The 144179-nt window shown below is 36.4% G+C and overlaps 4 protein-coding genes across 6 annotated transcripts; 3 read left to right on the top strand and 1 right to left on the bottom strand.

Annotated features, from left to right (window-relative positions):
- The first annotated feature begins 62888 nt into the window (after positions 1–62888).
- POK2 (phragmoplast orienting kinesin 2) lies at positions 62889–79762 on the top strand. Its single transcript, XM_082920396.1, has 38 exons — positions 62889–63201; positions 63312–64020; positions 64112–64267; positions 64357–64440; positions 65675–65794; positions 65901–66014; positions 66103–66195; positions 66327–66487; positions 66613–66687; positions 66819–66906; positions 67004–67062; positions 67165–67228; positions 67331–67396; positions 67478–67657; positions 67887–67991; positions 68126–68361; positions 68443–68512; positions 68597–68662; positions 68764–68808; positions 68903–68982; positions 69100–69181; positions 70351–72012; positions 72105–72566; positions 72806–75544; positions 75633–75740; positions 75841–75962; positions 76051–76138; positions 76269–76343; positions 76468–76710; positions 76797–76895; positions 77095–77169; positions 77252–77310; positions 77407–77518; positions 77638–77748; positions 77970–78140; positions 78424–78489; positions 79108–79227; positions 79408–79762. Exons 2-38 carry the CDS (start codon positions 63313–63315, stop codon positions 79543–79545), a joined length of 9102 nt encoding a protein of 3033 aa, XP_082776522.1. The 5' UTR covers positions 62889–63201; position 63312; the 3' UTR covers positions 79546–79762.
- A 17765-nt stretch (positions 79763–97527) lies between these two features.
- LOC114303948 (Putative N-acetyl-gamma-glutamyl-phosphate reductase) lies at positions 97528–118477 on the top strand. Of its 2 annotated transcripts, none has more exons than XM_028249124.2 (15): positions 97528–97716; positions 100341–100537; positions 100763–100918; positions 102349–102456; positions 108772–108858; positions 109042–109092; positions 109211–109282; positions 109419–109538; positions 114193–114253; positions 114351–114431; positions 114865–114944; positions 115021–115110; positions 115457–115585; positions 115688–115825; positions 118129–118477. In XM_028249124.2, exons 2-14 carry the CDS (start codon positions 100481–100483, stop codon positions 115793–115795), a joined length of 1200 nt encoding a protein of 399 aa, XP_028104925.2. In that variant the 5' UTR covers positions 97528–97716; positions 100341–100480; the 3' UTR covers positions 115796–115825; positions 118129–118477. The 2 variants fall into 2 exon arrangements, with proteins under 2 accessions (XP_028104925.2, XP_028104926.2); XM_028249125.2 differs by having other exon boundaries at positions 97549–97716; positions 100353–100537.
- A 5878-nt stretch (positions 118478–124355) lies between these two features.
- On the top strand, positions 124356–128929 carry LOC114303954 (uncharacterized). 2 transcript variants are annotated; one of them, XM_082920405.1, is made up of 4 exons: positions 124356–124540; positions 126279–126707; positions 127542–127778; positions 128508–128929. In XM_082920405.1, the coding sequence occupies exons 1-3, from the start codon at positions 124499–124501 to the stop codon at positions 127749–127751; spliced, it is 681 nt and encodes a 226-aa protein (XP_082776531.1). In that variant the 5' UTR covers positions 124356–124498; the 3' UTR covers positions 127752–127778; positions 128508–128929. The 2 variants fall into 2 exon arrangements, with proteins under 2 accessions (XP_082776531.1, XP_082776530.1); XM_082920404.1 differs by having other exon boundaries at positions 126276–126707.
- A 1613-nt stretch (positions 128930–130542) lies between these two features.
- Positions 130543–132656, bottom strand: LOC145822672 (serine/threonine-protein kinase SRK2E-like). Its single transcript, XM_082920406.1, has 3 exons — positions 132438–132656; positions 132253–132351; positions 130543–131013 (listed from the first exon to the last, which is right to left on the bottom strand). Exons 1-3 carry the CDS (start codon positions 132501–132503, stop codon positions 130726–130728), a joined length of 453 nt encoding a protein of 150 aa, XP_082776532.1. The 5' UTR covers positions 132504–132656; the 3' UTR covers positions 130543–130725.
- Between the last annotated feature and the right edge of the window lie 11523 nt (positions 132657–144179).

Here is a 144179-nt window from a genome sequence, read left to right as displayed (position 1 = left end):
AAGGCATTACCCTGTAACAGTACAGGCCTTTTGGGGTGATGAATGCGGTTTTTTCTTTGTCTGAGGCGTACATGGCGATCTGGTGGTACCCCCTGTAGGCGTCTAGGAAACTCATTCTTCCATGCCCTGAAGTGGCATCTACTAGCTGGTCAATTTTGGGCAAGGAAAAGCTGTCTTTGGGACAGGCTTTGTTAAGGCTGGTAAAGTCTACACAGACTCTCCATTTACCGTTCTTCTTCTTTACCACTACTGTATTGGACAGCCATGTTGGGTAGTGTACTTCTCTAATGGCCCTGGCCTCCAGGAGTTTGTCTACTTCTTCTTCTACTGTTTCAACGTGTATCAACGTCGGTCTTCTGACTCGCTGAATTATAGGTTTGGCCGACCTGTCAACATTCAATTTGTGGCAAGTGACCTCGGGGTCAATGCCAGGCATTTCGTAAGGTGTCCAAGCGAACACCTCAATATTTGCTCTTAAAAAAGCCTCTAACTCTTTTTTCTATTCTTCGGCTAAGCCCGAGCCGAGAAGAAAAAAGCGTTCTTCATCTCCATCCTGGACGAGGATTTTCTTTAGCACCTCTTCGCTTTTCTCAGCTGGTTCTTTGCCGACGTCTTCTAGGACTTCCAAGTCCTCATCTTCAATTTTTGCCTTTTCTGGCTCTTGCACGCTGTAGGTAGATTTCATTGCTGCCATGGAACAACTCTTCGCCTGTAGCTGATCGCCTCTAACTTCCTCTATCTCATGCTCTGTTGGGAATCGCAGTAGTTGATGCAATGTTGAGGGAACTGCCCCCATTGCATGCAACCATGGCCTTCCCATGATGATGTTGGATGGCGAAGGCGTGTCAATCACCATGAATTCTGCCTGACCTTCTTAGTTCCGGCTTGTACTTCCAAGCTTGTTGCGCCCAGTGGCCATGCCGGCGTTCCATTGAAGCCGACCATCGGGCCATTGGATTGCTCCAAGTCATCAGGATGAAGGCCCAGCTCCTTGTAACATCTAACATACATGATGTCGCAAGAGCTGCCTTGATCAATCAGGATGCGTTTCACTTGGCACTCCCCAACCTGGAGGGATACTACCAAGGCATCATTATGTGGATGCTGGACCATCTCTAGGTCGGCTTCAGTAAAGGCTATCATTGGTCCCTGGCATTCTTCGGGTCAAGGTCTTTTATGTCCGACCTGGTTTACGTGCTGTAGGTGTTTTACCTTCTGGGTCTCCCCTCGTATGTCATTTTCGTTCACCTTTGAGTGAATTACATTGACCACCCGTGGTCCTCCTGCTTGTGGTTGCTGTGCTAGGGGAGGCGGAGCTGCTGGTGCTTGAGGCAATCTTGCCTGTTTTTCCCTTGTCCTGGCCTCATCGACAAGGTCCCTCAGATGGCCTTGCCTCACCAAGTCTTCTAGGTGTACTTTTAGGGCTCTGCAACCCTGAGTTGGGTGCCCTTCTTCATTGTGGTAAGCACAACGCCTACCGACGTTTCTTCCCATAAATTCCCCTGGTGTTCTTTTCGGTCCTCTGAAATAAGGTTGGTTTCGTATTTGATCCAGGACTTTGTGGATCGGGACTCGGAATACAGTCGTTACTGCCTGTTTAGCCCTTAATTTCGTTTCTTGTTTGATCGGTCCGTTGTTACCTCGGCTTCGCTTCGGTGAGCCGTTTTCTTTCTCCTATTTTGTCTCTTTGTTTCCCGACGTATCCTCTTCGGCTCTGGCATACTTCTCGATTCTCGCCATAAGTTCCTCCATGCTTTTTGGCAATGTCTTTGCCAAAGATTTCCGTAGTGGGCAGTCATCTTTCAGGCCGTTCTTGAAAGACACGACCACCACCTCTTGGTTGCATTCAGGTATTCGATTGAACACCTCGTAGTACCTTTTTGCGTAGGCCCTAAGGCTTTCATCCTTGGTGATTTTTAAAGCCATCAGTGCGTCAACCCTCAAGGGCTGTAGTTTATTTGTCACAAACCTGGCCACAAACATCTCGGCCAGGCCCTCCCAAGTCTTTACGCTTCCCTTCGGTAGTTTATGGATCCAATCTGATGCAATTTCCCCGAAGGACGAGGGGAATACTTTGCAGAGCAACGGCTCGTTCCCACTATATAATGCCATTGAATTCAGGTATAGTCCAACGTGAAAGTTGGGATCTGACTTACCATCATAAATTTGGAACCTCGGTATACTGAATCTCTTTGGTGCTTCAAATTTGTCTAGCTCCACCGAGAATGGTGTTTTTGGTTTATCCGGGGAAGTTACCTCGGCTTCTGCATTCTGTTGCTTCTTCTTGAGGTAATCTCTCAAGTCCTCTTTACTTCTTTCTAGAGCTCGGCTATCTTTGGACTTTAATCTTTTCGGCACACTACTTTCGGCCTCGTAGTGAGCCCGTTTTGATCTTTCTCCATGGGTTGTGTCAAAGCAGAACGCCTGCCCTTGAACATGCCGATGTTCTTTGGGCTCTGGGTCCTTCGTGTGGTACGTCCTTTGGGACTCCTCTCGTCTCGGCTCCTCTCGCCCGACTTCCTTGGAAGGTCGGTGAGAGTGTCTTCCACTTCTGTTGTGCCGAGGGGCTTTGGGGATTGTTTTCCTTCCTCCCTTCTGGGTATTAATTGCTGGAATTGGCGTGTCGTGTAGCGGGTATGGTGGCTGCATGACATTATTTTGCATCATGAAGTTGACGACCGACTGTAGGTCTGCCAACTTGTTTGCCAATTCTCTTACTTCCTCATCCCTCCGAAGGCACCTATCCCTCCATACCTGGAGGTTATCTTCGTTATAATACTTGCTTTGGTCTGTTCGCTTCGAAGTATCGCCCTCCTGGCCGACGTCTTTCTTTCCGTGACCCTGGTCATGATTTTCTGCACTGTAGTTGTCTCCTTCAACGTCAAGATCAATTGGTCTGCCATTCCTAGCAGGAGTGTCGCCCCCAATGTTTTCCCTTTGTCCATCACTGGCCATCTATTCTTCTAAGATTCTCACAGACGGCGCCAAATTGTGTGGGTAATTTTCTGACCACACTGCCCGCCTAGTAATCAGCTGGAGAGCATCGGCAGAATAGATGGCTTTAACAAACCTGTAACAAAAAGAAAAGGCTCCGGCGGTGGCTCTTTCACCTGGGGGCACTCCGACGATCAAGTTAATATATCTCTCCAAGATAATCAAGTGCTAAACTCACTACTTAAAGCATAAATTGCATACCTTAGACCCATGGGGGTGCCTCTCTTTTATAGTTTACTTAATCCTAGTCCCACAGGAAGCCTGACTTCTATGGATTCCATCTCAATACTTACTTTGGACTCTTCAAGAGATAAAAAAGCCTTATCCTTATCTTAACTAAGTCTCCTCTTCATTCTAAGACTCTGGTCCCTTATCTGTTTATCCCGGATTCTGATATCTTCGGAGATAACCTCGGCCTTGCCAAGATAACCTCGGCGTCACGACTAGGACACGTGGCACCTCGGCTGACACGTCAGCGTCACCTTGCCACGTGTTGGTACTCAGAAAATATATCCCCACACCTCTATATAGCATCAGCCTGCTTTACCAGATGTTAACTGAAAGGAACACATTACCTCTATATAGCACATCCGCCCGCTTTACTGATTGCTAGCCGGAAGGATCGCGTTACCTCAAATAGCACAATCACATCCATCACATCAAATTTCTACTTCATTCTGAATTACACAATTAATTCGCAACACATAGTACGTGTATTTTATTCAGCAACAATTAATATTATCCTCTACCGATGGCCAAAAACAAAACCTCTAAACAATAAGTAGACAACCCTCATAATTAAACAATATAATTTTCATAACGAAAGACAGCATAGCTCTCTTAGTTAATTTCCCCAACTCTCATTATTAAACTCCACAACCGACTCCATGATTTTAAAATATCAACTCTACTCACTTCTCATTTTATAAAGAGTTTTATAAACTTCTTTTTTATTTCAAAACCAATTTCCGTTATTCCAAATATTCAATACTCACAATAATTTGACAATACCCATTTTACATATCAAATTTCCAAATTTGTTGATATACAATCATTACCCAACACATAAATGACACTAATAAATCCCATTTCCCAAAACAAGTAATAAAAATTAGGGTTTTTAAGTTCTAACATCCTAAGCATACTCAATAACACTTATTTGTCATAATCAAGCACAAAACACAAGTTTAAACTCATAAAACTCAAACCCTAAACCCCCATCTTCATGTTTTCAGAAAAATCTCATAAAGATCATGTTTTTTTGTAATAAAATCTACCACATGTCTATCTATAGCGAGGTATTGTAAATAATCAAAGAAATCTCTACCTCAAGCTTAGAGAAGAAGAAAACAAGTAAAAACCTCAAAAGTCGAAAGTGGCGAAACGATAATCTGCTCAAATTAGAATGAAACCCTCGACACACTCGACAATCTATCTCAAAGAAGCAAGGTAAGGGGATGACTCAAAGTGAGTAGATCTAAAAAACCAATGTTTTGGGAGAGAGAATGGTAGATTATGGTGTAAAAAGGAAGAGAGGAGAGAGAGAGAGAGAGAGGGGTCTTTTTATAGCCCAAGGACAAAAGTGGTTATTAACCCCCAAAAGTCAATTAAAATAAAAGTCAAAAGGTCCCAAAAATATAGGCAAAACGTAGCAGAAAATTTCTAAATTTTTTGTCAAGTGTCAACACCAGACAGGGTATCAACACTAGAAAGCCCAAGTGTCAACACCAGAAAGCAGTGTTGTACCAAGAACACCCTGGTCATGCAATGTCGACACCAAGAAGTTGAGGTGGTGTCGACACCTAGAAACAAAACCAATAAGTAAGAAAAGAAAGAATAGCAAGTGTCAACAATCAGAACAGAATCTCTAGGTTCCAAAGCATTTTTCTAATAAAATTAAATGCAAAAGAACATCCTTATCAAGTCTAGATCAGATTTCACTTCACCGATACGATGATACACCAACCCAAAGAATCCCAATGACAATAGAAATCAAATTAAATGCATCTCATGGACTTATAAAGCACGGGTGTTACAAAGACTTATAGGTAATTATTCCTTTAATTTTTACATCATATAAGTTTTAAAGTAATGAGTAAGGAGTTTTTTTTTTCCTAAAATTTCTTAAAGTGGTGCATTGTATGGTTGAGATTTAATGACAAGTCATATCAATTTTTCAACATTAAATCTCAACCACATAATACACCACTTTAGGAAACTTTAGGGAAAAAACACTCTAGAGGATCCTTGGTAATTACTTTAAAACTTATATGATGTAAAAATTAAAGGAATAATTACCTATAAGTCTTTGTAAATTGCATTTAAAAATGTTAAAATTTCAATATGAATATCCTGAAATTGTTCTATTATACTCAAAATTTTGCTAATGGACTTTAACTCTGTTTAATTCAAATATTTTCATATTTTAAGCAAATAAATTTTTTTGGTACATATATTTTACATGAATAATCTATGAGAGATAATCGACATGCATAAAAAAAGGGATTTAAAATTCATAGAATCTATGAGAGATAATCGACATGCATATAAAAAAGCATTTAAAATTCATGGATTAAAATTTTAAGTTAGAAAGAACCTTTTAGCTTTTACTTTTTTATTAGAAATTACTTATTAATCAATGTTTAATATATTCGGTTTAATTTCACTATTTTATTTTTTATTCTTTAATTTTTTTAAGCTTATAAATCTAATTCATTTATGTTATAAATGTATTGAAAAGTATTTTATTGTATAATTCAAAAAAAAATGAAGAAAAACAAAAAGATAAAAGAAAATAAAAATAAAAATAAAAAACTTAATTTTGTGAAACATATAGTTAATCGAAAGAATAAATATTTTCATTGACCATTTTCAACATTGTTTTCATCAAACTTTTTGCTCCCATTTTCAACACCGTCATGAACAAATTTAAATTTCATCTCATAAACTTAATTTATGTGTGTTTTCGTCAATAAATAATTTATTTTAATATAGAGTATTTAAAAATAAAGAAAAAGGTGTTGAAAATGGAAGAGAAAAAATTATGAGACAATAGTTTAATTTAAATTTGTTTTTGTCTATAAATATTGGTTTTTCAATTTAATAAACTTAGATTAAAATTTGACGGAGACATCTTAAAAGGGAAAGTTGTAGGAAAGATTTAATTAATGAAAAGTCCAAGTTTGTTTCTTTATATGTAACTAAATTCAATTTAATTTAAAATGTCAAATTATTTTTAGATTCATAGCATTGTGACACGTCAATTTTTATGATTCAAAATTTTTTAAATTTCTAAGAAAAAGGAATGAGTTTAAAGCTCAAAAATATTTTGCAATTTATAATAATAGTATAGATGACAAGGCAAGTTAACTTTTAATTTATCATGAGTTGGGCTCAACTCTCCTTATGAATAAATTTGAGAATTTAAATTAACGTGTCAACAAGAGTGATTATAAAAGCTTTTAAGCTTAGAGGAAAGGCCTAGAAAGCGTTACAACTTCTCTTAATAAGGTTCGACGGGCAACATTTGGTGCAATTTTTGTAAGTTGAAAATAAATAACCAAAAAATAAAAGTTAAAAATACTCCTTTCCTAATTTTTAGATGGGTTTGGTTTGCTGTTGAGCCTTGTAGCACCCACCACAACCTCACTTCGATGATTTGAACAATTTATTTTGTTCAATTATATGTAAATCTCCTATGAAAAAAAACAAGATTGATCTGATATATCCACATGTTTTGATACTATTTGCCTGCAAAAAATGAATGACAAAAATAATTTTAAAAATAATTCATCCCTTTGTTCGCAAACAAATCTAATAAAATCTCACATAGCCAAACAAAATAGACAATTCAAATTATCAAACTATGGCATGAGGTGGGCCTAAAGGCCTAACAACACCTCCAATCTAGATAAATCCATTCCTTTTCAAATATTCAATTTAATTAAGTTTTTTATATTTAAAAACCTACAAGCTTAAAAAGTTAAAACAAATAATTTGATACGGACTTTCAAAATATAAAATAAATAAATAAATAACTATAAATAGCACATTTATTGCTGTAAACAACCTCCATTTCTTTCTGTTTATAAACCTTGTCGAGAGATATATAGGGTGGGCCCTCACATTATTGGCAAGCACATCAAGACAACTTGCCTTGGCTCTTCAGGTTCTGTTTAAAAACTAGGATCTCTAAAATAATTTGGTTCTTATATTATTCCATTGAAATGAATTGTCATGAAATAACTATTATATCATATTATTTATTTTCATATTTGATTTACCAAAAAAAGGATTAAAAAAATAGATTAGAGAGGACTATTTGGGTCTATAAGGTTTATTACGGGTTCCGTTTTGATTATTCGAACAGTTCATTTTATCAGGCCCTATGTGTATATCATCCATAAAAAAAATAGGTCGATCTAATATTCATAAGCTCTTCATTTTATAGAATTTGTCTCCAAAAAAATTAATGATCAATGTGTTTTAAAAACAGACAATTCATTTTTTTTTTTAACAAATTTGATAAAATGAAGGGGTTATGAATATCGGAGTGACCTATTTTTTTTAATGGATGATGCATATGCAAGACCTGATAAAATAAATGGCTCAAATCATCGATATGAGACCTGTAATGAGCCCCATGGGCCCAAACAATCCTCTCTAATCTAGATGAGAATTGGAGATAAACTTCTCCCTTAAAAAAAAAACAAATGAAATTGTTATTCACTATTGTAACAGAATTGTTATTCTATGGAGAGGCGAAAGAATGGTCATTCCATCCCATTCAATTTTATTATAGTAAACTAAACATTACATTATTATATTAGTAATTAAAAAATGAAAAGTTTCACTGATTTAAAAAAATAATTGAAGTGATGAAATATTTAAAAATAATTGAATTGGTCAATTATTTAATAGTAATGGATAGATATTTGCTAAATGCGTGAATGGTTTATAGAATATTGTCACTATATATATAAGTTACAAATTCTCTTCAAAAATTATTTTTTTAAAGTTGAAGTTCATCAAATTTTCAATTCAATAAATTAAGATGGGGAAATGTTTGAATAAATTAATGGGAAACACTATGATACACACTCCTCAAAGAGTGTGTACCATATGCACCTTATAATTAAAGAAAAAAAATACATAATTTCATACTTTCTGAGACATAACTTTAAAAAAAAAAAAAATCATAACTAAACACAACATGAGTCATAACTAAAGAAGAAAATTAGGCATAATTAAAGAATAAAATGACATAATTAGGGATGCATATGATACATCTCTTTCAAAAATGTGTATATTAGAATTTTCCTAAATTAATAACATTACCCATTGAAAATGTCCCCAAAACTATGTCAATAACTATAATTTATGTCAATTATAAAATTATACGAAATTGTTTAGAAAATACAATATCATAATTATTGTGGAAAAACAAATTATAATCAAGCTACTCACTAATACAAAATTTTCACATTTGGATTTATCACCTAATATTTTAAATAATTTGTAAGCATAGCACAAGTAAAAACTGTAATTTTAATATTTATATATATATGCAAATAAATTTTGCATAAATACGCACAAGTTAAAAAAATAATTTTAAACAAATAATTTTTTTTTCCCTTAAATATGTATAAAAGTTTCATTTTTAAATTGGCCATGAGCTCCTGCAAAGTCGGGCCGACCCTTCGGTAGGTAAAATATCAAGATGGTCATGGATGATGATGAATACTGTTAAGTACACATTTAGCAACATTTAGGGCTGTTTGGTAATCATTCCGTTTTCAGTTTATATTTAGAAAAATTTTAAAAATTGTCATAAAAACTTGTTTGATAATTTTTTGATTTATAAATGGTTGTCTCAGTTTATAAATTTGAGGAAAAAACGTAAACTCAAAAAATGAGTTTACATTTTCAGTTTTCAATTTTTTTTTTCAATTAATTTATTTTCAATTTTTTTTTTCAAATGATTTTTTTTTTCAATTAATTTTTTTTAATTAATTTTTTTTCAAATAATTTTTTTTTCAATTAATCTTTTTTCAAATAATTTTTTTTTCAAATAAATTTTTTCCCAATTAAATTTTTTTTCAATTATTATTTTAATTAATTTTTTTTTCAATTAAATTTTTTTTCAATAATTTTTTAATTAATTTTTTTCAATTATAATGTGTGTGATCCCATTGTCATAAAATAATAAAAATAAATATAAATATAAATATTTTAGGCCTAAACAAATATATTTTTTAGTTTATGTTTTTAAATTTTTTTAAACATTTTGTTCAAACCAAACGCATTTATAATTTATGTTTTTCTAAAAATAAATAAAAACTAGTTTATAAAATTTTTGTAAACATAAACCAAAAGCGTAAACGTTACCAAACGTTACCTTAAATTTTTTAATTTTGGGTTTAAAAAGTATGTTTAAAGATAAAAATAAATTATTTAGGCAAATCATACCATCATCATCATATATATTAGAGTAGGGTTTTTCCTTTCTTATGTGACACATTCAAAAAGTTAGTTTTTAATAAAAAAAGAAGTTATATCAGCATATATTTTTTATTTACATATAAAATTTTACACAAATTCAATTTAAACTTTGATAACCAATTTTATATGGACTCTATTTGATAAATATTTATTTTCTATATATTTTTCATCATATATTTAGTTTTGTTGTTGTCAGATTTTTTTTATACAATAAAATTATCTCGATATACACATAAATAAATAAGACATAATATGCTTAATTATGTGTTTCGCACAGATTAAATTAAATTTTTTTATTTTTTTGTCTATCTTATTGATGTTTAATATTAATTTATATTTAATTTTTTATTTGACATGAAATTATTTGTTTCAAAATATTTATATTTAATTTAAATTTTATATACCTATATACAATATGTATGAATAAATTAAAAAGAATATTAAAGAAAAAATCAATATTCTACATAATTAATTTATATATTTTCTTCTAAATCCAATCAAAACACACACACACACGTATATATATAATCTTTTAAATAAATTTTGTGTAGTTTTAGTTTTGCATATTTTTATTTTCCAAATAAATATTAAATTAAATAATTAGAATCACTTTTAGTTTTATATTACTCATTCTCTTTTTAATTTAACTATTATTTTTAATATCAAAATGAGTGTTTATTTTACTATCTTATAAATTAATATATAGCACACAAAATTATTATATGATAATTACACTCTTATAGCACAATAAAATTAAAATGATCAAAATTAATAAATAATTTAACTAAATTTATTATATATAAATATTTAAGTGACACTTTTATAAAACGCTAAGGCTAAAATTAAAATATGAATTATTTAAACTAAAATTAATATTATTCTTTTGTAACACATATCATAATATAAAATATCATTACATTAATTAAATTAACTCCATTGTGATTTTATGTCAGACATCTTATTTCTACATATGATTTACATATATGTGTAGCGTCCAATTTGATATTTATTGATTAAAATAATGGAAGTCAATTCTTTTTTTGTTAATATGTTAGTTGATGAATTGACAGATGTCAAATGATAAATAATGTGGAGTATTATTTTAAAGAATAATGATTCATCAAAAATGATTGTGGATATTCAAGGCACTAAGGGTGTAATTTTGGCCTAGCCTGGCCCAGCCCATTCGAGCCTTGTGGGCTCCTGCCAAAAAATCAGGCCGAGCCGGTCCACGGGCTAGAAAACTAAGCCCAGGCCCTAGCCCAGGCCCAAGGGTATTCGGGCTTTGGATGGGCCAGTGGGCCAAGCCTCAGGCCGGGCCCATGGGCTTGGGCTTGGGCCTGGGCTCGGGCTTTGGGTGGGCCTAAACAATTTTTTTTGAATTTTTTCCACCAAGATTTTATTATTTTCCATTAAAAAAAAAAGGGCATCGGGTGGGCCGGTAGGGCCGAGCCTCAGGCCGGGCTTTTGGGCAGGCCTTGAGCGAGCCGGGCTTCAAAACGATGGCCCATGCCCTAGCCCAAGGCATCGGGCTGGGCTTGGGCTCGGGCCTTAATGGGTCGGGCCCACCTCGGGCCGCCCGCGGGCCACGGGCCAAAATTACACCCCTACAAGGCACCTATTGATATTTCTTGAATAATTTTTAAATAAAAATTTTGAATTTATAATATTACTAATAATGCACCAGCTCTGCCAAAAAATGTATGCAAAAATAATTTGGCTGAAATAAAAATTTTGTCGTTATTATGATGTGTAACATAATTTACCAAAACCCTTTGAGAAGTGAAAGTATTAAGGTTAGAGATCTTGTGCCTGATTCTCTTTAAGGACACTGTTTATGATTTAAATTTATAATTTTTTATGTACCAATGTGAATAACTCTTGCGATCTTACTAATATAAGCATAAATCCTACTTTTGAGTCAACCCACCTTAAACATTTTTTCGTGTAATAAAATACTTAAATTTTGTCATATAAAAATATTATAATAGATCAAAATTAAACACCACTTGAAATAAAATTAACGACACAACACACCACTTTAGACATAACAAAAAACATAAGAAATTAGCAAAGATCTTTTCGATTAATAAACAAAATAATACACTGTAAGTCATAATTTGTATATTATAGAATTTTTCGTTATTTTTATTTTTTTCAAAAAATATATATTTTGATACAAGTGAAATTCATAATTTTTAGTAAATTTAATTATCACAAACAAGAATTCGATAATACACATTTAAAAAAAAAAAAAATTGAATGAAATTATTTTTAGGGAAAATTGCCTATAGGTGAGAATTGGACAAAAAAAATTACCAACGCATAGAGGGGTGCAAGTGATATTGGCACCCCCCACAGCCTTTTATTTGCAACATACTACAGACACACTTTCATCCCCCATGTGTTTATAATTTTTTTCCCAACTCCTACTTGCATGTAATTTCCCTTTATTTTTATGAGCATATTTTACATGAGATCATACACTATGACCAAAATTTTCATCAACCATTAACAAATCTATTTGTATTTAACTTTCAATTGTTAAAATTTTTTACACATAAAGTATTAAAACTCAAAATTAATTTTTCATTTTAAAAATAAAATTTGATGCATCGCACAGGTCAGCTACTAGTTTCTTTATTAAATTAAAAGTAACTAAATATGAAAAGTTTTTTTTTTTTGGGGTACAAGAAAATCCTCATATTATTCTGCAGGTCCAAGGCAGCGCCCAAGACGAGATCACCAAGGTATCCTGTTGTTCATTTCGAACTAAAGACTATAACTTAAGAGTTTGTACCAGCTCCTCATCACAAGCTCCGCTTAAGTCAAAACTTGCATAGTGAGAGAGAATTAAACCTACACCAAATGTTTTGTTGGTAATAACTTGAGGCCTCCTTCTATCCAACTACACTGCACCTGAGGAGTGAATATGAAAAGTTACTTCATGCCAGTGGCGGAGTGTAGACACCCCATTTTTGACCGACCTTAAAACTTAGACGTCACCAGTTGAGCGTTCGGTGATGTTGCATGTTGTGCTCGTTCTGAGGTTTCAGAGTCTCGGTTGCGAGCCTTGCCTCCAGACTTCGGGGCTCTTTTTGTGCCTTGCCTCGGTTTGCGAACCGAGCCTTGTTTTTGCCGTTTTCTCTTCCCGAAGGGAGGGAGAGGTCTCGTAGACCATCTCTCAGTGGCCGTAGACTACGTTTCGTGGTCGTAGGCCATTTTTTCCCGTTTGGAGCCTGGTTTTCGGTTTTCAGAGCCGTCGGCCGTGTGCCTCGGTTCGGGACCGCTTAACTACCTCTGTTTGCTCTGATTTTTGGCACACATCTTATTTCCTCCCTTTAGAGGAACACTGTGGCCCGGGAGACCACCTTCGTGGTCATACGCCACTTCCGGTGCCTAACAGCCTGTTTTCGGGGCCCCGAACCGCGCATTTTGGCCCCCGAACCTTCGTTTTGCATCCGTTTTGGTCCATTTTTGGTGGAGACCCTATTTTCACTGTTAGGGAGGTGGTAGGATGGTGGCCGGCCACCTATTCCCCTAAAAAGCCAGTTTTCTTATTTTCTCTCTCCAAAAGCTGATTTTTCTGACAGAAAGCTGGTTTTTCCCACTTTTGAGCCACATTTTCTGGCTTTTCACACCACCATTGTGATCTACTCATCTGGGAGGCCACCAATATGGGTAGGCCGACCAGTAATTCATCTTGATCCTTTTGACCCCTCTCTAAAAGCCAGCTTTTCTCTCTCTAGGGTCACATTTTCTGGTTTTTCTCTACAAGGCTGTGTTCTACTCATTTTGGAGGCCACCTTTCTGGGTAGGCCGACCAGCAATTGTTCTTGACCCTTTTGACCCCTGGTCGGCCGACCAGGGGGAGTGGCTGGTCGGCCGACCAGGGGGAGTGGCTGGTCGGCCACTTCAACTGGCCGGCCTGCTTATTGCTTTTGTCCCTTTTGAGTGTGATCCAGCTGTACCAGCTGGAGACCATTTGGTGCATCCTCCATACACGTGTATGGAGGATCTTTGAAGCTTCCAAGAGAAGCTTTGGCCTCTTTTCTCTATAAGAGAGGCCCTCCTCTTTGTATCAAGGGTTAGACACTTTGCTTAAGGCTCATCACCCTCCATCCTCCATTGTTACCATTCAAAGCTCCAAAACCCTAACTTCTTTGGTCCATTTACACTACAACCCATAGCACCACACCACCATCATCCATTCCAGCCTCTTGGAAGTCATTTGCAGAGGTAGAAAGCTCATTTCCTTGGACCAAAGGCTGCTGGAAAGTTAGGCTACAAGGGTAAGCTCCTATTCTCCCCATTTTTGCACTATTTTGTTCTATATCTTAGCCCCTTTTGCTTACATTTTTGGGCTGCGGCCCAAACTAAAAAAGGTCTTATTTTGAGCTCATCTTCATGTTTGATTAAGGACTTTTCTCTGTTTGAAGTCTTCTACTCCCCCTTTGTGCTTTATCCCTCTTTTATGGCTTATTTTGCATGATATATTAGCCCTATTTTTGAGAATTTCTGGGCTTCGAGCTAAACTATAAAGTATCTTTTTTTGAGTCCCTTTTCAACCTTGTTGAAGGGATCTTCACTGTTTGAGGCCATCTACTGCCCCTTCCCCTTTATCTCTCTTTTAGGGCTATTTTTGCATCATATTTTAGCTTTACTTGTGAGCATATTCGAGATTTTCCATAAACTATAAAGTGCTTCATTTTGAGCCCCTCTTCAACTTTGTTGAAGGACTCTTCACTGTTTGGAGCCAGCTTCTGTCCCTTGTCTCTATTCTCTCTTTTAGGACCATTTTTGCATGATAGATTAGTCCTATTTGTATTCATTTTTGAGATTTATTATAAACTGAAAAAAGGCTTGTTTTGACATCTTCTTCATGTTTTATTAAGGGAATTTTCTTGTTTTAGGTCATATGCCTCCTTGTACGCTTGATTGTCCCTTATTTTGAGCCTTACACCTAAGCTCTTGTTGCATGCTTGGTTTGGCCTTCTAGCCACTGGAATCCAGTGGATTTTCAATGGCTAGCACACTATTTTGAGCCTCCAAATCAGAGGGGGGTGGCCCCCTCTTACCTTGACTTGTTTGGTGGTCATTTTTGGCCTTCCAAAGAGACCCTATCTTGCATGCTTTGAAGTCACTTTCCAGGGTCAATTTGGTGAGTTCTAAGACTACCATATTTGATTTTCATAGTTTCTTATGCCATGCTAAGTGTCCACCTTGTATGTTCTTAATAATCCATTGCATGGCCCTCTAAAGGAGCTCATCATTTTTTGCATGTATTAGTTGCATCTCCATGGTTATTTGGGCATATTTTCACATGTTTTATTCACTGATTTTTGCTGGTTTGGTAAGATTCCATGTGCATCGTATACTTGCCATATAAATCATGTTTGCTAGTCAAAGTTGCATGCTACTTTAGTCCATCTTGCTAGCATCTTTTGGCCATGCTTTGAACTGGAAATGTTTATGTTTTGGGACTGCCTTGGCTCTGTCTTTAGACTTCATGATCAAATAATGCATGCTTTGTATAGCTATAAGTCATTCCATGTGCCTAGTTTCTAATTTCGGGTTTCATCTCATGCATCGAGTGCCATTTTTCCATGTTTCGGGGCTGTTTAGCATCATATTTCAGTGCTGGAATTTGTGAGTTTGCATGCCATCTTGCATCTCTTGCCATGCCTTGTCAGAGTTACATGTTATGCCTTAGGTTCGGTCCTCGGTTTGTGTACATGTGTGCACGCATTTCGAGAGTCTCATTTTCACCTAATGGCTACTGATGTGAGTGTGACTGAGGTCCACTCATGTTTGTGTAAGTCCATCGTGCATTGTGTATGCCATTTCATTTCGCAGCATTGTGTATGCTAGGTTGTATGTTAGAGCATTGTGTATGCCTCGTTACATCGTGCATTGTGTATGCCATTTCATAGCATTGCGTATGCTAGGTTGCATGTTAAGATTGCATTCATGCATGTCATGCATATCGCATTGTGTTTGGGATAGGAGTTAGCCCAAGCACGGGAAACGAGGGACGTTTCGTACTCCGAGTGACGGAACGTATCTCAATTCCCGGTCGCCGACACTCCGGATTATCCATGATGGAGTCTAGGCTTTGTTGTGTCCATATGTGCATTCATTTCATATTGAGTCATGCAATTCGACTTCTCGGCCATCATGCATCGAGATGCGTGATTGGTGGCACGAGGATTGAGGACTACACTCCCTGAATAGTAGTCATGCATACATATGTGAAAATACTTTGCCATGCCCCTTTGTTGCTCTCTGTAGCAAATCAGAAATCAGCAACCTTCTGGAGCCTGGCACGCATCCCAAGAATAATTACAAACAGAGGCAAACCGGGGCATTGCAATGGATTTCTGCGCAAAGCAACTCGAGCATGCATCATCCATCATTCAGAACAAAGCTGAGGCGGTCCACGGATTTGCGTGCAATTTACTACTTTCCTAGATTAATTTGCTAATTAATTAGGATTCTGTATTTATTCAGGACTGTATTATTTATTCATTTGGGACTGTATTATTTATTCGGACCCTCTGCGCGAGGGCAATGTTGTAATAAGTGTGCGTGTGTGTGGTGTATGTCTTCCAACCCCACGTCTTTCTCCCTTTTATTTATCAGCTTATGATGGTTAGATTAGGGCATGTTTCAATTAGCATACAGTATGATAGTATGTTTGCATTCATTCATCTGGCTTGTATGTACCGGGCTCGGCGCATCATACTAACTGCATTTGTATCTCAATTCCAAGTTGAATACATGTTTGTTGTAGCATTTTGCATGCCATCTTTAGAATAGCCGAGTCTATCTTAGTTGCATCTTGCATGTATTGCATTAGGCATTTCTGTATAGTTAGGATCATGCATGGATTTCTAACATAGCTTTTGTTTTGGCTTGGAGTACTCGGTAAGTTTTGTGCTTTAGCATCCTTGCATGTGTGTGAGTGACTGCCATGATAGCATGCTTACCACGAGGCTATATGCTTATGTGATATAACTGCCTGAATGCCTGTGGGTGAAGGTTGGGTTATTTAGATTGGAACAAATCATCAATTGCGAGTTTTAAGCCCACTTGAGAGTGGCAAATCATCATGTTTTCTAAGCCCACCTGAGGGTGGCAAATCCACATCTTAGCCTACTTGCGGGTAGCACCATCAAACCATTTTCAAAACAAACATGAGATGTTTTGTTCCAATTCAGGCGACCCAGTTTATACTTGTATGCTGTGCGCATCACATAGTAAATCTAGGCTAATAACCGAAATAAGAACGCATAATATTTTCAAAAATAGATACCATGGTTAGTAGAGGCCGATCTTTGATTGGGCGAGCGGGGGTGCTCACGAAGTGACCTTCCCCAATCGTACCCAAGTTCTCGAGCCGAGGCAACTTTGGTGATGACGGACACGTGGCCTTAGGCAAACGAGTCAGGGTTTCCTAAATTTCCCAAAAATAAAACATTTAGGTGGCGACTCTGTATCTGACAAAGCAGTCCATGTTTGGCACTTCTTTCAAAATCTGTTTTCTCAAAACGATTTGCTAGATTTGGACTCTTTGGTTCAGATTTAGAACCGTGACAATTTGAGAGTCCGAACTGTAGTGAACCCAATATGAACAGAACGGGACTCATCCTCCCGGGGCGTTCGAGGACGTCTACACGGAGCTATGAAGGGATTAGGGGGCACGTGATCCCTATTAGGTTTTGCAAATTTTTATTTTTATTTTTATTTTTATTTTTATTTTTTTTTTGCATATAAGGAAAATAATTAACCAATAAAAAATTTATATAGAAATAATATTTAGAATGACTTCTTAATGACATTGTTGGCTTTTTTGGCTTTCGAAGGTTAATAATGTAATTTGGAGCGTGCCAACAAGGATCAATCAGTCCTTACAGAATTTTAATTGCCAACCAATTATCAGACGATTGTGTTGAAGTTTTTTCAGCCTCAATGAAGAGGACTTTTATTGGTGGCTTATTTTAGAAGCAATTTATAATAAATAACAAGTATAGAACAATTCAGAAACTGAATTTCATTGAGTAAATAAAAACTTACAATGAAATGACCCATCCTTAAAAATGTTTATAGTAATGACTACTTGAGATTACTTCTAAAAAATGAAGTGCAGTACAGGAATTGAAATGCTAAAATGTAAAGAACTAGAAATATAAAACTTGAAAGAAACATAAAGTAAATAAATTAGTTTCTAGATCTGAGTCCTCTTCATTCTGGGGCCTTCTCTCCTATTTATACTTTTCCATAGCAACTGTAGAAGTAGGCCCTCAACCGTTGAAATATGTTCCTACGATTGCTGATCATGTTCTCTCAATATTAACCCCACTACGCCATTCTTGCAGTTAGGCTTCCCTCATGGATTTGAATTTAAACCGTTCAGACACGTCACCTCACGCCTTTCAACTGTTCCAATGCTATGCAGATCCATTACTACCAATATAAGTTGCCGCGTGTCTATCTTTGATTGGAGACTTACCCTAAATCCCCACATTGCCCTTTTCGTGTCACGTGTCGAGCTGGGATTGGCTTTTACAAAATTTACAGCCAACATTACCCCCCGCACTAATATACCCAATACTTGGTGATATTAGTGGACTTAGCGAACTTTACCTACGTCCCAAGACGTGCATGGACTTTGCTTACTCTGGAAGCGTAACTGTTCTTTGAACAATGAAGCAACGAATTTCATTAAATACTCATGCTTTGAACTTCTACTATCTGTGTAAACGGAAAGCCCTTTCAGTATCTGTGTGACACGAATGGACTGGTACATCTTCAATGGCCAATCATACTCTCTTTTACATTGATCGAATATACGAGGAGGCTTTGGGAAAAGATTACAGACCTCGAAAGAACTTCAATGCACTCATTGGCCACACTTATCCGCCTCCATTTATACAAGTCATAGATGTTTTTGCCCCATACGAACCTCTGGATCAAACATTTGCACAAATAGATCTTGGAAGTTCTTCATCTGCTCCAAAACTCTCTTCGTGGGACGAAGCTGCTTCCTCCGGAAGTACTAGCTGGGGTACTTGGTCACGACAAGCTCAACCTTAAATAAAGGAATAAATTCATCACAGATTTGTTGAATTCGATGATCCCCGTTCGGTTCCTCCCTCCTTTCGAAGTTCAGTGGTTTACCCCTACATACCCATTGACCACAATTGCCGTTTGGAGGATAACTTGCTTCTGGCGTGGTATACTTCCTCCATGCCAACGAGGATAGTACAGAAAACTCCTCATTCCACTGAAGCATTGGGATTCAGTCCTTCATTTTTGGCCAAAAAGGCCAAGTTTTGCTCTTCTGACTGGCTCAAATGTGTTAAACCCTCAGTTCTCTCATTCTTTTGGGATGGATGCCTCTACACCTCCTTTTCCTCAGAACCCTCACTGGATGGAGGAATTGATACTCACCATTTTCAAGGGTTGACATTTCTCCCCCTACCAAACCCCAGTTCCTCCAACTGCATTTGAACGAGCCACCTTTTCTCATCTGCCCTTCAACATTTTTGGGGATGAGATTCCTCTCAAGAACTTTCAATGGGCTTGTGACATTATGACTCGAAGTCATGTCCTCAACCCCATAGCCCAAATAGAACTCCAAGCCTTTTTGGACGAACTCCCTCTCATTCTCCATTGGTATAAAAATTCTCTGGCTATCAGTGACTCTTTGGATGAAGCCACAGCCAATCGAATTCAGACTTAGTATGAAGCAGAGAACCTTATTGAAGAATATGATGCCTTCAAGAACAAGGACTCAGCATACTGGGAGGATTTGGAGATGGAGAAGACAGAGCAAAACCTAAAAGAGACAAAGTTCGAGGTGAAGGCCGAATAACTTTTTTACAAAATAAGAGCCTATTAACTACAGCAAATTGAGTTAGATAAAGTGGAGGATAGAATAAAGAAAGAACACAAGTTCATAGAACACTGTTGAGTTAAATTTAATGAACTTGTTACTTTTTCTATTCCCTATTATTATGAAATTGAATTTGTAGCCAAGTAGGCCTTTCTAATGTAATTATTTATATATCAATAAAACTACGGGTTTTCTTTTCCTCTTTTGCATGATCTGGTTTTATATTCCAATTACATACTTGTGACCTTATTCCTCACTTTGTTCATACAAAAATAGCAGCTTCGAATTAACCAATTTTGCTTCAAAGCCCAGTTTGAATATCTCCAAAGTATGGAGTACAAATGATAATTTTTGTCCTATTTCAATCGCATGGTCAACATAATCTGTGTCACTAATAGCTTTGAATTAACCAATTTTGCGTCAAAGTTACTTTTAAGTGCTTTGAAGTATGGAACTACATTTAAAAGTAACAAGGTTTCTTCCCCCAAAAGGGTTTATTTTTTATAGAAATTCCAAGAAGGAATTTTTCTTGTTCAGGTAAGTCTCTTTGGGTTTTGATCCTTTACTTGACTTAGTACTAGCTTTGTAGTATTTACTTACTTTGAAGTCTAAAACATCAAATAAGAATCAAATTCCATTTGCAAAATACTTCAAAGTTCCCTTCGAAGGATTTTATCTTTTACAGAAAACCTAAGAGTATGTCCCCAACCCATTCGAAGCAAATCAAACCCCAACATTCTTGAATTTTAAGGCATAAAGTGTGCTTCGAAGTCAATTACCTACTCTCAAGGCCCAGCTAGGTTTTGACAACTAGCTTCGAAGCCAAAATTGTTTTAGAGACTTTGAAAAGAAACTGGCTTCGAAGCCAAAGACGTATTTTCGAAGCCAAACTAGGTATTTGAAACATGTTTCCCTCCCAAGCAATCACTCTCGAGAGAAACTTTTCATGTTGCGCTTTCAGGACCCCTTTGAATTTTAAGTCAAAGGCTTAAACCTACATGGATCCAAAAATAGTCAAGCAATTCTCTGAGGTCTTTTTTACCCCTTTAGGCTGACTGGGCATCTTTTTAGACAGAAAGGTTTAAAAACCCTTTCTCTTCGCTCTTTTAACTTACTTGCTCGCCCAAAAATACAAACCCTTTTATTTCTATTGCTCTCTCCTCTTCCTCACTCATTTTCACAGCTTCTTCCTTTAAAAACTTCTGCGAATGGCTTCTTCCTCTTTGAAAGTACCAGTTGTTGAGCGTGTGAGCCCATCTGTAGCTTTGAAGAGGGTTATTGCTGAAGAATGTGAAAAGTACAAAGCTGGGGAACGGAGTGCTATCGATGGGCGCATTTTCGTTCCCCGCCATCACGAGCAAAGGAAATACATGCTCGGGCTTATTTTTAAGGAGACCCCTGCCCAATTTCCTACTTTATACCCACATTTGGACAATCACTGCCTCATCTATAATGGTGGCCTTGATTGAGAGAGTTGGAGGATGAACCGACCCTATTTTTGCTGGCCCACAGTAAGACCAGAATGGGAGGAATGGTACGATCGAGTTGTTCCCGCCAAGACATTGGATCTCCAAGAACCTTGCCTCTTCAACACCCTTCAACTATCCAGGTTCACTATTTCGGAGGATCCATTTTTAATACATGCTGCTCTTTGTTTTTGAAGCTATGCTTTTAATTTCTTTCAATTTCAATGTGGTATGATGGCCCCTACTGTCCTTGACATCTGCCATCTTTTAGGGTTATCACCTATTGGCACTCCATTTGGTCCAGACTATCCTGACCTTACCGTCCATTTTCTTATTCCCCATCTGAACTCTTCCTATAGTGACTTTGTCAAATCTGAGAATAAAAGAGAAGGTCCTGTAACTGGAAGGGAATTCTTTTTTTTTTTTATTGTATTGGCTTTGCAAATTCCTCTTTTGTACCTTTTCTCAGAGAAGTATGCATGAGTTTGCTCCTCTCACCAAAGCTCTTGTTTTAAATAAAAGGGTGGCCTTGGCTCCATATGTTTTGGGCCATCTTTACAGAGCCTGCTCAAAATTCTGTGAAAAACCCATAGATGCAAATCAATTAGGCCCATTTTGGGTACTCAAACTCCGGTTTTTTGGATACTTCATAGGCTTGCAGTCCAAATGTTTAAAATTCCTGTCGTCAAATCCTACCACTTATGGCATGAAGTTTGCCAGAGCCTCTCTTTACCCTTCCAATTTTGCCTTTTACTTTTCTTTTTTTCATTAACTTCTGACTTTCTCTCCTTCTTGCCTCTTTTTCTGCCCCTTCGAAGCCAACATCGAGCTAGCCTGGCTGAGAGCATTCCCGGGTGATAAGTCCTACTCCAAGCCTCAATACAGAGATATATGGGCTTTTATTCTGATTCTGAGGGAGCTTTTCATTGGCATTATGAATCCTCGAGCTTATAAATGTATTTCTGAACCCTACTGTCTTGCTTAGTTTGCTAGACAATTTGGGCTCACTCAAGGGATTCCTATCCCTCTTTGCAGCCAATCTAACTCAAATCTTACAAGCAGAGAACTAAGAGTTCCAAGTTCCAAGTTGGATGAGGCAACCTCCAAATTGATCTAAGACTTAATCAGGTTTGAATTCTTCCCCTTCATACCCCAAGGCACTACATTGAGGAGGTACCAGAATTGGTGGACAACCAATATAGAGGTGCACTTGGCCATTCTTCCTTAGGACCTGTAGGTGGGGCTGGATGTGCCTCAGGTCAAGTCCAAGGGGACTGGGATCAACACTTCTTCCACTGCTTCTACTATCCTAACTCCTACCCCTACTGCCACAGAGGCTGTTCTTGCTGCCTCATCTCCTCCTCCTAAAGTCACTAGAGCTGCTTCGAAGAAAGGTATGCATTGTTGTTTTCTTGTTTTTCATTTTCTCTTTATGATGCCTTGCTTATTTACTTATAACTTTTCTTTGGCGCAGGAGCCTCATAGGAAGACTATCCTCAGAGAGTTCAAGCTTTGAATATCCTCAAAGGCAAGAAACAACAACAGAGGAAAATAAGAATTTTTCTTGATCCTGAGAAGGAGATACTTGAGGCTCACTTGGAAGAAGAAAAAGCAAAGAATGAGAAAGAAACACCATTGTGAAGGAAGAAAAAGACAATTTCTCCTTCTGACCTTATTGGGGACTCTACTCATGAGGCAAATACCAAAGCAGTGGAAGAAGAGCACTCCAAGGAAATCATTGTATTTCAGAGGTCTGAGAAGAGGAGACAGCAGCAAATACTAAAGGATGAAGCTGTTGCTACTAATGCACTTCAAAATGAGGCTGCAAGGAGGAAACAAACTGCTGAGCACTACTCTCTTTGCAGTTCTCCAAACAGCAGCACAACCACAACCTCTGAAGCTAGTAACCTCCTTCAATCTCTTGTGATAATTTCCCTTTCCAGGTTTCAACATGGAATTAACACCCCTCCTTTTTTTTATGCAACAGTAATCAGTTCATTCCTTCTTTCTTCGACACAGGCCCCTCCCACTTTATCTGTGGATAAAAGGCATTCTTAGACTTCTGCAGAACTGGAAGCAACCTCAAAAGAAGAAATGAAGACTTATAATGAATTACTAATAAAGATAGAGCTTATTCAGGCAATATTTCCACTTCCCAGCTCTACACCTTTCATGCCATTTTCCTTTCCTCTTGTGAGGCAGAGTCTTCCACATTCCTTGTGTCTGGGCTTAACTCTATATTTACCTTATCTATCCCTATACTTCTATCTCTTCCTTCAACCAGCAATTCTTCTGTACTGATAATGTCAGAGAAAGAGATGAACATCTTCGAGGCTCAGCTGGCCAATTTATTTGGCATCTCTTCACCAGCTCGGGTACTAAGCAATGAGGCTGAGTCATTGATCCTTGCTAATTCTTTGCTAGAGATTATTAAGAGCTCCTCCACTGCTGCTGAAGCCTCCTTACCTCTAGTTGATTTGGGCACTTGCTTGGATTTACTACAAATATTTTCGAGGATTCCATTTGAAACTTTACAAAGACCTATCATCAAGAATGGTTTCCTTAAATGTTGCCAGGCCTTCAAGCAATCCAATCTGGCATTTTCAAGCCACTTATCTCAAGCAGCAGCCACCATAGACTTTTACATCAATATCTTCCAAATAGCTAAGGCTGCAAAAGAAAAACTGCTGAAGGATAAGGAGTTTGTATCCCATATCCATGCTGAAGTGTTTGAATTGTAGGGACAACACTCCTATGCGTCCCAGTTTTGATCCCAACTATTGGAGAAGAAAGCTTAACTGGAAGAAGAGCTAGCAGTAGTCAACCTAGCCTTGGATCGAAATGCCAAAAAGTTGCAAATTACTAACTAGGGGCTTGCTAACAAAAGACAAGACATGGCTATAGCCATTCTGTTGTTCCCATCCTTTAGAAGTCTAGAATCAATTGTAAGGGAACAACTAAAACATTGTACTGATTTTTGGGCCAATTTGTGGCTGTGTGTACTCAATTCTTTATGAAATGAAATCTTTATTTGTTATTTCAGTGCTTTATGCCCTTTTATTTATTTTTACTTTAGCATTTCTCACACTTCTTGTGTTTCCTACACAGTTGGATAGTAAGACTTCAAATACCTGCCATTGATTTTCTCGGAATATTCATATTCATTTAGATTTCTCATATGGTATTCTCCCTCCGGCAAGACTCTATGAATTTGGTATGGTCCTTCCTAATTAGGTGACCATTTGCCAAACTTATGGCTTTAAATTCCTATCGAAAATATTGTTTTCCATACCAAATCACCTTCATCAAAGCTAATGTGCCTGACTTTCTTATTATAGTTTTTAGCTGCTTCTTCTTTTGGAAAAGAATACTATTTGATGCCAAAATTCTAGCTTCATCCACATTTTTTAATTCTAAGAACATGCTTTGATGGTACTGCTCAAAAGTTAACTGGTCTTGGCATTTTACCCTCAAGGATTTAATATTAATTTTCACAAACAACACTACATCATGTCCATATACTAAGGCATAAGGAGTGATTCCTGTACTTGACCTTGGAGAAGTTCTATAGCCCACAACACATCTAACAAGAAGTTATGCCAATCCCTAGGATTATCTTCCACAGCTTTTTGTGTTCCTTTTTTCAAGGATTTGTTAGATGACTCAGCCTGACCATTTGCTTGTGCATAATAAGGGGTGAAATTAACAAGGCTAATTCCAAACTCTACTGCAAAAGATTTTACTATCTTTCCATCAAATACAGTCCCATTATCTACAGTTATGGTCTGTGGGATGCCAAACCTATAGATTAATTCCTTAATAAATCCAATTACTTTAATCTTATCTACTGCCTTATAAGGCTTAGCTTCTACCCATTTAGTGAAGTAGTCTGTGGCCACTAGAATGAAACAATGCTGCTTCGAAGAGCAATGATGTATTTTCCCTATCATATCTATTTTCCATCCTCTGAATGACTAAGGCTTCACAACTGCATGCAAATTAGTTACTGGCACATGTTTTATCATGCCATGCTTTTGGCATGCCTGACATCCTTTTGCATACTCTATGCAATCCTTTAGGATAGTTAGCCAATAATAGGAGTGCCTTCAAAGCAACTATCTCATCTTCACACCAGCTTGATAGGTACCACAAATACCTTCATGCACCTCAGCCATAGCAGTCAATGCTTCCTTTGGCCCTAAGCATTGCAATAGTAACCCATCTGCTCCCCTTTTGTAAAGAGCATTGTTATACACTATATATTGCATAGACTATAATTTAATTTCCCTGCTGGCCTTCGAAGATGGGCCAGTTAAATATTGAGTGATTAGATGTCTCCAATCATGCTCTTCTAAGTTATTCTAGTTAACTTCTAATATAATACCCCTTCTAGCCAAATGTGGTATTAACTTCTGATATGCTGCTTGACTTGTGTCCACTTAGGTATTCCCCTTTCTTTTGAAATTTGAGGCATTTTGAGCTATATCATTGGCCTTATAGTTCATGAATCTTAGGATATAAGTCACATTGGCTATCTAAAACTGAGAAAGCAATTGCAGTACAATAACATAATATGGTAACATGCTTGCACTTTGACATTTGAAGATTCATTTTACTTGGTTGATTTCCGATTAGGAATCCCTAAATATATCAACTGCATGAGCTTGTAATCTAATAAGTATCTCAAGTCCCATTATTAAAGCTTCATATTCAGCTTGATCATTGGAACATGTAGTTTCATCCACTCTGAAACTATGTGTGGTTTCTACCCCCTGTGGTGATTTAATTATAACACCAATTCTAACCAAACCATTGGCTTTTGATCCATTGAACCACATATGCCATGGCTCAACATTGACCATACCAAGGTCCATTATCTCTTGGCTTTCTGTTTGACATGGATGGTCTACCAAGAAGTTAGCTAAAACTTGTCATTTTACTTCCTTTTGGAGGACATATTCTAGATGAAATTCTGATAGAACTAATATTCATTTACCAATTCTTCCTCTTAACATAGGTCTAGATAACATGAACTTAACCAAGTATGTGGTTGCAATTACCAAGACAACAGTAGGCAAAAGATAATATCTTAATTTCATTGCTGCAAAGTACAATACAAGGCATAGCTTTTCTACAATTGAGTATTTACATTCACAAGAATTTAAAAACCTACTAAGGTAATAAACAGCTTGCTCATTGTCTTCTTCATTGTCCTGAGCTAGGAAAACTCCCAATGAATCTTCTGCTGTAGCAATGTATAACTTCAAGGGCTTGTCTCTCCTTGGTGGTATCAACATTGGAGGCTTGGCCAAATAGGCTTTAATTCCTTCAAAAGTAGCTTGATGCTCTACTATCCACACAAACTCTTCTTCATTTTTTAACTTTAACAAAGAAGAAAATACTTTAGTTTTCCCTGTAGTGTTAGAAATGAATTTCCGAAGGAAATTAACCTGACCAAGGAACTTTTGTAATTCTTTTTTACTTGATAGAGGTTTGGCTTCAATGATGGCTTTAGCTTTATTCTGATCAATTTGTATCCCTTTCTTGTGCACTACATGCCCCAAGAAGTTTCCAACTGATACACCAAAAGCACATTTGAGAGGATTAAGCTTCAACTTGAACTTTCTCATTCCTTCGAAAGCTGCTACCAAGTGTTCCTCCATAGATTGAGATTTTACAACAATATCATCAATATAACACTCTAGGTATCCTCCAATAAGATCATGAAAGATAGTATTCATTGCCCTCTGATATGTTGCCCTAGTATTCTTTAGACCAAATAGCATTTTTATCCATTCAAAGGTGCCAATATTCCCAGGACACCTAAATGTTGTCTTGTGGACATCCTCCTAGCAATGCAGATCTGGTTGTAACCAGAATGCCCATCCATCATAGACAAAATCTTGTGCCTTGTTGAACTATCCACCAATAGATCAACTATAGGCATGGGGTATTCATCTTTTGGAGTTGCCAAATTCAGATTTCTAAAATCGATGCATTTGCCATTCTTTTTAACCACAAGCACAATGTTATACAACCATTCAACATACCTGGCTGTTCTAATGAAGCCTACTTTAAGGAAACTAAAAATCTCCTCCTTTACTTTCTGAACCACTTCAGGGCTCATCCGTCTTGGTTTCTGCTTGTGTGGCTTGAAGTTAGGCTTTATAGAGAGCCTATGTTCCACTAATGACCTATCCAATCCAAGCAGTTCATTATAAGACCACACAAAACAATCCTTATATTGCTTTAGGACTACCAACAACTGGTTCCTGTTAATAGAACTTAACCAAGCACTGATATAAGTGGGTTGCTGTGTAGAACCTTCCCCTAAATTAACTTCTTCCAAAGGGTCTTGTACTTGAGTACTTACTAATGCTTCTCCTTTGACTTCTTTTGCCTTCAAAGCGACTTCTTCATTTTGTTCTGCTCCCACCTTCTCTGGTTCAACATATTTATTTTCTTCCTCATAGACAAAATCTGTCCATAAGGTTTCTTCTTCCTGTATTTTCTGGACTTTTGTATCGATGTCCAATGCACAGTACTTATCAAGGGCCCAAGGCCTAGCCTTTTATTGCTCCTGATTACAGCCAACCACCATGGCTTCTTTCTCTTGTTCCTGAACCTTCTAGACTATTGACTTTACGTCCAATGTTGAAAACTTGACTAAGGCCAATGGTCTGGCTTCTTGGTTCTTATCTTTTTGCCTATAACCAGACATCATTGTCATCTTTGGTGACGAACTCTTCATCAGCACTCTCCTGCACTAAGTGCTTCAGGTGTGCTACTTCCTCATCAGCCGTCACTTTGGCTATTCCATCAGGCTTTCTCAGTACATTAAGTGGTGTCATTCTTTCAGTGTATAACTTGGCCTCTGCAAAATCAGCACAAGCGATACAAGGTTAGAGGTCTGCGTTGATCTCCTCTATCTCTCCATTGCATAGTGCTATCATTATTTTCTGATGTAGAGAGGAAAGCACACATTTGTTGGTGTTGATCCAATCCCTGCCAAGTAAAGCATTATACTTGGCATTACTGTCTATAATAAAGAATGCTGTCATGCAATCTCTGGTCCCCACACTTAGGTTGATGGACAGAATGCCCTGAGCCATCTGTTTATCCCCAGCGAAACCAGCAATGGTTGTGCTGGTTGGAATCAATCTGGGATTTCTTTTTCCCAATTTCTTCAAGAAGGACTTCGGAAGCAGGTTCACTGCTGCCCCATTGTCCACTAACACCCTGTTCATTTGTATCCCATCAAAGTAAGCCTTGATATACAAGGGCTTAACGTGCTGAGTCATAGATGTTGTAGGGTACTCGAAGGGATACGAGAGGTCAATACTAACCTCCTCACTTTCTTCTTCAGTTTTCATTGGTGTAGCCACTTCAGACTCATCTTGAATCATACTGGCCTGTGAATCTTCACTAGAAATTGGAATGTGGTCACCTTCCTGACCTTCTTGGTTTACCTCTTCAGCCTGGAACTCCTGTGGCAGTATATAAACCATGTTTATTGGCACTAAAGGAAATGAGCCAAACTAAACTGCTGGCTGTACTTGTTTCTTTTCCAAACTAGCTTGTTCTGTTATTTCGAAAGCATCTTCCATGTTGCACTCCGGTACCTCTATGCTAGTAGGTTCGTTTGAAGTAGCCTGTTGGTGATCTACCTCTATTGGCTTGTCAACCAAAAAGGTTTGCTCAGCCATCAAGGTCTCAAACATTTCGTCTTTAGCCAATGTTCTCTCTTGGCCTAGCTCAGTCCCTTCATCCGCTTCATCATCACTTTCCATTAAAGCCTTCTCGAGGCTTGCTAAACTGGATTTTTCTTTGACTCTTAGTTCAGCATGAACTTTAGCCAATTGCTCTATATTGCCACTCCTCTTGATCTTGGGAGCAAGCTTCGAACCTATCCCTCTATCTGTCTGGTCTTTTACTTGTGCCATGGAAGTGCTCTCTCCACTTTCTTTCAGATCCCTCTGATACTAGGTGTATCTTCATTGGATCTTCCTTCTTTGAGACCTAGAAATTATAGAAACCACATCTGGCTCCCTTGTTTTTGGATTCTTTAATAACACCCAGTTATTTGGAGCTACCAAAAGAGGTTTAATCATTCTTCCCTGGTCTCCAAAAACCTTTCTTTGAGTAAGAATTTCCTTAGGTTTATTCTGCATGAGAAACCAATCTGGAACTCCTAGGACCCATGAGCCCACTAGTCTGGCTGCTAGATCTGCCAGCCCACTTTTTGAAGCAGTCTTCGAAATAGTTCTCGAGGGCCAATTGTCTATCCTGGTCCTATGCCTTGCGCTGAATCCATGCTTCCTTTCAAGTTGGTTGTCTACTATGTAACAATAGGATGGCCTAGTTTTATATAGAGGCCTCTTTCTATTTTATTGCATCCTGGTATCTGGTGGGGCTACCAAGGATGAATGTTATCTAGGGTCAGTTAGGTATGGCCTCTTGTAATGGGTGCTGGTTATTCGGTTCCTCTGCACCTCTTTGTAATGCTGCTTCCCATCAACTAGGAGCCCTTTCAATCACTTGTAACATATCCTATACCTGGGACACATCCTCTGCACTATAGCAGCTTCGAGAGAGTCATCATCCAACATCCCTTCACTAGAGCCTTCTTTTAGGCCTACAGAGCTTTATCCATCAGCTGGTGAACTTCTTGGGTTCTTCTTGAAAGCAGCCTGGCTAGCCATATGCATTTGCATAGTAACTTCCTCTAATTCTTTCAAGGATAGGTTTTGGAAATTTGGCATGCCAACATTGGCTGCAGCCTCCCCAATCTTTAGAAACAGGTTGGTGTCAATTCCCATAGCTTTCTCAAACTTGGCTGGAAACTTTAGTCTCTTATTCCGAATCTGTTCTTAGATCTTGTCTTGGAAAACAATATAGTTTTTAGTTGAATGAGACCAAGAATATTGCCATTTACAATACAGTTTTCCTTTAAGTTCTTCAAGGGTAGGGATCTTGACTCCCTTTGGTAACTTTAGGAAATTTGCTGCGAGAAAATGATCAAAAATGTCATCTGCTTTTGTTAAGTCAAAAGAATACTTTCTATGCAGGTCTTTCTTTTTAAACTGCTGGTCTATTGTATTGTCTTTCTGAATTAATGCCTCACAAGTCATAGGTTCTTTTCCTACTATCTCTGCTGCATCAATTTCATAATTAGGGTCCCTATAGTGCGTCTTATATGATGCATTATTTCGATCTTATTCTTCCTCGAGTAAAGTTTCATATCTAAACACCTTATATGTTAACTCTACTAAGTCTCATAACTCAGTTGAGTTAAACTTTTTTCGAAACCTAAACTCCAAACCATTTTGAGTTAATCTTACAAATTCAAGCTCTAGTAGTATGACCCTACATTTGTTTTGTGCCCTTTTAAATCTGGAAATAAACTAAGTAGCCTTCTCATCAGGCCTTTGGCTCAATATTGCCAAGTCTGCCATGGAAACTTCAGGTTCTGTTTGGAAAAATTGGGCATGAAAAACTTCCTCCATTTGCTAGCAAGTTTAGATAGAGCCAAGTGTAAAGCTTATGTACCATACGAAGGCCGCTTCAGTTAAAGAATTTGGAAAAAGTCTCAGTTTGATATAATCATTATTAGCAAAATCACCACATTGGCTTATAAACCTAGCAATGTGTTCCATTGTTGATTGATTTCATTACCATAAAAGAGGGCAAAGTTTGGTATTCTAAACCCCCTAGGATATTCATGTACCTTATCCACCTATTCTGGGTATGGTTTTCTATACACTGGTGTCTGGACCCCCCGAACCATAGGTCCACACATTTCTCTAACTATATCAGGAATTTGGTCCCTTAGAACCATATTTTGTGCTGGTTTAACCACAACTAGAGAGACAAACACAGGGTTTGGGGGAACACCATATGCCTGAGGGCCTCTTGGTCCGTATATAGATATATTCAAGACTGGTTTTCCTTGTTGTACTGGTTGCTGTTGGAGGTATGGCTAACCTCTTGGAATCTGTCCTAGGATAGGCCCTACGATAGGTGCTACAAGAGGAGGAACATGTGTTGTTTCTCTCCTAACCATAGCAAATCCTTCCAACCCCCTAGGTGTAAATTCAAACACAGGATTAGTGTAACCCCGTGTACCAAGTATGGCTTCAAACATAGGATTTGGAAACATCCTCATACCATTCCCTTGTGCTAGCCTAGATCTACTAATTTGTATGGTTTTGCTGGGGGGCAATGGTACAGTTTGGTTTACTAGTGGTCTCGAAGGAGCTTCATACCATGACTGAGGCATAGGTGATGACCTCTTATGACTTTGATTGCCAGTTTGACCATTAGTTTGTCCATTATTTTGCACAGGTTGTTTATCTTGAGCCAATCTATGCTGAAGGGAATTCATGTTTTCTTCAGCCTGTCGTGCGATCATTAGTTAATGGAAGTATACTCGATCCAAAAATAATGTTGCCTATCTTTCCATTGTATACATTAATTGTTGTCCCACAGTATCTACTAAACCTCTCCATGGATTCATTAGGTGGGTAGAAGGGACATTCGGAGGTCTAGTCTCATGGCCCTGTTCAGTGTGTTGGACATGTGTTTTATATTCTGAAATGCTGGTCTGTTCGACCATTTGTGGAGGACTTGATGGGATAGGTGCATCCATCACATTGTCCTCTAGGTTAGGTATTTCTACCTCTCCTTCTACATCCTTTTCCAGGTGTTCATTTTCTTCTCTTGCTCTACGTCTAGCCATTTTTAATAGTCTCACCGGGCATGCCAAAAAATATATGTTGGTTTTTTTGGCTTTCAAAGGTTAATAATGTAATTTGGAGCGTGCCAGCGATGATTAATCAGTCATTACAGAATTTTAATTGCCAACTAATTATCAAACGATTGTGTTGAAATTCTTTCAGCCTCAATGAAGATGATTTTGACTGGTGGCTTGTTTTAGAAGCAATTTATAATAAATAACAAGTACAGAACAATTCAGAAATTGAATTTCATTGAATAAATAAGAACTTACAATGAAATGATCCAGTCTTGAAAAGATCTACAACAACGACTACTTGAGACTACTCCTAAGAAATGAAGTGCGGTATAGGAATTGAAATGCTGAAATGTAAAGAACTGGAAATGTAAAACTGGAAAGAAATATAAAGTAAATAAACTAGTTTCTAGATCTAAATTCTATTCATTCTGGGGCCTTCTCTTCTATTTGTACTTTTCCATGGCAACTGTCGAAGTGGGCCTTCAAACGTCGAAATATGTTCCCATAATTGTTGATCATGTTCTCTCAATATTAACCCCACTACGCCATTCTTACAGTTAGGCTTCCCTCATGGATTTAAACCGTTAAGATACGTCACCTCGCGCCTTTCAACTGTTCCAATGCTACGCAGATCCATTACTACCAATATGAGTTGCCACGTGTCTGTCTTTGATTGGAGACTTACCCAAAATCCCCACATTGTTTTTTTTGTGTCACGTGTCGAGCTGAGATTGGCTTTCACAAAATATATAGCCAATAGACATTTTTCAAATTACGAAAATAATAATGATTGTTTTGATTGAAAATGAAAAATTTACAACAAACCACATTATTAAAAAAATTTAGGGCAACAGTGATAGTAAATCATCACTTACATGTAAACATAGTTAACCCCACTACGGAAATGAAAAATTATTGAATTGTTAATTATATTTAACAAGTGTGATTCACATTCTATGTGTTATATTACTATTAATTAGTGATATCATATATCGACGATAATGTAGTATTACTATTATTTATATATTATTATATAATCTATTATAAGACATACAAGACTCTTTTACATTGCCTATAATACACTAGTTACAAGTAACACCATATATTTCAAATTCTGATTTTTCGCAAGGTCAATTGTAAAAATTTTATATTAAATATTTAAGATTTTGTGTGTAATATTAATTAAAAAATTATTATCTATTGTTATTGATTATGAAGAAAAAAATTTCAAAATTTTAATTAACAAGTGCCCTTTCTAAACTATTTTTCTGGCTCCGCCACTGCTTCATGCTCTAGGCGTATTATTTTATACGATTCAAATTGGGACACTAAGCCATGTCTCCTAAAATAAGACATGAAGCCTATTTTGACATTTAGGTTAAAAGTCATTTTTTTAGTTTTTTTTGGCTCTTTGAAGTCACATCACATCTTTATTTTTTTACACATTTTTTTCAAAAAGACCAAAAAAAAAAAGTCAAAAAAATCAATTTTAAGTCTCATTTGTCAACTACATATTTTAGTAAAAATGTCGCTACAAGTTGTCACATTATTCTCTCTATTTTTCTATATATCTTTTCGTCAAAAATTAAAAAATTATTAAAATAGTTTATTCCCAAACCAGGCCTAATCTATTTTCCAAAATAAGCCAAAAGTGACTTCTACCATCTAAACCAATAAAATTTAAGTAGGCTACCTCGTGTATTTGGAATAAAGCTTCGGACCCCCAGTGGGGGTGCTGGGGTCCCTTCCCATTGGTCTAAAAAATAGTTTTTTTTTTTTTTTTTTTTTGGTTTTTAGCCAACCCCAGGCCGACACGTGGCACTAGGAGGGTCACTGGGGTCTGTAGCATTGCTGCGTGTATTTGCCCTTGGAGAACCCTTGGAACACCATATCATTTTCCATAGATAAAGCAGAAAACAGTGCTTGACTTTTAGGCAATTGGTTGTAGGGCTTTGCTAGGCTGGGCCGCGCTGCAGATGAGCCTAGCTAAGGTTACCGTTAAGCACCTTGCTATTTAAAATTTCAAACCTTTTGGACCGACAATTTATTGGAGCACCTTTATTATTACATTCTAAAAAGTAAAATGGAGGACTTCCCTTTGAGATTAGCTAATGCCACGCTCAACTGTGATGGTGCCACTCAAATTAATTTCTATTAGCAACATTTTGAGTTCGAATTCTCTCAAATTAGGTTTAGTAGGCTCCTTTTTAAGCCAATTGAGGTGATCTAAATTTTTTTATTTTTGAATTCATTGAATTAAATATTTATATAAAAAAATAACATGAAGATATTAGTAACTATATATTTTAATCACATTTGTCTTAAATAAATTAACAATAAATATAATTTGAAGAATAACTATTCATTTTTTGTGATATAAATTTGATTTAAACATATAATTATTGATATCTGATCATCTTAATTTTTTATAAAAATATTTTACTCAATAAATTTTAAAAAGCGAACAATTTAGATTATCGAACTCAACTCAGAAATTGATTTACAAGACCTACAGCGTTCTGCCAAATTAATGGTGCAGTCTCCCATTAATTTCAAGTTTTCCTGACCAAATAATTGAATAATCTTGTTTGGTTATCTCTATTTTTTTGAAATTTTTTTTAATAATTTTTTTAATATTTTTACAGAATTTTTTTATTTTTTAGATATATTTAATCTAGACACACTTAAAATGTATAATACAAAAGTATATTTTACGAAAATTGAATTTGTGATTTTTTTTAAAATCAATATGTTTTCATATTTTGTTGTATTTATTGATTTTTACAAATTTTATACTTTTTAAGTATATTGAGATTAAGTGGATTAAAAATTGATAAAAATATTTTAAAAAATCACTAAAAATACAAAAATATGAATTAAAAATTTTAAAAATTGTTTTTGAAAACTCCATACTAAACAGAGTGATGTTTTTGCAATTAGGGATGTAAACGATTCGGTTTAGTCAACGTTGAGGACATATTTAGTACCGAACCAATCCTTTCAGTTTTCATTGTTGAAAAACTGGTACAAACCATATGCTATGATTCAGTTTTATCATTTTTGTCATTTTAATATAAAATAGAAATTTGTATGAAATTTTAATGGGTTTTATAGAATATTATAGAATTTTACATTGAAAATAAATGAAGAAAATGTATAAAAGTTATTTTATAAATGTTTCTCTCCCTAGATTTTATCACAAAAGTATAGGGAAATGCTATGGTGTGTATACCATATGCAACCCTAAAAGGGTGTACACCATAAGATTTTTCAAAAGTATATTATATTTGTTACTTATCATATAATTTAGAGTTAATAGGCAAAAAGTCCAATTTAAAGAGGGTGTAAGGCAACCGTTGGGTCTTTTTCATTTATTTATTTTTATTTTTTTTGTGTAAGAAGTACATTCTTTGTGAAATATTGTGGTGAGAAGTACATTTTGTTATTTTAGAGGATATTTTGTTTTCAATTTAGCCCATTTAATTTTTATTAATACTTATCTGTTGAAATTTCTAGTTGTTAAAAATTTATATGTGTGAATTTTCTATCTATGTGAATTTCTATCTATTGAAATTCACTAAGACTTATTTTTCTTATCTGTTGAAATTTGCCAAGCTTTATTTCTCTTATCTATTGAAAGCCTATTTTTTTCTTATCCGTTGAACTTATCTGTTTAATTTTTTTCTATCTGTTGAAATATATTGAACAAATCTAAGCATTTTTTAACAAATCCATTCAATCTTCATCTTCAACCATATCAACCTTAGATTTAGATTTTTCTATTTATTGAAATATATTGAACAAATCTAAGCCTTTTTTAACAGATCCATTCAATCTTCATCTTCAACCACATCAACCTTAGATCTAGATTGACCACCAACATCAATACAAAAAGAAATTTCATTTATCCCTTCTTCTTTTTCTCTGAAAGATCTATCAACGTCTCTTAGGTGATGCGCAGAGGCAACGCTATGGTTGTAAAGGAGTATTATTACTTCTGCGAACCATCGGTGACGGCAGTAGAGATCTAAAGATTTGTAGATATAGAGCCAAGATCTGACGGTGATGTGGCAGATATTCGGCAAGATCGATGAAGTGATCTCTAAAATTGTATCGCAGAGCTTCTTGGAGATTATTTTAGTAGTTTTGCAGCCAACGCAATCCAAGAGAGTGGATTTAAGGGTAGATTGAGTGGCTAGAGAGAGATTGGGATAAATGTAAGAGTTGTTGCGAATGAGTTGCTTGTAGAGGAGAATGGTGGACATGGCGTGAGCCTCAAGGTAAGGGGAAGTGGTGGAGATGAGTGAGCTTGAAAGAGAGGGAATTTGATGGGTTTGCTTACAAAGATTGAAAAAAGATCGTAGTCTAGTAGGCGTTTGTGGAGGACCATATCCATCGCTAAAGCTTCCGTTCCACAAAGCAGTTCGTCGTGAATGATATTAGGGTTTCGAAGTGAGTCAAATCAGGGCCGAGGATGGCGGTGATTTTGGAGAATTGGAGTTGAGTCGGATCGGAACCCATAGATATGGAAGAGAAAAGAATTAGGGTGAACTGGTAAAAAGACAATAAAGAGAGAAAGATGAGGAAACATGAGTGATTTTGCATAGATAGAGGCAATGATTTTTTGGTAAAAGAAATATAGGTATTTTAATTATTTCGCCTAAGCATGTCTTTATGGATAAAATATTTTAACGTGTGGACTTTTAGACAAACAAAATTCAAATTTGGATTTATAGGTCAAGCGCCCTATAATTTATCATATAATGATTAAGAAATTATAATATAAAAGTATTTAAATATAATATTCGGTTTGTTCGATTTGTATCGATAACAAATTTTAAAAATTGAAACAGATTGTATGTTATGAAAAACATATTGAAAATTGAAATTTCGATAAGTTTTGATCAGTCGACTCGATTTTATTGATTTTTGTTATATCCCTACTTGCAATAAAGTTTTTTTTTTTTTTTTTTTCAATGGATAAGCCCCCTCACTATAATAATTGAGAGGTTGACTCGACCTTCCAATAAAATGACCCAATATGAATTTGAACACTATACATGTGATAATGCATTAGTCCAATTATTCATAGTGAAGTAAGACTAAACCCAAGAGTTTATTAATGGGCTCTATTTTTATGTCCTCATACTTTCCAATGAAATATTTTAGAGGGGTAGAAGAATCAACTGGGAAAATATCATAATGGTTTGTGAATTACACTTGACAATTATATTTTTATTTTAAAAAGGGTAAATTACACTGACCTCCCTTGAGGTTTACCTTAATTACAGGAACCTTCCCTGCAGTTTCAAAAATTACACAGACCTCCCCTGCTTTTGAAACTAATATATAGATTCCTCCTTCCTGTTAAAAGAGCATCAACGACGTTAAGTTCACAGCCAAAATGACCATAATACCCTTAATAGAAAACCCCTAATTCATTCAATTGCCTAAGGTTCACGATCAGAAATTCAAAAAGAGAAGAAGAGTGAGCAACGAAGGAATGGAGAAGAAGATGATGACTTAGGGATTTTTTCGAAAATCTAGTCCGATTATCTTTCATAGTGCAAAGTGTGAAAGAGTTTAATCGGTTTGTTTTGTGATTTACGGCTTCCAAGTAAGTTCATTAACAAATATGTCGAAGATCAAAATTTCTGAAAAAAAATATATGCAATACATGGGTTTAGGGTTTACGAATGAAGGATTTTTTTAGAGTTTTGAGAGTTTTGTTAGTGTAATTTTGAACAAATTTTTATGGTTTCAGAGTTATATTTTTTGGTATTTAGGGTTTTTCTAGTTCATAATCAAATATTGTAATTTTTTTGGATTATTCAACATTATTACTTATTAGATTTGAAGTATAAATAGGGTTTGTTAGATTTTATTGAATTGTTTTTTATTTAGGATTTTTGTTCGATTTTGTTCAATGTAGATAGATTTTGTTCAATGCAATGTTGTATTATCTGTTTAATGTTATAAAAAATATATGCAAAAATTGTAATTTTTTTGGATTAGTAAACATTGTTACTTAATATTGTGCATTATTCATGATTATCAATTTGTTTATTTGGTTCAATCATGGTAGCTTTTGAATTACTTGAATCTGTTTTGCTAAAAATTCATTGAATTGGTTCAATTTGTTTATCTGTTCAAATTAAATGTTGATCTGTTCAAATTTGTTTATCTGTTGAAATGAAATATTTATCTGTTGAAATTAAATGTTTATGGGTTTTGTTATCTGTTACCATTTCAGCTACGGCTACATTTTGTTCATTTGATTTAGTCATCCATTACAAGGGTAAAGTGGGCAAGGTATACAATGTGGATCCTGATAGGTATTGTCATGTTGATTTGTTGAAGGATGTACATGATTCAAGTTTTAGTGGCATAGGTTTGATTGAGGCTCATGCAATTCATTTGTACTGTGATATACCTAGTACTGATAAGAGAAGAATGTTAGAAAATGATCTTGATGTACTAGATATGTTTTATATGCAAAGTGTGAGTAGAATAATTAACTTGTATGTAGATGTTGTTTATTCGATTGGGTGCAAGGGTGGAGAAGTTAATGCTAGGGATGAGGATGTTCTAGAAATAAATCAATCAGTACATGATGGTGATGGTGATGTAGATGGGGATGATGAATACCACATGGATAATTTTGTTGGGTTTAATGATGAAGACTTAGATTGTAATGAAAATGTGGATGCTGAAAATGAATCTAATAGCACAAGTAGTGAATATGTGTTAAGTCAAGATGATGGTACACTTAGTGATTATCAATCAGGAGATGATGTAATGGTGTATGATGTTAGTACTGATGATGACTTGGATGATGAACCTATTTGTAGACCTAAGAGGAGGAATTTCAAGGGAAAACAGTTTCGTACTCCCTATGATGATAAAGAGCCATTTTTGAATCCAAAAGGGGAAGTGGAATTGGAAAAGGGGATGATTTTTGCAAATGTATACAGCTTTAGAGCTTCATTGAAAGATTATATAGTGGAAACTGGCTTCAAGATTGAAAGGGACAAAAATGAGAAGTCTAGGGTAACTACCCACTGTGCTGTTAAGGGATGTCCTTGGAGGATTCATGTATCTCCTCTGCCAGATGGGATAACTTACAAGATAAAAACCCTAGTTCCCCAACACACATGCAGTAGGTTAAACCAAAATACTGAGGCAACTTCAGATTGGATAGCAAAAAATTTGGTTGACAGTTTTAAAGAAAATCCAGACATGGGGTTAGATACAATGCAAGGCAAGTTGAACAAGATGTATGGGATTGATGCTTCAAAGATGTAGTTGTATAGAGCTAAAAAAAAGATGTAAAGATGAAATGGAGGGTAATCATGGCAGCCAATGTATGCCACTACCAACATATGCTGCAGAAATTAAGAAGACAAATCCTGGTAGTTTTGTGAAGATCACTTATGATAACCCATCCAAGCCAATCTCAGAAGATAAACCCACACCAAATGAAGAGAGTACAATCAGTTCTAACCCAGTGTTTAAAAGAATGTTCATCTCATTTGAGGTAATAAAAACAGGGTTTGTTAATGGATGTAGACCCTTCATAGGAGTAGATGGTTGTCACTTGAAGGGTCCTTATGGTGGAGTGCTAATTTCAGCAGTTGATTTAGATGGGAATAATGGGTTGTTTTCACTGGCAGTAGGAGTAGTGGAGTGTGAATGTAAGGAGAGTTGGACATTTTTCCTACAACACTTGAGAACAATACTGAGTGATGCATTGCCCACTAGGCCTTGGACCATCATGTCTGATGGACAAAAGGGTCTTGACACAATTGTGACTGAAATCCTACTAGAGGCTAGCCATAAAAGATGTTGTATGCATTTGTTTAACAACTTCAAAGGTAAATTTCCTGGAATGATCTTGAGGAAGAACTTTTGGAAGGCAGCAAGGGCTTGGAATCAAAGGGCTTATGATGAGGCTATGCAAGCCATTCAAGGTATCTCAAAAGAAGCATATGCATGGCTGCAAAAAGTTCTTGTTGAAGCAAGGTCTAGGCATGCATTTGATGGTAGGATAAGAACTGATCATATCATAAATAACATGGCAGAATCATTCAATAATTGGTTGGGGATTTCCATGTGGGAGAGGCAGATGAGGCACTTCATCTGGGAGAGGCAGAGGCAGAGGAAGCACTTCATCTGTAACCATCTTTTGTTTTCTTTGCCTTTGTATTTTTTTTTTCTTCTATTTTTATTATGGTACTAACTAATTTTGGTTTGCAACTATTTTTTTTTTTTTTTTTGTGACTCAGGATATTCTAAGTGGGAGAGACAGAGGCAGAGGATCATCTGGAAGAAGTATTTCAGCTGAGAATGTCTGGTTAGTGCTCTAAATTGTTTGGTTTGCAAGTTATGTGCTCTACATTGTTTGGTTTGCAACTTATGTGCTCTAAATTATTTTTGTTTTTTTTTGGTTGGTTGTTTGTTGCAGATAAATGGTGCACTTAGTGATGGTTTTTGGGTACACATGTGTGACAATGAATAGGTATAGAATATATAGATAGTGCATAATGCTTTTAGGAATATGCACCCACTTTTGTTTTTTTGTTGTGGGCATCTTGATCATACTTTTGTAACTATGATGTACTAATAGATGAGGTGCATAGTGGTAAGACACATGTGTGACAATGAATAGTTACAGAATATATAGATAGTGCATAGTGTTTATAGGATAATGCACCCACTTTTTTTTTTTTTTTTTTTTTTGTGGGCATCTTGATCATACTTTTGTAACCATGATGTAAATTTCAACTAACTATGAATCATCAAATGTAACTATGAAGCATGGATATTTGAACTTGTTTATATATGTCTGAAGTACTCATAATTGGATCACAATTTGGGATTTGCCAAGCTTTCATTTTAAGGGAAAAGTAGTACAAACTTGTTGTCTTACACTTACACTTACATATTTCATTACACAAAAACTAGCACAATACTAGGATATCCTTGTATTACATATCCATAGAACAAGCTTTACATATGATAAATAGGTTACTTCATAATGGTAACAAACAGGGCAAACAGACTTATCACTAAACTTATGACTATCAGTAGCGTCATATATCCTTGGTTGTCTTCAACTACTTGCACTCTTGTATGCACATCATTGAAATTGCCTTGAGGTAGTGGCCTTTGAATAGTATCAATAGCTTCATCAGTTGAGTTAACAGGTTTGCACCAATCCCAGAATTTGCATTTTTTTCTGCATAAGCATAGTACAACTTTCCTTTGTTTTTGTTTCTTTCAGATTGTGTCACCTTGATAGCTACTTTTTCACCACACAAACATATTTTACTTCTATATTTCAGTGTGTTGCTTCCATTGTTTGATGATGCCATATCACTGAACCTGTGCATGCATAAAAAATAAAAAATAAATTACATAGTTCACCTATAAATAACATACACAGAACTAGGGGAGAGAAAGAGAGAGAGAGCTCTCGTGAAATCTTCATCCATGTCAAGCAATGTTGTAGAAAGAAAGAGAGACTTTGGAGAGAAACTTAACAAGTGCTCAGGGAATTAGAGGGAAATAGTAAGCAAATGAGTGTATTATTTTATATAGGATGCCAAGGGTATTTTGGCCATTTGCAGATTTATGGAGGCTGATGTCACTGATTTTGTTACTTTATTAATGTCAAGTTAATAGTAGGGGGAATCTATATATTAGTTTCAAAAGTAGGGGAGGTCTGTGTAATTTTTTAAACTGCAGGGGGGTCCCTATAATTAAGGTAAACCTCAGGGGAGGTCAGTGTAATTTACCCTTTTAAAAAATGTATCGTGTGAGACTCACTTGATAATTTTTATTAAATTTAAGAGTAAATTATGAATACACATCTTGAAATTTATTTAAAATACTTATTATCTTCTATAATTTTGAAAATTACAAATATCCCTTGTGAGAGTTTTTTATTTAACAGAAAAATAAAATTTGTAACTCCTCTCCTATACAAAATAAAATTAGGGACACTAATCCATAAATCCTAAAATTAGAACTCATAGACCAATTAGTCCCACAATTATTTTAATGAACACACAAGTCCTTATTTATGTAAATTGACACATTTACAACTGCTTATGATATGGTCAATTTAAATATTCTCTCCTTAATTTTAATTGTTTATGCCACATTTCAAAAAAGTACTAAAGGCTTTTTGTAAACACATTGGTCCCGTTTGGTATAACTTATAAGCAGTTTATTTCAGCTTTTAACTTAATTTAAGCTAAAAACATGTGTTTGGTTCAGCTTATTTGACCAACTTATAGCTTAAATAAAGCTAATTTTCAACTTATTTGAGAAGTTGGTCAGGGGATGCTTATTATTTGAGCTTAAGCGCACAGCTGCTTTATTGGGGGTGAAATGACTTAAATGCCCCTCCTAATCTCCATTATTTACGAAAATGCCACTATATATAAACAACAATGAAAACACTGTTCACTCCTCTCAAAGAGTGATTGGCGATTTCCGCGCTTGTGGAGGTGATTTCCGGCATGTGTTGTCTCTCACTCTCCCTCTTTCTCTTTCTCTCGATGAAGATGAAGATTTGGATTGCTCAATCTGCAATCTCACTCGATCTGATGAAGATCTGGGTTGTCTCTCTTGATCTGCAATCTCAATCTCTCTCTCTGCACGTGGTTGGGACAATAGGGTTTTGGAAGCGCGATAGAGACGGGGATGATGACGCGATGGAATCTGGGGTTGCTCGTTGATGAAGATGAAGATCTACCATCGTCTTTCTCTTTCTCTCTTTGTCTGTTTCTCACGAACCAGTTCTAGATCGCGAACGGTGACGACGACAGATGAAGATGGAGATAGGGTTTGAAAGTGCAATGGTGAGCGTCGTCTTTCTCTCGTTGATGAAGATGAAGATCTCCGACGTTGTTCAGGTGGGTGAATGGTGACGAGCAATGACACTCTCTCTCTCTGCCATTCCAGATCGCGGCGATGGTTAGGGTTGCGAACCATCGGCGGCGTACGGATGGCTCAGGAAGAAAGAGAAGGGGAAAAAAATAAAAATAAATTAAACAAAAATAATAATTAAAAACAAAATAATAAAAATAAATATTGAACAAAATAAATTGAAATAAAAATAAACAAAATAAATTAAACAAATAATAATAAAAATAATTTATTAATATTGAAATAAATTGTGCAATTTATATCCATTAAATAAATTACACAATTTCATTGTAATGAAAAAGAATAATAAATTAAAAAAATAACAATTTTTATATTATTAATTGTAATAAAAAAATTTAATAAAAACAGAATCAGAAAATTTAATAACAATTGTTGATTATTGTATATTTTTGTAATGAATTAATTATTAATTGATACAAATTAATAACAATTATTGATTATTAATATTATTTGATACTAATAAAAATTAATTATTAATATTAATTGATACTAACTAATAATTTTAGTATTAATTTAGACTAATTACGCCATTAATTGATACTAATTAACAATTTTAGTATTAATTGATATTGATTAAGCAATTAATTGATAATAATTAATTTATAATGGAAAAAAATTATTACAATAATACTTCCATTACATTTTTATCAAGTGTATCAATTTTTATATTAATTGATACTAATTAATACTAATTATATTAACTTTTATTAATGAAATAATTTTTTTTAATTAAAATTAAAAAAAATGACAAAATTATTATTTTTATATCATATAAGGGCAAAAAGGTCAATTATACAAAAAAAGCAATTTTACAACTTATTTACCAAACAGTATTCTACTACTTAAATCTATAATCCCACAACTACACCAAACAGGTTACCAGCTTATGCTCACAGTTGTAAACTATAATCTATAATCACTTTCCCACAGCTCTACCAAACGGGGCCATTGTTGGTTTGGACAAACCACCTTCCACATTCAATTCACCCAAAATGTAGCATGGTCATTATGAAAATCAATCTTTGTGTCACATTTCAAAAATCACATTCCACATTTAATCTACCCAATTTGAAGATTCCCTCCTTAATTTTAGTTTGTGTCACAGTTAAAAAAAATGCACTAAAGAGTTTTTGTAGTCACATTAATGGTTTGAACAAACCACATTCCACATTTCAAAAATTATATTCCACATTCTATTACTCAAAATGTAGCATGCTCATTATGGAAATTAAGATTCCGACCTTAATTTTAGTTGCCTGTCTCATATTTCAAAAAAGTACACTTAGTCACATTGCTAGTTTGGACAAACCACATTCCACATTTCAAAAACCACATTTCACATTCAATCCACTCAAAATGTAGCATACCCATTATAGAAATCAACCCTTATGTCACATTTCAAAAACTACATTAAAAAAATAAAAGAAAAAAAAATGAGCGCAACAATCAATACAGGCAAACCCATCTTAACGTGACACAATAATATATTAAACTGGATCTCATAGAAAATGTTTCCAAATGAACAGGACCTACTGGTCTATAAAAAAGAAAAAGGATTTTATGGTATACAGATTTCTGAAGTGGGATTTTCAAGTAAATTTCTCATAAAATTACTCAAATTGTTAATTGAAATATATTTATGAAATTATTAAATACTATTAATTGACTTGATAATTTATTAATAAAAATGATTATTTGTTATGCAATTAGTAGAGATGGCAATTCCAACCCAAACCTATAAACCCACCCAATTATACCTACTTAAAACTCATATTAACTACCCAAATCAATAAATGGGCTTAAATATAACAAATCTAGTTTGGACCCGGCCCATTTATTGTTTTGGATCTAGAATTTCCTTGTCTTATTGGTTGTTCTACTTCTTTTCATCTTATTGCTTGTTGGATTTGGCCATTGGGAGTTTTGGTTGAGTTTGAAACAGGTTTGGAGGTTAGTTTTTCAAAATGTTGTTGCCTAGAAATTTGCATGTTCGCTCGAGCGACCATACCTGCGCTTGAGCGGTCTTTTGCAGTCTACAAAACTACTGCAAGTTTGAGTTCTTCGCTCGAGCAATCATTCTTGTGCTTGAGCGAACTTTTGCAGGTCTGAACTACTGGGAGGAGTGCATTGTGCGCTCAAGCGACCTTTCTTGCGCTCGAGCAGTATTTCGTTATGTTTGGTCACTCGAGCGACCATTCCTGCGCTCTAGCGATCTGTGCATATATCAGTCCGAGGACGTCACTTTTTGGGTCACTTTTTTACATCTCTCTCTCTAAATACTCCAAAATCTCAGTTCTATACTCTAATTCTCTAGTTCTTGAATATTTGACCCAAATACACCTTGATTTAGTGATTTCCTCACCCTTGTTCCTTTGATAAAAAGAGAGAGCACATCAAGGGCTTCATTTTAATCGGAGAAGTTCGTGTTTTCAGCTCTGTTGAGTTTTACCCATGTTTCATTTGAGTCTTCTTCTTCGAGGTAGGGATTACTTTGACTCTTTTTATGATTTTTAACTATAGTTATTTGTCTTTTAAAAAGGATATTGTGATTTGGGAATTTTTGATAAAAATTTAGGATTTGGTTTGAAATCAAAAGAGGAGTTTTCAAAATGGGTTATTGAATATGCATATGGGTTTGTAGATGTGGTTGAGAGATGAAGAAGTGATGGATTTTATCCTTGGGGTTGATTTTTAAAGAAAGGGGATTTTACCCTAATTTGTGAACATTTGATTTGTAAAGAGAAAAATGGAATTGATGTTGGTTTAATGTAATTATCTATTTAGAGATCTGGTTTGGGCTATCGATGGAGGATAGTTATGATTGTTGTAAAAATTACATGAGAGTTAGGTGAATTGAAACTAATTTCTCATCCATTACATAGAGCATTGTAACATATTTAACACATTGAAAATGGTTATCGTTTTGAGAAAAGAGGGTGAATACCTTGGTGAATCTAGGTAGGAGTATAGTTGTGGTATTATGTTGACCTGTGTGTCCGTGGTGAAAGTACAAAAACCCGCGCGGATATGTGTCGAGCCTTCCGATTAGTACTGATAAAAATGGCAATTAGTAGTGCTTGCAACCTACTTGCAGATACAGCCTAGAGATTCCCAGTGTTGTATCCACTGCCCTGTTTTCTGTTGTAAAGAAAGTGATTTCATGAATTGTGATATAACCTGACATTACATGGTTTTTGGAAAGAGCTATAAAATATTTTTGGCATGAGCATTGCATATGCATCCACCTTGTAAATCTGTTAAGATTCATACACTGTGTTAGAATATTTTTACTGAATTTTGGCTCATCCTATATGGAAAACCATTTTCAGGTGCTGATGATATGCCTCTGCCAAGGCAATAGCTTGGAAGGACTTGGAGTCCAAAGTTTCTAATTTTTGTTATTGTTGTATTTATTTTGTACAAATCTAGGGCTTTGTGTGTATTGAGTTTAAACTCACTTTTGTTGTAACCAAGTACCGCCGTTGAAAGTTGTAGCTAATAAGGGATTACTATATATGTTTAACTTTTATTTTCATATCTTTTGCTATGACACATGCTATAGATTCAGTGTTAGGATTTATGAATGTATATGTGCTACACTTTTGTAAAAAGATGAAACCTTATGAATGAGAGAACATTATATTCAGGCATCTATTATTATTTAATATCTATCATAGGATGATTTTATTGTAATTATTTCAGGGCGTTACATTAATTGGGTTTACACAGGTTAGACATAGGTACCTATTTAAACCTGTCCAAATGGGCACCACTTCTACCACCCATTCTAAAATTTTTAAAATATTTTTTTTAAAATAATAAATAAATTGAAAAATAATAAATATTTTTAAAGAAAATGGAAAAAAATTAAAATTTAAAACTTTTTCAAAAAAATAAAAAGAGAAAGTAAATGGGTTGGTTGTGTTTATTTATCCAATTCGTATCAAATTCAACTTAGCTCGTTTAAGCCCATTTATTACTGGGCGTGTTTGGGTCCATTTTGACCCGCCCAAACCGGTCCATATCTGCCCATTTGCCACCTCTAGCGATTATAAACTTGAAAAGCGGGATATAATTTTTAAAATTACAGTGACAATTTATATTTTAAGTAATTCTCAGGTGATGTATTTATAATTTATCTTAAATTTAATATCAAACTAACGGGTTATTTTATTTGCACCCTAAAAGATTGGTTGGACATCCCAATACTTTGGACACTTCATTTTAAAATTTGAAATTTATTCTATTATTTTGAACACCTCAAATAATACGAGAAGTTATTGGTTGGTCCAGAGACAATGCCACATAGTGCTTCACATGTATTGTGATTGGTAGAAGGGGTGAAACCCACGATTTTATATTGAATGATTGAGGAACATAAGGAGACATAGTGATTTTTGATTGCCCTTGAACCAACCAATAATTTTTCAAATAATGCCTATTGAGAGGGTAATTTTTGGTAAAAATTGGGCCGAGCTACAGAGATGGACTTTATGACCCAAAGTATAAAGGACTGGATAGAAAGACCCAATGGAAATGTAAAAGTTACTCCGGTCCAAGAGTAAGAAAGTTACTCCGGTTCAGGAATGGTAAAGTTACTTCGGCCCAGAAGAGATGTTGAGTTACTTCGGTCCGTACAACTTTTCTAGTAAGGCCGGTCTCGGAGATAGTCCGGCCATGATGTATTCTAGGTAGGTCGGTCGGAATGTTGCTACTCGGTAGATCGGTCTAACCACACCATGGTTCGTGCATGAGAGAACCGAAATATGGTGTAGCAAGAAGAAAAATCGAACTACTGTTAGTACGACCTACTTCGTGGCTCGGTATAGCCAGTATTATTTCGGTCATGTGGTAGTTCAGCCATAGTAAAAACCATCCCACTTGGTTTAAGCAGTAGGGGGGGTGTAAAAGGATAAGCATTATCCTTTAGGAGTATGAATCCTAGGAGGACTCTGCATGGAGAAATAAAAGTCCTACTAGGATTGGGCCACTCGAAACCTATAAAAAGCTCACAAAACATCACCTTGGGAGAGGTAACAGAACACAACACAATTTTGTTTTCTGAAAACATAGAGCTTTGTCTATTTGTCAAGTTTACTGACTTAGGCATCGGAGAGGTTTCCGGCACACACCCGCCGGCTAGCTCACGTTTATGTTTTCAGGTGACAAAGTGACGTCGTACGGAGGAGCGTGGACTTAGTCAACAGGATTATACGAGTTATACGAGGAGAATTATTTCTTTCCCGTACAATTGGCGCCGTCTGTGGGAAAGAACAGACAGAACGAAACCTCTTGACTAAGCTTCTCATTTTTTCAAACAATGGCACACATTGAGGAACTACCACAGTCCGCCGTCGACGGGCTAACTCCAGATGAGGGCGCAAGGCGTGAAGGATTACCCTCTGTCCCTCCCATGGCAGACTTGGAACCCCAACGACATAGCTCCAGGAGGGATGGAAGGGGAAGATGAACTAACAGCCCCCATCGCTCTCATTCACAAAGTCCAGACAGGCAAAGACGGAGGATTGACCCTCAAGCTCTGGAAGACCGCGTGAAAGAACAAGATGAATTGATAAGAAAGATGGCGGTGGACATGGAGGCCTTGAAACGCCAGATGAAGAAAAAAGAAATGGCGACAGGAGAGGGGCGCAAAAACAAGACGCCCCCTCGCCACTCAGAAAATCGTAGTAGGAATACTACACCCTCGCAAGGAGAGAGCAGAAGCCTCAGGACAGGCGACACTCAATCCTGGTCTTCCAGAACTCGTCACTCCAGGTCTGAGAGGACGAGATCTGAAAGGTCATACACTGAAGGAAGCACATATTGGCCCTCACATTCGCACCAAACCAGATCTAAACAGACGGAATTACCCAGATCATCCGACTTACGAACCGTGCTCGAAGAGAAAGCACGATGCAAGGAGGATGCCAGGGCAAGGGATCCACATAGAGTTTCAGCCTTGCAGCGATTGGCTCCTCGGACGCATGGAAGCGTCGAGGTGGGAATGCCAATACCGCGCCCTGCCTATGAACCGACGGACAAGGCATTAGCAAGACTGCAGACTTCACCGTTTGTTCCAGCGATCAAAAATGCGCCCCTACCATCAGGCTTCCTTCAGCCGAAATTCACCACATATGAAGGGAAGACGGACCCGTACTCACACTTGAGCCACTTTCGCCAAGTCATGGCTGTATACAGACGAAACGAGGCCTTAATGTGCATACTCTTCCCATCAAGTCTTGGCGACCTAGGCTTGACTTGGTTTGAGAAACTCCCAGAAGGCAGCATAGCCTCTTGGGCACAATTAGCAGAAGCCTTTGTGACAAGGTTCCGAACAAACACTAAAACCCCGGTGGAGATCGATCAGCTACTCTCCATCGACATGGGTGATAAAGAGACCCTAAGATCCTACAACAGTCGCTACTGGGAGACATTCAATCAGATTGGGGACTGCCCCACCAATCTCGCTATTGCACAGTATAAAAGAGGCCTTCCAGTTGGGAACAGACTGAGGGACTCCATCACCATGACGCCACCCCTCACTATGGAAGCCCTGATGGAAAGAGTGCATCAGCACATCAGGGTAGAAGAGGATGACACATGAGCCAAAGCAAAATCTAGTGCGACCGCAGTACCAGAAAAGAAGACCTCAGCAAAGGTCAATACAGTAGATCGTCAGAGTAAAAACGGACGTGGCAGACGAGATAACGGAGAAGACCCTGATAAAAGATGGTTGAGAATCCGTACTGCCATAACCACGGTGTTCAAGAAACCGATATATCGGATTCTTAGCGAAATAAGAGATGAGCCTTTCGTCAAGTGGCCAGCCAAGCTAGGAGAAGCCCAGAAGGATTATGACGAAAGATCGCGGTGCACCTTCCACAAAGAAAAAGGGCACCGCACTGAGAATTGCACACCATTGAGACAACACCTGGAAGAATTAGTGGCAGCAGGCCACTTGGACAAATACATTGAAGGAGGGACGCAACCAGCCCTCTAGGATCACAATAACCCCAACGGAATGCCAATCGACGCCCCACCTCAAGGCGTTATCAATGTAATACATGGAGTCTTTGAACCTGAGCGTGTATGCGAGCTCAGGGGATCAATCAAGAAGGCTGAGCACTTTAGAGAGGTGCTAAGTGCCCAACCTGCCATCAAGAAGGGAAAGACAGAGGCAACAAATGTTATGTCCTTTTCGGATAAGGACTTGGATCGAATATACTGTCCTCACAATGATGCTCTGGTCGTCACTCTCCGAGTCAAGGATTTTGACGTCAAGCGGATTCTGATTGACCAGGGTAGTTCATGTGAGATCATGTACTACGACACATTTAAACAACTGAAGCTACAAGACAAAGACTTGGCGCCTACAGTTTCTCCCCTAATTGGATTCAACTCCATGCCAGAATGGCCCGTCGGAAAAATAATTCTTCCGGTCAGAGCAGGAAGCGTAACAAAACAAGTGGAGTTCTGGGTATTGAAGGTCCCCTCCACTTACAACATCATCTTGGGCAGAACATGGCTGCACGCCATGCGTTCGGTGGCGTCATCATACCATCAGGTAATGCGGTTCCCCAACGACACCGGTATAATTGAAGAAATCTATGGAGATCAAATCATGTCAAAACAATGTTTCGCCACAGTGAATGGCAGCTGCGCTGCCAAAGGATACGTTCATTCGGTGGAAGAACCAGAAAGTAATGAGCTATTCGCAGATGTCGGCAAAGCGGCGGATCAGAAAGCAGTGGAGGACTTGGTAGAAGTAAAAATAGATGCAAAGAACCCAGATAAGTTCTTTTTGCTCGGATCATCGTTATCCAGCACTGAGAGGTTAGAGATCTTGGAATTCTTGACCTCTAACATCGAAGTGTTCGCCTGGACACCCTATGACATGCCAGGCATTGATCCAAACTTCATCTGTCATCAACTCAATGTGCACCCATCCACCAGACCATTCATTCAGCGCACTCGCAGATCGGCACTTCACCATGCCGAAATAGTGGCAGAAGAAGTAGGTAACCTGCTGGAGGCAGGAGCAATTAGAGAGGTGCACTACCCAAGATGGATCTCCAACACAGTCGTAGTGCCAAAGAAGAATGGCAAATGACGTGTCTGTGTCGATTACAAAACAGTCAACAAAGCGTGCCCAAAAGACAGCTTTCCTCTACCAAGAATAGATCAACTAGTAGACCTAACGGCGGGACACAATCGCCTTAGCTTTCTGGATGCATACAGAGGCTACCACCAAATCGCCATGCATGAACCAGACCAGGAGGTCACATCCTTTACAACACCAAGAGGATTATACTGCTACAAGGTCATGACCTTTGGCCTAAAAAACGCAGGGGCGACATTCCAACGGATGGTCACCAAGATGTTTGAACCATTGTTAGGCAGAACAATGGAGGCTTACATCGATGACATGGTGGTCAAAAGCAAGGATGAGAATGACCATCTCAAGGACTTAGGAGAGATGTTTGAAGTCTTGAAGAAGCACAAGTTGCGCCTCAATGCATCCAAGTGTGCGTTCGGTGTAGGATCTGGCAAATTCTTGGGCTTCCTTGTGACCAACCGGGGTATAGAAGCAGACCCCTCCCAAATCAAAGCAATCCAGGAGTTGGAGAGACCAAACTCAGTCAAAGAAGTGCAGCATCTTACCGGCATGGCGGCTACGCTCAATCGGTTCATAAGCAAGTCGTCGGACAGACTACGACCATTCTTCCAAGCTTTAAAAGCCAAGTTTGAGTGGGATGAGGAATGCGACCGAGCTCTGGAAAGCTTGAAGGAATATATTTCTTCCCCACCATTACTTGTTACCCCAGTACCTGGTGAAGAACTCTTCTTGTACCTTGCAGTCTCTCAGCACGCAGTTAGCGTAGTGTTGGTTCGTGCAGAAGGAATCCAACACCTGCCCATCTATTATGTCAGCAAGACATTGCTGGGAGCCGAAACAAGGTATTTGCCACTGAAAAAACTCGCATTAGCCTTAATGATGGCCTCGAGGAAATTGGCACACTACTTTCATGCCCACACCATAGTTGTCCTCACAGCTTTTCCACTAAAAGCTTTGTTTGAGAGGGCGAACTTTTCTGGGCGAATCTTGAAGTGGGCAGTAGAGTTGGGACAATTCGACATCAAGTTCCAACCCAGAACCGCAGTTAAAGCCCAATCCTTGGCAGACTTTGTCGCAGAGTTTACTCCTGGCAGTCATCATATCTGCCCAGTCGACCTAACTGACACAACCGAACTAGGGATAGAAGTTGACGCCGGAATAGCGCAACCCCTAGCAAAAAGCACTCAGTCAGACTCCAAGGCAGACCAGACTAAAGGCAACAAGCAAGAAGCAAACCAAGCAAACCAAAACTCACCAACAGTCCACTCAGATGACGAGGGGCAGACAACAAGCATGGACCTTGAAGAAAACACCACTCTTGATCTTGACCCCACGACATCATCTGACCCTTCCATTTGCTGGAAGTTGTTCGTTGGGGAGATGTGGAAGCTCTTTGTGGATGGAACATCCAACCGGCATGGTGCAGGACTTGGCATTGTCCTCATCTCTCCAGACGGCCTGGTTGTAGAGCAAGCAATCAACATTGGCTTCCCAGCATCCAACAATGAAGCGAAGTATGAAGCGCTTCTTGCAGGACTTAAATCAGCATACTACATGAAGGCCGCCGAACTAATGGTGTACAGCGACTCGCAGTTGGTGGTAAACCAAATTTCTGGCAACTATGAAGCAAAGGATGACAGAATGGCCAAGTATCAAGAACTGGTCAGAACAGAGATCAAAAAGTTTGATGTAGTAAGGATAGAACAAATTGGCAGGGAAGAAAACAGCAGAGCAGACGAACTAGCAGGCTTCGCCTCAATGGCAGATGCATCCATCCCTCATCCATTGCTCATCGACTACTTACCAAGACCAAGCATAGAAGACCCCGAAGCAGAAGAGGTATGTTGCACAGAATTAGGCCCCTCTTGGATGGATCCCATCATCCTGTTCCTAAAAGACGGCATCCTACCAGAAGAGAAAAAAGAAGCCAACAGAATAAGAGCGAAGTCGCAGCGATTTTGGCTATCTCCATCTTTGGCACTTTACAAGAAATCATTCTCAGGGCCTTACCTAAAATGCGTTCATCCTAGCAAAGTGGAAGCATTCTTGTTCGAAATACACGAAGGGGTGTGCGGAAGCCATCAAGGGGGAAGATCGCTAGCTTACAGGGCCATTTCGCAAGGATATTGGTGGCCATATATGCAGGCAGACTCAGAGAAATATGTGAAGAAGTGTGAGAAATGCCAAAAATTCGAGCACCAAATACATCAACCAGCAAGAGAACTCCTACCATTAACTAGCCCATGGCCCTTCGCAATGTGGGGCTTGGACATAGTAGGACCACTTCCAACAGCACCCGGCAACAGGAAGTTCTTTCTCGCAGCAACAGACTACTTCACAAAGTGGGTGGAAGCAGAAGCATTGGCATCAATCAAAGAGAAAGATGTGAAGAAGTTCGTTTGGCAGAATATCATCACTCTGTTTGGCATACCAAAAGCCCTAATCTCAGACAATGGTACTCAGTTCGACGGCAGAATCTTCAGAAGCTTTGGTGAAGAGTACAAGATAGAGTTCTATAATTCTACACCGGCATATCCTCAAGCAAATGGGCAAGCAGAAGCATCAAATAAAGTCGTCTTGGATGGACTAAAGAAAAGGCTAGAGAAGGCAAAGGGCAAATGGGCGGATGAACTTCCTCATGTCTTATGGGCTTACCGCACCACACCTCGGCGATCAACAGGAGAAACACCATTCTCCTTAGCCTATGGAATGGAAGCAGTAATCCCACTAGAAATTGGCCTCCCCACAATTCGAAGCGAAAATTTTGATCCAGACTTGAATGGAGATGCCATAGCATTAGAACTCAACCTTGCAGAAGAAAGAAGAGAAAGAGCACTGGTTCACATCGCCTCATACCAACGAGAGCTAATCAGAAAATATAACAAGACAGTGCATCCAAGACAATTCAAGATTGGCGATTGGGTACTGCGCAAAGTAATGGGAAACACCTTGGTTCCAGGAGATGGCAAGTTAGGGCCAAATTGGGAAGGTCCTTACAAAGTGGTTGGGTTAGCAGGCAAAGGGGCATACCACCTAGAAGACAAGGACGGCAAAGCAATCCCAAGGCCATGGAACACGGCCAATCTCAAGTTATTTTACTTTTAGCTTTTCTTTTTCAAACATGTAATTTTTTCTTTCTTCAATAAAACAAGCAATTCTTTTCAGCACGAGTTGTTCTTTGTAAAAGTTAGCTTTAGTGATGATTAGGTACATTGCAACCATTTTATTCTAAGTTAGCTGAAAAAACTAACTTAGAGGTTGGCTGGATTAAACCAACACCTTCCTAAGCCCAGGATAAGGATCCAAGCTGCAGGACGTTTGGTCGGAATAACCAAACATTATTCTAAGTTAGCTAGAAAAACTAACTTAGAGGTTGGCTGGATTAAACCAACACCTTCCTAAGCCCAGGATAAGGATCCAGGCTGCAGGACGTTTGGTCGGAATATCCAAACATTATTCTAAGTTAGCTAAGAAAAACTAACTTAGAGGTTGGCTGGAATAAACCAACTCTTGTTACTCTTCAGCCGAAGTAAGGGTATGGCTGAAGAATGGTTGGCTGGAATAAACCCACTCCTGTTACTCTTCAGCCGAAGTAAGGGTATGGCTGAAGAGTGGTTGGCTAGAATAAACCAACTCCTGTTACTCTTCAGCCGAAGTAAGGGTATGGCTGAAGAGTGGTTGGCTGGAATAAACCAACTCCTGTTACTCTTCAGCCGAAGTAAGGGTATGGCTGAAGAGTTGTTGGCTGGAATAAACCAACTCTTGTTTCTCATCAGCCGAAGTAAGGGTATGGCTGAAATTGGATTGGCTGAATTAAACAAACTCTGTGTACTCCTCAGCCGAAGTAAATATATCGGCTAAGGAGTGGTTGGCTTGTAAGCATAGTTTAACCAGCTAAAACCGAAAAAACAGTTGGAGTAATAGAAGACATTACAAGTGCAAGCACACGAATCAAAACCGGAATAAGAGTTCAAGAAAAAATTTTCATTCATTCATTGAAAAGCCATTACAAAGAAGGGGCATAGTTTGGTTACAAAGATAAAAAGCAACAGAAAAAGAAAAAGTACATAATCAAGAGAAAAGTTCTTCAATATCGGCATCAAAAGCAGCATCAGCATCAGCATGAAGACCGGCTTCAAAAAGAAGCTCACTCACGGTTGGAAGAGTGGTTTCGGCTGGAACCACGGTTTCACCTGGAAGATCAATAGTCAGGTCTGCCACCGGCGGCTCCAACCGAACTGTCTGGTCCACGCTAACAACCGGAGTATCCTCAGAAGAAGAGTCTTCATCAGAAACTGAGCCTTCAAGGAACTGCTGCTGCATGGCATTCGCATACTCCGCAAGGGAATTCGGTATGAAGTAGGCTGGAGGGTTGAAGACCTCGGTCTGTTGATCATGACCGAGCTTCTCAACAGCCGCCCTCCAGCCACACTTGAAGAACAGCTCCTTGGCAGCATTGCATTGCTTGGCATAAGCATCCTCTGCCTTCTTGAAGCCTTGTTTGCCGGCTTCCTTTGCGCTCTCCTTTATTTCGGCATCTTTCTTTCTTTCGAGCTTCACAAGCTCGCGCAGGTACTTGTCCTTCAGAGCTATGGCAGCCTTCTGCCTTTCTGCTTCGGCCGAACTAACCAGTCCGGTCAGCCTGCTGTTCTCAGCTTGTAGCTCGGCCATTTGCTTCTTGATGTCTTCTACCTCGGCCGACTTCACTTCGGCTTCTGCCACAGCTTGCCTTGTGGTTTTTCTGAGTTCCAGCACTTTCTTGTGAGTGTTATAGTTTTTTTGAATTGCCTGGCAAAATAAAGACTTCCCATGAGCCGAAGTAAAAGTTTAAAAAACTAGACAGAAAAATAGACAGAGCTACATACCAGGATCATGGACTGTGGCAGACCGGATGGACTTTAGTTCGGTGTTTAACTGCTTCTGGTAGTGCTCCATATCCTTGGGGAGGCACACACTCTTGGCCAGGCTAAAGGCCAACTGGTGATCTTTTTCGGCGACAACCGAATCAGCATCAAGGATATCTCGGTCGTTGAAGCTAAGCTTTGGTGCCCAGCTGGTGATAGTTCGGTCGGCAGGCTGCGGTTGGGGGCTCGGTGACAGAATCGGCGGAACAGCAGTCTCATCTTCTACCAAACTTGGTTCAGACTCGGTGGTTCGGGCGCGTTTGGTTCGGCGCGACGAAGATGGCTGTTGTGAGGGGAGGGCCACAACGGCAGGCTGTGTTTGGCTTGGTAACGGTACTTCGGGCCTGCTTGTCTCGGTCAGAAGCGCCCTTAGTCTGTTCTTCTTGGCCATTTCCTCTTCAGCGGTTAATGGAATTAATCTTATTTGTGGCAAGGTTAGGTCCGGCTCTGGGGCGTCTTCGAGAAGAAAGTCAGTTACTCTGGCTTTACGGCGATCACTGTATCGATAGGTCGGCTCGAATTTCAGCAATTTGGCCCAACTACGTTCAGGATATCGTAGTGCGACTCGCAAAATTGCAAGGTTTGGATAGCTGTATAAGGAATGGAGGTGGGCGGAATCTGTGAAAGAAGAACTATTAGTTCGGTTGATAGACTAACAAACCGAAATAAAAAATGAAATATATGCAAGAAAGAAGACCGAAGTTAAAATTACCGGGCTCTACTTTTTTCCAATTGACAGGTCGGCTAGGAATTTGGGCTTGAAAATCCTCAAAGTTCCCAGAGACCCAGAAAAAATCATCGTCGTTTAAGTCTTTGTCCGATGTATATTTAATTATCTTCTCTTGACGGCGACGTATTCTAAGATAATAAACCCACCCATCTTCTTTTGAGCCAATGGAATATTGGTGGAAGATTTCGGCCAGGCCAAGGTTTAGTCCGGCTTGTTGGTTCAGTGCGGCTATTCCCATAATGATGCGGTATGAATTAGTGGACAGTTGGGTAGGGCATAGTCTAGTCTGCCTAAGAAATTCACAGATCAATGGTTGGACTGGAAACCGTAGTCCGGTTTCTATAATGGATAAAAGGGTGAAGGGGACAAAGCCTTCGTTATCCCAGGGAATGACATCTCTTTCGGCTAATGTCAGGTGGACATCATCAGGTATGTTATAGTCCTTCCTGAATTCGGCTAGGCCGCCTGGAGTGTTTACTAGGTACCTATACTTACCCATCTATGGTATAAATTAAGAATAAATTAGTTCGGTCGGAAGATTGGGCTCTGTAGCTCGGTTGAGCGCATGAAGATGTGCCTGGGCAACCTAAGTCTGCAAAGTAGAAAACAAAGAGGTTAAGCACTGATCATTGGACCGTGCTACAAATTAAAAGCAAGGTATAAGAGCCCTACTTCGGCCTCATGAACTGGTTCTACCTCGGTTCGTCAAAAGGTTTGGTAGCTCGGTTTGAGCAGGTTGCTCGTTAGACCGGTTCATCGTCTAGGGGTAGCTTTCTGAGTTCGGTCTAAAAAACTAAGAAAGCTGGTTTAGCCCCAAAGGCCTAAATCGGTTGAAGTATGAATAAAGTTACTTCGGTTGAGCCTTTAGGGGCAGCTTTCTGAGTTCGGTTTAGAAACTAAGAAAGTTGGCTTAGCCCCAAAAGCTTAGTTCGGTTGAAAACCGAGGTTCCTAGTTTAATATGTTCAAACCTTGGTGATCTTATTTCGGCTAAAGTGAATCAGGAGTTGGTGACTCATTGAAACTTTTGTTATTTATTCAAGTTCTAGTTCGGTTATTGACTAAAGTGATCTACCTATATAGGACAAACAGTATCCTAGTTCGGTTGCTACATAATTTTGCTTCTAAGACTAGTTTTCTACAGAAGTTCATACACGCATGGGTTCTGCTAATGTTTTTTCATAAAAGTACAGAAGCGAACCAGAAATGGACAAAATGTTTGCAAAAAACATACAAAACAAAATATACAGATGAACAGAGCAAGAAGGATAGGCTTGCTTACCAGATTGAAGAAGATCTAGATGGAAGCGGCAACAGTAAAGGAGGCACACACGAAGTATACTTTACAGTTGCAAGAAAAATGAAGAACTCGAAGAGAAGGAAGGAAGTGAATGGCAAAAGTGAAGGGACCTAGCCTCAGGGATTGTTTTTGTTAGAAAGCCCAAAATTTGGGCGGGACTGTTCAAAATTCCCGAAGTACGAAAGACGGCGTGACAGCCGTCCTCAGTCAATCAGAGCGTGCCACGTGTGAATAGAATGGGAAGCGATACAGTCACTGTGATTGAAGAGACGTTTCGGTCAGACAAGCAGAGCCCGGAGTAAGATAAGTTCGGCCGAGAGGCTAAAGGAAATTTTAGTTCGGCTGGAAATACTTACAAAACTTCGGTTCGGCTGGAAGACAGGTAATTCCAATCATGTTGTACAGATGGAATTAAGGGGCAATTGAGAGGGTAATTTTTGGTAAAAATTGGGCCGAGCTACAGAGATGGACTTTATGACCCAAAGTATAAAGGACTGGATAGAAAGGCCCAATGGAAATGTAAAAGTTACTCCGGTCCAAGAGTAAGAAAGTTACTCCGGTTCAGGAATGGTAAAGTTACTTCGGCCCAGAAGAGATGTTGAGTTACTTCGGTCCGTACAACTTTTCTAGTAAGGCCGGTCTTGGAGATAGTCCGGCCATGATGTATTCTGGGTAGGTCGGTCAGAATGTTGCTACTCGGTAGATCGGTCTAACTACACCATGGTTCGTGCATGAGAGAACCGAAATATGGTGTAGCAAGAAGAAGAACCGAACTACTGTTAGTACGGCCTACTTCGTGGCTCGGTATAGCCAGTATTATTTCGGTCATGTGGTAGTTCAACCATAGTAAAAACCATCCTACTTGGTTTCAGCAGTGGGGGGGGTGTAAAAGGATAAGCATTATCCTGTAGGAGTATGAATCCTAGGAGGACTCTGCATGGAGAAATAAAAGTCCTACTAGGATTGGGCCACTCGAAACCTATAAAAAGCTCACAAAACATCACCTTGGGAGAGGTAACAGAACACAACACAATTTTGTTTTCTGAAAACATAGAGCTTTGTCTATTTGTCAAGTTTACTGACTTAGGCATCGGAGAGGTTTCCGGCACACACCCGTCGGCTAGCTCACGTTTGTGTTTTCAGGTGACAAAGCGACGTCGTACGGAGGAGCGTGGACTTAGTCAACAGGATTATACAAGGAGAATTATTTCTTCCCCGTACACCTATTATACTCAAAAATCTTAGAAAGATATTTAGCACACCCCATAAACCCAATTGGTTCAAATCCTCTCAAACTCAACTTATTGTGAAGAGTAACACAAGAAATCAAACATTTCTCGCTAGAGCTCACCCATGTCGTCACCATCATCACTCGCAAACAAGATCAAACATTACCCAAAGCATAGTTGTAACATGCCCAGGGGTGCTTGTGTGTATTAAACAATTCGGACCCTAGACTTCTTTAATCTAGTCCCACAAGTGCAATGGGAAACGTAGATGAGAGTCTAGATTTGACAACTTTATAAAAAATCCATTTTATTACAAAATCTTTGCAAAAAATGGACTGCATCACCAGATCTTAAAGTCGCCACCTAATATAAACATTAGGTAATCCGTGACTCGTGCCAAGGCCACTGCTTGTCATAACTAAAGATGCTTGGCTCGGAACCTTAGACATGAGAAAGGAAGGTCATTAATGAGCACCCCCACTCACCCAATCAAAGATCGACATCTACTAAACCATGATATGCGTTTTTATTAACTTTATATGTTCATGTTTTGATTTATTTAATAAATCCTAAAAAAAATTATTATGTGAAACATACAAGTATAGACTATGTCATTCATGTTGGAACAAATTGATTTCATGTGTTTTGAAAGAGTTTTGAAGATGTACAACCCAAAGAAATTGAGTTTACAAACATGAAAAATTAATTCATTCCAAATTAAGTAACACAACCTCCATCCACCGGCGTTCATACAATTATATCAAGTAAGCAAGTAGCCGTACGGTAAGATGCTTAAACATAGTAAGAAAAAACACACAAAAACGGGATGCTAAAGCATAATAAAAACTTACATGTTTACTGACGTTCCGCTAACAACTACAAAACAAAGTTAGCAAAATATGCATGATCTTATATACAAAATCTTAATGTAATTCACAATTTAGATGAAACTAAAGATTCGACTTCTAAGATATGACATGTGAATCATCTCAAGAACATAAGGTAGCGCACATAATCACATAGGAATTGATTAAATTTACAAATGCAAACTTAGTCGAATCAAGATGCATGAAACATGGATACAAAGCATAGATATAATGAAAAACAAAATATGATGTATATTCACAAAGGAAAGCAAGTAAAAGAACGAGATAGAAAGAAGCGGGCGGAGAATTATTACAACACTTTGAACAAATTATTACAAACCAAATTAGAGAGAGAGAGTAGAAGAATATTATAACCAAAAAAAAAAAAAAAAAACCTCACAAAACACTTAAAATAAAAATAAACAAAATAAGCTTCACGCGCCTTGGAAACCACCGGTCAACATCGAAAGACTACATCGTCTTGTCCAAAAGAAGCTAACTGGCCGGCCAAGTAGGTCTAGCAAAACCTGTCTTGTTGCAAAACCGAGAAAGGGAACAAACAAGAAATATGTAGGTGGCTCAACTAACCACTTCCGATTAGCTTGTAACAAAACTAATATGAAATCAAAGCAAGAAAACAAATATAAGATAGAAAATTGCAAGATAATGAAGGAATTGAAACTTAATTACTTTACAACAAAACAATATGAAACAAAAGTAAGAAAATGAATTTGTAATAGAAATGAAAGAATTGAAAATTCACCTTCCAAAAAAAGAGTGAACCTCTTGATTACCCTCAAGTTTTATGTGAATTATGTTCTTAATCCTCAATTCAAGAGCTTGGAATTTGAGCTAGAACAATGGTTTTGAACAAGTGTATGATCACTCTTTACTCTTTTTCAACTTAGCAAGACTACTTTCTTTTTTATGAAGGCTTTAGGACTTGGTTCTTGAGTGGTTTTTGCAAAGGAAGTTGAGATGGTTAGAGGCTTGGTAACTTCATTATTTTGGAAAGATAACTTTCTTGTTTTCAAGGCTTTCTTTTCTCTCAAATTCTAACTCAAATTTAGCATTATCTTTACACTTCTCTTCTTTTATTTTCCTCCCAAAATTCAAGACTAGAGCTCTCATTTATAGGCAATGCAAGTGGGCAATGGTGGAAGACAAAGTGAAGGACAAAGTAGAAGACAAAGTGGAGCATTTAGGGAAGATAATGGATCTAATGGGACACTAATGAAGCTAATGGGAGACAATGTATAATGGAAGTGAATGGTGAGTGGTGATGGTGGTGTATGATTAGAAAAGTGGATAGTGAGTGGGAATTGATGGGGTCTGATTATGAAAGTAAATGGCGAGTGGGGATGGTGGGGTGTGATTATGAAAGTTGATGATGAGTGGAGATTGATGAGGTATGATTATGAAAGTGGATGGTGAGTGAGAATTGATGTGTAGAAAATTTGGTAGTAGAGATTAAAGAGATAAGGGCTCTGTTTGGTACAGCCTTTATTTTGCACATAATGTTTGTTTGAGTTTCAAAAATTAATTCCATACTCACTTTTGAAAACTCTGTCGAAGGCGGAAAAATTTGGGCTAACCGATCGTTCGACCAGTTGACCAGAACAATGCAAATATATATATATATATATTATATTACAATTGACACATGTTAATTTTTATATATTCAAAAAAAATATTTTTCGAATTTTTTAAAATTTTTTATGAGCTTTAATAAAATTTTGAGTTGTGTGTTTGGTTATGAGTTGTAAGTTTTTGTATCAAATATTATATGTCATATCAAATATTCTCCACTCAATGCAAAAATCTTTCACCAAACAAATTTTCCACACTCAAATCATAATTTCAAAACTCACAAACTCAAAATACAGCTCCTACTCTCAAATCATATTTAGAAAGCTTTACCAAACGCTACCAAGATTCTTTTGTTAGTGGAGATTGGTGAATTTTGGATGAAAAATAATTTGGCCAAAAAATGTGTAAAGGTTGAGATTAAAACTCAAATTACATCTCTCTTATTGATGATTTTGTAAAAAACACATTCTGATTGTCATTATCGGATAATCAAAAGAAAGTGACTAAGTCTTAGGGCCGGTCAAAATAGGGTGTTTACAATAGTGGGAGAAGTTAGAAAGTTTAAAGCTATGAAAATACAAAATTGAATTTTGCTATTTTTTTCAGTTTTTCAATACCGAACAAAATTAAAATTATTTGGAAACAAGTTTCCGAACATATATAACTTGGTTGGATATATAATGCCATATAGCTTCTATTTTTTTTTTTTTTGGGTTTAAAATTGAAATATGAAGAAGTTAAAAAATTAAATGTTCAAAAATATAGAGTAGAATGCAGACAATTTGTTCGGATATTAAATACTAAACAATGTCAAATAATTCGGAAACACAATACCGAATATATGAATTTTTTTTAGAAACAAGTTTTTGAATAAATATAGTTTGCCCGGTATCGTATTTTTGAACAAATTTTAAAAATTTCACCAATAAAAAACACCAAAGATGAACAAAAAACTTTCATTTTCTATAAATAAATAAATAACTTAAAAAGGTCTTATTTTTTGTTGATTATTGATTTTAATATGAAATAGAATGTAAGAATAACAGATGAATTCAAGAGTAATAAAGTTGAGTATGACGATGCAAAGTGAAGATAATAAGAAGTGAATGGAGAAGAGAATATTTAATCTAATTATGAGATGAGTATCCAAAACATTACAGTTTGCATATTTTTTCAATATAAAATAATTTTTAATCATTTTAAATTGAGACATAATAGTAATAAAAAAATTTACTAAGTTAAAATGTCAACCAATCTTTTAGAGTGCAAATAGAGCTATCAAAAATTACTAATAGTCATATTACAATTTGATTGAAAAGTATAAATAATTAATATTATTATAATTGAAAAATAAAAGATCATGAGTAAGGTTTAATTTAAAATATAAAATCCTAAACAGAAAATTGACAGATGTTAACAAAATCCAAGAAATTTATCATTTCAAAATTAAAAGTGATTTCTCTATTATATGCTTTTGTCGCAATTTGAAATTGAAAATGAGTGAAACCGTTGTCAAGCCTGGGCGCCCCGATCACTTGAAAACCTAGCCGTTAATCGTCATTATTAAAATACTTCTTCGGCCCCAAAATCTTCCCCCTCTCTCTTCGCTTTTTGAAAATAACTGAAAAAAAAGCCCATTGGGCCCACGACGAGCGATTCAAATCTCCAAAAGCGCGACTTCAAACAAAAGAACCAAGAAGAGAGAGAGTGAAGTCAGAACTCAGAAACTAGAGAGAGAAAGTCATGTTCTTGAATCAAGATCTTAAGTTTCTCAATCTTTAATACAACAATCACACTTGAAACCCTAGAAAAACCAGCTAAAACCAGCTCTCTCTGTCTCTGCCAAAGCAATTTCAGGAGCTCGTCGATTCGGAATTCTATTTCTCACTTCCTCTTTCAGGTAACCTTTACATTATTACATTTTCTCACTCCCAAAAATTCAAAATTTTCCAATACTTGTTGTTGACATCCGCTTTTCTCTTGATCGTATTTCCGATTTCTGTTTGATAGAATGTTCAGAGATTTCAAGTTCTTGCGCCGGAATTCCGGAAAGAACTCCAACACAGAGGAAATTGAGAATGTGCCCATAAACCCTAGGGATTCGTTGCTTACTCAGACCAGCACAGACTCAACTAGGGCTCCCTTAAACACAATTCAAGAACCAACCCAGAATTATAAAGCTGTTGTTGAACAAGAAGTGGGTGGTAGGAGTAAGATTGATAGAACACCCACTAAGGCCAAAGGTAAAATTTCCGATACTGCAATGCCGCTTCGCACTCCAGAAAAGCCAGGGGTTTTAGGGAAGAACCGATATGGCTGGGCTCAGTCCGGTTCGTTTACAAGTGAATCACGTGATGATTTGACTAACTATACGAGCCAATCGAGTAGAGGGGTTGGGATTGGGAATAATGGGGGTTTTGCAAATTTGGCTACTCCTAGGTCAACTCGTACAGTGGGGAGAGCTAATAATTCAAGTTATTCTGAATGCAATTCCACACAAAGCACTCCAACTAAGAGTGTAACTAAACCTCCAAATCCCGGATTCTGTCTGGCAAGTGGTTCTCGACCTCCTGTAAATGGCGGTCGCACTGCAAACTATGCTGCATTGTCTAAAGGGCTTCCAATTACTTGTAGTTCGTCCACTGTTGTTAATACAGTTGAAGTACCACATTTTGATCTCAAGGAAGATCCGTCATTTTGGATGGAGCATAATGTACAAGTAAGTTACTTCTTTTCAATCTGATTTCGTTAAAAATTGAGTCTTTCAAGTATAAATTTGTAGAGCTTACATTGATGTTGAATTGGTTTAGGTTTTGATACGTGTTCGCCCTCTAAATAGCATGGAGAAAGGTACACATGGTTACAATAGGTGCTTGAAACAAGAGAGTGCACAATGCATCACTTGGATTGGGCAACCGGAAACTCGATTTACATTTGATCATGTAGCATGTGAAACTGTAAACCAGGTCTGAATAGAACTCAAAAAAACAATGTAGTTCACAACTGAAGTTCTATGGTTTGTTACACGTGGTTTGAATCATTTGAAATTTTGCAGGAAACACTGTTCAGGATGGTTGGTTTGCCAATGGTTGAGAATTGCTTGTCTGGATATAATAGCTGCATGTTTGCCTATGGGCAGGTATTTGATGAATTAATGGTTATTGACTTTACTTCGAAACATTATCTACTGCACATGAACAAGGAGAATAGCATATCTATTACGTATAAAAACATGTCGGCAAGGAAAGATGGGGACATGCCCAAAAACTCATTTACATATGTAACTGTAACTAAAGTTGTGAAGCTAAGTAGGTAAATATTTATATCAGCTCTCTGATCCACGTTAACGTGTTGTGCATTCCTGTAAAATATTTTCATATATTCATTTGTTAGTTGTTACATCTATATGATCAAAATGACATATAAATTCCACAACCTTTCCATATGTAAACCTCATGTCAACCAGGGAGCTAGGATGGCTCAAATTATTCTAACCCTAGCCTCTAAAATCTTGTGTAGTTTAAGTAAGCAGGGAAATATGATTTTTAATCATCACAAACTACAAAATATAAGAGTTTTATAAATCAAGTTTTTTTTTGTCTCTAAAAGTATAAATTTTGTTGCAAAAAACATTTAGGGACTAATTTTAAGTTGTCGTGAGGATAGTCGCTAAAAAGTTGTCCCGAAAAATCAAGAAAGGAGCTTTTAGGGACATAATTTTGAAAATGTAGCTAATAAATGCACTTTTAGGGACAAAATAACTTTCTCCCAAAAAGGCATATTTTTTTAGACAACTTTTGGTCCCAAAAGTTAGTAATTCATCACTAAATGTCCAATCTTGTCGCTAAAAATAAAATAATAACACTTTTGGCGACAAATATTTTGTCCCTAAAAAGTAATTTTGTCTCTAAAACCTTTAATTTCTTGTAGTGACATTGCAACAGTTCCTATATCATTCTCTAGTCATTTTCCCTCTTCTCTTCTTTATACATATATATATACATATGTATGTATGTATGTATGTATGTATGCATGCATATAACATTGTCTAACAGAATGTTGAAATTTTTTTGTATAAGATTGATTGCTCAAAGAAATGGGATCTTGGTTTCTCTGTTTTGAAGTCATTTAAGTGATGCACTCCATTTTCTTCTGTTATCATGCAAATGATTCCTTATGGGGCGAAATCATAGTTCTCTATAATTTCATAAAGCCTATAGTGGCATTGGCAGTAAACTTTATCAAGTTGAACCATTTAACACGTGTAATTGATGATCATCCATCTGGCTCCTCTTTTTTCTTCTTTCTTTTACTTGGGTAATTTCTATCTGGTTAAACATTTTATTTTGACATGGATGAGTTTCATCATGTAGACAGGAAGTGGGAAAACATACACAATGCTCGGAGAGATTGAAGAGTTAGAAGTTAAGCGCAGTCCAAATCGTGGAATGACACCGCGCATATTTGAATTCTTGTTTGCAAGAATCAGAGCTGTAAATCCAAGATCCTTTATTTAGTCTTGCTAGCTCACCTTTTGAATTATGCACGACCATTGTAGCTGCAATTAATATAGGCTTACCTTAATTCTTCTGCCTGCAGGAAGAGGAAAGCCGAAGGGATGAGAGATTAAAATACAATTGCAAGTGCTCTTTCTTAGAGATCTACAATGAGCAGATTTCTGATCTCCTTGATCCTTCATCCACAAATTTGCTAGTAAGTTTGGTTCTTCCTTAAGCTTTTGAGTCTTGAGATAATCTTAATATTCTTATTGTCCTATTATGCTATTTCTTTTTATTTGTAGCTGCGGGAGGATACTAAGAATGGTGTGTATGTTGAAAATCTCTCGGAATTTGAAGTCCAGACTGTGGGTGATATTCTTACACTTCTGAGTCAGGTTGCCACACTTTGATCCAAATCTCCTCTGGTTTGATATTGCTATTTTCCTTGCTGTCTGTCAGTTTTTTGTGTGGTTGTTCATTTATTGTTTGTGTCTCCTGCGCATTAAACCTTGATTTATTGCAATAGGGTTCTTCAAATAGGAAAGTCGCTGCAACTAACATGAACAGAGAGAGCAGTCGTTCACACTGTGTCTTTACTTGCATAATCGAGAGTAGGTGGGAAAAGGATGCCACGTCTAATCTGCGATTTGCAAGGCTAAACCTTGTTGATCTTGCTGGCTCAGAAAGGTAATACACTGTTCCAAGATTGATTGTCTTACTTTTCAATAATAATAATAAAAAAAAAGGTACAAGAATAAACAAGTAAACACTTTTTCATGTTACACCCACTAATCAATCATTCCCCTTAACAGGCAGAAAAGTTCTGGTGCTGAGGGTGAACGTTTAAAGGAGGCTGCAAACATTAACAAATCATTATCTACACTTGGGTACTACAACCACTACTAAGTTTCTCTCACAGTTGTACATTTTGCTGGTTTTGATGCTCCCCTTCCCTTCTTTTTATATTTGTCTCGTGTTCTTGTTTCTTGATTCTGTGAGTAAACATTTCTTTTTGTAGTCATGTAATAATGGTACTGGTGGATGTGGCGAACGGAAAACCAAGACATGTTCCTTATAGAGATTCAAGGCTGACCTTTCTTCTTCAGGTGAATTCTAAATCCATGCCCTTCGCCTTCATCAGGATTACTTGTGTTTTTTTAATTATTTTTTATGATTTTACCTTTAACACAAGGACAAATGCAGGACTCACTAGGTGGAAACTCAAAAACAATGATAATTGCCAATGTCAGCCCTTCCATCTGGTTGGTCCATATGTTTTTACCAGTTCTGTTATCATTTCAACTTGAAGGCTTACGTATTGAAATCATGCTAACCTTCTATTTTGATAATTTTTTTCTTTCCAGCTGTGCTGCTGAAACACTGAATACTTTAAAGTTTGCTCAACGAGCGAAACTTATTCAGAACAATGTAAGCTTCTATTCATGCTTTATGCAATATGGCCTGAATAAGACATTTGTTAAGGAAGAAATCATCTCTAACCAATTTAATTTGGTATTCTTCATGGTGAAGGCTGTTGTGAATGAGGATTCTTCAGGGGATGTCAGTACACTACAACAACAGATACGGCTTTTAAAAGTTGGTGTTGATTTCTAATGTTTTAATACAAAAGTTCTGGTCTATTCTATTTTATGCACTAACAAGTTGTTTTTGGAATAGGAGGAGCTTTCTGCCTTGAAACGCCAAAATGTCTCCAGGTCTCTGTCATTTGGTCCAACAAGCATGGTAGGTATAACTGAAGAACGAGAAAATGACAAAGCAATTGAAACGGATCTACAGCGAACTGATAATTTGAATCGATCTGAATCTAAGGACATTCTTACGTTGTCTACTAAACAGGTATACTATATTGTATTATGTTTACGTGGCTTCCACGTTGTGACACAGGATCAGTATGTAAAATATGGAACTGGAAATGTTATCATAACAGGATCATTTATTTAAACAGTTGATCAGTTGTGTTTTCTACTTTATTGGGTTAAGAAACTGAATGAATAAAATCATTTTTTTAAAAAGAAAATTGGAAATAATTCAAATGCTCTACTAAAGCTTTTCCTCTGCCCTATAGTTAAAATCATTGGAGTCTACACTTGCTGGTGCCTTGAGAAGGGAGCAGATGTCAGATACTACTATTAAGCAACTTGAAGCTGAAATTGAACAGCTGAATCGTTTGGTAACTCTATTTTATTTTATTTTTTTCTGCTCTTTTGGGTAGGGGAAAGAGGGAACCGGCTTATGATAGAAACAGAAGGATGTTTGTTACCTTACATACTGCAACTTAATTGCCTAAAACATATTGCCTCTCAGGTACATCAAAGAGAGGAGGACACTAGGTGCACAAAAATGATGTTGAAGTTTCGGGAGGACAAAATTCAACGAATGGAGTCACTTGTTGGTGGCTTAATATCTGCAGATGCTTATGTACAGGAAGAGAACAGTGCACTCTCCGAAGAGATTCAGCTCCTTCAAGCTAAAGTTGATAGAAACCCAGAAGTTACTCGTTTCGCTCTGGAGAATATCAGGCTTTTAGAACAACTTAGAAGGTAGCTTTTGTCAACCAAAAAAAACTTTGTCCAACAATAATTTACCATTTTTACTAGTTGTTTCCATTTTGGCACCCATAGATTTCAGGATTTCTATGAAGAAGGGGAGAGAGAAATGCTGCTAGCTGAAGTATCTGAGCTACGGGATCAGGTATCTACAGAATCTAAGCGGAGATTGTATTTTTCATTTTCATTTCTCCATTTGTAGCCTTTATGAATAAAAACTCTGTTGCAGCTGGTTTGTTTTCTTAACGGGAACTCGAAGCAGCATAACCATCCAAAATTGGACATGCCTCATCAGGTAAACTTAAAATTGATTTCATTTTCCAATTCATCTAGAAATTCAAAATTTTATTGTGTGACCTTCTTCCAATCTTCACATAATCTTTGCTATTGGAACAGGAACCTCAGCGTATCTGTAAAGAAAATGATACACTACACTTGGAGGTTGTTTAATCATGTCCCCGACTTCCACTTAAATATGTGACTTCCTTTTTCTTTGAAATTCATGCTTCACAGTAACACTTTTCTTTGATTTCAGTTGAATAAGACTCTCAATGAGTTAGAAAAGTGCAGAAATAGTCTAAGCTCTTGCTTAGAGAAAAATGCAATACTCAGAAGGTAAGGGAATCTCATGCTCCTGCAAAGTAATTTTGTCTTGCTCTGTCAACTATGTTTTGTTTTTTATTTGTTGATTACAACCATTACTATAACTGTTTGTCTATTTGTCTGCTGCAGAGAAATTGATGACCTACATGCTTCACTAAATAACTTCAAATCTGCAACACTTGATCATGATAACAACATTGAAGTCATAAAGGTAATTTTTATTTTATAGAGCTTTATTTTGGTTGACAGTCAGATTACTAGTTGTTAAAGGCAAAAAAGGAATAGATGATGTAAAAGTAGTGTGGATGGAGTTAATGGAATGCTTCCCCTAGTAGCCCAAGTCCTATCATTATACATGGCCTACCCAAGACAAGTTGTGAAGGCTTACACTGAAATATATGATTTCAAAATGCACAGCCAATAACATTTTTTGGTGGGGATAAAATACACCTATTGGCATAGTGTGAAATCTGGGTAGAGTGCTCTGCAAAGCTGGGCGTTCAGTGTTCTTATGGACGAAACATACTAGAAAGAGAATAAAAAGGGCCTACCAAAAAAGAGGGAGGGCAGCCTTTGTCCATATTGGACAATCAAACCTATTTCTTGAAAGAGGTGTGTAGGATCCCAAATAAGGATAGATAAGTAAAAAGCAAGTCTGATTAGATTGAGTTAGCTACTTTCCTCAGGAAATAAATTCACAAAAGATCCTTTTTTGACTCTCTTTAGTCCCGTGTCTTGGTTTACAACTCTTATCTATATAGTAATTGAACTTGTAAGATCACTAAAGGAAAGGTTTTCATAAATTTTGAATCCGAAAATAAAACAGAGAAAGAACGGAATCACTTTGTTTTACTGACATATCTAATTAGACCGAATACTCGTCTTTTTTATCTGTAGCTCAAGCCTCTTGAATACTACTGGAATCGTATTGTCTTTCTTTTTATGTCATTCTGCCTTTCCCTAAAGTATGAGTTGTTTGTCACTTTGGTCTCCAAAGTTTTAATTTAGTCAATTTCATCCCTCAACACTTGTAAGGCTATCTTTTGTCTTTTTCATCAGTGTTTACGGACGAAAGTGACAATTAAAAACTTTGGAGACTAAAATGACACATCACTCATACATTAGGGACCATAGACGGATTTTATTATGATCCCATTAACGATCTAGATGGTCTGTTTAAAATTGAGCTCATTTGATTCAAATTGAATACATTGAGGACGAAATTGACAAAACGAAACTTGAAGGAGTAAACTGACACAGAACGCATACTTTTGGGACCATAGATGTATTTTATCACCTTTTTTTTTTTTTTTTTCCTTTTGATCTATTCATGAACTCATTCAAGTTCTCTTTCTGGCTGGTAATTACCATGACTTTCAGGAGTCCATATTGGAAGCTCCGTCTTTGGACGATCAATCACTTGAGGAGCCAGTTCAAGAGACGAAGCATGATAATTGGATGAAACACACAGAAGAAGTCATGAACTTACAACTGGAGGTGGATATTCTAAAGATCATTCTCAAAGAAGAAAGGTCATCCTCTGCTGAAATACAGACAAGGGAACTGTGCTTGCATAGGGATCTTGATACGGCAAAAGAAAAGCTTTTGTTGACAACCAGACAATGTGAAGATGTGAAGGAAGAGCTCAAGGAAGCAAAATCTGTTATTGAAGCTCTTGAATCGCAACAAATTCTATCAATCAATGAAATGGAGGATATTAGGAATAGTAATAGCCACTATGCAGAGCTTTTGAGTAAACAGGAGCTTGAAATCTCTACTTTGAAGGAGCAAATATTTTGTCAAGAGTTAAGGGATCCCCAATCTTTCAAGCATTTAGAAAGTAAAGACTCTTCTTTACAAGGGAAGTTAAATAAGATGCAAGATTCTCTTGAAAAGGCCAAGAGATTGAATTCATGGTATCAAAGTGACCTTGCATTTCAGGCATCTAATGAAGAAGAAATGGATGAAATCCGAAGGCAAGTTGAGGCTGAAACTGCTGAAGTAATAGTCTGCTTGCAGGATGAACTTGCCATTCTTCAGCAGCAAGTCCAAGAAAGTAATCAAAAAGAGATAGAAACCAAAGAGAATTTGGTGTTTTTACAAACTGAATTGAAGGAATTGCATGAAAAATTATATCTTTTGGGCCAAGATAACAAAATTTTAGGTGAAAAGGTTGAGCAGAAAGACAGAGAATTAAGAACAATATCTAAAGAGTGGGAATTGTTGACCAACGAGATTGAACCACTTCTTGCTGATGGTCATGAGGCGCTCAAAGATGCCTCAGATCAGCTTCAATTTATTTCCAGTTCCTTTCCTTCGAAAAGAAATTGGATCTCTGAACAAGTTGGCAGGATAAGAAAAGTAATCTCTGAAAAGGAGTTTTTGATTGAAGAACTCAACCAATGTTTAGAACATGCTAACAATAGCAGAAGTGACATGGAGTGCATGCTAAGGTCTTTGAGAGGGGCAGCTTTGGTTATAACTGAAGCACATGAGCAAGAGTGCAGAGAAAAGGAGAAAGAAATCCTCCTTCTGACATCACAGTTGAGCTCAAGAACATCTACCATAGCAGAGCTAGAGAACAAGATTAAGCAGGGGGAAGAGCAAATTCAAAGAGCAACAACCTGTGCAACAGTTGCTTTTGTGATTGTGAATAGGTTATCTGAGATAAATGCTACTCATCTTGATGCATTAGAGCATAGGAATGCTTTTCTTCATAATCAGACTGCTGAAATTGATGAAGCAAAGAAACAGATTCAGTCTCTCAGAAGGGAACTGTCTATGTCAGAGGAAAGTTGCAGTCAACTTCAACAGCAGCTTTCTGTGGAGCAGAAACGTGCTTATGCTGTTAAACAGAAGCTTGAAGAAATTCAAGAAAGTGACATTTTGAAGACAAGCGAGAAACTCACCGAACTAAAAATAGGTGTTTCAACACTCAAGTCATGCATGAGTGAGTATACAGAGCAGGTTGCGATTCCTGACAAGGATAATCTTCCAGCAAGTCATGTTTGTATGTCCAATGATGGCAAATGTGAAGTAAGGGTAAGCTTATTTTTTGCTTCATTCACTACCTTTTATGTTGTATCTTGATGGGTTTAAAATTGTTAATTCCATTTATCTGGGTATTGTTGCAGACAGGTGGTGAAACAAAACAAGGAAATGACAATGTAGACTCATATTCTGTTGAGGACCTGAAAACTGAGATTTCGGGTTGTTCATTCAAGGTAGGCAAGAATCCACATAAATATTCACCTGATCAGAGAAAGTTGGCATCTGGAAGAATTTGGAAGGATGAGAGTGATAGAGATGCTACCATTGTTCTTCTGAAAAAAGAAATAGAAACCGCCCTTGAGAGCTTAAAAGGAGTGCGAGCTGGGATGGCCAACCTGCGTGCTGAGAAAGAAGAGGTCTGGATGTCAGAAAAACAGAGTCAGGAGAGCATCAAAAGTCTTCGGACTCAGGTACTTTCCTTACAAGTGGCTATGAATAACTTTGAAAAGCAATTTGGATTCAAAATGGAATCCTTGGATCATAAGCTGCTGGCAGTTGAAGATTCTGTGCAAGACGCTGGTAGTTGCTGGTGCCAGGAAAAAGAGGTAAGCTGTTGTGATTCTAATTTATTTTTTCAGATATTAGTTTGCTCTTTGCTATGGAATTGGAGCTTCTGACAACGTATTTCCTTCCACACTACTGTATGTGTCAAATGTATACTATGTGTTATGTTTAATTAAATCAACTTGATGATAATGAATATAAATTGAATTTCAACTAGTTGTACTCCTTTCAGCACCTAACAACTGAATTTTTTGTTTCCCCCTCTCCTCAATTGTTACAGTTACTTGAGCTTGAACTTGATGATGCAAAGATAGTTGTGGTCCAGAAAACTGCTGAGGCTTTTTGCATTCTTGCTAAATTCGAAGAGTCCCAAGATATCATAAAAGAAGCAGATATTATGATAAATGAGCTGATGATAGCAAATCAAACCGCGAAGCTTGAAATTGAAGAGATGAAGAAGATGAAGGTCGCCTTGATGAATGAGAAGGATATCCTAATCAAAGAGGTTCAGAGCTTGCAATGCACCAATGATCTGAAGGCTTTGCAATGTGAAAACCTTGAGAAACAAATTGATTCAGATTTGCTAGAAATGAAGAGGTTAGTCCTGGAGTTGGAGGGTATCACTGCACAGGTCCAGACCACTTTTAAGCAAGATTTCATGTCTATTGGCACCGAGTTCCTCTGCATGAAGTCTCAACTTAAAGACTCAATGAAGTTGACGCATTCATGGATTGAGGACGTCTGGTCTGAGATTTTTGTTAAGGATTGTGCTGTCTCTGTGCTACACCTTTGTCATATGGGAATACTGTTGGAAACAGTAACTGGGCTGAATGCAGAAAATGGTTTGCTTCACCATGGGCTCTCTGAATCAAACTCTGTCATTTCTGAGTTGAGGGAACACAATTTCAAATCGAAAAGAGAGTTAGATATGTGTAGAATCCTGAAGGGGAAACTGTTGGCTGACATCAAGAATGGTTTTGATCGCATCTCAAGAAAAGAAGATGAAACTGGTGAACTCACTGTCAAGCTAACAACTTTCGAGAAAAAAATATTAGATCTACAGTTTCAGGAGGAGTTAATGTTGCAAAGGTCCCATCATATGGGATCTGAGCTTGCCATGTTAATGAAAGAGTTAGACCTGAGTAATGGAAATATTTTCAAATCACTGTTGGATCAAGAAAAATTTCTGAAGGATCGAGAGGATGTCTTGAAATTTCAGGAGGAGAATTTCGTAGTGGACCTTGGTGCAAAAGACTTCGAGTTGCTTGTCCTGGGATCAACTTTGGAACAGATGGCTTTCCAAGAAGCTAATGTGGAAGAAGAAAAACTAAGTTACTCTACAATTCTCGAAAACTTCAAGAGAGATTTGATTTTTCTCAGAGTCGATGCAGAGTTGAAAGAATTGATCTCGCTGGATAAGGAAGTTGAGGTTGCTCTCCTACAGAAAGAAGTTGAAGAAGCACAAAGGGAGAGGCATGATTTGTTTTCAAAGATCAATGAAAGCAATTCTGCAATGGCACAGATGGCTGAAATAAATGAGGCTCTTGAGCTAGATATTCAGTCACTAAAAGATATTGCTCTTTCACATGATACTTTGAAAGGTGAACTTGGTGAAATGATGGAAGAAAAGATGAGATTGTTGTCCCAGGTTCAAAAACTAGAAGCTGAGCATGAAAAATTACTAGAAGACGTAAAGAAAAAGGAAACAGCTCTAGAAATTTCTTCCAGCCGTATCTCTGCCCTTGATCAACAAAACAAAATGTTGCAGGATGACATTTCCTTGCTGGAAATATCATCGTGCAAACTTGAAGATGAGTTAAAGATGAACGATGTGGAACTAAGCAAAATGAGCTGCCTTAAGGAGGACAATGAGTCACTGGAAAATGAATTAAGGAAGTTGAAGGAAGAATATTGTGCAATTGTTCAACATTTGGAGGATAAGAAATCTGAACTTGGATCATGTTTAAGCCATATGAATGCCGTTAATATGGAAAAGGATAGGTTGCAAGATAAAATTTCTTCCCTGGAGACTCATCTGAACATGGTGCATGCTGAATTCAATGAAGTCCAACTTTCTCAGTCTGTTGCTAGGGATGAGTTATGCTCAAAAGGCCAGGATTTACAAATCTATGTTGACAGAGTTAATGCTTTGAAGGAGGAGAATGTTTCCTTGAAAAATGGGCTCCAATCTCAAGGGAAGAATAATTACAAGCTGCTCTCTGCATTAAACTTGAAGGTGGTTCAGTGTGTTGATTCAGTTGAAAATGTGGACATGGCTGGTAGCGGAATATATGATGTACTGAATGATGCAAGTGCTGCTTTAGAAAAGATGTTTCGAGAGATGTGCGAAAAATTGGAAATGGCATCTAAGTTTGTGGCAGAGCTAGAGTACTTGGAGAAACTTGCTAAAGAGCTTATGTCTGAAAATTTGTCTCTTCAGACTGATTTGTTGAGGAAGGATGACATTTTAAAAGGATTGGCATTTGATCTAAGCTTATTGCAGGAGTCTGCATCTAACAGTAAGGACCAAAAGGATGAAATTGAAGAATTGACTGCTTCTTTAGAGGATTTAGAAGCTGAGCTTGCAGTAAGATTGCGTGAGCTTGACGAAGCAGTTGCTAATGGCCAAACACTTGAAGCTCAATTGCAAGAGAAGACCAGCATTATCTGCACTCTTCAGTTGGATATCACAAAAATGCAGGAGTCTGTAAAATCACTCTCCAGCAAAAACCTTGAGCTGACAGCCAAAATTGAAGATGCTTTAGAGGTAAGAAGGTCCGTTGAGGAGGAGTTAACAGAGAGGGGGAAGGTAAATGAGACTTTAGAACTGGAACTCATCGAAATGGGTACTGCTTTTGGAGAAATGAACAATTCCATTGAATCCTTGAACAGCCATTTGAATGAGGTTACTAGCGAGAGGGATGAGCTCCACGACGAAGTTCTTATACTCAAGGAGAAATTAGAGATGGCACAAGCTTTTTCTGAAGAAAACGAAGCAATTGCTATGGAAGCTCAACAGGTTCATGTTTATTTTCCACACAAACCAATATGTAAATAATTACTTCAGTGTTGCATCTTTTTATTTTTTATTGTTTTCTGTTGATTAGATAGCTGAGAGCAGAAAGCTCTATGCCGACGAGAAGGAAGAGGAGGTGAAGCTATTGGAGAGGTCAGTGGAAGAGCTAGAATGTACCGTGAATGTACTGGAAAATAAGGTGACTTTTTAATATTTATTTTACTGTACTAGATTTTTTTTTTTTTTTTTTTTTCCTGTATTGTGTTCCAATTTATGACTCCATTTGCTCGTTTTCTAAGGTTGACTTCATCAAAGGAGAAGCTGAACGGCAACGGTTGCAGAGAGAGGAGCTAGAAATGGAGCTTGATGCAATAAAACAGCAAATGCACAATGTCAAAAGTAGTGATGCTGACATGAAAAGGTGAAAATAATTATTAGACCAAAAGTATGTGGATTGCAGTGACATTCTGAACTGTTGCACTAATATATAGATGTGCATTTGTCAATAGGCATCTAGAGGAGAAAGAGAAAAACCTGCAAGAAGCCCTTCAGCGCATGCAAATTCTTGAGAAAGAAATAGCTGCCAGGGATGCAGAGGTAAAGTTCTTGTGCATTTATACTTAACTTGTGCTTGTGATAGTTTTTCCAAGTTCCGAAACAAATTGTTACTCATTGGGTTATTCATGCGGTTCGAGTATTCAAGGTTTGTACTGTTATTTTTCAACAGATTGCCCAATGCAAACTTCATATCACTGAGCTAAATTTGCATGCAGAGGCACAGGCTTGCGAGTACAAGCAAAAGGTAGGCCAGCTTATGTACTTTATATATTGGTTTGGCTAAAAGCCTACAACTTATTTTGTCTGTGAAGAGTATTCTTTTCCTTTTACATTTTCTTGAACTACATATACTATGAACTTGGAAACAGTTCAAGGCATTGGAAGCCATGGCGGAACAAGTCAAACCTGACGGCCCTGCTGCCCATATAGCAAATTCATCTTCAAGCAAGTTAGAGAAAAATGGATCAAAGTCTAGGGGTTCTGGTTCCCCTTTCAAATGCATTGGATTGGGCTTAGTACAACAAATAAAATCAGAGAGGGATGAGGAGCTAACTGCTGGAAGAGTCCGTATTGAAGAGCTTGAAGCCTTAGCTGCAAATCGACAGAAAGAGGTAGGTTTGATGCTTTATTGTGTTGTTGCATATTCTTTTGAGATTGACACAATGCATCACTATTTTCAATTTATGTCCATTTCTAGATCTTCATGCTGAATGCAAGATTAGCTGCTGCAGAGAGTATGACCCATGATGTAATTCGTGATTTGTTGGGACTAAAGTTGGATATGACCAATTATGCGGTAAATTTACAATGTTCTATCCCAAATTTGTTGAAGTCAATCATGCTATTTATTTCCCGTCTTTGAGAATTTGTTTTTAGGATGTTCTGCATTTGACAGTGTATATTGGATTGAGTTGGTGATGCTTATGAACAATGATTACAGAATATCTTCCCAAGTCAATGCAATTATGCTTATCTTTTTAGTTTCTTAATGTCAGTCATTGCTGGATAATCAGCAAGTGCAAAAATTAATGGAGAAGACTCGAATCTATAATGCTGAAGCTCAAGATAAGGTACACTCAGCTTCAATAACACTGAAACTGAATTGGACCCCCTGTGCATTTTTGTTGTCTTGAACGGCATCTTTTGTTTCAGGACCAAGAGGTAATGAAGCTAAAGCAGCAGCTCAATGAGTTTATCGAGGAGAGAAAAGCGTAAGCAACTTTGACCCAAAAAATAAAATTTAAGAGTTCATATATTCTTTTTGTTTTTCCAGCATGTGTCTAATCAGCTTTGAGGTTTTACTCCAGATGGCTAGAGGAAATTGACAGAAAACAGGCTGAGATGGTGGCAGTACAGGTTGCATTGGAAAAACTTCGTCAACGAGATCGGTTACTTACAACTGAAAACGGGATGTTCAAGGTGGAACTCTTATTTATTTTATTGTGTATGTAGGTAACAATAAGTCTTCATAAAAACATGGATTTTTTTTTTTTCGTTTATTCTTCCTGATTAGGACTACTTGCTTTTGATTTGTGTAGATGGAAAATGTTAATCATAAGAAAAGGGTAATGGAACTTGAAACTGAAGTAAAGAAGTTGTCTGGCCAGCAAAACCTTCAGCAACGGATCCATCATCATACCAAAATTAAGGCAAGATTCAAATACTTCTGAATTTGGAATTACTATACTTTCAGTGGTCTCAAGTGGATACTAACTGGTTTGGATGATGTCTTCAGCTTTGTATTGATTTGTTGCTTGCTAATTTCAGTAGAATTTTCATATTCACTTTGCCTTGAAACTATTCAGCAAAACATATCAAGCAATTTCTTGAAAAGTAATTTTGATAGCAAGCTGTCTATTAAATTGAACAGGAGGAAAACAATTTCTTGAAAAGTCAGAATGAAGAGCTCAGTATTAAGGTGCGACGAACAGAAGCTATTCTTACACGTGTAAAGGAAGAGCTCACTCACTATCGTGCTAGTAATGGCAGAAACCCCAACATCAATTTTGACGAGGAGAATCGGTTGAATAACTTATTGAAGGTAGGCAAAACTGTTTCCTTTTTCTTTCTTTTTTTTCCTTCCTTTTTTGGGCTAGTACCTGAGAGAGGGAATAGTTTGGTCTAAGCAAAACACCCTTCTGCACATGTGTAAGTAGGCGAAACTGTTTCTTTTTTCCTTTTTTTTCCTTTCTTTTTTTGGGCTAGTACCTGAGAGAGGGAATAGTTTGGTCTAAGCAAAACACCCTTCTGCACATGTGTTTGCACATTTATTTGCATGAGAGAGAGAGAGAACGAGTGCTAACATTCGAGTGAATGTGCAACAGGAAACTGAAGGGGAAAGGCTGCAATTAGCACAGAAGTTAGTGAGCTTGTGCACCAGCATTTTAAAGGTTTGTGGAAGTTAATTATTGATATTATTTTCCCTCATAAATGACAAAACTCATGCCAGTAACCCAAGTAGCACCTATGAAATATGGGTGTGGATACGGATACTAGTATGGGTACGCTGATACGGCAATATCTAAAAAAATAGGATACGGTAATAGTTGGGGTATGTCAATAAATGTTTTGCATTTTATAATTTATAATTGGAGATTCAATTTACAAATCAAAGTTCAATACCAAAACTAAAATGAGAAATTATAAAATCAAAAGGAAAATCATATTTCAACAATACCAAAGCAAAGTCTATAAATTATTTTAATGCCATTAAATAGGAGAAATTATAAAATAAAGTTTCATTCCAAAAGCAAGTTAAAGAAAATTTGAAACTTCAATTTTCACTTCTGTCAACTTCATCGTTGAATAATGCATCTTTCATTTCTGGCACATCAAATAAAAGATTTTGAATATTTTTAGATTCAACTCTTTAATTAAGATACAGAGTTGTCAAACGCGATGCACCTCTTGCACAAAAGTGTTTGTTCTTCTTAGCCAGGATCTTTTTCATCCAAATAAACAAGGGTTGCTTCTTACAGCTCATCTCTTGTTTGAATCTAAATTTTTAGGCTGCGGATATAACAAGGCCGGTATCTGATGTAAGTGTCTCCGTGGCTGAAGAAGCACTAGAGCAACTCAAGAACCGGGTTACTTCACTAGAAAGAGAGTTGCAAGATGCCAAATTCAAGGTAAATGAAATCATTTCTCTTTTTTCTGTCTTTTTTTCGAATTGTAATTTTGAATTTTGATAGCAATGATTTTTCGTCATTCTTTCGGTTTTTCTTTTTGGGGTGAATGATAGTTTAAGTGATTTGTGATACTAACTTTTATGTGCTTGGGACTGAGATGGTTTTTAATTAATTCAACAGAATAGAATTACCAATGAAAGAATTCGATTGTCCGAGCTCATGCCACAAACCTCACCGTATAGCTCAAGAGCAGATGAGAACTGTCAAACTCCAAATAGAGTTTCTCAGACTCCATTTCTTTCTGCTTTGGATAGATAATGCTGATTTACAGATTCATTTCAGAGAAGAGATCAGGATGAATGGGTTAGCCTTGTGCTAGCAGTTGCAATTTTTTATTTTTTTTATTTTTGGAAAGAGAAATAGCAATTGCAAATTTGAGTTCAGCTAGTGTTGTTTGGCTGTAAATTGATTATTTCTTATTTGTATATTTTTTTATTAAAAATATATATATTCAATAGAACCTGTATTTTGCTAATCTACACCCTGTAAATACGGTATAGTAAATTATAGGGGCGATAAGGTCTGTAATGTTCTTGCAATTTAGTAATTTGAATTTTTTTTCATAATTTTAATGTTTTGAATACGAATGGCCCTGTTTGGTTTTCTTTTCAAAATTTGCTTTATGAATATTTTTTGGAAAAAAATTGAAGTTACACCAAAAAATTGAGAAGTCCCATCAAAATTTCTAATTTTTTTTTTACAATTTTTATAATTCCATTTTTACCTTTCATACCTATCATTCACCGTTCTTATTACACCCAAAACTTAAAAAATTCTAAGGTCTTGTTTGTTTTACAGATTAAGTTAGATGGATTAAAGATACAGTATGCTTAGTGGAGAAATTATTAGTGTGATGGTATTAAATCGGAGATGAAGTGTGTTTGTGTGTGCACTAGTATGGTGGTATTAGTTAGTTATGATTAAATCTATAAATTACATAAAAATCCTTATTACATAGGAGATATTTTTGTTGATTTTGCAGAATGAGGGGTAAAATAGTCTTTTTGTCATCAATCTATGGGAGTGGAATGGGAAGCTTCTATTTACACACACAATATACACTTTCTACACATCCTCCCTCACTATACTTTTTACACACTCCCTTCATTAAGTGTGTGTATAAAGGGAGTTTAGAAAAAAATTAAAGATTTTATTTTCTTTCTACTTTTTACACTTTTTTTGTGTGTAAAAAGTTAAAAATTTATCCTAAACATAATAATTTTTTGGAAAAATAATCAATAAGTCATATTCTGCTCTTAAGATTAGTAACGAGTCCTACAATATGGATAACTAAGTCCTATTTGCGATAAAAGGTTCCCAAAAGATTCATTGCTCTATAATGGTATGTTCCCAATTTTACCTTCATATTTAATATGAATAACAATTTTATAAATAACTTAATTAAAATTTTAATTGTAAAAATTATAGTCCTTATACCTATAATTTTTTTATTTTATGAAAATCATTTAATTTGAAAAATTAAAAGTAATTTACTTATAAAATTTCTAATACATTAAAATTATTTATGAAAGTTTTTGTTCATATTTTAATGAAAAAGATAAAATGAAAATAAAATATACTATTATGAACAATTGAATTTTTTTTATGTATAGCAATTTATTAAAAAAAGATTTATTTGTTAATATTGAAATTTGATATAACTAAATAACAATTTTCAAAACAAAATTGAACTTTTTAATGATTTTTTCATTGTGATTTATGATTTTTTTTAATACAATATCATCATTTTTATAAGTAAAAAATATTATTTTATTTAAATTAAAAATATTTCCATATTAATTGAGGGGTAAAATTGAAATAACATCCACCATTATAGAGTAATGAATTTCTTGAAAATATGTTATAAAAAAATAGGATTTAGTTGTTCATATTGAAACTTGATAGGACTTGACAGTAATCTTAAGCGCAAAATATGCCTTATTAATTATTATTATTATTATTTTTAGGAAAAATTGGCCTAAGGTCCCTCCTCTACTTTTGATAGGAGGAGAGGTCCTTTATAATATGTTTTGATGGCTAAGGTCCCTCAAATTTATTTTAGGTTATAAAATACCTAAATTACCCTTCCTTTATAACATAAATTTGTTTGAATATTATATTGTTGACTTAACTGATAGATTTTGGAAACCGAATTTGAAGTGGAGATTTTGTCGGAGTTTTCGTCGGAGATTTCAGTGGAGATTTTATGGTGGAGATTTCGTCGGAGATTTCAGTGGAGTTGATGAGAAAGATTGCTACGATCGTGTAGATTTCGTTGGAGATTTCGTCGGAGATTTCAGTGGTGTTACAGTGTGTTGATCGCGTAGATTTTCAGTGGAGTTGAATCAGGTTTGTTTTCGATGGAGATACCACATGCATTTTGATTTTTGTTTTGAATTTTTGTTTAGAGAGAGGCCAGGTTGATAGAGTTGATTTTTATTTTTGGAATTAATTTTTTATTATTTGTTTTTTAATCAATTTCAAAGAGTGTTGACAGTGTGTTGATCGCGTAGGTTTTTAAGTGGAGTTGAATTAGGTTTGTTTTCGATTTAGATTCCACATAGATTTTGATTTTTGTTTAGAGAGAGGCCAGCTTGATAGAGTTGATTTTTATTTTTGGAATTAATTTTTCATTCTTTGTTTTTTGATCAATTTCAAATAGTGTTGACAGTGTAGGTGATTTTGATGTTTAGAGTTCATTTTTGGTGCTCTGTTTTTTATCAACATGCTGATCAATGATAAGTTTTGTTCTATGTTTTTTCAAACCAGAGAAATTTCATTTTCTGCACTTTTGTTTGTGTAGTCCAGAGGAAATTATAAGTGCATATGGACATATTATTAGAAGTTTGTAATGGAGATAGAATATGAGAAAGTGAATGTAAGTTCATAAATTTCTCTAGACTTGTATTTGTAGTTCAGAGAAAATTGTAAGTTTGTTACTCACTTTCAGTTTGTAGTTCAGAGAAAAGTATTTCTCTGGACTTGTATTCTATGTGATTTTTTTTCTATAATTGTGTTTAATAGTTAGCAGTAAATTTCTCTGTGATTCATTAAGTTTCTGTGATTTTGTTTTTTATCATCTTGAAGGTGAAAATCAGTTTGTAGATGTCTTTGGACTTTTATTTTAAGTTCAGAGAAAATTATAATTTTTAGAAATTTCTCTGGACTTTTATGTTGTTCTTGTGAAGTGTTTCTATGTTAAACAAATTATTTTTGTTGTATTTTGTTTCAGTTTCAATGGACAGTGCAGTGTTGTTGCTGTGCAAATATGGGAATGATACTATTGTCATTAATGTTTCATGCGAATTTAATTTTGAGGAATTGGTTGGCATTTTGTGTAAAACATGGGAGAATTTGAAACCTGAGACTATGTGTATTTCCTATTCTATTTTGGGCCATCCGAATTGTATGGTTCGAAATAATATTGATTTTCTGAATATGTTGAGGATTATTTGTGCACGCGGTATTGATATAGTTGATATTTCAGTTAGTAGATGTAGTACTTCTGATGAAGAGGATGAAGTGGGGTCTAATTGGGTAGATGTTATGGATGGTGAGTGTGATAGGCTGGTGGATGTTGAAAGGAATTCACTCTCTAAGTTTTGTTCTCACCAAGAAAAGGTGTTATTGTCGGCTAGTTGGCGGAATAATATTACGAGTGTTGGACAAAAGTTTGAAGGTGGTGTGGTTGAGTTTCGTAGTTTTTTATGCAAGTATGCTATTGAGGTTGGTTTTCAGTTTACGTATGTTAAAAATGACATGCTGAGGGTTACGGCAGAATGTGCATATAAGGAATCAAGGGGATGTATGTGGCGTGTACATGCTTCTGTTGAAAAAACAAATGGGTCCTTCTACATAAGGACTTTGAACAATGAACATACGTGTGGTGTGGCGGTTCGTACGAGTAAACATTCGAGGATGACTTCCAGCTTAGTTTCTGGGCTGGTACTTGAAGAGGTAAGTGCAAAACCTTTGACTCGTCCAGTGGATGTTGTGAAAGAAATGAAAGACAAGTATGGGGTCTCAATCAGTTATAACTGTGGTTGGTTGGGTGTTGAAAAAGCAAAATGTAGTATATATGGAGATTCTTGTTTGTCATTTGATCAATTACGGTGGTATTTTGATGAGGCATTGAAGAACAATCCAGGGAGTCGTTTTGAGTTAGATTTTGAAGATAACAAGCGTTTCAAAAAAGTGTTTGTGGCTTTTCATGCATGCATTGCTGGTTTCAAATATTGTCGGTCACTGCTTTTTCTTGATAGAACATTTTTGAAAGAACGATACAAAGGAGTTATGCTTGCTGCAACGGGGAAAGATGGGAATGAAGGTAATTGTAAATATATCTAATTTATCTAAGTATGTGAATTTTCTATACATGCAGGAATTGAGTGAATGTGAATTTTCTCTGGTTTTGGCCACTGTGTGGATTTTCTATTGTTGTGGCCACTGTGAGAATTTTCACTGGATTTTGGTCAGTGTATGAATTTTCTCTGGATGTTGTCATTGTGTGAATTGTATCTGTAGGTGGTCACTAAGTGAATTTTCTCTGTATATTATGATTGTGTGAATTTTCTCTATAGCTAGTCACTAAGTGAATTTTCTCTAGATGTTGCCAATGTGTGAATTTTCTCTAGATGTTGGCAGTGTCAAACTTCTCTGGTTGTTTATTGTTCTATTTTTCTCTGTATGTGTATATCTAATATGCTTGTTCCTATTTGTTTTGTAGGTTTTTTTCTGTAGCTTTTGCTGTTGTTGATGCTGAGAATAAAGACAATTGGTGTTGGTTTCTTGAACATTTATATGGAGTATTAGGATCAGAAAGGGTGATAAGTTTCATATCAGATCGACATTGTGGAATTGTTGAGGGAATTGCTAGGTTTTTCCCTAACTGCTTTCATGGATTTTGTCTGGAACATCTAAAGAGAAATTTGAGGGATAAGTTGTCATGTGGAAACACAAATTTGGTTAGAGAGACGATTGTGTCCAAGTTTTCAGAATGTGCATATGCTCCAACAAATGCATCATTTCATTTCAAGTTAAATGAATTAAAAAGTGAGGGAGGAGACATTGTGAGTGTTTTCTTGAGAAGTTTACCATATGAAAATTGGAGTGATGCATATTTTGCGGGGAAACGTTATGGTGAGATGTATTCAAATGTTGCTGAGTCATTCAATTCATGGATACGAGAAGCTCGGCACTTGCCAATAACAAATTTGGTGGACATGATACGGTTGCAAATCATGAATATAAGGTCTGATAGGAGGCTGCTCTCTAATAAATGGAATAAAATTTTGTGTCCTCGTATGGATAGTGTGTTAGAGAAGTCTTTTTTGGACGGGAGGACATAGAATGTGAGTTTATCATCTGATAATTTCTTTGAAGTGCATTGTTTTCCTTCGGTTATGGTTAAACTTGGGTTGAGAACTTGTTCATGTCGAAAATGGGAAATAAATGGGTATCCTTGTCAACATGTTGTTGCTGTAATTTTTAGGAGTGGAAAGAATTTGAATTCATTTGTTGAACCATTTTTTCATGCTGATATGTATTGTCAAGCATACTCGTTTTCGATTGGCCCAGTTCCAACTGTTGAAAACCTGTGTGTAGCATTGAAGGTGCTATGATTTTACCTCCATTGAGCAAGAGACCTGCTGGGAGGCCGAAGAAGAACAGAATAGCTTCTACTGGAGAGTTTAAAAAGGTGATTAAGTGTAGTCGTTGTGAGAGTATTGGTCACCATAATAAGAGGACATACAAGGAACCTTTGTTAAATAGTTGAGGATTATACATTTTATTGATTGAATAATACATTTGATGATTACTTTGTGTATTTTGTTTTGTGAAATGTGTTTTTTAGACAGTGTATATAATAATATCAATCAAATTTATCCAGAGAAATTTTTCAATATCAGTTAAAGTGTGTTTGTTGATATATACTATAGGCAGTGGGTTTGTAGTACCTGTCAAATTCATCTAGAGAAATTTTCTTATGGTAGAGAAAATTCTGTGTGTTGTGTTTTGAAGCTTCATATTCATCCACATAAATTTGACAATGGCAGACTAAAGTACTGTGTGGATTGTGTTTTTTGAATTTGATAATTGTTTTGTACTAACACAGTGCATTAGAGATTGAATGATCATATAGGCACCTTCTTTGGCGAGATATGAGTTAAATTTATCTGTAAATTTCTGGTAGATTCATATCAGTCATTTCAAGAAATGTGCACACCAGACAGAGCATATAAAAAATTATTGTACAACCAAGAAACAAAATCAAGGTCTTTTGAAATTTCTCTGAGTTGAGAATTCTTCTGGACCAGGGAAGAATTTCTTTGGACTCACTTCAACTCAGAAATTTGTGTCAAAGCCAGAGAAATTTTCCTCACCAACTCGGAGAAATTCCTCCTCTCCAAATCACTCAACCTAGAGAAATTCATAACTCAGAAATTCCATTTTCTGTCAAATTCATCCAGAGAAATTTTTCACCATCAAAGAAAACTATCTGGGCATTGTGTTCTGAAATTTGAAATTCATGCAATGAAAATTTTCAGTGGCAGATAAAATTACTGTGTGCTTTGTGTTTTGTTGAGTTTGATGATTGTTTTGTACCAACACAAAGTATTACAGATTACATGATCATATAGGCATCCCCTTGGGACGATACAAGTTAAATTTCTCTGTGAATTTCTGGTAGTTCATACCAGAGAAATTTCTGCAGACAATTTTCTCTGTGAATGACAATAAAATATATATATATATATATATATATATATATTTAACCATCGATAGGTATGAAATTTACATTAGTTGAAATAAAAAAAAATGAAATTTAGATTAGTCAAGAAAGGATATATACATATCTGTCAAGGATCATCATTCCTTCAATGTATCAACAAGAAAGGATATATACATATATGTCAGACAATTTTCTTTGTGTGGATATGTACATTGTCTTCCTTTCACTAGTTTCACTATTACATTTGTGGTTCTTCTGGAGATATTTCAATTGGTTCAGTCCATGACCGGCCAACTTCGGTCACAAATCTCTCTATGAGTTCTGCCCCCATCAACCTTATCTCTTGTGTGGACAATTTGGAGCTGATAGGTTCATGCTTGCTATATTGTTTCATTATATAGCAGACAAAGAGGCCACAATCCAAACTGCATACAAATTATAGGTATGGTTAGTTTTAAGAAACATGCAAATCAGATTATCTTATTTATAGATGTATGAAACTTACAAATCGCTTTCTTGTTGTGGAGCATTGTTGACATACTCAAAGTTGTAACTTGTGTTTTGTGAGTTTATTAATTTGAAAGAGGGTTGTGATTGAGCGTCTCTTTCAAGGCAAGCTTTCAAAAAATTCTCCACGTAATCTTGTTGCAAAAAAATAATTTTTAAATAACAGAGAAATTTACGGACAAGTCAATGGGATTCTATGAAAATTATCATCACATAAAGATGATGATGGATCATAGAAATTTGCACTCGTTACCAATTGTTTTGCATCTTTGACATATTTGTCTTCTGCATCATCCCTCCTTGGCCTCAGTGAGTTGTAGAATCTCCATAAATTGTCTTGTTTGTCCAGGACAAGCAAGGTCCAGTGATTTCCATGTGTGGACTTCTCATTACCTCCAGTATTTATTGGGAAATGGAGGAACCTATAGTTCCTCCATGCTGTTTCAATATGCTTGTCAAATAAGGACACTCGAAAAGTTTGATTTTTTGTCATCTTGATGAAATTCTGTGCTCAGAGAAAATCAAAAATGGTTTTGTTATGACTAGTGACACAACTGACTTCAAGAAGTATATTAAGAAGAGAAAGTAGTAAGTAAATTCCAGAGAAAATCAAATAAAATAGTAGTAACATATTAAGCACATGGATGTGAAAAAAAATGAGGTTGGTTGTTGTCTCTCTCTCATTTGGTCAGCCAAAATGATCTCTCCATAGCCATTAATGACCTGAAAAATATGATTTATAATTATAATATTGTTTTATAAAGGCTGATGGAACATTGCAGAGAAATTTTGATGAAAGGGAAAGACTTACATTGTTGGCAATTTCTTTTTGCTTTATTAGGTTTCCAATGTCTTCAAAGGTAATGAGATTCAACTCACTTGTCCAAATTAAAGCTCTACAAGATGACAAAGAAGGGATTAAATTGTTGTTAATGCAACATAAGTTTGTAATTTGTTGTTTGTTATGTTCTATTTTGTTTGTTGTACTTACTCAAGCTCAGACACATTTGATATGTGCTGCAAGATGTCTTTTATATGATCTTTTATCAATCTTGAAATTGGAAGAGTTTGTGGAAAGACCCAAGATTTTCTAATGTTTATAGGTTGAGGCAAGACGTACGCATCAGCATCAAGCACTTCTTTGTCCTTCGTGCTTTGCTCAACTTGCTTTGCAGCTTGTTTTGAAGCTCTAGTCACTTTCGCAACTTTGGGATATTGGAATTCTGGATCATGCTGCTTTTCCTTCCTTTCTTTTGCCTTTAAATTTTTTATCATTGACGTCGGATCTTTTTTGACTGTAGACAGTGAAAATATTAGGAAAAATGAAATTTCTCTAAAGCAACAGATGATATTTCAATATGTAAATTTATTTAATTCAATATTTTGCAGTTACCATAGAGTTTTGTCTTTTGTTTCGGTTGTTGTTTGTGTGGCATTTGTACTTGTTGGGTTGTTGGTTGTTGTTCCACTTGCATGCCAACTATACACAGTGAAAATCAAACAAGCCCCAAAAATGGAATAAGAAAATATACAGAGAAATGAAATGAGCAGTAGAAATATAACTAATGTGTTCAGAGAGATATAACTTCCAGAGAAAATTACCAATGACATAGAAAATTATAATAAATAGAAATTTCTCTGAGTTATGTTGACACAAGGACATAACTTTTTGTGGCTCAAGATTTTCATTAACCACGTGGTTGAAGTTGTGTTGGTGTTCGGTATGGTTGTGTTGCTAGTTGGACGGATAGTTCTTGAACTTGTTCATGCAATTTAGCCTTTTCAGTTTCAAGCTCCGAATTTGAACACCTCAACTGTTGAATTGTTTTTGTATCGTCTGATTTTTCAACCTCTAACATCCTTAGTTTCATTCGGATTGTGCTTTCTTTTTCTTGAAGTTCTGAGTTATGTGATGTCAGGATTCTTATTGAAATATCCTTTTCAGCAAGTAATTCAATCCAATTTCTGTCTTCTTCTTTTTTAGATTGAGAAAGTGCCTTCAGTCTTAGGCGTAGATCAGCAATTTGGGCATCCTTTGATTCTTCAAATTCTTCAGGCTGATGCATTGTTGAGCCACAAATGCCATCATGCTGTTGGTCCATCGGCTCATTATTTTCTTTTTCATCACTTTCATCCTTGTTTTCTTCTTGCTGTTCATCTTCTTCTTCATGTTCTTGTTCACTGTCTTCTTCTTTCTGTTCATTTTGTTCTTTGTCTTCTGGTTCTATTTCTTCACTTTCTTCGCTGGTTTCTTCTTCTGTGCTGCATGCTTGATGTTCTTGTCCATTGCTGGCTTCGTATTCTTCTGTGTTGCCTTCTGCTTGTTCATTCCCTCGATCTTCAGATGGATCTTGTAATGTCTCCTTGAATTTGACAATTGCCTTTTTTAATTCTTTCTTCGTCTTTTTGCCAAGACAGAACTCCTCTGATGGGTTTTTGACTAGCTGCTTGTTATCAATCTGTAACAGGAGACTCTTTTATTAGAGAAATGTTACAAAATTCACTGAGAGAAAAAATTCAAATAAGGAAAATAAAATTCATCTAAATGATACTAATGGGAAACAAACTTCAGAGAAAATTGTATGGGTCAAACAAAATTAAAGACATAGAGTTAATTTTATGAGGCAGAGAAAATTATGAAACAAGCAACATAATTTAGATATCAGAGAAAATCAATCAAGGCATATAAGTTAATATTTTACTATGATTGTGTCAGAGAAATTTGAATTCCAGTGAAAATTCATTAGAAGGGTAGAAATAAACAGTGTTTATAAAAGATGCAAGGCACATAAGTTATGGGTAGAGAAAATTACACACAAGGAGATAAAATTTGATGGGCCAGAGAAAATTATGAAACAACCAACATAATTAAGATATTAGAGAAAATCAATCAGGGCATATAAGTTAATGTGTTACAATTGTGGTCAGAGAAATTTGGATGGCAGAGAAAATTGATTACAATGGCAGAAATAGACCAGTGGTAAGCAAAGAAGAAAACATAAATTGATAGTTCAGAGAAAATTAATCTTAATCAATCAATGCACAAGGAGGGAAACAAAGCAGTGGTCAGAGAAATTTTGAAATTTCACTGAGATTGCAGTAGCAATAGGAATCTAACCTGTCGAGGTGCAAGAGAGTGGACTGGTGTCTTCTGCAGCTGTTTCGTCAAGGTTTGCAGGTTCCACTTGGCACATCTTGGGAAGTCAGTTGTGTTACTGTCTTCCGAGTCAATGATAGTTGCATGTTCACATAGCCAATACTGTGATGAAAATGAAAGTAAATAAAATTTTGTAAACGCACAAATTTGTAAGTATGATTACTGCAAATTTGAATGGATATTATACTTACTAGCAATGCAATGACACACCCCGTAACTTTTTCTGGAGTTTTGTGCAATGCCATGATAGAATCAATCAATGTTGATGTGATTGCTTCCGGGCAATCATACTGTTTCATTGATTCAAGAGGTTCCACATACTTTATAAAAACCCAACCTATTGAATTCCCACTTGTTGCAAAAAATAGGGTGAGACACAAGTACAATGTAACAATGATTGCTACATCTTTGAAGTCAGTTGGTTGCTTGCCTTTCATTGCTTTGACCAAGGCATTTTTAAGAACAGGACCAGTGAGCCTTGTGTCCTTTTGGAATCTTCTCCTGAGGAATGCAGATTTTGGCTTTTTAGAGTATCTTAATAACATGGCTCCTTTACCTCCTTCCAAACCAAAAATCAAGGTCATGTCATTTATTGTAAAGGTCAAGTTCTTCTTCCCAACTGTGAATGCTTTTGTTTTTTCATTGTAACATTGGATTATGGCAACTACATCATCATCGGATTTCCTAGATTTCTTTGGATCCATCCTTCCAGTGGTTAGAGCTTGGATCAAATACCAGAATGGGGTCTTTTGAAGCTCTAGAAGATGTTTTGAACTGAATTTAAATGTTTGAAAGAAGGAGACGACAGATGAGAGGTTGGATCGGAATTGAATGCTGTAGTGAGCTCTCTTTCTGTGGAGTTTAACAGGTTTTTTCCCCCTTGAGCTTGAGTCTTTTGAAGTTGGGGTACTCATCTGGATGCTAGTTGCTTCATCAACTTGGACTTGTGTGTTTTGGGAAAGAGTTTGTGGTGTTTTAGTGCTGGTTTTTTATCTTAGATGATAAGAGGACTGAGAGAGTTGTTCTTTCTTGCTTGGTGTTTCTAGTGTTTTGCTGCTGGTTTTTGATCCTCGTCCATAAGAAGACTGAGACAGTTTCTATTTTTTGCTTGGTGTTTCCGGTGTTTCGCTGCTTTTACGTTTCGCCATTTCTAGACAATGATTAAAACATAAAGATGTCAACATTAAATCCCAGAGAAAAATGGACATGTCAGAGAAAATTATAGATAAGGAAGAAAATTACAAAAAAGAGAAAATTGGAGATGCCAGAGAAAATTACAGATAAGGGAAAATTACAGAAAATTGGACATGCCAGAGAAAATTGGACATTACAGATTAAATGTCAGAGAAAATCAACACAGCATCATAAACATGGGAGAGAAATTTTCAATAATTGTTTAAATTACATATAAAAGTAAACATACCAGAGAAAATGAATGATAAAAAAAAGTAAACATGGCAAGCGAAAGAAAATTTCCATTCCACAATTAGCAAAGATAAAATAAACAAAGTAATGTAAACATGCCACTGAGAATTACACCATATTGAAATCAAGAATTGAACAAAATAAACATACCAGAGAAAAATGCACATTCTGGAGAAAATTACACATTCTTGAGGAAATTTCTATTCATAATATTAAAATGCAAGAGAAATTTACATACACAACCAGAGAAAATTAATCATGATAGAGACACCCAAGGGAGGAAAGTGATGCGATGTGGTCAGAGAAAATTATAAATACCAGAGAAACTTAGACAGGGGCAAGAGTGTAATAGACATTGCAGAGAAAGATACATATTCCAGAGAAATTTACAAAGCAGAGAAATTCATAGACAAAATGACAGAAACATGTTCAAGAATAAGATCAAAATTCAGAGAAATAACTTTTTCTCAAAGTACACATGGCAGAGAAAATTCAAAGAAGAAACATTCATTCCAGTCCGTAATATTAAAATTCCAGAGAAAATTAAAAATGACAAAGACACAAGGGAGGAAAGTGATGTGATGTGGTCAGAGAAAATTATAAATACCAGAGAAACTTAAGACAGAGGCAAGAAAGCAATAGACATTCCAGATTAAAATAGACATTCCAATTAAAAATACATATTACAGAGAAATTTACGGAGCAGGAAAATTTATAGACAAAATTACAGAAACATGTTCAAGAATAAGATAAAAACACAAAAAATTATTTTTGTGAAAATAAACATGCCAGAGAAAATTGAAAGAAGAAACGTACATTAATAAAAAATCAGAGAAATTCAAATGCCAGAGAAATTTACAGATAAAATCACACAAACATGTTGAAGAATAAGTTCAAAATACACAGAAATAACTTTTTCCAAATTCAGGTAGCTTTTTATTATGAAATTGAAACCCTAATTTATAGAAGATTATTATAAAATGCTATTAACTGTGTTTCCAGAGAAAATCTAGTTGTATTGTAGAAAAACTGATCAGAGTTAGGATGAAACTTGAATGACGAGCTGATATGGCCCGAGATGAAGACGCGACGTGACGAAGATGGACTGAGATGATGATGAGCAGTGAAAACGAAGCTTTAACCTAGGTCAGAGAAATTTGTGAGGAAGGAATGAGAATGATTTTTGGAGAAGATAACGAAACTCTAATGTCGATGGTGCAGATGATGTTGAAACCCTAATTCTGTTGTTCTCCTATTCGTGAAGATGCTGGATGTTTGGAATGTAACTAGACGTCGGAATGAGTTTGTTTCTGTGTTGATTTTGGCAAGGGTATTTTGGTCCACAAAATAATTAAAAACGCGCGCCAAGTTGTTTCAGGGACGTGATGCATCACTATCTTTTTGGGTATCCTTTATCCTCTAAATTATTATTATTAGGGACCTTAAAAAAACACTCCCTTATTTTTACCTTATATTTAAATTAAAAATTTTATTAAAATAGTGTTAGCACAGGAGTCCTGAGGATGGCAAACATGATCTATGGAAATAAGCAAATCTTTGGCTGGATCGTGTTAATGAAAAGGTGGATTTGTCCCATGACTTTACCGAAATCTAAGGTTTTGTTCGGTTACAATTTTCAAAATTTATTTTTAGAATAAATTATATTGGTGATTTTATATTTTGATTCTTATATCATTTTGATCTTTTCACTTTCAATTGGTTTAATTTTGATTCTTAATTTTAAATTGTGTTATTTTGGTCTAATTGATAATATCGTTAGTGTTTTTGACAAAAAATAATTATTAAATTAGTTGAGTTAATCTCATTGAGTTTAGTAAATTTATAATTTTACTCTAAAAAATATGACACATGCCACTTTTATGTATATTTTTCATAAAAAATGCTAAGAGTTGTAATCAATTGGATCAAATTGAAACAAAATCATAAATTTAGGGTCAAAATCAAGTCAAATAAAATTATAAGGACCAAAATAATACAGACCAAAATACAATGACTAGTGTCACAATTTGTCCATATTTTTATATGGGTTTTCTTTTGTTTTTATTGATTTCTTATTTATATATTTTATTTTTTAGATATGTCAAAATTAGATGGATCTAAAAAGTGACAAGGTTAAACCAAATTTTGAAAAAAATCACTAAAAATAAACAAGAACCAGAGCAAAAATGCACACAATTTTTTGTTTGAATTTTCATTTATTTTTAATATTTAAAAAAAATATTTTAGTCAATTTGTTTTACTTTTTAAAGGCATCTTGATTAGGCGCATCTAAAAAATACAAAACTTTGATTAAAATATCAAAAAAAATTACTAAAAATAAACGATAACTCATCTAAAAATAATTTTTGAAAAATCAAGCCAAATAAACATTTTAATATCGTGCTTTTCGTACATGATTGTTGAAGTTGGTTTTTACATACAAACATATTTTTAAAGGGTTAATAATAGGTGAAACGTCTACGCCTATGAGATCCTATATTATTTAGTCTAAGATTTAATTTTTTTTGGTGATAAGGATATATTTGGAAAAATCACCAAAAAATTAACTTAAAAGACGCTAGTGGTGGCTGGTTGCAATGAGGAAAATAAATATATGAATAGCCAGGTGACATTTGAATAGATAAATGACACGTGTACAATTAGATAATATTTGAACAAATAGGTGACATCTTAACAAATAGATAAATAGGTGCCTTTTTAAACAAATCAATGTCCTTTTACCTCCGGAAAATTTAAACTTGGATCAAATGTTCAAAAGTTTAGAAACACACCTTTGACTTTAGTGTTCCTTTTTTTAACACGATTTTATTGTAATTTTTTTTCTTAATAATGTAATGAAGACATGATTTTGAACTTAAATTCGGAATTTCAAAATAAAAATATATAAATAAATTACTCTGTTTGCTTTTGAATTTTTCAAACACAGTTTTGACTTGTCGACATGTATTTTTTAGTTTTTAGTGATATTTTTTTAAAATATTTAAATTATTTTTTTAAAAAAATTTACTTAATCTAGAGACACTACAAAATACAAATTTTGTTTTTTTATATTAAAAAAAATCACCAAATATAAAAAAATACAAAAAACATTAAAATTCATTACATTTTTATAATTTTTTTATTTATTAAAATTTTTATTAATATTTCTCTGTTGATATTTAGGCCAAGTTTGGCATGTCCAAGAAAAGTCAAAAAGCCAAAAAGTTACTCAAAAAGTTAAAAAGTTAATACTATTCATCAAAAGTCAACAATTACGGCTGCACAACTCCCAATCATAATTTTCTCCGGTAAACCAATTTTTACAATTTTTTATTATACATTTTTCCATAAAAAGTCAAAAAGTTAACCCAAATATCTATATTTTCTTTCTCAATTTTTTAGTCCAAAAAGACAAAAAATACACTTATTGAGGACACCCCAAACAACCCTTTTGTTTTTTAAGTATATTTATATTAAGTAAATCTTAAAAATAAAATAATTAAAATATTAAACTTTTGTACCAAAAAGTCTCGTATCGTAATAGTATGCACCAGAAGTCCCATGAATTTTATTGTAGACTATTAAGTTTTATTACATTTGAAAAGGTACATCATAAGGTCCTTTCACTATATTTTCTGAAGATTCCAAATGTGAATATGCTCCATTTGTGTCATTTTCAAAATGTAATAATGTGACATTAGTGTAAATTACACTTTGCATTATTGCACATTACACTAAGGCCTATTTTGGAAAGTGGATTAAAAGTCACTTTTCAACTTTTAACCCACTTTTCTTTCTCACAAAACAAAAAGTAACTTTTAACCATCTTCCCAAAACATTCCTATATCTTATTTTGGTCTCTACACATGAAATTATGACAGTCAACCCCTACACTTCTTGTCAAATCCTACTTTTAGTCCTTCAACATGAAATCATGACAGTTAACTCTCTATACTTATGAAATTGTAGCAATCAACTTCCGACACTTCTTGTCAAATGTCAATGTCTTCATTTTGTTATTTCATCATGTAAGTCTTTAACAGAAGTTAATAATGTGACAAGCATATGATTATAAATTGAGGGTAAAAGAGAAAAATCACAAAAAAATTATCATCTATACACATTTCGTCCTAAAATTTATGTCAAATTTTGATTGTATTTAGCTAAAACAAAACGTAAATTATGAACAATTAAGGAGATAAATTAGGGTTTTGCAGAAATTTGAATAATGAAACTTTGTTTTCTACGGTAACAAAGTTTACGATTTCTCTACCACGTTTTTTTTTTGATTTTCAAAAGCTCTATTTTTCTTACCTCTTCCTCCTCACTTTCAACGTATAAACACATACACACACACAAACACATATTGTATTATATAACTCTCACATACTTATTACGGAGGACAAAGTATATATTGGTAGAAAATGAGAACGATCTCCTTTCCCGCTCTCATTTTGTAGTCACATGTTTGTTACATTATTGAATTCTGTTAAAAACTTAAATAATGAAGTAATATAAGGGGAAAATTGACACTTGACTAGTAGGGGTTGACTGTCATAATTTTTTGTATAAGAACCAAAGTGGGATTTGACAAAGTGCAAAAAGTTGACTATTACGATTTTATGTATAGGGACCAAAGTGAGATTTAATACAAAGTGTAAAAGTGCAAAGTGTAATTTACTCGTAACATTATTTTAATGTGAACACTATTGCTTTTAGGATTGGGCATAGGGTTATCCGATCCACCCAACCCGATCCGAACCGCACGCGTGTGTGCGGTTTCGCAAACACATTAGGATAGGGTGCGGTTTGGATTTTATATAAATTTCAGATTGCGAGCGATTTGCGGGTTTGAACCGCACCCGCTCAACCCGCGCCGCATTAAGAAAAGGGCCAATGTGACACTTGATCAAAAGTGTAGGGGGTTAAGTGTCATAATTTGATGTGTAGGGATTAAAGTGAGATTTTGTGTAAAGTGCAAGGGTACAAAGTGTAATTTACCCTTAAACTTTTGTCAAATGCGTTAGTCTTCTTAAAATATGACAATGAGACATTTATACACTATTATCTTATTAAATTTTTGTCATTCTTAAAATGTGATAGTGTGACATTATTCTAATGTGTATACTATTATCTTATTAAACTTTTGTCTAATGTGTCATTATTCTTAAAATGTGATAATGGAATTTTTGTGCATTATTGTCTTATTAAACTTTTATCAAATGCATCATTCTTAAAATGTGATAACGAAACATCATTATAATATGTGTTTACTATTGTCCTATCAATTTTTTTTTTTCTTTGAAATATGTCATTATTTTCAAAATGTAACAATAAGACATTTGTGCATTATTGTTTTATTAAACTTTTGACTAATGTGTCATTATTAAAATGTGACAATAAGATATCATTGTAATCTGTGTACTATTGTCTTATTACGTTTTCAAATGTAGATACATTTTTGTTAGCAAAAATTTGGTTTAAACGTAATTGACAGTGATTAATCGATAGACCTCAACTAATTTTCACACAAATATAAAAGATCAGACTAGTGGTTGAGCTCTTTACATAAGGACTTCCTTGGAGGTAATTAAATAAAAGAGAAACAGAATAGAAGTTAAGATAAAAGCCATGCGTGTGGTTGGTGAAAAAATCCAGTCAGATTATACCAGGATCCTCTAGAATGGGATTTACTGAAGTGATCCCTGAAGTGAGTGATCAAGTGGATCAAAATAAAATTAATCAAAACGATATCGTTTTGGTTAGTAATTTTTTAAAAATAAAAAAAATAAAAAATAATCACCATGCTTGTTTTCACTTTTTAAAAAATACTTTTCAAAAAATTTTACTTTCTTATCTTTCGTTTTTTTTTGTTTTTAAGCATTTTTTTACTTTCTTGTTTTTCACTTTCGTGTTTTTTTTTACTTTCTTACTTTTCAAAAAATACTTTTTTAATATTTTAAGCATTTTTTTTTTATTTTTTAGACACTCCTAACATAAATACACCTAAAAAGTAAAAAAAAAAATCTTTTAAAAATTCACTAAATACCAAAAATACAAGAATTCTGTAATTTTTTTATATTTTTATGTATTTATTAATTTTTTAAAATATTTTTTCACAAAATTTTTACTTTTTAAATATATCTAAGTAAAGTACATCTAAAAAAATAAAAAAAATATTTAAAATTTTAAAAATATTCACTAAAAACACACACACACACAAACCAAAGGTCAAGTTTGGGAAGACTAAATAAGTGTATTTTTTGACTTTTTATGAAATATGGGTTGGATTTGGGTTGGGTTTAAAGTGATGTGTTAGAGAGGTGATATAACTTGAATAAGATGATGTGACTTAAATAAGATAGTAACTTTTTGACTTTTTAAATTTTTTGGAGGATGTCAAACTTGGCCTTAATCCAAATAATTCAAACCGAACCTTAATTCAAACAGATCTTATACGAAGCATTACAGACATACGGTAAAAAAAAAAAAAAAAGGCTTGAGGAGCTCTTCTCAACCACCCCCGACGCGCCGCTGCAACTCCGCTGCTGCTGCCGCTGCCACGCCGCCCGCCATACTCCAACAGATTGAAGGAAGAAAACCACAGGTTCGATCATCCTCCAAACTTAAAATATTAAGGCTCTGATTCCAAAAATTAGGAAAATTTTCTGAACTAAACACTCTCTTTCTCTCTGTGTTTTTGAGCTGTAGAAGAATTTCATGACATTTTGATGAGGGAAAGAAGGAGACCCACATCCCTTTCTCTCTGTAAAGGATTTTTTTTTTCTCTAACCTCCTTTCTTGTTATATCAGCCGATGAACTCGGGGCTTTTCCCAAACTAAGCCCTTTTTGCATATTATTTCCCAAACTAGGTCACCTTTTGACGGATTTCCCAAACTAAGTTAAAGCGCTATTATAAATCGCGCTTTTACTGTTAGGAGATCAAAATTTGATGAATAGTAAAATTGCTATTCAAAATTGCGATTTTAATTAAGAGAGCGCGGTTTCAAATCGCGCTTTTAACATAAAAAAATTTTGTGGAAAAAACGCTATTTAAAATTGCGCTTTCACTGTGTATATAATTTTTTTATTTTTTTTTATTTTAGAAAACGCGATTTTAAATCGCGTTTCTACTGTTGAGCCAACCCACACTCTCTCTCAAACACACCAATGGGGGCACCCACAACACTCAAGCATCATTGAAATAATATAATTTTTATATATAATAATAATTTATAATAATCAATTATATAATTTTTATAATTTTCGTAAATATAAATCATTTTTAGGTTATGAATAGTTTGATTTATAATACGTATGTAAAGATAAAAAATTTTATAATCAAAAATAATTTTTATAATTTTTATAATCAAAAATAATTTATAATACGTATGTATTATAAAATTTGTTGTAATAATTTATAATACGTATGTATTTAAATCTTTACATTTTTTATTTAAAATTTTTTACAGTAAACTCATCTTCACATTTTATAATACGTATGTATTATTCAAAAATAATTTATAAAAATTTATAATTAATACGTATGTAAATAATTTAATACGTATCTTCACATTTACATTTACAGTAAACTCATCTTCACATTTACATACGTATGGTTTAAGGGTAAATTTTTTGATAAATGACTTAAATAATAAATCAAACCATCCATAACCTAAATTTTTTTACCCTTACATATGTATGGTTTAAATAATTTATAAAAATTATTGTCATACGTATGTAAAAATCGATTATAAAAATTACAAAAATTATTTATAAATTGATTATAAATTATTTAAAAATTATTATCAAAAATTATTTATAAATTGCAATTTTTAAACCATACGTATGGCTTGGTATAGGCGCGGGTTCAATCCACGCCAACTCCTATTTTTTTTTTTTTTCACTCACTCTATACTTTATATATTTATTATATAATTTTTTTATCAAAAAAAAGTAAAACAATTGTTTGGTTAACTAAAATTTTTTTCTATAAAATACAAATTTTTTCAAAATGTCAACATAATTGTTTAAAAAGTATTCAGTATATTTGGTTTGAGTTTTTTGGATTTACTTATTTGAAAACTGAGTTTTTTAATTTTTGTTTTTTTTTTGTTTTTATTTTAGACATTTTTTTTTTTACTTTTTTAGATGCACTTTAGTTATTTCTATCTAAAAAGTAAAAAATTTTAGTACTGATAAATAATTTTTGATAATAATTTTTGTAATTTTTATAATCGATTTTTACATACGTATGGCAATAATTTTTATAAATTATTTAAACCATACGTATGTAAGGGTAAAAAAATTTAGGTTATGGATGGTTTGATTTATCATTTAAGTCATTTATCAAAAAATTTACCCTTAAACCATACGTATGTAAATGTGAAGATGGATTTACTGTAAATGTAAATGTGAAGATACGTATTAAATTATTTACATACATATTAATTATAAATTTTTATAAATTATTTTTGAATAATACATACGTATTATAAAATGTGATGATGGGTTTATTGTAAAAAATTTTAAATAAAAAATGTAAAGATTTAAATAATACATACGTATTATAAATTATTTTTGATTATAAAAATTGTAAAAATTATTTTTGATTATAAAATTTTTTATCCTTGCGTACGTATTATAAATCAAACCATTCATAACCTAAAAATAATTTATATTTACGAAAATTATAAAAATTATAATATTAATTATTATAAATTATTATTATATATAAAAATTATATTATTTCAATGATGCTTGAGTGTTGTGGGTGCCCCCATTGATGTGTGTGTGTCAGAGTGTGGGTTGGCTTTGGTTTGTGGCTCAATAGTAGAAACGCGATTTGAAATCGCGTTTTCAAAAAAAAAAAAAAAAAAAAAAATTATATACACAGTGAAAGCGCGATTTTAAATAGCGTTTTTTTCACAAAATTTTTTTATGTTAAAAGCGCGATTTGAAATAGCGCTCTCTTAATTAAAATTGCGATTTTGAATAGCGATTTCACTATTCATCAAATTTTGACCTCCTAACAGTAAAAGCACGATTTGTTATAGCGCTTTATCTTAGTTTGGAGAATCCGTCAAAAGGTGACCTAGTTGGAGAAATACCATGCAAAAAGGACTTAGTTTGGGAAAAGGCTCGATGAACTCTTCCTTTGTCTTCACATTTCTAATTTTTTTTTTGAAATTACTAACCAATATTTTGAGCCGTCGGATCACTCACTTCAGGGATCACTTCAGGAAATCCCACTCTAGAGGAATCTCTCTCTTTCTCTCTCTCTCTCTCTGAAAGGTAAATCCCACCATAATCCAAGATCATATACCCCAATTTCTGTATTGTGGGTACTTCTTCAGTTTCTCCATTGAAAATGAGCTCTGCCGCCTCCTACGGTTGCGTTTATTTCGACCGTCGATGCTTTCGGAAGGTATTTTAATTTCAACTTTCTTTTCTTTTCTTCCTCAGTTTTCCGACCAACTAAACAGATTGGTAGATGAAATTGTCTGTTTTTTTCCTTTTAGACTTTATATCACGGTTAAAATTACATCTTTTTGGGAGTGAGTTTGAAGTATGAGCTAGTGTGAGTTATTTACTTCAGGTCTGTTGGAGTTTTGTTTTTTTTTCCCCCTGAATTATGTGTTTGAAATTGTAGGATGATGTGAAAAGTTCCAAGGGTAGGAAGCTGTATGTTTGTAATTCAGTGGCCTCAACACCGCAGGGCTTGCAGTTTGCAAACACCAAAGTGCAGATTCCTGAAAAGACTGTTCGAATTGGTGTTCTTGGAGCCAGTGGTTACACTGGTTCAGAGGTACAACTCTTTTCTTCTTTTAAGTCTCTCTTTTGGGTGGTCGTGAGGAGAGAAGGGGTGGGGTTCAATTTTTGATTGCTCACCATCTTTGAATTTGTAAGCCCGATGTCCCGAGTTCGACTCCTATTAGGGCCAGCCAGGCTGGGCGAACAATACCCAGTATCTGGAGTGTGGTTTAGAATGCCCGCTTATGTGCAGGTCCAGAACTTACCACTACACAATTCAGTTTGTGTGGCCCTGCTCTGTAGCATCACCTAAGGTGACCTCCGGGGCGTTGGCTCCCTTAGGGTCTAGCTCTAGAGGTCACTCTTATGTTGAATTTGTAAAGAATTTTGTCTTCTTTTTGTATATTGCACTCTGTTATCTGTAGAGCTTACACTTGTCAACAGATTTTGATATGAATCACTCTTTCTAATCATGCATGGTTTCATTGTGATTTGTATTTATTTGCATATGGCTGAACTTTTCATGATGCATGCACATATTTATGTGTAATTGTGTGTGCAACAAATTTCATAGCTCTCTCACCTTGCGTCTCTTCCCAATATTGTCAATATTCAATATAGCATCAAGCAAAGCTGTCCAAGCAAAGAAGGTGACATTTGGAGTGGCCTTGTACCTCCAAATAGCTTCCCAAACACGGAAGAAAGTGCCACCTCTAAGCATCCGGTATAAGAACAAACCGAGAACAGTCACCCCTCGGTGACCTCCATGCCAAAGCTTGTTGGCTGCCAAGCTTAATTTCAAAACGCCCCAACAATCCAAAAGAAGCCTCTATCGAATCAACCTCTCAATCTTCCAAGGCCCTCCGAAACTTTGGACTCCACATAATACTTGTCGTAGTCACCTCTAAATAATCCTCTGCAATCCCAAACATATTGGTAGCCAACCGAAAAAGATCAAGAAATAACTCCAGGAAAGGTCTATCATCTATGACAGCACCTCGGATCATACCAAAATCTTACCTGCCCCCCTTTTCTCACTTAAAAAAAGATTCTTAGTGAGTAAGTGGAAAACCTAAAACTGAAAGTGTAAGTGTTTTGAGGAAATTAGAGTTCTCAGATTGAAAACTGTAGTTGAGTTCTGATACTAAAGTGGATGTCTTTTTAAGTTCAGCTGGAGACATATATGATCTTGCTATAATGGAGGACATGATATCTGACAAATGGGAATAACAAAACAAAACTGGTTTCACTAATTGTAGTTGAGCAAGTTATAAATGAAACATGAGAGCATAGGAATGAAAATTAACACTTGGATAAAGATTTTCTGAATTAAAGCTTCACCCTTAGTCCCTTCACCTCAAGTTTTTGATTTTATCAGTTCTTTGAGAGTTTGTACCAGCATAATATGTTCAATGTTGTAATTCTGTTCATGGATCCATGCTTGAACTGTTTTTGCTAACACATAAAATTATCCTTTTTTTGCAGATTGTTCGACTTCTTGCTAATCATCCTTACTTTGGCATTACTTTAATGACTGCTGATAGAAAAGCTGGCCAATCAATTGGATCAGTATTTCCTCATTTGGCAACACAAGTAATCTTTTTAACCTTGTGGGTTTTATTTTAAGGCTTCAAAGTTTGGTTTCTACCGCATTAGTAGTTTGAAATGCTTGTTAGTTCCTAGTAGCTTTCTTTCTGCTTGAAATTTGTTCTCTAATGTTGATACTTGGTAGTACCATTTATTTGATGCTCATTAATCTGATTGTGCAACTTCAACATTTCTCTCTCATTGAAAGTTCCTTCACTTGTTTTGGATTGTGTACGGGGAGCAAATATTCCGGCAAGCCCGTACTCCTTTCTTCCGAGCTCCGTCGATGTCCGATCACCTGCGAGCAAGTAATGGTGAGCTACCCGGCGGTGTGTGGCCGGAAAAACCCTCCGACGGTCAAGTTAGCACACACCTAAGGATGGATAAAGAGAAGGGAGAGAGTGTTTGAGTGTAAGAATTCCTTACAGAGATGTTCGTCTGTCGCGTATGGGGGGCGCAGACACGCTTATATACCTTCTGAGCCCCATATCCACTCCCAGTCTTCTCCTGACACGTGGCTCTGCTATCCCATCTGTCAGCATAAACCATGCCATTCATCACCTAACCTCAACTGCCTGTCATCACAGCTGGAGCTCGGCAGCCGAGCTGCCCTATCCGTTGTTGTGCCATGCCGTGCTCCATACCCTAGCACTTCACTGGCCAAGACTGAGGAGGACCGGGCTAGGCGGCATCTCGGCAAAGCCTAGCCCGAGGTGCCTCCTGGGGTCGGCCTTTCTGCCGGTCAGACAACTTCCTCGGATGTCTGCGCCTTCCCGGGCGCCGATCGCTCGGCCTATCTGGCTTCTGCCATTCTCGGACCGAGCATCCTGGTTCGACCGAGCACTGCCTTACCGAGCAGTTTCTGTCCGGTCCGGGGTGGCACACATCCCGAACTCTGCCCGGCCCAAGTTTTGGCAGCCCTTCTCTGGGCGAACAGTGGATCATCTCGGCCCAATGCACTGTTGGGCTTTCAACCTGATCAGTCGATATCTCGGCCCAACTCCAGATCATAAATCACCCTCTCAATTGCCCCTTAATTCCGTCCGCGAAAGCGTGACTGGGATTACTCACTTCGACCGAGATAACATTACTCCGGTTTCCAAGATGCCAAAGCTCCACCGGGCTAATCTGCAATCTTGCCCGGTCATATTCCTCGGCTGACATCCTTTTCCTCGAAAGTAGCTCGGTTGGCCCTTCGTTTCTTCATCCCGTCGCTTCAGTCTTGACGCCACCATAAATTGGGGACACGTGGCGGGCTGCTATTGGACATCGAGCAGCCAACCCGCCGTTTTTGCCAGAATTCGAATTTGGGCGGTCTCTCATGCTTACAAATACATGACCCCCATCATTCCATTTCTTCCTACTGTTGCTTTTCTTCCTGCCGTTGCTTTTCTTCCTGCCGTTGCTTTTCTTCCTGCCGATTCAGTGGCTCAAACCATTTCCTAAGACTCGACTGCCATTTCTCATTCTTGGAAGAACAGCCCCCATCCTTCAAAGGTAAGGTTTTCGATCCCCCTAGTTGCTATTTTATTTCATATTACACACATTAGGGTACAAAAACGTAGCTTCTTAGGGTATAGGCCTTAGAATCCGTACTAAACCTCCCTCTGTTCTTGTTGTTCTTCTTCTTCCTGAAGAACACTGAAGAACTGGAGCGAACCGGGCTCCTGATCTTCTTTTGATCCAAAAAACCCACCTGACCGAGCAAATAACATGTTTGTCTCAAACCCAGCAAAACCGAGATAATCAAAAGGACTTGCTCGCTCAACCGGGCTAACATCTGGTCCGCTTGGCCGACCGGGCTCCTTAGATAGAATAAACAACCGAGGTGGTCTGGCAGCCTTGATGACCGAGCTAAAATCCAGCTCCTTTTGCGCGACCGCGCTAACACCTAACACTTGCCATCCTTTTCCTGTAGAGTCCGAGGGGACCACTGTCATTCCTGAGGCTCTCAGGACCGAGCTGCATCCAATAACTAGCGCCAAACCCCTCAGCCGGGATACCCTAAGCCGGCCACAAATGGGGAAATTCCGCTTCCTAGTGGAAACTCCGGCCGCGCTAGCTGCTTTCAGAGAGGATTACGACATTCCGGCCGATGTTCATCTCGAACTGGCTGAGGAGGAGACCACTCCTTGGGGAAGAGTTGACCAATGCCCCTTCACCGTGCTCTCAATCGTTGAAGGGGGGCTTCGTTTCCCGCTCAACCCTCTTATAACCGAGTTCCTCCGCCGCACCGGGCTGGCGCCCACCCAAGTGTCAACCAACACCTATAGAATAATCAACGGCGTTCACGAACTGAACAATCGGCTAGGCACCCACTTAGGTCTAGCCGAGATACTACGGCAATACACAATGGGCCACACCGGCGATGGCCTAGCATATTACTTGAAGATTAGACCAGGCAAGGAAAAAATTGTGACCAGCACCCCGGATAAAGATCTTCACGACGATGATTTTTTCTGGGTGTCGGGCAATTACGAAACAGCCGAGGTGCCGGGCTGGTTTATAAACAAGGACTTCGGTTCTTCATGTAAGTCATTCAAACTTGCTCGGTTTAGATTAACGTTTTACCTTGTAACTAACCGGTTTCCTGTTTCTTTTGCAGCAATCCAAGCCTTAAAAGCCAACTATCAATTTCCAAACGTTGAGGCAATTCGGACCGTGCTCCGGTATCCCCACCAAGATTGCAACGACTTACTCGGCTACACTCCGACCTACAGGTATTCCGCTCCGCGCCGGAGTAGAGTAACTGATTTCCTCCGAGCTCCTTCGATCATTTGAACGAATCCTTTGGCAGCCCGGCTTCCGTTGACCGCCACGAAGCATTGCTTGAACATGACCTGATCACCCCAAATCTCCTCGATTGCCCCCATAGCCGAGGGGAATCTCATCACCTGGTGGTAGGTCGATGCTACGGCTTGCATGGCGTGAAGCCATCCTCTTCCAAGGATAAGGTTATACGTTGAAGGCACTTGTAGCACCCAAAACTCCACTTGCTTGACCACGGATCCCGCTTTGACCGGCAGGATAATCTTTCCCAATGGCCACTCCGGCTGTGAGTTAAATCCAACCAGTGGCGAAGTGGCCGGAGCCAAGTCTGTCTCACGGAGTTTGAGCTATTTGAACGCATCATAATACATGATCTCGACCGAGCTTCCCTGATCGATCAAGATTCGTCTAACATCAAATTCTTTGACGCGTAGTGTTACTACAAGAGCATCGTTGTGCAGCGTCTGGATACGCTCTAAATCCCTTGAGGTGAAACTAATCACGTCTTTCTCTTCTGTCTTCCCCCTTTTGATGGCAGGCTGTACTGACAAAACTTTCCTCATATGCTCTGCCTTCTTGATCATGCCCCGGAGTTCGCAAACACGCTCCGGTTCCACGATGCCGTGGATGACATTAATAACTCCTTGTGGTGGTGCATCTCGGTCATCCTGTCCCCTGGGATCGACCGGAGCCTGATTCGGTTTCACGCCGCCATCAATGTAAAGGTCCAGATGCCCGGCCGCAACCAGTTCTTCCAAGTGTTGTCGCAAAGGCAAACAATCCTCAGTCCGGTGGCCCCTCTCCCGGTGAAACGTACAACGATACCGCGGATTGTAGCCCTTTTGTCCATCGCCCAACTTAGCAGGAAACCGGACATACTCCTCATCTCGGATTTCACTAAGTATGCGATAGATTGGAATCTTGAAGACCGTGGTTATGCCAGTCCTCGCCTTCATTCTTCTGTTTGCGTCCTCAACGTCATCTCGGGGGTAATCATCCCGGTCATTCCGACGTCCTCTACCCCGATTTTTACGATTTGAACCTCGGTCTGATTCCTCTGCTCGGTCATTTGAGCGGCTGGACTCTTGCCCAGCCGCGTGCACTTTGCCTGCTGTCTTCTTGTCTGTTCCGACCGGAGTGGCCTTCACGGTGGAAGCTGACGCATCATCCTCTACTCGGATGTGCTCATTGATGCGCTGCATGAGCTAGCCCATGGAGGTCGGCTGGTGCATGGTAAGCGAGTCCCGCAGTCTATGTCCGACCGGGAGACCACGCTTATATTGCGTGATTGCAAGGTTGACCGGGCAATCCAGGATCTCGTTGAAGGTTTCCCAATACCTTGAATTGTATGCCTTCAGTGTGTCGCACGGTTCCATCTTGACACTCAGCAAGTGATCGACTTCCTTTGGTGTTTTTGTGTTGGTTTTGAAGCGCGTAACAAACGCTTCGGCCAACTGATGCCACCGTTGTATGCTCCCTTCCGGCAACCTCTCAAACCACTTTAAGCCCAGCTCACCTAGACTGGACGGGAAGATTAGGCACATAAGTCCGTCATTTCGCCTATGTCCGGCCATGACCTGTCGGAAGTGGCTCACATGCATATAAGGATCGGTTTTGCCGTCGTAAAGCGTGAACTTAGGCTGGTGGAAGCCTGCCGGAAGCGGTGCTGTTTCTATTTCCAGGGAAAAAGGGGTGGCACTCAGCCTGGCCAGGTCTGTATCTTCAAATATTGGCACTGCTTGGCGGGGTGGAGGCATTCCGACCTCCTCGCTGGCGTGAACCCCGTAGGAGAGCCGCTGGAAAGCTGGTATTCTCTGAGCTTCGCGGCGGCGAGCCCGCTCCCTTAACACTGCCCGTAGGTCCTCTGACTGAGCAGAATAAGAGTACCTCGACGTCGTCGCCGGACGTGAAGGTTTGTAGGTGCTGTCTTGCGCGCTAGACTTTTCTGCATGCACGTCGGAATCACCAACCTGGTAACTCCTGGTAATAGATATGGACTGAGTACGTCGCTGACTCTGATCGCCTGAACGGCGGGAGGGGGTGCGCTCACTGTGGTCTCCCACTCCAGCTACACCTTTCCCTTTGAAATGTCGCTTTAAATCCTCCATCTCCGCCGCCATTCGCCGGATGACAGCGTCTTGATCCCTCAACTTATCTTCCAGACGTTTGGCGTGTGAGTCTCTCCTCCGCCGATGACCGTCTGGACTCCGCGAATGTCCATGACTTCGTCCGCGCTTGTCCCGCGCGTCTCCTGACTGTCCGCCAGTGGGCGTCCCCAAGTCAGCCATTGGATGGACAGCAGGAGGTCCCTCTCTCCTCCGGGTGTACTCCGGGGTGGCTCCGTCGATGGCGGACAACGGAAACTCGTCGTTGTTCGCCATGGACGGCGATCAGATGAACCTGGAAGACAAGGTTTTGTCTGTCAAGCTTCCCACAGACGGCGCCAATTGTACGGGGAGCAAATATTCCGGCAAGCCCGTACTCCTTTCTTCCGAGCTCCGTCGATGTCCGATCACCTGCGAGCAAGTAATGGTGAGCTACCCGGCGGTGTGTGGCCGGAAAAACCCTCCGACGGTCAAGTTAGCACACACCTAAGGATGGATAGAGAGAAGGGAGAGAGTGTTTGTGTGTAAGAATTCCTTACAGAGATGTTCGTCTGTCGCGTATGGGGGGCGCAGACACGCTTATATACCTTCTGAGCCCCATATCCACTCCCAGTCTTCTCCTGACACGTGGCTCTGCTATCCCATCTGTCAGCATAAACCATGCCATTCATCACCTAACCTCAACTGCCTGTCATCACAGCTGGAGCTCGGCAGCCGAGCTGCCCTATCCGTTGTTGTGCCATGCCGTGCTCCATACCCTAGCACTTCACTGGCCAAGACTGAGGAGGACCGGGCTAGGCGGCATCTCGGCAAAGCCTAGCCCGAGGTGCCTCCTGGGGTCGGCCTTTCTGCCGGTCAGACAACTTCCTCGGATGTCTGCGCCTTCCCGGGCGCCGATCGCTCGGCCTATCTGGCTTCTGCCATTCTCGGACCGAGCATCCTGGTTCGACCGAGCACTGCCTTACCGAGCAGTTTCTGTCCGGTCCGGGGTGGCACACAGCCCGAACTCTGCCCGGCCCAAGTTTTGGCAGCCCTTCTCTGGGCGAACAGTGGATCATCTCGGCCCAATGCACTGCTGGGCTTTCAACCTGATCGGTCGATATCTCGGCCCAACTCCAGATCATAAATCACCCTCTCAGATTGCAATTCCCAAGTTCTAGATAATCACATAAATTCACATATAGCATGGTTATCAAAGAAATAATTTCAATTATCATAGGGAAATTTACCTGTGGATTCTAAAATTTATGCCATAGTAAGCTTATTCATATTTGTGGGAAGCCAAGCCATAAAGCAGCTGATGGTCATTTATTCTAGTTTCTTAAAGCAACACGCTCACACTGAATTTCTTTTTTAAATAGCATCATTTTGTGCTTTCTATGCATCAATTTAAAAAAAAAATTGAGACGATATATAATACAATATTTGAATTTATTAAATTTTGCAGCATTTGCCAGATCTGATAGCTATCAAGGATGCAAACTTTTCCAATGTGGATGCTGTGTTTTGTTGTTTGCCTCATGGTACCACACAGGTAATTCCATGACATCTTTTCACTCATTCAATCAACCATTTCGTGGTCTCATGAAGTTTATTGTTCTTTATGTCCAAAACCTAATACAGAAAATGCATTCAGATCCTTGTTGATCTGATTATCAATAAGTACGAGCATGAAGCTTGGTTTTTTTAATCATTAAATTATTTATTTCTTCTGCAGGAAATTATCAAAGCTCTTCCTAAAGGGTTAAAGATTGTTGATCTATCTGCAGTATGCTCTGCATGCACATTTCTTCAGTTTTGCATTCTATCATGAATACATGAATACTGTAGGTAATTTCAAAATCTTGATTTTATTTATTTCATAGTTATTTGGGATGATTATGCAGGACTTTCGGCTACGAGATATTAAGGAATATGAAAAATGGTATGGACAACCTCATAGAGCAACAGATTTGCAGGTTGGGCTAATTTTTTTAAACCTTTCTTGTATCCCCCTGTTTGACAGTTATCATTATTTTTGACAATTACTCCTTTCTTTTCCTTAAACTTGCTTTGGTCTGCATGTGAACAAGTCTTTTTTTTTGTTTGGACCAGAGAGAAGCTGTCTATGGTTTGACTGAGATTTATAGAAGAGAAATCCAAGATGCTAATCTAGTTGCAAATCCTGGCTGTTATCCGACATCTATTCAGCTTCCTCTTGTTCCCTTGATAAAGGTTCACTTTGTATTCAAAACTTTTTCATTAGGCATGCTTAATGTGTGAAAAGTTTGCAATATTTTGGTGAGTCTTTGATTAGGTAGTATGTTTTTTACTTTAGATTCATCTTCTGAAGCACTAAAAAACTGAATTGACATCTATCAACTGTTTTGTTGTATGTCAACTGTTCTTTTTCCAAATCAGGGTAGTTCATGAGATGAATAGACATTTTAATGACCGCTTGTGATAATATAAGTGGCCAAGAAGCCCAAGGCTTGCAGCAACTGCAGGCCAGACAGCCTGGTTTGATAAGAAGATTTTTCCCAGTGTAGGCACTCCCTCACTAAAGCAGAAAAGGACATGTTTTACTTGAAAAAGAGAACTGTGCCAAATGGCCTTACCATTTCAAGGACTGGACTCTTGATTACACTTGCCAATCAGTTGTGCATTAAATTGGCTGAAATTGGTAATGTCAAAGTCCAGAATTGAATAATTAGGCCTGCTTGTAGCTCATTGTTTTTGGCTTTATAGAAAAGTTTTTTTTTTGGCTATTTTGTATCTGTTCTTTTTGCTATTTTGTTTCTCAACTTTTCTGCTACAAGCACACTTTTAAAAGCTTATTTTCCATCTGTCTGGTTTTCATACTATTAGAAACAAAAGGCATGTTTCTGTTATTGTACTTCAAGATCGGGTCCTGACCAAACTCTACTTGGTTGCTCTAGTTACTCTTATGATTTTATGAATATGAAACACATTCTATTCTGACGAGATGCTTAACTGGATGTTTAAAGCATTTGAAATGCACATGTTATGAAACTCTTTTGTAGGGAGGATGAGCATTTTTTGGACTTGGACATGGGCTTGAGCTGTCCATTTATATATGGGTTATCCTTCAAAAAATTTTGAACTTCATGTAATGGCCCACCCAAACTCAATTTGCCCCCCTCAATATTTTAAAAAGCCCACTTTGTGCAAGTGTTTCCCTCCAAAATCTACTGCTCCATGTAATGGTCCTAAAAAATTCAATCTACTCATGTTAATAACATTGGTGAAAAATCTAAAATCCCTAAGATTGTGATTTGTGACTATGACTCAATATCGACAATGAATAATAATTTTCAATCAAACAATCATAGATCTAATCCAATTGAAGGAGAATTGTACTTAGGACTGTTCAAATATTCGCCCGACCTGATACTGTATGGGCAGTTTCGAAATCAGATTCAGCTGATAACAAGTTTAGAACATTTGTTTTTGCAGTTTGGCGGTCGGATGTTAGATTAGCCGCCCAAAAAATCAATCAACCTGACCCAACAACAATAAGAAGATAAGATATCCAGTATTATTGGCTCAAGAGATTACAAAAAAATCTTTTGCTCTGCCTTATTTAATATATTCTAGAGATCTTCAAATTTGTACTAATTGATATTCTTGGTATCTACAATTCATACTTATTGATAATCTTGATATCTATGTCAACAATTCGTACTTATTGCAGGAGGTGGACCTACCCCTCCCCTCCCCTCCCCTCCCCTCCCCGCCCCTCTCCTCTCTCTCTCTCTCTCATTCTCGAAAGTTGCTGTTCTCTCTCTCATCTTGAAAGTCCCCCCCCCCCTCCCCTCTGTCTCTCTCTCTCGTTTTCAAGTCCCTTCGTAGTTTGAAAAAAATGCCATGGAGAATGGAGAGGTCATTGCTTGCTTTGCCCATTGTCGTCCCTTTGCCATTGTCGCCATTGTCGCTGCCACAGCTGACTTTGCCTTAGTCAATGCAATAGTCACTGTCGGTGGCGTCTCTGAAGCCTCTTCAAAAGAAACCCGAGCCCCGTCAGCCCTCACTTCGCCAATCCCCTCCTTTTGTTTCGCTCCTATGTCTAGAGATCATATTTCTTTCTCTCATGCATTTAAATCTTTGTTGAAAGATGTTGGATGGGAAGGATATATTTTTTTTGAAATAATTTGATTTCTGGAAAGATGTTTGAAGATTAGTATAGCAGATGAGTGGTCAGTTTTGACCACCGACCAAAAATTTGCTAAATCTTTTTGTGCGGTTTTAATCATGTGTTCGGTCGAAATTGGGTAACTCTTTTTCCAGCATGAGGTTGTCGGTTCGGATGACGAGTATATAGTAAACCCGGTCCGACTTGACCCGTGAACACACCAAATTGTACTAGATCTACTATCAAGCAACAATAATGGACATAAATGATTTTATGTGGAAAAAACCACAATTGGACTCCTCCAATTATGATAAAAAAATCACGGGCTAATGACCACCAAAGTAATCCACCAAGAAGAATAAGAATTACACAAGGAATTCATAAAATCACTTAGCGAATTCACACCCAATTGCCTTAAATCCCTCATGCCTCTTTTAATGCTATCTTTACCTCGGAATTGCTTCTCCAAACCTTGAATCCACAATGCCAATGTCGAATCTATGATAATGAGCTACTGCGGAATCCACCGAAACATCTAAGCTCAAGTTCTCTAGAATCCACCGATAAACATCTCTCTAGGAAAGTGTAATTAAGCATGTTGATTCATAGATCACTCTCAATTCATCAAGGTACACATGTAGATCTCACTAGAAAACTCTCTTTCTCTTTTTCGCATGCCAGGGATGATTATTTGAATGTCTCAACTTAGATCCAATCTAAAAATGTACTTTTAAGTGACTAAACCGACTTAGACCGCTCGAGCACAACTTTCTATGGTCAAGTGCACTTCGTGACTTTGCAGGATTTGTCTCTAAAACTCTGAGAAGTTACAAGCAAGACTTAACCGCTTGAGCGCCACTTTCTGCGCTCGAGTACACATGATGATTTTGTGAGATTTTGACACAAGAGTACTGAGATGTTGTAAACTTGAATTGAGGCTTGAGTGCACTTTTTCCTTGCTTGAACACAACTTCCTTTGCTCTAGTAAAATTAGATTGGATTTGCATCTAAAACACTCGTCTTCACAAAAACAAAAGAACAAATGCAATTACAATTGGATGGAGTTTTGTCCAACGGGATCGCCAACTACAAAATGCCTAACAATTGGTAAAGTACATTTTAAAAAATCTTGCAATAAGCAAGGAATATAATTTAATTGATTGACATGAAATAGGGGTGAGCAGCGGATATATCGATCCGCCCAAACCGACTGAACCGAAGCGATCCGCCGCATTTTGGACGGATGCATGATGACTAGCGGACAGTTGCGGATTGATTTTTTTCAATCCGCTTAGTTTTGGACGGATGGCGGATTTGAGGTTTCTTTGGCCGCAACCAAACAGCCAAACCGCGAGCACCCCTAGTAATTTGTAAGATTTTGTGTTTTCAATTTGTTTAGATATTCTATTTGTATTTTCAATTGAAAAAGAGTTTAAATATTATGTTGAATATATTCTGTTGAAAAGAGTTTTCAACTTGAATATATTTTTTGAATTGAAAAAAATAAATGTATTATTTATTTATATTTTTTGGTTTTTAAATCTAACTCTAAAAATAATAAATAAAAAATATGATATATGCTGGTTGGTTTTTGTTTTCAAAAATAGATATAAATGTAACAATACAAATGCATACAATCTCTACTATTGCTCTGTTCATGATTTTGGTTGTTTGGATTATTTTTATATTTTAAAAATCACAGATTGTAATACTTTATGTAGATGAGGCATGCCGTGATTGTAATATATGGATGACGCATGCAGTGATTGTAATATTCTAAAGTTTCAAATTTTTTTTTTTTAGATAAGGCATGCAGTGATTGTAATTTTTTTTAAGTTATTAATAATAATATATATATATATATATATATTTTTGGAGGAAGTGCACAAGTTGAATTATATTGAAAATTTATAAAATTTTAAACCGTCAAACTGATTCGCATCCATCCGTCAATTCGCCATTCTGCTCAATCCACATCCGCCGAATTGGCCGATTGATGCGGATTGATTTTTTCCAATCCGCCAATCTGGTGAACGGATGGCGGATTGGAGGTTCTGTGGCCACAACCGACCCGCTCCCACCCCTAGCATGAAGTCATATTAAATAATATATATATATATATATATATATTTGGTGCTAAAAGCAGTGAGATTTTGCTAGGAAAAAAAAAAGATTGGTCTCTTATGTGGATTTTTATAATTTTTTAATTGGACCACTTTTGAAGCTTTAGGGGCGTAAGGCACGATGACTAATATTCAAATAATTATATGGACAAACATAGTGGGCTTTTGCTTATCCACAAATCCCTTCAGTTGTTGCATGTGTAGGTTCGGAGCTCCTATCTCCGTCCTGAGCATTTTCAAATATAGTTGGGAAACCTTACCCAAGAAATGGGTAAAAAAAATGGAAAGATCGGAACATGGGAAGATCTGATACCAAGACACACTATCCGTTTCCATTGTTGTGCTTTTTGAAATTGCATACCGTTAGCCGGCTTTTGTAGCAAATTTTATTTGTTCTGTCATTCTAAAGAATATTTTAATCATTATTTAAACAATTGAAACCCAACTCAACCCACGATCCACCCGACATTTGAACCCTAGCTGCACCCGTCTTTTAGGATAGAATGTTACCATTGGAATGCATAATTTCTGGCTGGTACTGTTTATGCAGTTTCTTCTTCTCACTAATCACATTAAATGCCCTGTGCTTTTCTGGGTTTCCTTTTGTTTGCAGGCTAACCTCATTAAGAGTAAAAATATTATTATTGACGCAAAATCTGGTGTGAGCGGAGCAGGTTAGAACTATATACAGAGTCTTGCATTTTCAGATATATTCTTAATGCCACTTGCATCAATACTGGAGTCATTTCTAATAGTTGACTTACTATGCAGGGCGTGGTGCCAAGGAGGCAAATTTGTACACTGAAATAGCTGAAGGGATTCATTCTTATGGTATTACTGGGCATCGCCATGGTAAGTATTTTTTCTCAACTAATTCATAGTTATGTGGTGAAAAAGAATTTTCATTTGAACTTTGATAAAAGCTTCTGATGGTGTCTGAACTGCCTTGTTCACCTTAACCTGGAACATATATCCCAAATATTAACCAAATAGAACCATTTAGTGAATGGATTCCTGGAACCAATATTTGCCATATGGTATTTACATGAGTTTTCTATTTGGCCTCTTATGTCCACTTGTGGATAGTCTCAAATCTCTATACTTTGAACTGCCACTTTTTTTCCGTCGCCACTTTCCTTTTTCCTTCTTGGGAGCCATACTAGGGTTTAATGTTGTTGAAGAGCTCTAATTGTTAACTGAGGAGATGTTCAGTGACGTGTGAAGCCTAAAGCTGCTGCGTGGCATTATTTGTAGCAGTAATCTGGTTTCTGTTGTTGATTTTCAGTGCCGGAAATTGAACAGGGATTATCTGAGGCTGCAAATTCAGAAGTGACTGTCAGTTTCACTCCTCACTTGATGCCAATGGTAATAGTTAACACTCAGATCAGATGCTCAAATAGTTTATTATCCTTACTTTTTTACTGACTACACTTTCTTATAGAGCCGTGGTATGCAATCAACTATATACATGGAATTGGCCCCAGGAGTGTCAGTCGAGGATTTGTACCAACATCTGAGGATCTTTTATGAGGTATGCCATCTATATTATGACTGGATTAATCCTGATTGCCCTATTGGAGTGTTAATTGAATCCATTGCTGGTCATCAGTGGCTGTAGAATCACCACATTCAATTAGAATTGTCTTTTCTTTGGTGGTGTCCGGGATGGGGAGGGAGAAGAAAGATGCATATAGCAAGAACTTTTCATAGTTTCGTAACTGGAAGAAACTTCCACTAAGCAACCTGACAAGCAAGAAATATGCATCATTACTCAAATTAGTGACCATGGAGATATTCTAGCCACTTCTGTGATCTTAATTGGCTGAAGTGTAATTTTGAATATTCTGTTTCTTCTTCTATTATTATATTTTATGCAGAATGAAGAGTTTGTAGTTTTGCAAAAGGAAAAAGAAGTTCCTCATACTCGACATGTTCGCGGATCCAATTACTGCTTTATGAATGTCTTTCCTGACCGAATTCCTGGAAGAGCAATAATAATTTCTGTCGTATGTTTTCATCATGCTTATGCTATACTTCACTGCATTTTTATTGTACAGGACACTGGTATTTATGTTTTGATGGTTAATATTTAAATTTTTTTGTCGTAGATTGATAATCTTGTGAAGGGAGCTTCTGGTCAAGCTTTACAGAATCTTAACTTGATGATGGGAATTCCGGAGAGCACAGGGCTTAACTACATGGCTTTGTTTCCTTGAGCATATTTTTCCATTGTGACGTGTAATCATGTGAGTCTCAGCTCAACTTGACAAACCTCATCTTCACTTGAGATTGGATACAAAAAGCTCACTTTTGCTGTTAATCTCTAATTAAGGCTTCATAGACCAATAAGAGCATCTCCACCTAAACCGTCAAATTTTGGTATGTCAAATTTTTTTAAAGGCTTGGGTGGCAAATTGACATATGTCAATTTGATATAGAAGCTCTCCACTCGATATGTCAAATCTATTATTCTATTATTTTTAAATTTGAACTCTTTGTGTACAACTAGTCTTCTTTTATTTGAAGAAAAAAGAAAAGAAAAAGAAAAGGCGTGAAAGGGTGATGCCAAAACCCATGTTAGCTTTTGGCACATCGGGTGGAGTTCATTTGGTATGCCAAAATAGAGCTGTTGGACTGCCACATTGGATTTGACATATCAGGTGGAGGTGCTCTAAGCCACCAAGTTGTTTGGCCAGCCTCCATCTACGTTATCTTTTGGTGCACATGCACAGGCACACGCACGCACGCACGCACACACACACGCTGTACAACATAACACAACACAGGGACTAACACGTCTATTTAAAAAAAATATATAGGGGACATTACACTTGGGACATTCTAAAATTTTATATTTTTATAAATGTATTATACATCAAATATATGAATAGTTTTTTGTTTTTGTTTTTTTTTTGATTGACAACAAAAGAAATATATTAAAGATAAAAGAGAAGTACAAAATGAGGGCAAGAAGTCCTCACATGAAAAGAACAACACTAAGCCTAACAATCAAACAAACTATGCATCACAAATAGCTCTCCATTTCCTACATATCAAAAATTGCAGAATCCCTTAAATGCAGGTGAAACTGAAGCCCAAAACGATGACAAGTAACACACTCTATACCACAATGACTCCATATCATCAAACTTGTCTTCAAAGATTCTTGTATTCTTTTCCAACCAAATAACCCAAAGATTGAGAGAACTAATACCATGACACTTTTGTTTTGTTATTACCTCCAAAGCCTTGGAAATCAGTTCAAATCAATTGAACACAAGTGCCTAGTATTACCCAAAGAGTATCAACCAAACAAAAGAGCCGACGCCAATGATCCAAAGTCACGTGACAATGCAAGAATAAAATGATCCAAGGATCCATCACCTACACTCATGCAACCACTGAGGATAGAGATAGCAATTCGGCCTCCTTTTTTTGAAAGATATCATTAGTCATGATTCTACGAGTAAAAGATATCATTCTTTATTCAAAGGTAATAAAAGAAGAAAAAAAAATGCAACATACTACTGTTTAAAATTTAAAATTCATATATTCCACAACTTAAACATCAAGATCTCATTTTTTTATAACAATTGTGATCTAAAGAATGCAAATAAATTGTAGAACATTGAAATATACATGTTCATCTCATAAATGTTCAAAACATATTTATAGTGCATAAGATGCATTTCAAAAAATACAAAACATTGCTAAGAGATTCATCCGATAGGTTGTGCTCGAAGGGTTCAGTAAGTGTTACTGAAGTATTTGTCAAGTGTATGATATTATGATTTAAAAATTTTAATTAAGACAAATTAACGAAGTATCGTACACACTTTTTAGGAGTGTAAGTAGAGGGTTGTGTCTAGCACCGGTATGTGACACGACACGCCTCTAAGTGGCCGTACTCAGGTTTTTGTCTTCTCTTCGCCTTGATCCCCTTCAAATGGCACAATGTCACTTATTGTATTCTCCATCGTTCTTGCAATTGATCAACCCATCTCTGCAACTTTTTGTCATATGCTCTTGTTGCCGCTAATGTATAGTTGCAACCTGTTGGCGGCATATTTATAGCGAGATCTATGTTTGATTAAACTATAAATGAACATATACCTGTACTCTCAAAAAGTCTTCTTTGATATTGGCAACTGCATGGAGCTCTGCCATTTTTTTTTTCTCTACCTTATCTGCCTTTTCACCCGACTCTTAATTCCTCTATCTAACCTTAATGTCTACCAATTCACCTCTCCAGCATGGAATCATGATTATGATTTGATGATATATATACATATTCATATCCCATGTCTACATAGGATGACTGAACTATACTTTTTATTTATATCAGCTGTTTTTTTATTTTATTTTTTATGCACCATCCCCTTATGACACTGAACTGAAACAAAAATTTGAAATTTTGATTTGATTTGGCAGTGTAGTTAAAATTTGATGCAGTAGTCTTCATTTGGAATCTAATTATATTCAGTTATCAAATATTGGATGCATATAACCCACACATACTGTTAGGCTAATGCGTTGCTGGCTTTTTCAGGTAATGATAGCCCGGGATTTCTGCTTGCAAAATAAGAGCCTCAGATGGTGTTTAGTCATGACATAAGATACAATGTAATTCTCTCAAAAGAAAAATAACTTGGAGAGATTTTGTAATAAATAGGCTTGGTGGTTGGTCTGCTTTTTAGGCTTGAGTTCTTATTATACATCAGTAGCACACAGTGGGAATGCAAGCAGTAATGGTTTGGTCTCTGTTACTTTTGTTTAATTGACTTTTATGTTGTCATCAAGTTTTTAATTTGTTTTCCTCTTCATGAGATGCTTTAGATATTATTGGAAGTAGCAATTTGCTTTGATAATGGCAATCCTTTTCCCTTTCTTTATGCTCATAGTGTTGTTATACAGACTATAAATCTTTTAAACATTTTGTACTTGGAAATGTATCTTGCAATAAATAAATTTTGAGATTTGAAATATCACTTTAATAACATGATAGATGTGTCTTGTAATAAATAAATTTTAAAATTTGAAAGATGACTTATTTTAATAATATGATAAGCATCACATTAGGAAATTGAAAAATAAAAAATAAAAAAATTACAAGATTTATTAGTTTATATAATTTTTCTTAAATTAATCATAAATAATGTGATGCTTCAATTTGTTGTGAACATTTTTAGTTTATTTGGTTGGGAAATGTTATATATACATATGTCACCATGTTGTATCATTGCTTACATAAATACTCATGATTTGTTCACTTGTCGAAGATAATTATTAAGAAATTAATGAAACTAAATAATATTTTATCACATATTCTAGTAATATAAAATGGTGAAAAAAAAAATAATAATAATAGTCCTCTTTTTGGCTGGATGAACAAGGTGTTTGTCCTATTGCCGCATGATTTAAGTTTTCTTTCTTTCACTCTGATATGTTAAAAAAAACAGTGAAAATCATATATATATATATATATATATACACACACACTAGTAGCTGATCCAATGACAAATTGATTTTAAATTTTAGTGTTTTGTGTAGAAAATTTTAATAATCGAAAGTCAAATATAAATAGATTTGCTAATGGTTAATGAAAATTTTGGTCATTGTGTGATTCTATATAAAAGGCTCGTAAAAACAATTTCTATCAAAGTTATAAAGAAACGGTGTATTCTCAATTTGAAATCAAATTCTCATTTCTGTTAATCAAATTTATCAAAAATTATGAATTTCACTTGTATCAAAATATTTTTTTCTTAAAAAAATAAAAATAGCAAAAAGTTCTATAATATACAAATTATGACTTGGTTATAACTCATGGTGTATTATATTATGATATGTGTTACAAAAGAATAATATTAAAATAAAATTTAAATTAAATTATTTATTATTTATTTAAATAATTTTAGTTTTATCGTTGTATAAAAGTATTACTTAAATACTTATATATAATAAATTTAGTTAAATTATTTATTTATTTTGATAATTTTAGTTCTATTATGCTATAAAAATGTAATTATCATATAATGATTTTATATGATATATATTAAATTATAAGATATTAAACTAAACACTCATTTTGATATTAAAAATAATAGTTAAATTAGAAGGAGAATTAATAATATAAAGCTAAAAGTGCTTCTAATTATTTAATTTAATTTTTATATTTATATTTATTTTAAAAATAAAATATGTAGAAATAGAACTACACAAAATTTATTTAAAAGATTAAATATAAATATGTTGCGATTGACTTAAGAAGAAAATATATAAATTAAATATGTAGAGTATTGATTTTTTTTCTCTCTCTTTAATATTCTTTTTAAATTATGCATACATATTGTATATAGGTATATCAAATTTAAATTATAGGGAAAATTAGTCTAGGGTCCCTCTCCCACTTTTCGTAATGGAAAAGATCCACAAAATTATTTTTTGATATCTAAGATCCCTAAACATATATCAGAGAAATTTGACTCTTTGCCCACGATTTCTGCACCTTCTTCGAACATTCCATCACCGAGTTCACTTCTTCTTGCGTACAAGCTACTCACTCTCAATCCAATCCAATTCCAATTCAAGTCGATACACCCCCAAAATATATATATATATATATATACTAGTAACAACTTTTCACCCAAAAATGGCATCTAAAACCCTTGTTCTTGCTCAATCATGTCTAGACCCACGAATCGTGGTCTCGACAGAGCTGTAATCCTACAAACAATTTCCCCAAATTCAGTCCGATACAAGCTCGAATCCATATCTCCAATCGAACAGTCTCAATTGATCAATCTTCACGCCTCTTGCTTTTACGAACTCAAGGTTCCAATCACACATACATTTATTTGTTTGTAATTAGGTTTCATTTTGTATGTATTGATTGGTTTTAAGCTGGTTTTGTAGACTGCGGTGGTGTTGATTGGAGACGAAGAGGTTCACTTGGTGGCAATGCCGAGCAAGCAGAAGAAATTTTCGTGTTTTTGGTGCTATGCGGTTCCGTCCAGTTTGTATAATGCTTGTTTGGGGATGTTGAATTTACGATGTCTTTCAATTGTGTTTGATCTGGATGAAACTCTGATTGTTGCCAATACCATGAAGTCGTTTGAGGATCGAATTAAGGCTTTGCGGAGTTGGATTGCACGCAAAATAGATCCAATTTGTATGTCGGGAATGACTGCCGAGATGAAACAATATGTCGATGATCGAGCTTTGCTTAATTTCAAAATTTCTCTGGACACATCACAAAGAAATTTCAAAATTTCTCTGGACTCCCCAAACCCAGAGAAATTCTCAGACAAACATTTTCAGAGAATTTCTCTGGACTGCACAACCCAGAGAAAATTCCGGACAAATATTTCTAGAGAAATTCTCTCAACCCGGAGAATTTCTCTGGACTCCACAACACTATTATTTCAAATATGGATATTTTTCATATACAAATCATTTATGTTTTGTTTCTAGTGTCATTAGATTGCATGAGAATAAAAGTTGAACTACTTTTTATGAGCAATTTTAGTCCCCTAGAACTGTAAGCTATGGGAGTGCATAGTATCTTAATTACCAACACTAATAATTTATTATGACACTGAATAATTACAGTGAAAGATTACATATGCTTAATAGTCTCTTTCACCTAGATCTTAGACTATGTTGTCATCAAAATTATACTTTTGAAAATAAAAATAAAATCTGAGGATGTTAGAAAACTTTTAGAAAATAAATTGAAGTATTGAGATTTAGATGAAAAAAGAGGATGATGATGATGATGATGATGACGATGGGTTGTGTGCGGATGATTCTCTGTCTCATATCTCTTTATTTATTTTTTTAATCTTAAAACACGTATCGCTATTAAATTAAGTTGCAAAATTTAATTTTAAGTGTTTGCATGGCATACCTGGAGCCAATCAGATGAATCCATGCAAACTTGAAGTGAAGTAAAACCCATTCACCTAAATTTAGTAATAAAGAGAAGCAGATTAAGTGATCATAAACAGCTCACTCCAATCCTTTTAAGAACACTTCATCACAATCCTTCTCTTTGAGTGCTCTATGAATTGAGAGAGAGAGAGTGGTTGGTGTTGAATGGGGTTAGGGAGGAAGGAGAAGGGAGGGGGCAGAGAGTTGGGAAATAAGAAGGGAAGAAAAAGGGAGATGGTGGTGGTGGGGAGCAGCTTAGGTTAGCATGCAGCAAAGGAATAGGGCTAAATTACAAATTCACAAGTACTGCTTACCGTCTCTGCAGTTGACCTTGAAGAAAGAAATGTGCTGTGTTTCATTCGAGATAACCCAAAATCACAAACTTAATAACAGTAAAATTCAAGTCAAGATGGATTAGCTTTGGAACATGGGTAATATTTCACCAAACAATCTTAATGATGAGATAAAGAAGCCACAGAGAAATTTTTTTGGAGAGTGGGAAGTATATGAAAGGCAGAGAAATTTGAAATTTCTCTGGAGAGTCCATGGAAGGCTAAAGAGGCCAAAGACATTTGAAATTTCTCTGGACTAATTTTCTCTGGATCAACTTGGGGGACCTTAGACATTATGAAAATATTAGATGTCCTTTATACTATAAAATCTTAATACGAGGGACCTTAAAAAAAAACCCCCTAAATTAAATATAAATGTTTTGTAATGAATAATTTCATGTTAAATATAAATTAATATTAAGATATCAATAAGATAAAAAAAATATAAAATATAAAAGAAAATTAATTTGATTCGTGTGATGCACATAATTAAGCGTATTATGTCTTATTTATTTATATATTTGTATAACAAGATAATTTTTTTTTAAATATCATAAAAATTAAATTAAAATATCAATATGAAAAATAAGTATTTAAAAAAGGCATAATGATATGATTTTTTTAGAAAATATAAAAAATCTTTAGAATGTAAATGTACCACCTAAATAAGGAAAAAACATTCCTTATATATTTTATATATATATATATATATATATATGATCTGATGTGATGAATTAAGAGACTGGAATATATGATATCACTTGGATGTCCGAAAATCTAAGAACACGATGTTGCAACGGTCCAGTTTTACTTATTTGCTCAAAAAATAAATTGATTAGTAGTGTTTGATTGTAATTTTGTCACCTTCATCTTTGGTTCCTATTTCCTGAATTTCATTTCTTGATGATTGAAATTTTTTATTTTTCTTACTTCTTTTTTAGTGAATTTTTTTAATATTTTACTTTTTAAATACATTTAATATAAATACAATTAAAAAGTATATTATTTGTAATTTTTTTTAAAAAAAATTCACTAAATATCAAAAATATAAATTCAATATATTTTCGTATTCTTATATATTTATTGATATTGATTTTTTAATATTTTTATAAATATTTTATTTTTTAGATACGTCTAAATTAGGTGCATCTAAAAATTTTAAAAAAAATGTTTAAAATATTAAAAAAATTCAATAAAAATAAAAAAATATGAAAAACAAAAAACATAATTTTTTAAAATTTGAATTCAAAAAATTGAAACCAAATAAAGTGATTCATGGGCCTATTCAAGATGACTGAATTATACTTTTGGGTCTGGATTATTTTTAGTTTATTAGATTTGGACTTGAGGATGTTATTCGGATCCGTAAGGTGTATCATAGGTTTCGTTCTGATAATTCGAATTATTTATCTTGTAAGGTTTCTTTATGTATATCATTTATAAAAAAAATTAACTTGATCTAATAATTGAAATCTATATAATTTATCGCGTTTGTCATAAAAAAAATGAATGATATAAAAAAAAAAAAAAAAAAACTGTTTTTTTCCGCCCAATCATGGGCCTCCACCTCACTGGGGGTCGACCCCTAGTGGGAGTATAAATCATTTTTCTTTTTAAAATCTGTAGATTACAACTCTCAATTCCAGAGAGAGAGCAGAGCTTCTTTCTCTAGGAAATTTTCGACGATACTATGGTGATACTCTTGCAATTCCTTTTACACTTCTAAAATGTAAATCTTATAAAGTGAAAATTTAGACTTTTTATGTTTGAAGTAGAAGTTTGAGAGTTTTTTCTCCCAATTTTGCCATAGAGTTTTGAATTTTTTACATCAACAATGGTTTCCTCCTCTCTCAAGCCTTCTTCCATACCATTATAGATGTTCACAACTCTAATTTTTGGCAGTGTTCAAAGTACAGCGGCGGCAGTAGCGAAGTTGGGCAACAGTGATGAGGATGACGTCGATAGGGATGATAAACTTTCAAACAGATCTTGCTTAGTCTGATACAAATTTTACTTTTCAAACTACATTTTTTAAAAGATCAATGGTTTTCCTTTAACCATAACTATTTTTTTTGTTGTTATTTGTTGTTGTTTTGTTATTTGTTTTTTTCTTTTTATATATAGTTTGTATGGCCTTTTGGAGTCTCATTTTCTTTAGATTGTTGTTTTTAATACAAATATTTTTTATGTTCTCCAAAAAAAAAAATAAATAAATAAATAAATACTTACAGATTTTTGTGATTTTTTTAAAAACTTTTTAAATTCTTCTAGAATAGGCTGATCTGAAAAATTATTATTTTTTAATTAAATTGTTAAATAAATTTCCAAAGATAAAAAAAATTAAAAAAAAAAAACTTTTTGCGAAACAAAATCCTCCAGTCAAATGATTGAAATGAAAGTAGAACATCCAAGCGAAATCAAAATTCCTCAACCAAACAGGCCTTAGTACAGAATTCCACAGCTGAAACCAGATATGCAATGAACGGTTCTGATTCCAACTTATGCGAAACTACACAAACTTTACACTGTGGTCGTCAACACTAAATCCATGCACCGCCATTTGCTAAACCCTGGCTTCAACTCAGAAAAATTTAGAGCAATATTGAAAGGGTTTCATAACCTTATCCTCTTTAACATCAACAATCAATTCTTACCATGGCGTTCAGATTGAATTCTCATGCTTTTCATGGATTCAAGGTAAAATTTTCTTCGCTCATATTCATGAATTCCTGATGTATATGTGTGTGTTTGTGAAGTGGTGTATTGATTTGTGTTTCTCACTCTAGGTATGTTTAGTTGAGGGTTTTTGTGGATTCAGAAAATGGGTTCTGAAATAATTCACACTGCTGTGATGCGTTAGTTTGCAAATGGGTTTGTTTGTAAGTACAGAAAATTCAATCATGTTGATGAAAAATTCTATGTTTATGTAAAGCAAATGGATTTGGGTGATTTAATTTTGTTTATTTTGGGGCATTGCTACAGGGAAAACATGTTATCTAGTTGTGTTTGTAAATTAAACTAAACTACACCCATTTTAGTAGATTGGGTACTGGCCTAATCTTTGGCATAATTTGTCCAAAGTGAGTTCAAACTGACAACTCAATGGTTAGTAGCCTGAGTTTTAACTACTGAACCAGCGGCCCTCTGATTTGAAGGAATTCAATTCTCAAAATTAGGATTTGAGATTATAACAGGTGTAATGTTTCATGGGAGAATTACTAAGCACAGTAAAGTTATTTATATTGAGAAGAATTAGAAATAACTTTCCCATTTTCAGTAGGAAGTTCAGATACAAAAGCCAATTTTGCTACTCAGCAATTGACACAAAGATGAAGTTTCCTGTCCACTAAGCATGGATTTTCCCTCTGTAATCTATTGCAACTGTAAGTGGAAGTTGGAAGCCCTTGTTGTCCTACTTTGACAGGCTAAAATATACAGGAAAAACCTATATCTATGCAGTAGTAGTGGATTTTGTTTGAAACAAAGTGTTGAATTTTGTTGGGCATGTTCACAAAAATTTTCTCCCTTTTGTGGCATTGATGAGCAACCTGATATGTGTGGTTTGATAGTACCTGTGGAGTTTTTTTGGGTGAATATAGTACCTGTGGAGTTGATTCCTTGATTGAGTAAATTTTTTTTTCTTCTCTGCAATGTGGTTAACTCTTTTTATTTTTATTTTATTTTATTTTATTAGTATACTGGATAATTTACCTTTCTACTGGGTGTCAAAATTTGTTCTCCAGGCAAGGACGGATCATAGTTTCAAACAAAATATTATGTGTTTCTCCGTCTCCCTTGCTAGTTTTAGTTTCTCCACTGAAGGCCAATGATTTTAAAATGTTCAAGTTTAATGATATTTGGATCATTGCACTGTATATTTATTCCATCGGATAAATATAATTCCAATTGGGGATTCTTCTTACTACTAAATAAAATTAATCTCTTTTGCCTTCTAACTACAAATTGTGGACTCATGTGATAGACAATGAATCTAAAGTATTTGAATCTGATGACAATCAATGGGTTAGGTAGCCCTTCTATTCAGATAAAGCTTTTTCGCGGTTATGTAACTGGATAAATCTATGGTTACTAGGAGGAGGATGTTTATTGAGTGCGGATTCTCATTTCCATTTTCTACAATGAATATTCAAAATGCACATCCATTTGTATCTCTAGGCAGAGCTCAACTGGACTGGGCTAATTTGTGATTATAATCACTTCTAGAGTTAATTTGTTATCTAGTTGTCTTTGCTAGGGAAGTATTACTTTTGGGAAAATCAGCTGCATGGTGATTGAATCGATAAAGTATCTGTTGTTTATTTGTTGAGTAACAAAGCATCTGCCTCTTATGGTCTAATTCAATTTTATTCTTAATATTTTTTTTACTCTTTTGTTATGCATTTGTTTCAAAAACAACTTTCTTTTCTTGTAGCAGGAGTGGTTACACTGTACTAAGATACACAGCTGTATTTTAAGTTTCAAACCTAATGGAGTAACTCAGAATACTAACCGCAAAAGCTTGTGTGCAATGAACATGACTGCTGGACAGTCGGGCAATCCTGAAAAAATAAATTTGGACCGAATAATGAACAAGGTGAGAAAAATTTGGGATAGTTCTCCTCAGTCAGTCAAGACCTTCCCCTGGAACAGAGCTTTGGAAAATTTCATTCAACTCATCCTCGACCTTATTGTGGCGGTCATCAAATACTTATGCTTACCTGTACTTGCAGTCTCTTCCCTTAGCGAGATGTCGTACTGTGCCCACGAAAAAAAGCTGTTTCTTATTCCAATTCCACTGCTAATTGGCGTTGCTGTCGCTGGGGTCTTACGAGAGACGGCCTTGGAACTATCTCCACTTCTCAAGGTTGAAATAATTTATGATGTCGATTAATATCTCAAGAAATGTTGTCCTTTTTACTTATTGAATAACATCATAACATTGTTAGTAACGTAGATCTGAAGGATGCTGTACATTAACTTCTCATTATGAGTGTCCCAATAAGTTATTGGAGGTTTGCCTGGTCGTTAACTGCAGGGCCTTTAGGATTAGTTCTCAGCTGTCTTGATTTGAGGCAACTCGAGCCCAATTAGGCTGGGCTGGGCAGGAGATATCCTGGATTATCAAAAATAACAAAAAAAACTCTCATTATGTATCTGCTTGGGGTGCTTCATTTAATTATGTTTGGGAAATTAGTGCTTCTGACATTTGAACCATAGCCCTATGGTGGGAAAATCTTGAAGCCTTTTTTTCTCTCACAATATGATGGTATTTGACTCTCTCATGTACTCACCTTCTCTCTCTCTCTCTCTTTCTCTCTCTCCCTCTCCCAACCCAAAACACAGTATCAACCCTTGTGGGGATGCGTTATTGTTGCCTCATTTCTCAAATTGGTTTTCTTCAATTCAGAGATCTAAAATATCACAATTTCAATTTGGAGAAATTAGGCGCTCCTGACATTTGAATTGAAACATTTTTTCTCTCACAAGATGTTGGTATTTGATTGTGTCATGTACTCTCTCTCTCTCTCTCAACCCAAAACACGGCTTGTGGAGACGCCTTGTAATAGTGCCTCACTTCGCAAATTGGTTTTCTTTAATTCAAGGGTCTAAAATATTTTGATTTCAATTTTTATTAGTTACTTTCTTATGTAGTATGTGTGTTTTTCACAATGATTTTCTTTTCTGGTTGTATTATCAGGATGCAGAAGTTCCCTGGCATCTTATTGCTATTGCAATTTTCTTCACATTACTCAAATTGCCAGGCCCATATTACCCCTACTGGGGGCGCATTTTTATTCCACACTTTGCAAATGGGGGATTATTGAGGACTCTATATTTTGCATTTCTGTGGTATAGAAGGCCCCAAAAGGCATCGGAACCACTGCCACCAGAGTCTTCCTGCGTATGATAAGCTCTAATTCTATGGGGTGAACAGGTAATCATTTGTTTGCTTAATTGTTTGAACTTTTTCATGGTAGAATGTATCACCACCATCACATGAAGTCATTCCTTCTTTGGTTCCTTCAATTTTGTATGCATAATTTTTGTCTGAGCTAATTTCACTTTTGATCCCCTAAACTGTTATCATTTTTTTTAATTTCATCTCTAAATTATCAATTTCATTTATTTAGTCCCTACAATTTTTTTATTTTAGCTCATATGGTCCAAATTCCTATTAGAGACCGTCCATCTAAATCAGTAATGGTGGAAACCTAACCTAATGAGTAGAAATGTAATTTTGTAATTAGGACAACCTAAATCATACAACCAAACACACATTTTCTTATTCACATTTTATTAGAGAACTTACACCTTGCAACCAAATGTTCATATTCTTCTCCACGCCTCATGTCAATATAGGGAATAAAAAAAATGAATATTATGGTTTAAGTTGTTCATATTTTGAAATGAACCTTTTGTCCATCAAATTTATGGCGTCTTCAATTGAATCATATAGCTGAAATTAGAAATTTTAGGAATTAAATAAATGAAATTTATAGTTTAAGGATCAAATAGAAAAAAATGGTGATAGTGCAGAAATAAATGAAATTAACTCTTTTTTCTTTTTCTTTTTTTGTAAACAAATTATAGCTCTTTGCAGAGTCTCATGGCATTGTTGACATGATCTGATACAATCATATTTATTTTTTAACTGTTTTTGTAGATGATACGAGGTGACACTTGTTTCAACTGTTTATGATGGAGGTGGTCAGAAAACATAATCCTCTGATTTTCAGTTCATCCAAACAGGAGGTTTTTTGTGTGTGTGCGTGCGCGCGCACGTGTGTATTTATTCCAAATGATCATCTAGTGCTTTAGATGCTGGGAAACATATGAGGAGTTCTTGTTTTTGACAACATAGGGACAACTTGTACAACCTTATCTAATGTGGTTGTAGTGCAATTAATCAAGGGTTGAAAATTTCTGAGAAATGCCTTCAGAGATTTATTTTGTTGGAATGCGCATATTGAAAGCAGAGGAAAATGTTTTGCTCTCAATTTTAGTTGTTCTTTTAGTGACGGGCCAAATATGTTGTGCTGATTTTTCTGCGTTTTATGGTTGAAATATAAACGAGATTTGAGAATACTTTGTTTGTTTTTTTTTTTTTTTTTTTTTGTGTTTTTTCTTTACTGCCATCTACTAAATCTTATCCAAGGCAGGTTTGTCGACTCTAACGCAAATGCTCAAACATGTCACTTTATTCTTAATTAGATGCAAGGTCCGATTTTCACCATCCTTTGATGTTTTGCTGCAGCTAGCTTTGTCTGTGATTCATTTGGGTGGTTTTGAAACTTATATTTCTCTGTGGCCGTTGAGAAAAGAAATTATAGACATGAGAGTCGCAACTTGTAGTAAAAGAAAATTGGGTATAGAGATTTGTTGTAAACTCTTTTACGCTGTGTTTGGTTGGGGGATTTGGGAAGGGAAATGGAAATGAAAGGAAAATGAGAAAGAATTAATAGAATTCCAAATCCCAACTATGTTTGGTTGTGTTGGTTATAAAATAGAATTGATGTCCTAAAAGGTCTCCTATTTCTTTATTTATTTCTCACCCCCTTTCTTTTTCCATATATTTTTTATTATAATCAAACATAAATAGGATTACATTTCTCATTCCTTTTCCAAATCCCATCCCAAAAACCCTAACCAAACACAGCATTAGAGAAAATGGTATGATTCCATAATACTGAGTCTTGTCCCACTCTTAAATATTTCAAGAAATTTATTTGGTTGTGTTTTTGTTCTTTATTTTTTTATTTATCGAAAGAGATTTGAAATTTATTTGGCCAAGCCTCTATAAAGTCGCAATCATTCATTTGGTCAAGCCTCAATAAAGTCGCAATAATTCAATTGATCTCATACTTCCATAAGTTTGTGTTTGAATACATTCTTGACGTGGAGCAGGTGGCTTGAATCACGAAGTTACACCCACCAAATTTCGTACTTGATATGGAATCATTTACATTTGGTCCCGTACTTGACATGGCAATTAATTCTAATACAAAATTACGTGAACACATGAAGCCATATTCATCTGATCACATACTCAAATTAGAGTATTTAAAGACTAAATGATGCAAATTCATACTTATCATGGAGCCATATTCATCTGATCACAAACTCAAATTAGATCAAGTAAATGATGCAAATTCATAATCAACATGGAGCCGAATACATCTAATCACATACTCAAATAGCAAGAAGTTTCTTAATGGTGTGTTTGGTTGAGGGATTTGGGGAGGGATTTGGAAAGAGAAATGGAAAAGGTGTGTGAAACTATGTGAAATATAGGCATGATTTATTCACATTTCACCTACCTTTTTCATTTCTCTTTCCAAATCCCTCTCCAAATCCCCCAACCAAACACAGCATAAATAGAACTCACCCTTAAAAAAGAGCGTTTAAAGAACTTTATTGACATGATCAAGTCCTTTGTCAACCAATATTAACAGGCCGATTGTAAAATCATTCCATATGGAATTCTTTATAAAGCGCTGGATTTTTGAATCTCTAGGGATCCTCCAGGAATTTCTCCTAAAGCTTGTTGAATAATTTATGTAGATTCTGTCATTTCATTCATTCGTACTGAATAACAAGCTAACAAATCCCCTTCTTTTGCCATCGGAATTTCCAATCAAATTTGTCACAACATGGTCCTAATGCAATCCAACAAACTAACTAAACGAGAGTCAAAAAGATGACAAAGTTATAATACAAATATTAGAAGCATTGGACAACATATTGGTGAATAACCATGTTATGGTACATACAATTACAAATGCCAGTTGGAAATAGAAAAAATACAGAACAAAGCAGAAAGTGTCAATTGTCCCTTGAAATGACCAAATCATCTAATCATCCGATGCGGGATTGTGCTACAATCACATTGCATAGACTATTTCTCCACTGCTATCGATGTCGAGATCACTATGGAGGTCATCATCCATCTCATCATCGATATCAAGGCTGCCAGTTAGATACTGGTTGAGACTCTGCGTCCCAGCTGCAGGTACGGTAGCCTCAGCAATTATCTGCATGATTTCCTCCATACTCTGCATGGGTTGATCGGGCTCTTCAAACTGGTTGTTCATTGTTTTTTCATCCACGAGGTCTGCTGGGAGGTTCCTTAGAAACCACCTGTCATTCCAGATTTCTGACATGGATATCCTCTGTTGAATCCAATAAAAGCAAATGAGGTTAAATTCAGCACTTCAAGTTATCATCTCCATTTAAACACCATAAACAGCCTTTCAAATAGTTTAAAAAGATAGGATTTTCTTGCACACAACTCTTCCATAATCCATGGAAAGTAACCTCTGAACTCAATGCCACTATCACCTATTGTGCTTGCCACACAATTATTGTCGCAAGCAAACTTTATTGCAAGACTCTCTCTCTCTCACACAATGAAACAACTTGACTCCTCACATCTCAGTTAGATATGCCATATTCTTTATTTGTTTTGTTTGTTTACCCCCCCCCCCCCCCCCCAAAATTGGTTGTATGAGAATAAAGGAAAGGGGAAGCCAAGCATCACAACTGGTAAGGGAGCTCCTCGTCCACCAGGTCAACGCCTTGGTCTTAGAGTTGCTACATTCAAGTGGTACCGTCAAGTTATACCGTTTAGTGAGATCTCTATTACCAAATGACTTGACTTGTCTAGAGTTGCTTCCAGGCAGTGTGGAGGGAGGAAATAGATATGTAGAACATATTTTAGTAGTTGTGAATAGTTCACTTCGTCCTTATAAAGCTATTTTAATAGAGTGTAGTTGTCCTCGTGTATGGTAGTCTTGTAAGATAAAGTAATAGTAAATCCTTTGTTGACTAGTATGTATTATTGATGAACAATGGAGATGAGGTGTGTGTATCTATATCTAGAGAAGGGGAGAGAGCAATAGGGTTTTATAGTAACTGTTTTGGGGCTAAAGGTTCCTCCATCTCTCTCCAAAGTTAGTGTTTTCCTGAGTCCTGAATAAAATCTTCTTCAGTATTCTCTTGCAAGTACTCTTCTATATGTCTTTTTAGTAGTTCGACAGTATTTGAGGTGTTCAATTGCCAATTGTGTTAATCCATTGGCAGGACTCTCCTGATTAATCCCTTTTCGGTTGAGGTTTTATTTTGATTAATCCTTTTTCACCAATACAAAGACCAGATATATGTCAATATGAACGTCCAAGTTGACACATGTCATGTGATCGGACTATGTGGTTCAGGTTACCAATTGCACTATTTGTACAAGATAGAGTTACTCATAAAAAAGAACAAAAACAAAGAATAATAACATCTACAATTGTGGACAAGAAAAAATGTAGGACAAACTCCATTATCAAAAAGAGAACCCTAAAAAAGTACAGCGAGACAAAAAAGAAAAAGAAAAAAGGCTTTGCTACCAGCAAATTGCAACTGACCTTTGCAGGGTCAGCTACAAAAATCCTCGAGATCAGATGGCTGCACTCTGGAGATATATGAACATAGTCTGGAATAGAGTATTGAACTTTCAAAATTCGCTGCATGAAAAAAAAACAACTATTGCGTCCAGTAATTCAATTGAGATGTGATATCTACAGTAATAGCGTGTGATGAATTACTTTACTTGTATTGTGTTGCAAAAATTCTTAGGCTCCTCAGGATCCTCAAATGGGTATGCACTGACCAGCATGACGTATCTCCTTGCTTTGGTGATTCCATATCAGTGTATTATCAAAGTACATCGTCCAGTTTGACCACTGTAACAGTACTAACAAAAATTATAGTCCGGACGCATGTTTCTTTAGAATAAAAGTTCGGGGAAAAATTTCCACAACAAAAGTTGCTGTGTTCCCTTTCTCCTTGCTCTCACTGTACAAGTGACGTATATTGTTGAACTTGTCTTTCTTTTTTTTTTGGATAAATAATATCATTAAACTTATCTTCCTAAGTATCCACAATGCAAAAACTAACAAGTCATAACATACATATACTTCACCCACTATTGGTCATGAACCAGGCAATATGAACAAGACAAATACATTAAACTTGTTTTCTTTTTGGTGTTGACTGGGAACCCCACCTCACACATATTGTGTATGGGTTGGGTAAACTCTGAATACACAAACCCATCAAGTCAGACTGAGCAAACCACACAACAAGAGTCAAGCCCAACACATGAGTTTATGGTTTGTCCTAGGCTTCGAAGCATAGATACGAATACAACACAAACACACCAACATGGCATAAAACTATATAAGAACTAAAAATATATAAACAATAAACCTTAAATAAATGCAGGGTACAACATGGTGGGGACACTACATCCAAATTTATATTCAACTTTTAATTAAATTTATTATACATTACTGTGCCATCAACAAATTAAGAAGAGTTAATGAGTTTTATGTTTTCTTTATTTATTTTTGTGTGTGTGTGTGATGCTTCTATTTTGGGGACAGAATATACAATAGATGAAGCAGGAGGAAGCTGTGAGGACAGAAAAATTTCTCTTTCTCTCATCACATCTTATAGCTGACCGATGAAAATAGCAGGTATATGTTAACTTAAAAACACAGAATATGCAGCGGATAAAATGATCAGATCATACCTTCTTGATGATAGAACCTTCTTGGATAAATCACGTGCTTCCAGGAAACTTCTTGATGAACCAACCCAGCAGTGGAGTGATATCACAGATTGAATATCACCCACACAAACCACAGTGTCAAAGACTTGATCGTTGTGTTTTTGGGAGAGAGTCAGTCTATGGGTAGAAAAACAGACTATACGTTGTTTTTTCCTTGGATTACCCATAACCATATCAGATATATAATATATTATAATATCTATCCATATCAGTTAAAACTGATAACATCTGTATCTTGAGTGGTTATCCTAAATAGGTTTGAATTCAAATTCAAAACCTATTTGGATAAGGATCAAATTTAAATGTTAAATGGTCATGCCACATGGGCGCCCATTACTAACATCTCCCACTCGCACATGAGTTGGCATGACACTGCCACATCTCTATCTCAATCTCCCCAAAAAGAACAATCTCATACTAGCCAATGCACCGTGCGACCACTGAGAACACCTGCAAGTGGGAGCTCTATACTAGAAACTCAATATGAGTCAGCATAGAGACATCAACCCAAAAAGAACAGAAATAGTGTCTCATGTACCCAGACCCATCTAGCTACATCAGTCCAAAAAACATCTCTAATCCCTCAAAGAGCATGTTTGACTCTCCTAGGTCGCGCATTATATTCACACCCAATCAACATCCTATAAAGAGCGATGTGAGTTGTCGACAGTGAATATAGAGCAAAGATGTAGAACTAGATGATCTTCCCTTCACCCTCATATCATTCAATTTGAAATTGACTGCTTTCCCAGTAATGTCCCTTAAAGCCGAATCATACATGACCGCAGGCAACATACCAAAGTAGCTGAACATCAACTCCTCATCTTATGACATAGTCAAAGGTCACAAAAGGCACATAGTAAAGTCATTTAGGGAAAAAATGACTTTTAGGACTCACACGGTGAAGAAGCAGGGATCCATTCTTTCACCTCGCTAACGGGTCGATAAGCACATGCAGTATGAATGCATGTTATAGTGGAGTTACTCTTCCAAAGAGTGATGTTAAACTCACACACCATACAGATCTTAGTCTAGTCGCTCTTAAGCGCACGAGTCGCTTTCTAGCGTCTAACTCGAATTCTCTATTTGCTCGCCTCTCAGGCATCAAATGAGATCTCGCATCTGGCTATCCATAACAAACATATCATGGAAAAGTGGGTACTCTCATATCCATGGTCGGTCTCTAACAAGACCTCATCTTGGCTCCAACCAAGGCGACATAGCTAGTGGATAATTTTAGCTTCTAGTCTCATCCTTACTCGCTACCCAGCGCTAAGGGCGATTGCTCGTGTGAGTGAGCCAATCTTGCCTGCTAACATCAATTTAATTATTTTGTGTATGCTAATTCACAAACCATTACTAAAAGTATAAATGTGTGATAGAAACAAGTATGAATACTAATGGCATAAATATCCCCAAAAAATGAGTTCAACTGAATACACATAAAAAAAGATCACCACCTACGTAGTCCTAAAGCCCTAACATGAGTAAGATAAACATCTCTAGCAATGGGCTTAGTCAAAGGGTCCGCAACCATGCGACTCGTAGGGATGTGCTCCAGGATCACTTCTTTCTGCGCCAAAATATCTCTGATAAAGTTGAACCTCACATCAATGTGTTTGGTTCTGCCATGGTATTTAGGATCCTTAGCGTAAGCGAGTGCAGCCATGCTGTCACAATGGATAGTCACAGGGTCTGAAGTGTGTGTGACAACATCCAAATGCTGAAGGAATCTCCTCAACCACACGGCTTCCTGAACGGCAGATGAACAAGCCACAAACTCAGCCTCCATAGTCGATAAGGCGATACAGGATTGCTTCTTACTGCTCCAAGAGATAGCACCATCGCTAAGCATGAAAGCATATCCTGAAGTAGACTTACGCTCATCTAGGTCTCCTCCCCAGTCAGCATCACAATAGCCAACTAGATGTAGATCTGAACTCTGGTAGCAAAGTGTGTAATCTGCAGTCCCTCTAAGATATCGTAATATCCTCTTAACTGCTTTCCAATGAGCTGGTCCTGGGTTGGATTGGTAACGACTCACCAATCCGACTGCATAACAAATGTCAGGACGTGTACACATCATAGCATACATCAAGCTTCCAACAGCATTTTCATAGGGAACACGGGCCATCTTTTCATTTTCTTCTTGAGTCTTAGGACCCATATCAAGGCTTAGGCTCTCGCCTTTTGCAATAGGAGTGTCAATGGGTTTGCAGCTCTGCATCTGGAACCGCTCTAGAATAGTCTTAATGTAAGTCTCTTGAGACAAACCAAGAAGTCTCCTAGAGCGATCCCTAAGGATCTTAACACCGAGCACATTGCTCGCCTCACCCATGTCCTTCATTTCAAATGTAGAGAACAACCACATTTTAGTGGCGACAATCATCTCCTTGTCATTTCCAGCCAATAATATGTCATCTACATATAATGACAATATCAGAAAAATGTCCTTGGACCGCTTGACGTACACACAGTGATCTTCATCAATCATCGTAAACCCATTTGAAACAATGGCTCGATGAAATCTCAGATTCCACTGTCTGGATGATTGCTTTAAGCCATAAATAGATCGTTGAAGCTTGCAAACTTTGCGCTCCTGACCTACTGCCACAAAGCCTTCTGGTTGATCCATATAGATCTCTTCATCCAATTCTCCATTGAGAAATGCAGTTTTAACGTCCATCTGATATAGCTCTAAGTCCAACTGAGCTACTATGGCCAGGATTAGGCGAATAGAGGCAAACCTTACAATTGGTGAAAAAGTTTCCTCATAGTCCACACCCTCTCGTTGGGTGTAACCTTTCGCCACTAGGCGAGCCTTATACCTTTCTATGGAACCATCCGCCTTGCGCTTGATTTTGAGAACCCATTTGTTCCCAATAGTCTTGCGCCCTAGCGGCAAATCAACCAAGTCCCAGACATGATTTTTCTTCATAGACTCTATTTCTTCTTCTATTGCAGTACTCCATTCTTTACTAGCAGGGGATGAGAGAGCCTCTTTGAGATTCTTAGGCTCCATCTCATCACTCGGAGCAATCATGAATGCTTCCCCTTCAATCTCAAAACGACGACGGGGTATAGCTCCACGTTTGCTTCTACGTAGTTGAGAATCCTGAGAATCCTCATCCATTGGATCTAATCCATGGGTAGGTAGATCGCTCCCACTGTCCCTAGGAGCTTGAGGAATTATTTCCTCATTCTCTACTAAGCTACTAGGTGCGCCTTCAAGTAGATCCTCCATCTCGTAGAATTCTACTTCTCTAGTTACCTCACCTCTGCTAGGGAAATCCTCCTCTAGGAAATCCACATCTCGCGACTCAATTTCAGTCACACTTCCATCCGGATGCTCCCCAACAAACACATAGCCCTTAGAATGCTCACTATAGCGAATGAAGATACACTTCTTTCCTCTAGGGCCCAACTTCCCAAACTTATGAGAAGCGTTGTGTATGTAAGCTGCCGAACCCCAAGGCCGCAAATTGCCCAAATCAGGCTTTTTGCCAGTCCACATCTCATATGGGGTGGAAGGAACTGATTTGGAGGGCACACGGTTAAGGACGTAGGCAGCAGTCAACAAAGCATCTCCCCAATAAGAAATTGGAAGATTAGCTTGCGCCATCATTGATCTAACCATGTCAAGCAATGTGCGATTCCTTCTCTCCGCTACACCATTTTGTTGCGGAGTCCTAGGAATTGTCAATTGCCTGATAACTCCTTTTTCCTCACAGAGCACTTTAAATTGCTCAGATAGATACTCACGTCCTCGGTCAGCCCTTAGAGCTTTAATGCTCTTATCTAACTGATTCTCAACCTCATTAACATACCGTCTAAAGCAATCCAATGCTTCTGACTTGTGAGAAATCAGATAGACATGACCAAAACGTGTGCAATCATCTATAAATGTGATGAAATAAGGGGCTCCATGCCTTGCCCTCACATTCATTGGTCCACATATATCAGAATGAATAAGTTGCAATGGGATAGATGCCCTTATGGCTTTCCCAAATGGTTTTCTTGTTGCCTTTCCAGCAAGACAGTGCTCACAAGTAGGCAAAGTGACTCTAGCGAGTGGGCTTAAAAGACCTTCTCTAGCCAATCTAGTCATCCTGTCTTGCCCTATGTGGCCTAATCTAGCATGCCATCTCATAGAATCATTATCACAAAAAGATGCAATATTAGAAATAGAGCCATTGGCATTTTTATTAATGCTAGAATCATCCACATCCAAAACTAAAAAACCATCTGAAAGATAACCAAAACCATAAAAAATTGTTCCCAAATAAATGCTAACACCATTATTCTCAAAACAAAAGCTAAAACCAAGGCTCATCATGCTAATAACTGAAACTAAGTTTCGCCGAATATCCGGAGCATAAAGAACATCATGAAGATACAAGGTGCGCCCTCGTCGCATTTCCAGCTTGAATGTGCCAATGCCAAGCACCTCCACACTGGACTCGTTCCCCATGTAAACTTTTCTGCTCCCAGCAGGTACTCGACGATACTCAACGAACCCTACTCTGTCCCTCGCGATGTGGTCTGTTGCTCCGGAGTTTACAACCCAAAAATGAGGAGAATGAGCAATTAATGCTTGACTAGACACAAAGCATTGAATGCGAGAAATTAAGTAAGGGAGTACCTTCTTCTGCTCAGGGCAATCCCGAGCGAAGTGTCCTTCTTTGTTACAGTTAAAGCATGTCAATTTAGCCTTTGCCTTCTTACCACCTCTCTTGCCCCTACGCTTGAAATTTCTAGCGCCATTGGGCTTAAGTGCAGCCGCTGCTTGCTTCTTAGGGGCACCTTTTGCTTTTCCACGTTTGAACTGAGAAGTCCTACGTGAGCTTGACTCAACCACCATAGCAGAACCATCAGACTTAGCTGCCTCAAGGCGCTCAGCCTCTAGCTCCAAATGACGCGATATGTCTTCGAATGTTTTCACACTCTCATTATGCATCATGTTCTGCTTCATCTGCTCCCAAGAATTTGGCAGAGAGCGTATCACAGCCTGTACTTGCTGCTCTTGAGTCAAATTATGCCCAGCAGCCGCAAGCTCATGTATCATGGCTGACATGACTCTCAAATGCTGCTTCATCGAGTGATGCGCCCTTTTCTGATATGAGTCAAACTTCATAGTCAGCCCACGTAGCTTTGCCAAAGAGGTAATACCAAACTTTTGCTTGAGAGCTTCCCACATCTCAAATGCAGTCGGGCAATGCTCAAACTCACTAATCAAGTCGTTGTGCATGCTGCTCAACATAGTAAAGCGCGCACACCGATCTTTGTTACGCCAAGGCTGAAAGGCTTCAAGATCACGACGTTGTTGAGCTGTATTGCCCTGCTCTGGCTCAACCATCACTTGTTCAAGTGTGGTCAACACTTCTTGCTCATTGAGGAGGTATTGGATCTTACGGCGCCATATATCATAATTGTCGCCATCCAATTTCTCTCCCTTAGTTAAGTCTGCCACCACTGTCTTAGCAGCCATTTCTACATACAGAGTAAATAAAATGCGCAGGGGATATTAATGATAGCAACACAAAACAAAATATTTTGCAGCAAAAAGAATCTAAATTAAATAATGATAATTTTACACATGTCTCAAGATCGAAAATTTGCTATGCTCGTAATCATCTCTTGCGCCTCTAGTGATAATTATCAAAATTTAATTTCATTCCATGCGCAAAAAATAATCAAACAATCTCCCACTATTTATGGCATATACAAAGCATGATAAATTCCATACAATAGCATCTCAATATAAATTTGCAAACAACTCATGCTATATTTATCTAATGATGGAATTCAAATAAATAAATAAATAAATAATCATGCTTCTTTAATTGCAACATATTAAAAAACCAAAAAAAAATTGTATTTAACATGCAGATTATGCCATAATTAAAGTGTACATCATTTTTGAAATTTTCTGGAATTTTCTGAAATTTTCTGGAATTTTAAATAACTAATTAAACACACATAAAATTAGAAATAAAAAATCCAGAAACTAGTAAACAGAAACAATATTCAGATTATACCATAATTAAAATGTACATTATTCTGAAATATTCTGAAATTTTTCTGAAATATTCTGGAATTTTTCTGAAATATTCTGGAATTTTAAATGACTAATAAATACACATAAAATTAGAAATAAAAAATCCAGAAACTGATAAAATGAGACAATATTACCAGTAAATAATAAAACCTTTCAGAAGTCTACAATAAATATTTCAGCTCCAGAAAAATATTTATGCAACACCAGAAGCAGTTTAAAGCATAAAACATGAATTATTAACACAGGAAAAATAATTTATATTTTCTGAAAATTTTCAAAATTTTACAGAATGTAGAAAAATTAATTCTGAGTCTAACAGTATAAGCCACGCATAACGCAATTCAGAATTAAAAACAAAACAAACAGTGCCTAATGGCCAGCAGCCAAGCCAGCCGAGGAAAACGGCGCGGCTCAGCACGCGGCCCAGATCGCGGCTCGGCTCGCGGCTCAGCGTGCGGCTCGGCTCGCGGCTCAGAGCACGGCGCGCGTGCGTGGCGCGGAGGGCGCGCGCGTGAGAGCGCGTGCAAGCGCGTCGGTTGAGCAGCTGGCGCGTGGGGGCGCGTGGAAACGGCCCACGGCGTCAGGTGACGCGTGCAGGCCACGCGCCGCCTTCCACGGTGTTTTCTGGTCCGATTTTTGTACTGCCGGACTCCTTTTTTCAAAATAAAACTATTTATGATATGAAAAAAGACATTAATGAACATAAAAAAAATATTTTTATGCTCCTAATCTGATAAAATTTTTTTCTTCCTCTACAAATATTCATGTGTATAATATATATACATATACATACAAAAGTATATACATGATTAAAGGAAACACGAAAATATCCATAAACATGCTCTGATACCAATGTTAACTTAAAAACACAGAATATGCAGCGGATAAAATGATCAGATCATACCTTCTTGATGATAGAACCTTCTTGGATAAATCACGTGCTTCCAGGAAACTTCTTGATGAACCAACCCAGCAGTGGAGTGATATCACAGATTGAATATCACCCACACAAACCACAGTGTCAAAGACTTGATCGTTGTGTTTTTGGGAGAGAGTCAGTCTATGGGTAGAAAAACAGACTATACGTTGTTTTTTCCTTGGATTACCCATAACCATATCAGATATATAATATATTATAATATCTATCCATATCAGTTAAAACTGATAACATCTGTATCTTGAGTGGTTATCCTAAATAGGTTTGAATTCAAATTCAAAACCTATTTGGATAAGGATCAAATTTAAATGTTAAATGGTCATGCCACATGGGCGCCCATTACTAACAGTTCTTCTGGCTGAAGATACGACAACTTCTTTTTTTGCGTTGAAGACTTGTTTCAACTAAGCGTCTGGTAAGGGTCCAACAAGCAAAACTTTAAAAAAGGAACATTAGACGTATGTCTGACAAGTGGTGTTAGAATGTGTCTCACATTGCCTAGAGTTGTCCCGTTTGTGCTGATTATAAAACTACAGTTTCCCTCTTCTTAATGCCTGGGTTTTAAGGAGAAGTGTGGGTTGGGGCTTTTAACTTGGTGTCAGAGCTTGGTTGGGCCTGTGATTGGTGTGCTGTTTGTCCGGCTATTATATGCTGTGGTCTAGGAGGGTGTGTTGGAATGTGTTCCACATCGCTTGGAGTTGCCCTATTTGTGCTAGTTATAAAACTCTAGTCTCCCTCTCCTTAATACCTGGGTTTTAAGGAGAAGTGTGTGCTGAAAATCACAAGCTGAACCAAATTCTGATATTAAATTGAAAAGCCCAGCTCACACTTTTCCTTAAAACTCAAATATTAAGGAGAGAGCTGAAACCTTATAACTAGTACATACAGATGGGACAACTCCAGGCGATGGTGTGACACATTTCAACACGCCCTCTTGGACCACAACATACACTAGCCGGACAAACGGCATACCAATCACATGCTCAACTAAGCTCTGATACCAAATTGAAAAGGCCCAGTCAATTAGTGGTACCACATGTCCAACACATGTCGATGTCAAACATTTGTTAGTGGATTAAGATAAACATTAGCCATATGCCTGACACGTGCCACCCATGTGGATTAAGATAAACAAGAGATGAGAAAATAATACATTAAATTAGTCAACCATGCAGTGAACTTTCTCGTGTTGTTAAATCATTGTTTATGGAGATGACAATGCCCAACTTGATCTACCTAAACAATCTTCTTCACCATGACAGTGATGACCAAAGTGACAAAAATTAATCATCCACAACGAACATTTCCAATCCCATGCTAAAGAATCAATCTTCATATTCCTGCTAGTTTTTGCAGAGTCACCATATTGCAGTCAGCATACTATAAAACAGATTTTTCTTAATCATATTGTTAGAATTCAATTAACCCACTGGACCCAATAGTAAAGGAAAAACTTCATACATAAACCAAGAAAATCACAGTGATCATCTTCCTCCTCAAGTCATTTGGACTACTGTTCAGTTGAAACAAAGCAGGCCAACTTTGTGGCGTGATTTTAGCATAGTGGCCAATTATGAGACTGTTTGAGCTACCATACCACCATAACAGTTTATAAGCTGAGCATTAATAGGACATGGTTGTTGATATAGTTTAGTTTTAAGTTCAGAAAAATCAGAATGCAGGTTCATAAACAGGTTTAAAGTCCTATCAAACAATTAGACAAATCAATTGTGTGGTTTAAACATTTGCAAAGAAAGCTCATGAGAATTTGCTACGCATAAAAATGTCAAGTTTACGAAGTTGGCCCCGTTTGGTAGAGCTGTGGGAAAGTGATTATAGCTTATAGTTTAACAGCTTATAGCTTATAACTGTGAACATAAGCTGATTTTTGATTTATAAATTAAGCTCCTCCTCCCCCACTCAAAGAATAAGTTGATTTTTGACGTACAAAAAGCTATAAGCTGTATTGGCCCTGTTTGGTAGAACTTATTTTCAGCTTGTTTTAGCTTTTAGCTTAATTTAAGCTATTTTGATGTGTTTGGTTCAACTTAAGTTAGTTTGACTTGTTTCATAGATGAATCTACGATATACTCTCCTTAAATAGTAGAGTATGCCTGCTAATTCTTGCACTCTGCTAATATTTTAAGCAATTTTTTTACTTTTTAGACACACTTAACATAACTACACCTAAAAAGTCAAAAAATTGTAAAAAAAAATCTTTTAAAAATTCACTAAATATCAAAAATACAAAAAAAAAAAAAAAAATACAAGAATTCAGTACATTTTTTGTATTTTTATGTATTTATTAATTTTTTTAAATATTTTTTCACAAGTTTTTTACTTTTTAAATATATCTAAGTAAGGTGTATCTAAAAAAGTAAAAAAAAAAATGTTTAAAATTATTCACTAAAAACAAAAAAATACGAAAACCAAAAAACTCGGTGTATGTTTGGTTTGGATTTCTAGAGTGATTTTGGGAAAAAAAATTAAAAAAATTTGTTTGGTTTGTAAATTTTCCAAAACAATTTTCAAAATCACTTTCTCTCTATTACCTATCAATCAATCACTTTTTCTCTCTCTTCTCTTCTTCTCAATCACTTTTTCTCTCACACACATCTACTCAATTATAACAAACTATCAAATCATTCCAAACTCCTAAACTCCAAAACTACTTTCAAAATACACAACCAAACAAATCAAAAAAACTTCTAAACTCTCTCCCTAAAACATTTTTTAAAAACTACTCTCTCAAAACCAAACCAAACATACCCTCAGTTTTCAAAAAACCTAATTGAGAAAACTCAAACCAAACACACTGATTGTCGTTTTTTAGTAATTTTTTTGTAATATATTTCTGAATCAGTGCAACGTTGTCAGAAACATTTTAAAAAAATAGTTCCGATAAGTAGCTCAAATTTAGAGGCTCGAACTTGGCTCAAATTCGGAGAAGAAGAAGAAGAGAAGAAGAAGAAGGAAGAAAAAGAAGAAGAGAAGGAGGAAGGAGGAGGAGGAGGAAGGAGGAGGACTGGAGGAGGTATAATCACAACGGGATGAGAAGGTGGAGGCGGGGCCGGAGGCGACGGTGGTGGTGCTGCGACGATCGGCGGCGGTGAGGCGACGGCGGTGGTGCTGCGACGATCTCCTCTCCTCCTCTCTCTTTCTCCCTCTCTCCTCCTCCTTCTCTTCTCTTCTCTTCTCTTCTTCCTCTGCTCTTCTCCTGTGTTCAACGAAGAAGAAGAAGAAAAGGAAGAGAAAGAAAAGGCAGGAAAAAAAAAAAAATCGAAACCCAAAACGACGTCGTTTTGGGTTTCGAGCCGAATTCGGACCACCGAATTCGAGCTACGAGTCATTTTCCTTAAAAAAGAAAAACCAAATTATTGCATGATGACAAATTCTAAAATTAATTAGGCATTTATTAGCCCATAAATTGATTTTGTTTAGTCAACAATCTAGAATCTAAAATATTTTATTCATAAGAATATGTTTACACAAAATAAGTTGAATCTATTTCAAGTTTTAACTAATCAACGAATCGAGTTTGCAGACCAAGATATGTCTTAACATTGCCGGCTAAGATCAGATAAAGTTGGTCTTTGAGACCATTAAGCTATTTTTTAACCTTCTTTTGTTTACAGTATCATTAGTTTTTGTTCATTTTTTATTTTATATTTTTGGTATTCTCATGTATTTTCAGCTTTGGGCCCTAAGACCATTTGCCTAATTT

The sequence above is a fragment of the Camellia sinensis genome, chromosome 3 (genome assembly GCF_055761805.1).
Source record: "Camellia sinensis isolate YWXY chromosome 3, ASM5576180v1, whole genome shotgun sequence".
Taxonomy (NCBI): Eukaryota; Viridiplantae; Streptophyta; class Magnoliopsida; order Ericales; family Theaceae; genus Camellia; species Camellia sinensis.
The sequence above is the reverse complement of the archived record's forward strand: the minus strand, read 5'-3'. Positions and strand labels throughout refer to the sequence as shown.

What these genes read in the sequence shown, in the direction of transcription:
- POK2 (XM_082920396.1), top strand. Translation starts at nt 63,313, where the DNA reads ATGTTCAGAGATTTCAAGTTCTTGCGCCGGAATTCCGGAAAGAACTCC. An exon ending in TAGCTGCCAGGGATGCAGAG is followed by an intron (nt 76,139 to 76,268) that starts GTAAAGTTCTTG and finishes ATTTTTCAACAG; the next exon opens with ATTGCCCAATGCAAACTTCA. An exon ending in GGTTGAATAACTTATTGAAG is followed by an intron (nt 78,141 to 78,423) that starts GTAGGCAAAACT and finishes AATGTGCAACAG; the next exon opens with GAAACTGAAGGGGAAAGGCT.
- LOC145822672 (XM_082920406.1), bottom strand. Translation starts at nt 132,503, where the DNA reads ATGCTGGTCAGTGCATACCCATTTGAGGATCCTGAGGAGCCTAAGAAT. An exon ending in ATTTTTGCAACACAATACAA is followed by an intron (nt 132,352 to 132,437) that starts GTAAAGTAATTC and finishes TTTTTCATGCAG; the next exon opens with CGAATTTTGAAAGTTCAATA. An exon ending in TTGTAGCTGACCCTGCAAAG is followed by an intron (nt 131,014 to 132,252) that starts GTCAGTTGCAAT and finishes TGGATTCAACAG; the next exon opens with AGGATATCCATGTCAGAAAT.
- LOC114303954 (XM_082920404.1), top strand. Translation starts at nt 124,499, where the DNA reads ATGGCGTTCAGATTGAATTCTCATGCTTTTCATGGATTCAAG. An exon ending in ATGCTTTTCATGGATTCAAG is followed by an intron (nt 124,541 to 126,275) that starts GTAAAATTTTCT and finishes CTTTTCTTGTAG; the next exon opens with CAGGAGTGGTTACACTGTAC. An exon ending in AACTATCTCCACTTCTCAAG is followed by an intron (nt 126,708 to 127,541) that starts GTTGAAATAATT and finishes TTGTATTATCAG; the next exon opens with GATGCAGAAGTTCCCTGGCA.
- LOC114303948 (XM_028249124.2), top strand. Translation starts at nt 100,481, where the DNA reads ATGAGCTCTGCCGCCTCCTACGGTTGCGTTTATTTCGACCGTCGATGC. An exon ending in TGCCTCATGGTACCACACAG is followed by an intron (nt 108,859 to 109,041) that starts GTAATTCCATGA and finishes TTTCTTCTGCAG; the next exon opens with GAAATTATCAAAGCTCTTCC. An exon ending in AGATTGTTGATCTATCTGCA is followed by an intron (nt 109,093 to 109,210) that starts GTATGCTCTGCA and finishes ATGATTATGCAG; the next exon opens with GACTTTCGGCTACGAGATAT.